Genomic DNA, 139907 nt, shown 5'->3' on the forward strand with positions numbered 1-139907 from the left:
ATGATGATTGCTATGTTTATATGCAGCGAAACCATGAGTGCATAAATGATGAGTTGAGCAAGTAAATAATCCAACAAAAGGACCATAATTGGACAAGGACTGCTAGCAAGCTCTTGATTAATAGAGACTACAATAAACATGAAAGTCTATAAAAAAGAATGGTACCCAGTAATCCACAAAAAAGCTTAACAACATGGACACAATCACACAAAAATGATTGTTTACATCCAGCATTTGACAAAAAAGGAAGACATAAATTACAGGATCAGGATAACCAACAATGTCTAGTAAAGAAAGCAGGACTAGCTGTACCAGTCCACTCGTCCGAGAAGATGAGAACAAGATCCAGCCAAGCATGTAAAAAAAAAACATTGCCACAGCTAATTTAGAGTAGCGAAAAACTGGCCAAGAAGTACAGAACTTTAATGATGTTATGTTTTAACACTAAGGTCACCATTTGCATCTATAAGGTCCATGAGACTTCCCTCTTATTGTAAAGTTTGTAGTACAGAAAATTTTCCATTACATAGATCGAATTTGAAAAAGCAGTGATACTTCTCCCCTTGTTGAGTTAGAAAATAAGAAAAAAAAATACAGGTGGGTGGTAGAAATGAGTGGTTAAGATGGGGAGAGAAAATAAGTTTATGGTGAGATTAAGTGGGACAAAATAGGAAATAGTGCAAATTGAGTGGGACAAACTAAAATGAAAAAGTGTGCTAGTTCATAGGGACGGAGGGAGTATATATTACTATACTAGTAAGCCTTCCAGTCTTGAGATGATACAGTGATCATATGTTATATTATAATTGAAATACATGGATCACCATGCCACCAAGCCAAATGGTCAGAAAGCTGCAAAGGTGGGGTTGGCTTCTGAAACAAAGCCAAGAAAATAATGGATGTGAATTCAAAAAAAACCGCGAATGTACCCAGCTGATGCTACTGCTAACCCATAATAGACTCACTGAGGAGAACAGAAGAAAAGATAAAGAAATGATCCCATTATTCCCATGTGAGAAAAATGACCAAGAAGAAATACAAAAAGAAGCATGAACAAAATTTTACTTGAGATCAAAAGGTGAAAATTGTGCTTAGGAGCCAGAATTGAACGGCATTTCAGTAAAGCTTTGATACAGTCATACAGAGTTGCTTTCATAACAAGGGATCTAATAATTAATTTGACACCTACAATCTGCATAAATGAGCACTTTCTTCAGGGAAGACAATCCTAAGGAGTGATACATAAGTGAGTGTGGCATGCAGACACAAAAATTGCAATCCTCAATGCTAAATAAATCGGAAAATGCAACAAAAGGTAGATGAAAAAACCAATGAAAATCTGGAAGCACAAACCAACACTTACAGAAATAGTGAAAGCGAGTCAATTGAAGGTTGATCAGGGAATATAACAAACCACATGAAGAAGAGTTGAACCAATATGATAGGAAAGACCATAAAAGCAACACAATCATATTACACATAAACATACCTTCAAAGAGGACAAACCAGCAAGAGTTAAAATTTCTAACTCATAACTTCGAATAATGTCTACAACTTCCACATTCCGGCAAAGTGCAAAAGCTGGTCTCCTGAAGAATATATGAGAATTGAGAATGCACTTGTATCAACTACTAGGAGCAAGATAAGAAAAAATGGTGCTTATAGTACAATAACATAAAAGAGAGCACAAGTGAAACCAGTATATCAAGTTAATGAACTTATTGGCATATGCTATATGGACATTTAGACATGTAAAATTAAAATGTATATGCTGACAATTTCAAATGATCTGAAGGTAAAAGAGCAAGCTTTTCTCTTATGAAGTAAAACATTACAAATATAACAAGTCAGAAAGTGGTCTGAAAGTAGAAGACCTAGATGTTGAACTTTTCTCAATATAACGCAATAGAGAAAAGGCAGCATACCACTACTGTATAGCACCACATAATTTATTAAACATTATAATAGAACTTTTCTCAGATGTTGAACTTTTCCACAAAACATAACAAAACAAAAAACAGTGAGAGAAATTTAACAAGCCAAGATCGGATGAAGAAAAAAGTGCCTGGGGTAATTAAAAACTTACATTCCAAAACAATGGAAATAATACAGCATATTAACATGCCAGTTAGTATTTAAAAGAGCAATCACGACTAATGCCATGAAAGGAGTTGTAAGTGTAAACAACTTTTGTTAACACAATTCCATAAACAAACTCAAATCACCTACCTTTCATTCCTTTCTTTTGCAGGCAGTAAAGACTTAAGAGACCTTAGAGATTTTACTGCAGACTCAACTAGCTCCATGTGCTGCTCCACATTTTCATTGGTCCACGACTGCAAGATTAAGTTGCAAACATAGGTCATCATAAAACCAGAACACGAATAGCAACAGAATGACAGTACAGCAGGATAGTAAAAAAAATCTCATCATCAAAGCACATTTTACAGTTAATAAGTGATGCACCAGTTAGGATCATACCAGAAGCCCAGCAGAACATCAAACCATACCTGTACAACAGAAGGATACTCGCTAATGACGATAGATTCTTTCCTTATAGTATCTCTAGGTTGAGGAAGTCTCTGCCACAACTCTTCGGTGACAAATGGCATAAATGGATGTAGTAGTCGAAGCCCACTATCAAGGCATACCCAAAGTGTATCCCGAGCAAAACCTCTTGCAGATGCAAATGACTCATCACTACTGACGAAGTAGGGTTTGATTACCTCTATGAATACATCACAGAGCTGGAATTGCCACCATGAGTACACAGCACTAGCAGCATCAGCAAACTCATAAGCCTCAAGTGAGGAGACAGTTTTGCCAACAGCCTTGTTCAAGACCGAGAGTATCCATTGGCAACTGGTTGGCATGACTTGAGGATTTATAGTGGTTGGAGGAGTGTAAGCATCACCCAATCTGCTCATCGCAAACTTAATAGCGTTCCACAGTTTGTTGCACCATTGCCGGTACCCAACAACCCGTTGAATATCCAAGTTAATTTTATCAGCCTGAAATAGTAAAGTTCAAACACGATAAAAAAAATTAAACCCAATAAAATAATGTGATCTCTCAGATATCAAATGCCAATTTGCATATACCTGAGCAGTATATGAAACAAGAGCAAATCGAAGAGCATCTGCCCCACATTCTGGAATGCCATTAGGGAAATCTCTTCTTTGTATATCTTTAGCTCTGGAAAGCTCACTGGGATCCAAGTTCCCTTCCTCCAGCCTCTTGTGAAGATCTTCGAGTGATATCCCATTTATAACCTCAAGAGGGTCCACAACATTCCCCAATGATTTTGACATTTTACGACCATGTGCATCACGGATCATAGGATGAAGATAGACCTACAAAAGATCAAACCATTATCTCCAAAGAGCTAGAACTATCTAAACTAAATGAATATTAAGGTAATACTGGGTAAATCACTACATTACAAACTCGCTACTTGTCGGTAAAGGATGAAATCTCAGAAAAGGCCTTTTTTCTTTAGAATGTCACAATTCACTTCAAACAAATCCCAAATTTTTCTTAGTATCTTTTTTTACCACCGTGTCCATCACACGAATTTGCTCAATTGCACCCAAAAAACAAGAACTTGGAAGTTCAGTCAGAACTTCAGTCAATTTATACAATCAAAAAAGTATAATAATTCATAGCCCATAGGAACTCTAATCTCTCAGCGGGAATAAAATGACTTTTTTCGTGCACGTCAAAGATACACTTATACAATTGTTAGCTAATAGAATTTACATAAAGCAACAAACGTTGAAATCCTACATCAACATATTAGCAACAATTAGTATAACATTGAAGTCCAATAATCATGACCAGTAAATCAAGCTAACCTTTTTAAAAGGCACGTCACCTCCCAGTTTCATCCCTAGCATCACCATTCGGGCAACCCAGAAAAAAAGAATGTCATGCCCAGTTTCAAGAACTGAAGTTGGATAGAAGTTCTTAAAATCGTCTGTCTCATCTGGCCATCCCAAAACCGACAATGGAAAGAGACCAGAGGAAAACCAGGTATCTAGGACATCAGGATCTTGAGCAATCTTAAACTTCTGCCCAGTAAATCTTCTAGCAGCCTCAGCTTGTGCCTCTTCCTCATTTCGACATACTACCCAATGATCATTATAAGCTCCCAGTTCTTTCAGTTGGTCATTCTCCAAGGTGACATACCAAGCAGGTATACGGTGGCCCCACCATAGCTGCCTTGAGATGCACCAGTCTCGAATATTTTCAAGCCATCTGGAAAATGAAGATTTAAACCCAATCCATCACAAAATATATGAAAAGCCCATAAAGAATAAAAATGATTACAAATACAAAAAAGAAAATAAAAATTGATGATTGTCAGGATTGGGTAGCATCAGCAAAAATAAGAAAAATGATTCATGATGATACGACAATTATATCATCATTATAAATAAGCTTCATATAGACAAGAAAAAATGAGTGACTGAAGCAACCATACATGAATTTTTAGTTCATAAAGAACAATTATGCTGCTTCCTTCTATATCTTGAGAAAAGGATTAGTAAATCACAGGCTACATAAATAATAACTACTTTAATTTTTGGGCATAGACTTCAGCAGAACTTTTGAGAAATACATAGATTAACCGAAGATACTCTTCACCTTTGACTCTAAAGTATATAACAGAACAAATGTGAATTGCCAAGAATCAAGAGAATATTGCTCCAAGGAAAACACAGAAGACCCGTTAGAGTACATGAAGCCTACCTTGCAAGAGCAAACAGTAAGCATCTATGATATAGATACGACAACATCCAAAATTTTGGGAAAATGTAAAATAGGCAAACCTTTTCCAATCAGCTGTATACTCTTTTGGTATAATCTCAATCTTCTTATAGTCATCACTCATAACAGCATCAAGAGCATCCTTGGCCATGGTGCTGCAATTGACATACCATTGAGGCTTTATTAATGGCTCCACAACATCATTAGTTCTTGAACAAACTCCAAGACGCATCTCATTGTCCTTAGCACCTCTATATAATCCCTGGTAACAGAAGATAAAGATATCTCTAAGAAGCAATTTTTGATATATAATATATATATATATATATATATATATATATATATATATATATATAATATATATATATATATATATATATAAAACCTTATTCCCAATATAAGAGACTGATTGCATAAACCAAAGCAAATCAGTTTATGCGATACATACAAACGAATACAGCTTAGGGCAAAAAATGAAGATGTATGTTGATATTTAGAACACAAATAACTCTATACACCGTGGGCGTGGAGACTGCGAAGCAGAGGGCACAGTGTGCTCCTAGAAGAAGACAAGTGGACAGTGGCATAAAATGGTATTACAGCTCACTTTGTTTTACAAAAACAATACTTCGAGATCAAAGTTGCATTCAAAGAAATATCCACACTTTGTGTGGGAGGGGGGATCTAGACAAAGAAATCAGGCATTGTCTTTACATATAATGAATGGACTTGAAGCATGGACACTTCCTATTTGTGTGGGAGAAGGAGCAAGACTAAAAGACTTGGCTACTAAAGGCAACTAGGTTTACGTACATGTATAAATGTCAACTAAGCTATTCAATAAAAAATTTAATTCTTTGATACAAGCACAATGTATCCATTTCCATTTTGGAAATCATGGTTACTAAAATAGTTTGGCAAAGTTAACACTCAATCATTTGAAAAAAATTTTATTACATTGCACATAAATCAAAAGATATGACAATGCTTTTGCAAATCCCAAATTTTATGGTTATTCTTCACTCAAGCAATATATGTCAACTTTGGCATACCCATTCTTCTTCTAAACCTCAAAGTTCAAACCTTCTAATTTTCTAACTTGTGCATTTTTCATTTTTCATTGCAAATAAATCAAAAGGAGAAGAAAAAATGGAATGGCTATTTTCTTTGTTTGTACATATAATTTTTTGTTTCTACTTCTTGATCTATTCCTCGTGTCCTTAAAAAAAGATTTCAGTTCTAACACATGAAAATGAACAACCATAAAATTTGCAACCATTTCTCTCCTTCCATACGTTTTTCTAGGTGATAGTGTCCAAGTCTACAATTTAGGAACAGATTCAGATTTTGCTTTGATATTTATGTTGAACCATGCTAACTCAAATGCATCAAAAGAATTTTGTGTCCGGTTAAGGCTTATAAATATCTTTTCAAATTGAAATAAAAACAAGGGGAAAAATGCCTCATCTTGACAAGAGAAAGAAATCACCAAAAAGTCATGGTTTTAAGCAAGCACCTAATATTTAAGTGGAAAGTATAATGGATTGGGAATATAATATGAGAAAACAGGTTTACCTTGGCTGGACTAGGAAACTGACAATCAACAAAGTAAGTTGGTATTTGTCGCAATGTTTTCCCACAATGGTTTTTTAATTCATGCAGGCAACCCCATAGTGTTGGGACTAAAGCTTTGGCATTTTTGTTGTTAACTTATGTCCGTTTTGGAAGGGTAAATGTCTTTGTGCAGCTTACTCTCATCCCCGACATACATCACCTTCAAAGTGCCTTTCTGTCCCAAAAAAATGTGCTAGAAAAGAAATCATTACTAAGACATTGCTTAAGCCACTACTCAACAGGGTTTCATGATGATATTCCAAGCAGTTCTCACGCAATATACATCATCAAGATGCTTCCTCCGTCTCTTTTTATAGTACCGTAGCCACACATGTTAAGAAGGATGAAGTGTTAATGTGATTTTCAGAATGGATTAAGTGTAAAGAGAAATATATGGATTGGTCGAACAACTAGTGGGAGTTGGAGGGATCAAAAGGTGGAGAAATGGGGTATGATAGAGAAAAAGATATTACCAAATAAAGAAAATTCTAACAGGTACAAACAAAAAGAGACTGATAAAAATGAAAACAGGGACACACAAAGATGGAGGGTGAATCAATGTAACCTCAGAGCAACCAACTCAATTATTATATATGATATTTGGTATACACCAAGCAGACACATTCACCAGACATATGAAATATAGAACTAATCATAAACATGAAAACCTAAGACATCGGCCCAATTCTAAACTAAGCTTCCTGACTAAGATAGGTGAATATAAGTAGGCCACAAGATAAGACATTCCAAGGAGCTACAACAAGCCGGTGAGAGGTTAGGTAACAACACCTTTTCTTCCAAGGCTTTCGTTACTGCTACACGAGCTTTGAATCTCGGCATCCCTGCAAAATCTGGCCCCCCATTGCTGTTTATATTTCCATCATCTGTGAAGATATTGATGAACTCCAGCTTGTGACGCTTTCCAACTTCAAAATCATTGGGATCATGAGCAGGCGTAATCTGCAAGAATATTGAATAATGCATCTCAAATTGAAAGAAAGGGGGGAGAGAAAAGACTGCCGCAGAAAAAAAAACAAAAAAGCAAATGCTTTTTATACCTTGACAGCACCAGTCCCGAAATTTGGATCAACAAGTATTTCATCACAAATAATAGGAATCCTTCTGCCATTAAAAGGATGGATTGCCACTTTACCATGCAATTTCTTGTATCTTGAATCATCTGGGTGTACAGCAATTGCTGTATCACCCAACATTGTTTCCACTCTAGTGGTAGCAACAACAATCTCACCAAGGTTTTCTTCCAATGGATATGCAAATTCTGTCAACACACCAAATTCCACAGGATCTACATATCCAGGAACATTTCTGAATTCCCTTCCTTTCAGATCAACATAATCCACCTACAAAATCCAAATTTCATTCGAGAACTAAAAAAAAGGTAATGTGCAGTGTCAACATCATCATATAAAAGAGACATACCTCGATATCAGATATTGCAGTTCTCAACACACAATCCCAGTTTACCAATCGAAGATCCCTACATGCCAAACACAACAAATAGATAATGTCTTTAAAAAGGGAAATGTGCAAGAAAGACTCCATTTAGTACAAAGTTGAAATGAATATTAATATGAGCTCATAGGCTGGAGCTATGATCAAAGGGTAAAGGTAACAAAATATGAAGACATGCATATACAATTAGACATCAACAGGAGATCAGCAATAGATTTAACGTGTCACTTCAGGCTACAGAATTTCAAAGGTGCACAAGAGGATAGGTAGACAAAGTATGCTATATCACTTGTTAAGAAAGTTAAAGTCTGCAGTCAACTACCATCTCAATAATCAGTTTGCACAATGAATCAGACCTTACAGTAACTGCTATTTAGCGACTCCTAGGGGAATTATGTGGCTAAGTTGTCATATAAATGCAGGTTATAATAGGATTTTTGAGCCATGAGCCATGATCCAGTAACATTAAGAGGAAAAAAGAAACATACTGAATAAGAGAGCAAAAATTGAGCTTCTCTTTTGATAAAATGAATAAAAAACTCTGGGGATATCAAGATACCAAGGGAATTATAAAAAAAAATAAATAAATAAATAAATAAAGTCAATATAAAACAAGAGCAAACCAATAGGAAGAACCCAGAATACTCATTATTTAACCCCCAGACTGGTGTATATATGACATAACAGGGTGTTGTCAAAGAACACAGGCACTTGAAGAGAAGATCAACAGATTATCAGCAATTTAAAATCTTAGATTTAAAATCTCTATTTACATCCGCAAATCAGTAATATTGTGTAGGCAGTTTTTTTTGGCTTGGTTGGGAAATTCAGTTATCATCTTCACTAGATATTTGTTTACCGTAATAATCCCCATGTTTTGACATAATACTCATACCTAACTTTCTTTTAGGGAGCCTAAGTGTTTTTGGTACAATTGTTCTTAAAATGGTTCACTTCTAGGAAATTTCCTAGGGTGAACATGAGTAAGGAAAAAGTGTCGGAGAATTTCGTTACTTAGACTCTTCATTTTACGTAAAGTACTTGTACCGAACAATCGGAAACATACCCTGAGCAACGTAACAAAGCTAATGGAAATAGTTGTTGATCATAGATGCACAAATTATTAACAATCATATTCACTACATCAAGCGTGTTACTACTACGACATTTAGAATATACCTATTCTTTCTTATATCTCCACAAAATATAATTTCACTACATGGGTTCAAAAGATGAAGGTAGTTAAAGTATATTAAGATGGATAAATCGAAAACCCCAAAAGGATAGAATTTGAAGTGAATACTTGATCTCCAACTATAAAACAAAATGATTTGAACGTTCATCCCCCAATGTCTCAAACTAGACAACATAAACCAATAAGCTTGCTCAACTTCAAATATATTACATCTACCACTAAGTTTAAGCCAGCCAGTTCCAATAACTAGTTATCAGTCAAAACAACGAATCAACAAAACAAGATTAATACCTAGCTAATCATCAAGCATACCTATATATAAGGCCCTCATTGTACAACCTTACAAATGCTTCTGTTACTGCCTTCGATCGTTTCTCATCCATCGTAAAACACTGGAGACAGGAGAGAAAGGAGAAAAAGGAAGTTACACAAAACAACAAAAAATAATTCTGCAGTATAATTGGAAAATTAAAAAGTATCCACACCTCTCTCGACCAATCCATGGATGCACCAAGACGACGCTGCTGCTTCAAGATTTTGCCGCCGTACTCATTTTTCCAGTTCCAAACCTTTTGTTACAAAAGATTAGAGGAAATTCAGGTATTAACTTTGACCCATGTTGACAATGGAAATCAACTCAGATAATAAAAAAAAAGAATGTGAACAAATCTCACCTCCGATACAAACCTTTCTCGGCCAAGATCATGCCTGGTTTGTTTTCTTTCACGCATAATTTTTTTCTCCACAACAACCTATCAAAATCAACATATCAGAATAAGCCAAGCATCTTTTAAAATGGGTTAAGCAATAAGAGCAGATTTATGAGCAAGAAAGCTGGGCACTTACCACGAAAACATATCAAAATATACAACAATTGAAATTCCTTTAGTGATGAATAGGATAGCATGTACAAATAGTTAGTGGACATCAAATGATCTCAGTCAAAAGAGAGTTTAGTGATGTAAAAGTGATACGGGAACAAAGGTACAAAACAGCAAGTCTTAAAAAATTCAAGGAAGAAAATCTAGAAGAAAAAAACAACGAAGAACAAAAACACAGAAACTTTATAGCCAGAGAGGAGAAATTATATTTAAAAAATTGACAAGTCAATCAGTCTATGGTCTCTTTCAAAACCAGCCTTTCAATTTGAGGAGTGAAACAAATGTATGTCTCTTAAGTGAAAATAAAAATATCTGACTAGAAAAAAGATACAATTAGAAGTTAAAATGTCTCATAATAATTCAAACAAAAGATAAAATCTCAAGACGTTCTTCAATTCATGGCCGTTATAATTAAACTTTATACTGCAATAATAGATTTCCTTGCTTTTCTTTGTAAACATTTCATGCTGGCCTTGGGCAGCACTTAGTTGGCAGTAGCCAGGAAAAACGGCAGAAACAAAGTAAAACTAAGACATTCTAAAACTAACTAAGAAAAGGAATCAAACAGCAATCATGTATAGGAATAAGCATGTCTTCCCCCTTTCAGAACCTGAGAAACCACGCTCCATAAAAACAACCAATTTTCTCCTTCCTTTTCTACTCATACACCTCGACTTCTCTTTCCACCACTTCACTTCCTAATTTAATATTATTCTTACTTAAATCCTCTATTTAACCTACAACCATTTGTCTTCCCTTTATACTCTCTCCCCTATTACTTCATTCATTTTCGAGACCACAAAAGAAATGAAAACTATGCGCTAATGTTGTCCACATGGCAACTCTTAATAAGATTTGGCTCTTGCGCCAATAATCTAAAAGAGGAAAGAAATAGCTTCAACCCCATAGTTTGAGTCTTTGAGTTTTTGCACCACATCCATGGGTTAGAGGTATAGTAGAGAGAAGAACTTAAAAGCCCTCAAAAAAAGCCATGTTTGTGCTTGTGCTTGTGTATTCTCTCAGTAGGAGAGCTATGTCAGGAAAAATATATCGCACTGCTAGCAGTGAAGGCGACAGCTAGTATCAAGTAATGCTTATCATCAAAGGTATTCTGGTGGCCAACTGGAACCTGTAGAACAGGACAGTCAAAACCAAAATAGAGTAGACAAATCAATCTTTACAAGTTCCTCTCCATTGACACCATGATAAGTAAAACTGCCATCAAATCTTTCGAAACCTTATGAAAAATGTATAACTTGTAAAGCATAACCATATATCTTGCCTCGTGCAATCCCTTATCAAGTGAGCCAAATCGCTGTACAAAATTAATTTTGAAAAATGATAAAGTACGTTTTTAAAAGAAAATAAAAATAAACCCCCTTCTATGTGAGATATCCAGCCAGAAAGACTCTCTAACTGCAACAAAGAGTAACACAATTGCAGCCCAGAAAATAAATTCAAACAAATTTACAACAATTAACAAACTCATCAAGTAAGCACTTCCAGGTACCTTAAAAAGAGATTATCAAACATAAATAAATCTTAAATTTGACCTGTGTTGCTATCCCAGCATGATCCATTCCAGGAACCCACAATGTATTGTATCCAGACATTCTCCGCCAGCGTATGATTGTGTCCTGCATAAAAAGATAACTTACTCAATTATCAAATCAAATAAAATCCAGAGAGTGATGAAAAACAAGCCAAACCTCAATTGCACCAGTAAGAGCATGGCCAATATGAAGCGCTCCAGTGACATTTGGTGGTGGAAGAACCTGCACAGAACAATTTGAGCGATGATTTTCCACAATAAGCTCACCAAAGATTAACAATGGTGAAGAGCCTGCCTAGGATAGAAAATTGAACATAAACACCAACAAAAACCAATGATATCCATGCAATACGGTAAAGGATAACCAGATACAGTAAGCCTACACCAATTTCTGTTATCAGTTTACAAATAATTTATCAGAACTGCAAGTTTCTGGGTTTGCCAGGCCAACGTGATCGAGTCTTCTATATCCATCCAATTTAATGCATAGGGCTAATGGCAGCATAACCTCATAAGATCAACATAGAAAAAGAAAAAAAAACAGATAGCAATTAGACTGTCGAAGACCCCACTTGATGATAAAAAAATGAAATTCACAGCCATTTATTGGGTAGTTAAAAATATAGCGTTTGATGCCACACAATAGCCATTGAATGTACTTTGACCGTCTTCTCCAATAACAAGGGGGTAAATTCATACTCTTTCGCCTTTGGCTTCTCTTTAATGAGAAAAAAGTACCATAAAATGTTCTCTTTCTCTCTCTTCTAGTCTTCTACTCTCTTCTCGCCTTCTACTTATTGAACTACTTGACCATTCTACAGAACGTTACATTAAATGCAATTCAAAGTATAAGCTTGTGTGGCCGAAGGACGGGCAAAGAGGGAGGGGCAGAAGATGGGAATGTGGTTCCTACCGGTAAACTTTTATACACATAATTATTTGATATACAATGTTATATGACTGCTTCACCAGCTTCTAGAAATAAACCTATGAGTTTGAGATGTAGTAATTAGAGCATTATTGCTTTCTTTTTCACCCTTACAACTATGATTTACAAACGCACCCTGATCCATTAAGTAGCATTGGGCTAATAGACGTCTAATATAACTTTCCCTTTAGCTTTAGGAACAAACCTTGATCACATGAGACTCTAGTTATTTGTCATTCCCACTTAATCCTATGGGTCACATCCTGCTGAATATCTCCGATGAAATATGGACACAATGTACTTGAAACATCCTCCTTCATAGATTTCTTTATCTTCTAACTTTGTAGCATCTTTCATTATCTCATTTGTGCTAATGTTACATTTTTTTGTACTCTGTCAATCCGATTTATTTTAAACCCGCACGATTCCAACTCTCGTCTTCGTTTTAATTTAACATTTACCCCTTTCCTGGTCTCATCTATCAAAATGTCGACGGCATACATCATGCACAAAGCACGCCTCTTTGAATCAATGGAGTTATCTCATCTAGGACATAGGGCTAATTGTGATTGAGAAATCCTAACATTTGCCTTCACTTCTCAATACTTATCTTTCACAATATTAAAATAAAAAAGGACAACACTTCACCTTCTACCAAGATCCAACAATTGACTTAATGATTCATTTCAAAGAAATGCTTCTACTAAGTTGGTGTTTGGCACAACAGACAACTCTACTCCAAAATACAAAAACTTTAGTTAGAACCATTTCAGCTTAGACCCAAACGAACAAAAATAAATATTCCACAACAGAATATTTGACATGACTTTTTGGTTTTGAAAAGATTGAGAGAAGTGTAGCATAGCATTCCAAAATGCAATAGCACCATGTCAAACACAAGGGCACTAGTAAAGAGTTCAAATCAGCACTCACAATCACAAAAGGTGGTTTTGAGCTATTAGAGTCTGCCACAAAAAAGCCAGATTTTTCCCACCATGCATACCATCTGTGCCAACAATTCAGCAAAATAGCATTAACGCAAGCAAAACAATTATTTTGCGAAAGCATCAAAAAATTTGTTACTCACGATTTCTCCACTGCAGCAGGAGAATATTGCTTTGCCATTAAAATGGAAAGCTTCTTCTTCTCACCAAGCGATGTCTCTGGATCTAAATAATGCTTTGGATCCTCTTCCTCAGCATCCTTCCTTATGTTCTTCCTTTCTGTCTTCTTAGTGGTACTAGTTGGTTGTGTCTAGCCAAAATTTTATCATGTTATTAAGAGGTAGAAAGATCATTTACCAGAAAAATTCACAGAATTGTATGTAGTCTCTTACGATTCATGTGTAGAAACCTGGCATTCTTCATGAATTGAAGATTAGTACAAGAATACATACCTGAAGTTTGGCAACTTCCGCTTTAAGCGCTGCCTTCTGTTTCTTCAATTCTTTTGCTTTTGCCTGGTCAGCAAAATGTATCAACGTACATCAGTCATATCACGATGAAATATCACAACGAAAAGCTTTTTGAAAAAATCCAAAAAGAGTCGGAGTAAGAGCGATTAGACAAGTAACAGCAGATTTACAAACTCAAATACCCGGAGCACAAAAGGAGACTGAAAGTAAAGTAGTAGAAATACAAAGAAAAGAACACAAATCTTTTTCAAAATGATTTTCACCGGAAGTTTGTGGGAATTTTTTACTGAAATTTTGTGGTTAAAAAACGTGTACTTGTATTTCAAAGATTTAGGTGTCAAATACACTATTTAAAGTGTTTCGTAAAATTTAGTCAAGAACTTAAATGCTAAAACCCTCATTGAGCTTCTTTTTCCTGAATGGGCGGAAATCGATAAGGTTGTAATAGTTAGAAGTCTCAATTCACAAAGTTAAATAATATTGTAGTCTTGTGAACACAGAATCCTTAACAATAAAGCTTGCTATACCCTAATCATATTACATGTACCTGCACTATCACAGCTAAGTTCATAAACACTTGATGTAAATAATTATATGAACAAGTTCGTCTAATCACTTAGTATACTTCTATCATTTACCGGATATGACCAAGTATCATGTACTTGAACTCAGTGCAACAAACCAGCAATATAATGGTATATACAAAAAATCTACTGCATTTGTTCTAAGATTGAATGCAACAATGTGTGCAATTATCATGTGCATCCAATTCAATTTACAATTGAGTTTAAATAGCTTCCTCTAGTGAACTTTTAGTCATCCTACAACTTTCCAAGAAAATACTCTATTCATTTGGTTTCAGTTGCAAGTTGCAAAATTAAAGGTTGGCACAATTTGTATGAAACAATTCTTAAGGAGCTCATGTACTTGGGGGGAGAAGGAGAACACAAAAACATTCTACTACCCAAATGCCACTAAGTGCTTCAGTCTAGGTCAATTTGAGGGTTGGATGCACGCAACCATAACCTTATAATAAAAAGGGTTTGTTTCCATTTTTCAATTGAACCTAACACCCATAAAAAATAATATTTTAACTAATTCAATCATCCCAAAAAATAAGTGTTAGAACTCACAAATATTAAAGAATGAATGGATATATCGAGTCATGAGCTGCATATCATATAGACACAATGAGAACAGACCAAAAATATCAATGCTTCAAACACCATTAGTATGCCATTTTTCTCTTTTCGAGAAATCAAGGTCTTAATAAAATAATCTTTGTATCCAAAGAATTTAAAGCGTCAACCACTAGCTTACTTTCTATCATTTCAATGTGGAATAAAATTAATATATCAAACATAGTTTTTAACTCGAGAAATGCTCCTACACATCTAACTTCAATACACTTAGCACACATAAACAAATAGTGCAAGCCGCAAAGTTCATCTATTAAGCAATCAAAAGGCAATAAAACTTTCAATTGCAGGTAGTGTGAGTGTGAATTAAAATTGTAAATAACAAGAATGACCATATGGAAAAATTGCAAGTACCACCAACCTTTTCTTCCTTTTTTTTCTTCCTTTCAAGATCTTCGGCAGATGTAGGGACCTCAGGATCAACCTGCCAATTACATACAGTGATTAACAATTCAAATCCTCAAATGAAAATTTTGACTTCAAGGTACAAAGAGAGAAAATGAGAGAGAAAAGAGAGAAATCCAATTGATTGTGCTAATGTTTCGTTAACTAAAATTTGAAAGTAAACAGCAAATGAAATTGTTCTGATTGTCCCAAGAGGTTTTGTTTTAATCTAACTCAAAGTATCTTTCACAATCCAGTCCAACTCAGTAGAAAGATTTCAAAAAATTCACACCAAATCTAATGATATAATGCCCACTAAATGCAAAACGTCAAAATGTTGAAGTAAAAAATGTAAAAATAGATTGATACAAGAAAACCATAGTAGTAGAGGAAGACAAAAAGAACAACTTTAGGGAAGTGAAAAGATATGAGGCTCACCATGGTGTAGTATGGACGAAACGTAAAGCAAAATATGCAATTTTACTTTTAACTCTATTTACTGTATCGTTTAATAAAGTTTGCCTCAAACGCTCCCAACTAGACCTGCAAGATGATGAATCGTTAACTATTAGATATTAGTGATTCATCAACGATGGAGCCAAAGATTTATGGATTGCAGTATAATGGTTTACTATAGTATTCACGTAGTCAATCACAAGAAAAGGAGCACTAGGTGTTCATGATGACAAACATAGACTGAAAAAGTTATATTTCAATATGCATAGAATTCTCCCTCTAGTGCTTTGTATATTCCAATGCTCTCTCCCTATGCATAGCATAGATATAACAAACTTATTCTCTTACTGAAGACAAATACTACAAACAGTTCACTAAGCGAGTGTCTTCTACTTGGTGTCAACAGAGGAGGCAGTAATGTAGTGAAAAGGGGCAGGAAAAATTATTAGGCATTCAAACAACATCCTTTTGCTAATACTGATCCACTTCACAAGTCCCCAAAAGTTCGCATGTCCTACGTAAGATCAATCAGTACAATCACAAAAAACTATGAAATCTACTCATAAATCCAAAAATTACCAACAAAATTCACACGTCACCAATAGTCGAAATCTAACATATAATTCAACTAAAAAAACACAATGACACAAATCAAATGTCTAATGTAGGCTCACATTCAGCTCATAACCGATATACTCATACATAAGTAGTTACCTTTAGAAGTAATGACACAATTGCTGAACAAAAATTCACAAATTTTCATCAATCAATTATACCCAATTCACTGTATTCAATCATATTTATCACCAAATAGCAATGGAATATTCAACAATAGATTAACATGTTGGCTATTAGATTTTCATGTCTTTTTAGAGTAGAAATAACTCATAGACTCAAGCAAATAATACTAAACATGAACAGATAAACGCCTAACTACCCACAGTTAGTGCAAGTCGGAAACATATAAAAGTAATAATTGCCCTACTAGAATTTAAACATCATTCTACATACCAAAGAACTGCCAATGATATTCCATGAATAGCATTCCCTTTCCCTCCCAACCCTCGAGCATATGAAGGATAAATTTATACATAAAGCAACATAACTTACAGTTGAAATTGTATAAAAAAATAATTTCAAACAACTTATCAGATTACACTTTTAAAACACATTTTGATCTCTAGCTGCTCCTTCCATCCCTTTCAATATGCTATATTTTTCATTTTCACTACTTTCTTTGATTTTTATTCTTGCATTTATTCACTCTTCTAATAAAAAACCACAACCATCAGTTAAAATATAAATTTGCCGCTGGTTTGTACATGAACTAGAGGGCATACATTAACAAAAATAAAAGAAAAACCCATAAAGTAACCTTCGATAACGAATGAAAAAAAAAAGGTAGATATTGGTCAAAATTGGATTCACTTGAAAGAAAACCCTTACATTAAATCAAAATTTTGATTCATTATTAATAATTTTTGCCCCTTTCAATCGGTCTAATGTCAGCTAAAAAAAAATAGGATAAAATCAAAATGGCACCTCTAAAACGAAAGAGTGATTCGGAATCAGCACGAATGGAGACTGCGAGAATAGGGCGGTGAGCACTGGGCACAGTGGCGGCACAAGATTGATCAATTGTACGAAGAGTGTGTAAAACAACTAAACAAGGAATGAAGCAAACCCTATCAGGGTTTTGGAATTGGGGGAATTTAGATTTTTAAGTGGCTTTTACAATTTGCTGTTTTTAAGTGGATTGAAATAAAATAGTAAAATTTTATTCAACTAAATAAAGAGAAAATTAAATAGCAATTTCCCAATATATGCTAAAAAAATTATGAGAAAACTAAAGCGGTGTAAATAAACTTAAAAAAAGTCAAAATTAAATTGTTAATCATCCACATTTTTTTATAAACATTTAATTTTTCTTTTGCCACTAATTCAAATGGAAACAATATAATTATATTGATTATAAAATTTTACAGCAAAAATTTCAAACTAATAATGATAATGTATAATCATACCGGTGTTTAAAAATTATAATAAATCTATATTTTAATATTAATAATTTCATGCATTGCACGAGTTTATATACTAGTTTTAGTATATTGACGAGTATTAATGAGATGCTACGACATTATTTTTTATAATAGAAAATGTTGCATTTAAATCTAATAGACAAAAAATTGTTGTAGAAATAATTAGATTTTATTGGTTGATAAGAGTAACTTTTGAGCGAATGGGTTTTATCAAATGATACTGTATCAATACATTAATCAGTCCATACAGAGTCTGTGTATGCTCTACGACAAATGAAAGACAATGTATGGAACAATGTATTTTAAATGTGATAGTATAAAAACTACTATTTAATAAAATAATATATCTACTATACAAAAGATATAAATTTTTTTAATTTATGTACATATTTTTATTAAAAAATTAATAAAGAACGACAAAAAAGAAACAATGTCAAATGTAATTAATATTGTGTCTTGTAATAATCAATATATAGTCCTATATTTCTAATGATTTAGAAACTAACAATTTATTTGAAAAAGTATTATTCTCTTACTTTTTATAACTACGCAAAGAAAAAGTTTATAAGGTCGTGGATTGCAAGAGTATTATATTGTATGAAATTATAACACAATTAAATAACATGTTTTTCAAGTAATTTTTTTTCAAATAATATTTTTAATATCTTATCAAAACTAATATAATTTTTTATGTTTAGCTTAAAATTATTTTGAGTTCTTATAATATAATATAACGATTTTGAGTATGAATTCTCGCAATATTTACAATCTTTTGTTTTTTGATTTTTTCTAATAAACAACTAATGGTTAGTAATTAATTTACTAAAATCTTCAAGAATACTATTTTGTACAACCAACTGAACAAATAGGCTATTTAAATTCACCAACATCCAACAACTATTTGCTAAACACTCTTATTTGAGGAAACCTTAAAGGGATTGTTTGGTAAATTGTTTATAGTTTGGCTTATTTGCTGACTTTTTGATTCGTGATTTTCTATTCGCCAAATAATCATAAAAAATACATTTGACTAATGCCTTTCAACCCTACATAAAAGCACTAATATGGCCTATTTGGTGATTAACTTATAGTTTTTAGCTTTAACCGAGTCAATTGAGCTATAACTTGTAGCTTGTGACATTAACTTTAAATATAACTATTTACTATAATTATAAGGGAAAATTGTAAACAAACACCTTTTAAAACCCGGTTTTTGTAAAGAAACACCTTTTAAAATTTTTTTTGCAAATAAACACCTTTTAAGACACTTTTTGTTAAATTAAACACCTTAATTGGAATTTCGGTGGGTTTTGTCCAAATTCCGACGTTGAAAAAGCTATATGAGTTGCATATTGCGCGATTGATTTCAAACGCAGGGTAGAGTTCAATTGTTCGCGAATTTCTTCTCCATCTTCCTCATCTTCCTTTCCTTCCCTCCATATTTCCCTTCAGCATTGTTGATTGTGACCGAAGATTCGTTGCTCTGTTAATTCTTGTCAATTGTTAAAGGTAAAGGTTTTTTCGCAATAAAGTTACTCTCTTTTTGATGTCAATTGCATTGTAAATCGAATTTTTAATACAGTTGTTTAATTGTTACGCATTAGTACATTGTGTTTGTGGAAATCTGAAATTAGGGTTTGTATTTGGTAATTGTGCAAATGAGGACAAAAAACCCTGTATTTAATCCTTCAACTGGTATCAAATGCATTTTCAACCTAAAAATATGGCATGAGGGACGGTTTGTTAATAAGAAGAAAAGGAGGTTGTATGATGAAGGGTGCCTTGATATCAAAGTGGGTTGTTCTGAAATCAATTTTTTTGGTGTTGTACAATTAGTTAGAAAGGTCATTCTGAGGAAAGATGCTGAGTTTACTGTATATTATAGGAGGAAGGGGAGGAGCTTGATGAATGGTTTAACTGAATTTACACCCAACACACCTTTAGTTGATGTATTGGCAACGAAAGATGAGAATGATTTCATTACTGTATTTGTGGAGTATGGTCAGAGTACATTGGATGTGGGTTCTTTGGATGCTGTTGGTGGAGTTGAGGAGGATAATGATAGTTATGGATTTGAGCAGGATAGTGATGATGCTGGAAGTGAGGACATTTGTGAATTTGAAGATGCTGTAAAGAATTTGGACATTGAAGATTGTGGTTGGGCTGGGCCTAAGGTATTAGAAGGTTGCCTAAGTACTTCTGTTGGCCCAGAAGCTGAGTTGGACCACAATGAAATGGTAAATAATAGCCAAAACCCTAAGTGCAAAAGTAGAAAAAATAGCAGCCTTCAGGAGAAAAACAAAGTCTTGTTTTGAACAAGTAACCATTGAAGATGCTGAACCACAGATTGGAACAGAGGATGATGTATTATATGATGGTGCTGCAGATGAAGATATACCAGTAGGTGGTGATTTATTTGCAGAAGGTGTCACCAAGAACTTGGATAGTACGGTTGAGAACGGCCTGCAACAGCACAAGTTCCCTCAACTGACTGTTAGGGATGAAGAGGTTGAAGTGAGAGAAGATGATGATTTGAATGAAGACTCAGAAGAGGAAGGCAGTGGAGCAGAATCAGATGATGATAAGGTAGATGATGGACCAGTATTCAATCCTAAGGTTGACTTTAAAAAAAATGTGGAGTTGAAGAAGGGAATTAGATTTGAAAGTGTGCAGGATGTTAGGAAGGCCATTAGGCACCATGCTATTATGAACAGGTATGATTACTATTTCTTGCATAACAATTCAAGAAGAGTTAGTGTATATTGTAAACATAGATGCAAGTGCCCATTGAAGTACGGTAGGTATATACAATGCATATGTGAGGAGCAGAAGTGTTTGTTTAGAATTCATTGTAGAAAATTAAAATTGGAGGAAACTTGGCAGATTAAAAGCATGACCAGTGAACATAGTTGTGGATTTCACAGTGCAAATTCCAAAGTTACATCTGAATTTTTAGCTGAAAGGTATTTAGACCATTTTAGGGATGACCCCAATCTGAAGCTCAAATACTTCATGAAGTTGATTCTTAGGGACATTGGGGTAAGTGTGAAGTATCATAAAGCCTATTATGCCAAGGTCATTGCTCTTCACATGATTCATGGTAGTGCATTAGAGCAATACCAAAGGGTTTGGGACTATGTTGCTGCAGTTAGGAAGTATGTTGTTGGTTCATCTGCATTTGTTGTTGTCAGTGACATAGAAAGGCCCCCAACAACATTTCAAAGAATGTACATCTGTTTGCAGCCTTGTAAGGAGGGGTTTCTACAAGGTTGTAGGCACGTAATTGGTGTTGATGGTTGCCACCTGAAAGGGCAATGGCCAGGAGTATGTTTGGTAGCTGTTGGTAAAGATGGGAATAATAACTTGTTTCCCATAGCGTGAGCTGTTGCAGAAGTTGAAAATAAAGATAGTTGGACATGGTTTCTTGATCTGTTGACGAAAGATCTTGGTAGTGTTACTGAACACATAACTTGGGTCCATGAAAATGAGCAGCTAACCTTCATGTCTGACAGGCAAAAGGTACAATACCCTGGCTCTTTTATGCTCCATTTCAAGTATTCCATTAAATAATTTAACACATTTTTTGTGAAACAGGGACTACTGGATGCATTATCCAAAGTACTGCCAAATGCAGATATAAGGTATTGTTGCAAACATATATGGGCCAACTTCAAACTCAATTTTGCAGGAACGGCTTTTAAATCTTTGTTTTGGCAAGCAGCAAGGGCAGGGACCAAGGCAATATTATAAACTCTTCTCTTGTTTAAATAAGGCAATTTTAGTGTATTGTTGCTTAAATAATCAATGAACACACTTAAATAATGCAGGACAAATTCAATGAACAAATGCAAGCCATTAAGATGTTGTCTAATGATGCTTTCAAGTATTTAGACAACATCCCTGTTCAAAAGTGGAGTAGGCATGCTTTCAACCCCAAGTCCAAGTCAGCCATGGTGTTGAACAATTGTTGTGAGTCATTTAATTCGGTTTTGAGGGAGTGTAGAAACAAACCTATATTGAGCATGATGGAGTGGATAAGAAGATATGTCATGGCAAGGCTTTCAACAAAAGGGAAGGTTGTAGGAATTATCATGGATCAATCATGCCAACTGCTATGAAGGTGCTCAAAAGTGCCCAAGAAATGTCCAAGAACTGCTTTGAGACAATTTCTGATATTGACTTGTTTGAGGTTGATCATGATGGAGATAGATGGGTGGTTGACTTGAAAAGGCATTCATGTGGTTGTTTCAGGTGGGATTTGACAGGAATTCCTTGCTGTCATGCATTCAAATGCATCATGGCATTCAGGGGCAACCCTGAAATGTATGTGCACAAGGCATACAGTAAGGAGATGTATGCATTAGCCTATGCACCTATTTTCCAACCAATGCCTGGAATGAAGCAATGGGATTCTACAGAGCATCCCAAACCTAACCCTCCTGCTGTGAAAAAGCTCCCTGGCAGACCATCACAAAAAAAAAAGAATCAAAGAGAAGGGTGAGGGGGAAGCTGAACATGAACCTCCAGTACTAAGAAAGAAGAAGCCTAATGCATGCAGTAACTGTGGAGGTCTAGGCCACAATAAAAGCAAATGCAAGAACCCACCTGCACCCCCTAAACCTCCAGCAAAAAGAGGAAGGCCAATGAGTGATGGTGTTCCAAAACAAGCCATAAAGAAGAAAAGGGGTAAAATGAGCCAAAGTCAAGAAGAAATCAACAACAACTCCTCACAACCAGTAGATTCATCTCAAACATCTCACACTTGAATTTAGTACCTCTGAAGTTTGTTTGTTAAACATTATTACTTTTTATTGCTTAGTCAATGACTTTATATGTATTTTCATGTTATGGATGACATTATGCATTATGAGAATTGGTTGAATGCTTAACAAATGGATGATATGCAAGCTGCACAGTATAAAATGGATACAAAAAGAGAAACATCTAACATATTTGATTCAATACTACAAGTTTACATTAACCAAACTAGTTTACATTAACCAAACTAGTTTGATTCAATATTTGATTCAATACAATACTACAAGTTTACATTAACATCTAACATCTAACATATTTGATTCAAACACATAAACGACTGATGAGTTTGGTTGAATACTTCAAAAGTACATATTGAAATTGAGGCAAAAGCATAAACAACCAACAACATAACCAAACTAGTCCATCATCTTAAATACAGTTCCTAAAAATAAAACAACCAAAAGAGCCAAAAATTGACATTTGCTGCAGTTTTTTGCCACCTTCAACCTCCCAACATGCCAACCGTCTGATTTGTCATACACCGACCTACTCAACCCACTCCTCAGCACAATCAATTCATTCATCAATTCCTTCTTCACCTCCACCAACTCATTAATAGTTACCCTTTGCCACTCTACTTGATCCGCATCAATCCACCTGAAGAACGAGCAACCCCTTCTTCCACTTTCAATGTCATATAATTTACAAGCCATGAACCTACGCCCAGGATTCTTGGGGGTCCAGGACCTTATTATCGCAATTCGCAACCCACAGTAGCATCTACAATGTTGTGAGTTTTCAATGGCACGAGAACAACCACTAGAAGAAGACATACTAAATGGAAGATCAAAGCATCAACCTTTGAAAACCCTAGAAATTGAACTTCAAAGCAAAGAGAGAGAAGGAGAAGAATGATTTCAAATGGGATTTTAGGGTGTAAATGGAGTGTTTATGGAAGTTGAAAAGAAAGGAGCGTGTATTATAAGGAAATTGCAAACACGCGCATGTTTTTGGAGGTCAAAACGCAAAGTCAACGTCGGAATTTGGACAAAACCCACCGGAATTCCAATTAAGGTGTTTAATTTAACAAAAAGTGTCTTAAAAGGTGTTTATTTGCAAAAAAAATTTTAAAAGGTGTTTCTTTACAAAAACCGGGTTTTAAAAGGTGTTTGTTTACAATTTTCTCTAATTATAATTTAGCTTGTGACATTAACATTAAAATTAAGTGTTGAAGTATGTATAAGGTTGAAAATTGATGTAATATTTAAATTTTTTTTGGGTAGACATTAACCACATATTTGATATATTAAGCCTTAAAACTCTTTGAAAATTTAGCTATTGTGTAGCATTCTTAAAATAATACAAAAATCTAATATATTAATCAAATAATATTCAAATCATAAGTTAGCCTAACGGTTCACAATTATTCAGCGGCGAATCGTATGACTAGATTACTTACACAACTTTTTAGACAACTAATAGTTACTTACACAACTACCTTACGCCGAACAGACCCTAAATAGTCACTATACGATTTATTCAAATTCCAAACAACCCTTTAAGATTGTGGGTTTGCGAGTCGGAGTAATCAAAGCGCCAATTAGTACTTTTTCAAATAAGATATGAGTTCGATTCTCATGTAATTAGCCTTAGCTCATATTAGCTTCTCCGATCTATAGAGTCTATAGTGTCAAGTGGAGTCAGGAGTGGCCCCAACAAATGTTTATCTGTCGCACCAATCTACAGCCACCGAAGCTCTGGATTCTGAATTGCTTGTAAAAGTGACCATCCACGGCACTTCTAGATAAGAAACTCTTCAACTTGAAACTTCCCACAGTCTCACCTTCCAAAATCATCATCAAAACCACAAATTTCTCTGTAAACAAACACCATAAACAGACCACAACACCTAACCACATTGTTATCCACAAAACATTTCACTGCTGATACTAGGGATTGAACAACAAAAATCCCCCTTTCTCCACATATCTTCAATACCCACTCAAAATTCCACATTTGTGAATTCTTTCTGTGATTTTTGAGAGGATTTTACAAGTGGGTATTGAATCCCCTCTCCGTCCTTCACGAATCTTCAATACTCACTATTCAAAATTCCACATTTATAGCAATTTCCGTGATTTTTGAGAGGATTTTACTAGTGGGTTTTGAATTCCCTCTACCCCCTTCACAAAACTCCAACACCTACAGTTCAAAATCCCAGAATTCAAGGTTTTTTCTGTAATTTTTGAAAGGATTTTACAAGTTTGTATTGAATCCCCTCTTCTTCATTCAAAAATCTTCAATACCCACAGTTTGAAATTCCATATTTTGAGATTTTTGTGTGATTTTTGAGAGGATTTTACAAGTGGGTATTGAAGTTGGATTGAACCCTTCATTCTTCACAAGCCTTCAATACCCACAATTCAAAATTCCAAACATAGAAATTTTGTCTCTGATTTTGGAGAGGATTTTTCAAGTGGGTATTGAAGTTGGATATCTTAAGGCTGCATGGTTAAGCAACTTAGAGGAGAACACTTTGTTTTAGGTTATTTGAAGAAGAAAGAGAGGGGAAAGCTTTTAGTTCAAGGACAACAATGGCTGGTGGCGGAGTTATTGTTGCTCAATTATTGCCATTTTCTTCAACACTTCACCATCAAAATTTCGTCTTTCCTCGAAAATGGAATAGTTCTTCAAATTTACAATCGCTTTATCATACTGGTTTATGCCACCCCCTCTCTTCTCGTCGATGGTTGAATGTTCCCTACCCTCTTTTTACTCGTTCTAGGTAATTTTTATTGTCATTTGTACTTTTTGGTTTTTGTTTTATACTCCTTTTTATTGTTATTACACGTGTCATAGATATTTCATAGTGATTATATTTATGCTCAAGATTGTTTAAATTTGGCGCCTTTCGATACATATTTCATAATTTGATGGAGTTATGGAGGATCGGATGAAGTATTAGTAATTACGTAAGCCATGTTTTATCTTGACTTCAGAAAAATCTTTTTTTTTCTTGGAATGTTGAGAAATTTGAAGTTGAACATTATGTTGTTAAGAACTATGGTAGTGATGCAGTGAATCACGGATGTTTGGCAAATGACTAATAGTGGATTACAGCTAATAGTTGACTGCATAGTTGATTACAGCTAATAGTTGACTACATAGTTGATTACAGTTGCCGATACTGATATTAAATTCGCTGCTATAAGCAACTTGTTCAAAATAACTTTTTATAATAATAAGTTATTTCAACCAGCTAAATAACTTATTATAATAATAAGTTATTTCAACTAGCTAAGTTACCAAATACTAGCATTGACTGGTTTAACCATTCAACCCTCTGTTTATATCAAAATAAGCTAAAGTTGCCCAATAAACTATATTGCCAAACACATGTGACACTTTCTCAAAAGGTTAGTGAATTAAATTGCTATGAATGATTAATGGTTAGTGTAAGTAAAAGATTTTTTTTTTTTTTTTGAAGTATCACTGTCACCATACTAAGTTTATCCATCCCGTTCATAGAAGTTATGTGTTTTTTGAAGTATGCTTTGTGATAGATGCATCCTTTTGCAATTGATATTGGAGAAAATATTTACACATGAAAATGCCTTCTAAAGAAAAAGAAAAGCTCTCTTTTGATAATTGGTGGATAACTTTATAGGGAGTCTTCATATTGTAGCAGTGATAATAAATTAAAGCATCGGAAGAAATGAAGGTTTTTGGTTCCATGTTTTGTTCTCCCCTTATTTTTCTATCATGTTTGAGGATATGTTTGAATGGATACGTAAGTTGGGTGTTTAGATCACTTTTTGTTGGGACAAATCCGTTTGGCTATCTTGGATATGAACTAAGCTGTGCGAAGAGAACAACAAAAAAGTCAAAGCCTTAGGAAGGAGTATATGAAGCTTACTAATGGAGTGTAATCTATGTGAAATTTTACGTGCAAGTATTTTAGGAGTCACAAACATGGAGAAAGATGGTTGAGGCTTCTTGTCAATCTGATTTTTTCTACTCTCTAGAGTAATGGAGAGTGTTTTGCGCATTTCAAAGCTCTTTGATAAGTTACGTTTGTATTGGGACTAGACTAATTCGTTATTGTAATGAAGTAATAAATAAACTAAAGAAAATGAAGATGACAAAGAGTAGTTGTCAGAAATTAGGCGAGCAGTGTACTTGTAAAAGTGATAGGTTGATGGTGATTTGATGAAAAGAGAGGACGAGGGGAGCTATTACCCTTACTTGGGGCCTGGGGGGCAAAAGTTACTCTAGATGCTGTATGCCTGTATGGTCAAGGTAACTATTACCCTGTAACGTGCAAAATGCTTTCCCCATTCGTTTCTTTTCTTTGTACTTTTGCTACAGTAATCTGTTTCTAATGTTGTCGTGTTTTTTTTTTTCACCCTCAGTTTCGTTAGTTAAACTTTATTTCCATACTTAATTATCCCCAAATGCAAGCATGCCTTGAGTAGTGAGAGTTGGAGTGGTTCAATTTTCCACTACTGATTTTACGTGTTTAGATTTTTTCGTAGTTTTGATGAGTGCACTTTATATTCCTTGCCCAACAAAAGAAATTGTAGATTCAAAATACACTCGGTGTCCATCTTCATGCATCCCGTCTTAATTGTAAATGAGAAAATTGCTTTAATGGTGTATTCCTGATGGCAGGATTGATGGTTTTTGTGCAAGCTGTTCAATGATAGATACCGATCTGCATCCCGATAACATTGCTTCTGATGAAGAAGTAGAGGAAGACTTGTCATCTTCTGTTTCAAATAACACTGGTCCAATCATTAATCTCCGAACCGATATTCTGGATGCTGAGTCGTTGAACATTTTGAGTGAAAACACTTATGTAGATACTGTTTTGACTGCATTACCTGTAAGTTTGCTGTAAGGCAATAGTTACGTACTGGATTAGTGTCTTATGCTTTTGTTAGTCGATAAATTGTGAGTTCCTGCTGTCTATTTTTAGGTTTTGTCTGAGGAGCAACAAAATGTCCTTGCTGCTACTCCTGCACATCCTGCTGGCTTGTATGGTAAAGATGTTTTCCTTTCCAAACATCATTTATTCATTGACGGGTTAAGTTCTTTGAATTTTTGCCCCATACAAATGTGTAATTTTGGCATGAAGCCAGGTGGCTTTATAAAAATAACCCTCTTTTAAGTTCTTTACATAGTTTAAAATTGTGGTTTACATGGTAACATGGGCGAGACTGTTGTAGTACCACATTGCCCGTAAACCACAAGATATCACTTGAATCAGCCTAAAGTGCCGTTATTCTTACCTTCTCGATACGATTAATACCATTTCCGTAGATGTGAAAACCGTACTGATGCAATACAATGCGACATTATTGTGAGACCATGGTTTTGGGCTACATCTTAGGATACAAGAGTTTGCATTGACTTTGTTTTTAACAAGGGAGCTGTTTCTTTTTGGCAAATGAATCATTCTAAAATTAGCTCAATGAAGAATGCTAAATTATATACTTTGATATTAAAATTAAAATATTTACTTCTGCATAAGGCTTTCTTGATATTAGTCTTCCGATTTGTTATCAACATCGTCTCCTGAATAAGGAAATAAGTTGGGATTTGGGTGAGAAACTAAAAAAAATGAAAAAGAAGGTCAGGGATTATTTTATGCGACAGTTTTATCATGTAATGCGTTCAGACTGTGCAGTTTGGATATAAGCTATTTGATTCGTGTGATGGTTGCTAATTTCGGTGAATATGCTATTTTCAGCTTTGTACGCCAATTGCTTAGTAGGGAATTTTGTGGAACAACTATGGAATTTCGCTTGGCCTGCTGCTATAGCACTGATCCATCCTAGTCTTCTTCCTGTTGCAGTCATGAGCTTCTTTACTAAGGTGGCTGTGTCCTTCAAACAAAATTTAGCATCTGAATTTTGTAATAAATTTGGTTCTGAGTAGTTTTCATTGTGGACAGCTTGCAGTTATTCTAGGCGGACCATTGGTTGGACAACTCATGGACCATTTTCCCAGAGTACATGCATATAATTGTCTGAGTTCTGTCCAGGTTATTCTCGCGAACAATGAATATGCTGATATTCATCTCGTTCATCTTTCTAAAGATTTACTATTTATTGTAGGTAGCGGCTCAGTTGATATCTGTGACAATGATAATTCATGCACATAAAGTTCGGTCTGCTTCAGTGTCATCTGTTCTACTTTGTCCTTGGTTTGTTATCCTAGTATTAGCAGGTGCAATTGAGCGGCTATGTGGCTTAGCTTTGGGGGTTGCTATGGAACGTGACTGGCTTGTACTGGTAATGCTATTTTACACACTTTCCTGGCTTTTGTTGTTTCTTTCTTCTAGGAATTTGATAATAGTGCAGAAATTTTATCACGTACAGCTAGCTGGAACCAATCGACCTATTGCACTTGCTCAGGCTAATGCTGCTATTAACCGAATTGATCTTTTGTGTGAGGTAACTACTTTTTTCTTTTTATTTAGTTTTGACTATTCATAGTGTTCACTTAATTTATTTTCAAGCACCTGATTGCATAGCTAGCCTGAATTTGTATATGTTTGTGTGCCTGTCCGTCTGCTTACTGCAATGAACCGGATATATGGGGATATAGTTGAATCGCAGAAGAATTTGTTAAGGGATAGGCTGGAAGAACAGGGCAAAAAAGTTAGTTTGAGGAAAAGGAATCTTATTATATTACTATATTAATATACTAATAGGTCCTCCCTGTGAACGGAGTACGGGTATGGATTGCTGGGAGAACAGGGCAAAAAAATTAGTTTGAGGAAAAGGAATCTTATTATATTACTATATTAATATACTAATAGGTCCTTCTGTGAAGGGAGTACGGGTATGGATTGTCCATCATCTTCCATCACCCAGACCCTGCTTCCAAGCGGGACATTGGGTATAATGATGATGAATATACTAATATAAAATAAAACTATATGTAATGACGGAGAGGATATTTCAGTCATTTGTATACGTGCAGATTGCAGGAGCATCATTGTTCGGTATTCTTCTGACTAAATATGACCCTGTGACCTGTTTGAAACTCGCTGCTGGTTTTATGATCTGGGGTTTGCCACTTTCGGTTAGTAATCCTTCCCTCTGCTATCTGCATACTGCTTGGCTGTGAAACCTCATTTTTTGGCTTGTGCTCCCTGTTGGTTTGATCGTGTGTTTCTATTTTAGGTTGCTCTTACTTGGCTAACCAATAGGGTTTCCACTGGTGTTCTTGACCGTGCTAAGTGTCAATCTACCTGTTCTGAAGGCTCTACTCGGTCTGTCAAGCAGGACAATGATAACTTAGGTGAGCCCTCTTTTATCTCTTGGATTAATTTTACTTGTCTTTTTCAGACACCGGATATATTCTCTTAACTTACGTGTTCCTTTTATCTGTGGTTACAGTTAATTCAGGTATTGATGCCATTAAGCATGGGTGGGCCGAGTATCTACAGCAGCCCGTTCTTCCTGCAAGCATAGCTTATGTGTTTCTGTATTTTAACATTGTGCTCACGCCAGGTGGCTTGATGACTGCATTTTTGACACAACGTGGTATGGCTTGGCTCCACAAACGACAACTTTTTCTTTATACAATTCGTATTTAGTGCAAATGTGATGTTACATGATGTACATATTTTGTTTGCATATATGCATCTCTTGTAGAGGTGTTCAACGGGGCGGGTGACCCTACGGATCAATTCACATTTTAACGGGTCATTAACGGGTCTGTGTGTAAAGGGTTGGGCCGGGCCGGGTTGGATAATTATAGGAATTGGTTGTAAAAGATATTTTACCTCTTTTTTTACGTTTTTATTTGATATTATTATTATATACATAGTTGAATTGACCCCACGGGCCATAAAGTATAATAAAAAAAACTATTTCCTTTTAAAAAACGGGTTAAAGTGGGTCGTATTTAAACGGGCTTTGATCTGCCCCGGCCCGTTCAACACCTCTAATCTCCTGCATCAGATTGTGCTTTGCCTCATCAAATGCTCCATATTTTTTGGTTACAACTTTGTAAAATATGTACTTTTGGACTCTGATGCAGGTCTTAATTCGTCCATAATTGGTGCGTTCAGTGGATTGTGTGCTTTTATGGGTGTTGCAGCGACATTTGTATCTGCTGCCCTCATCCGACGTCTTGGAATCTTAAAGGTTGCTGCTGTTAGTAATTTCTGTCTTTTATCTTGCATCATTTAGAGATTTAGTACTCATAAATTATACTGTGCAGGCTGGGGCAGTGGGGTTGATTTTTCAGGCTTCACTTCTTGCGTTAGCTGTTGCTGTTTACTGGAGTGGGTCTCTTTCTCAGCAAACACCCATCTTATTCTTCTTATGCCTGATTGTAAGGATACTTTACAATTCTGATTATGATTTTTTTGTCTTGTCAAATAAAGTGACATGATTGTTAATTACATCAGATTTAATTGCGGTAAACTTTCTGTGTTCGTGGTTTTTTTAAAATGAAAGTCTCATGTAGTTATTGTCAAGGAACCAACCCAATCGAAAGCTTAAACTAATGGTTGAGGCCCATGATATGTTATATACTCTAACACGCCCCCTCACACGAAAGCCCTTTGGGCTAGAATTGTGGATACAACATAGGCCTCCATACCTAGCACTAAATATTCCACTTTGAATGAGGGGCGGTTGAGATTCGAAACCTTAACCTCTTGTCATGCTGGCTTTTGATACCATGTCAAGGAACCAACTCAACCAAAAGTTTAAGCTGATGGTTGAGGATGATATGTTATATACTCTAACAGTTATGAACAAGATGTGAAATTAGAGAAAGGAAATTGTTTTGGTTGGTGTCGGGTTTGTGCCTCGCTCCTCCTACGTCTTTTTCTTTCACATTTGCTTTGTGAATTTAGACAAGGAAATAGTTTTGGTGATTGGTGTCGGGATTGTGCCTTACACCCTCTTCTTATTCTTTGTCCCACAAAATTTGTCACTTATCCTTTAGTTAAAGCTTTTACTAATATTTGGGGCAGTTTTTTGGGGATTGATGAAGTAAAACGTTAGCATTGCGTAGAAAATGAAATATGTTGCAGCTAGTTTAATTCTTCATTTCTCACCGATCTCGAGTTGCGTTTTTACAATGTCTATCGTAACAATTTTCCTGCTATACGCGTGCAGGTATTGTCGAGATTAGGACACATGTCATATGATGTAATCGGCCAACAGATACTTCAAACCGGAATCCCATCATCTAAAGCTAATCTTATTGGGACAACAGAGGTCTCGGTAGCAAGCTTGGCCGAGTTTGTGATGTTGGGCATAGCAATAATCGCAAATGACGTTTCACATTTCGGATACCTAGCTATGCTCTCGCTCCTGTCTGTTGTCGCAGCAGCATATATCTTCTGCCTGTGGTTGATGAATCCTACACAAGAGCAACGGAAGCTTTTCTCTTTTGAACACCAATATTGATGAATCCTACCCATCGATCATCGTTGCCGTAATAAGCGTGATTTTTTTGGTTCCGATTACATGTTTGATTCTTTGGGGACAATTGGTATCCCTGCATCAGCTACTACCCGATTTCGGGCAATTTCTCTTGTACATGTAGGAAGAAGGTGACTAGTTTGATCCTTCAATTCGATTTTGTCATTATTGGAAGGTTATTTACTATCGATTTTGTACAGACTAGAGACATCTTATTAGGCTCGAAACAATGGAGAAAGAAAAAAAGATTTTTTGGGCGAATACATACATTCATTCTATTTTATTTAACAAAACTCGATAATCGAATATAATATTATTGATACGTAAAAAAGTTTAAGGGTATTTTTAATCTGAACTTTTTTCTGGGTATATTGAATGATTATCATCATTAGAAGTGAAAATTAATCCGGTAGAAGATGTAATCTAATTGAATTTAAATTAAATAAGAATATGATTTATCTTTCATATATGGATTATGAATTATATTTGAATCTCATTTAGCTTTTTTATTTCTGCAATCTATCAATCTAACAATAAAAAGATAATAATTAATTGAGTTGAGTTATAAAAAAAATTAAATTAAACTAATTAAATATTTTAATGGATTAATACAAGGAAAAAAGGTGAGAGGTATTATAGAGTGTGTTTTGATTGTTTTAGATAAAAATTTGCCAAATTTAAAGAGCTTTAAGAGATAAAGAATTACCTCTTGATGTATTGTAGTTTGTTTGATGTTACGTCCTTTGAGTTTTGAAGCTCCAATAAGAAAAATTAAAAGAATTTTAGATGGATTAAAGAGTTTAAATGAGTTGAGAGAAATATTCTTCGAGACGACAATCATGAAAAAGAAATGAAAAAAAGAAATACAACAAATAAGGAAGACAACAAATTCTTATTTGAGACTATCTCACTGTGAAACGCGTTCTATATATGGGTTACATAGTCCAATAATACAAAGTGCTACTTTTGTGAAAAATTTAAAAAGAATAAGTAAAATAATATAAAAAAGTCAAAAAATAAGTAACTTTTGAACTTTATTTTCAAAATAAGCATTTTTTGCTCAGTCTAGAGGTTCGACATTATTCGTTGTTAATAACAGCGGACAAAAAGGTTTGGTAAAAAAGTCAAGATCTTTGTTCGTTGTTATTAACAACGAACAAAAACAACTGGTCAAAAATGGTTAAAAATCTTTGAAGATCTTAACTTTTTTTTATACCAAACCTCTTTGTTCGCTGTTATTAACAGCGAAAGTGCCAAACACTTAGACTGGGCAAAAAGTACTTATTTTGAGAATAAAGATCAAAAATTACTTATTTTTTGATTTTTTATATTATTTTACTTATTCTTTTCAAATTTTCACTTTTGTGAGATTTTACTTTTCAGTAAGACGATCTAAATTGCTTAATTTATGTATGAGGCACATCAATATAATATTGAAAGTATATGTGAAAATTTGAAATCATTAAGTCAAAAAATCAAAAATATGAACCAGATAATACCACTTTCATAATTATTCCAAAAGTAAGCGTGAGGTTTGGAGCTGTATACGCAGATCAGTTTCTTTTTTTTTCATTTTCCCCAATTCTCAAAACTCTACTTTCACACTCGACATTCTCTCTCTAAAACCATAGATTCAATCCATCAATTCTTACATGCCTTTTTCAATTTGACACTTCAAAATTAGTCTTGGATACTCTAGCTAGCTCAAAGGTAAACTTGTTTGTGTTTTTTTAATGTATATGTAGTTTTTTAGGGTTATAATCAAATTTGCTTATTTTTTCAAATATAGGTCACTAGTTGTTAAATCAAGACTCTTCTTAATTATCCATAACTATTCAAGGTAATTTTAATTGTTTTTATAGCTTTATGTTGTTTTTTGATGTAATGTTGAATTAGTTGAATTCAATGTTGATATATTATTAGAAATGTTGATGTTGATGTTGATGTTGGTATTAGAAATATTATTTATGAACTTATAAATCGATTTATTATTTGGATTTTATGTGTATTATATATGTATGAACTTAGTTACATTATGGACCTTAATAATTTTTAGACCAAAAAAGATTATAATCAAATGAATATAATGTATTTGTATGGGCATAATATTGATGATGATGTTGATTTTCTTTGTATTAATGTAGTAAATGGTATCATTTCGCGTGACTATAGTTTGTTTTGGTTGTATTCGAGAAAGTAGTGGCACAGTTCATTATGTTGGGGGAAGACGTAAGTTGTTTGCATGCAATTCGAACGTGGATTTGAACCACTTTAAACGTTTTATATGTTCTAAGATTGGATTGAACCCTACTAGAAGTACCGTAAATATAAGCTTTAAATATGACATAAACGGAGAATTGCTTGCCTTTCCTATTGAGGATAATGAGGCAATAGATGCTATGTGGAAGCATTCAAAGTCCACCCAAATTTCCTCTTTGGTGTTATACGTATAAGAAGTATCTTTAGGGAATGTAGTTGCTTCCAATCTTACTCCTATCCCTATTGTAACATCTGCTTTTTAAAAAAAAAATAATAATAATAAATAAATAAAATAGTAATAATAAATCTATAAAAACAAATTTCAGAAATTTTTTTTTTAAAAAAATAAATAACTCCCATTAACAAATAACTTCCCACTTCTCCCTCTAAATCTTATAACTAACCTCATTTACCCACTATAAATTAAACCAATTACCCTTAATTCATTCACATTATTACTCACACTGCCTTTTTCTCCTACAAACTACTTCCTCCATCTTCCAATTGCATAAAATTTAATCAAAAAAAGACAAGATTTTGATATTAAAGATATGAATTTCATTTATTTGTTAGAAATTTCTTTTATTCAAAACCCAAAAAAATTTATGCTATTAATTGAAAAACACCCATCTTTTTATTTGAAAAATGGAAAAAAAAAGTAATTCTGACAGCAAATATATTCTTTTTTTATAATCCTTTTAATATTTAAACTTTGTCATTTTCTTTTAAAACTATTACTACTAATCTTTAAAATTTGTCATTTTAAATAAATTATAAAATATAAATTGAGAGTCTTTTAATGTATTTATTTCGATTGGGTTGATGGGGGTATTAATTTGAGATATATTATTTTATCGTGTAGGCAACGAATTCGTAGACAAAGATTATTAGGAGCGTACGTTTGTCTAGGATCGCGTGATAAGGTAATTCTCAATGTCCATCTAATTAGGACTATCCCTTTAATATTATGTGCTAAGTGATAGTTTGTCTAGGATTGCGTGACAAGGTAATTCTCAATGTCCATATAATTAGGACTATCCCTTTAATATTATGTGCTAAGTGATAATTAATGTGTTTAAATAGAATGCATGATTTTATATAACATTATTTTGTATGATATTATGTTTTATATATTTTCAAATTATATCTACTATTATTTTTGTCAAACTTGAATTAATAATTACTATTTTGATAAAATTTATATTAATAACGAAATTAGATACGGTTTAATTTGAAAGAGAAATATTTATGATATTATTATTTTGATGAAAGTTATATTTTTATTTTAATAATGATTTTAAATGCGATTGAATTTGGGAGAAAAATACTATGATATTAATATTGCAATTGAATATTATTGAGATATATTTATTGGGAAAATTTATAATCATAAATAAAATGCATGTCGAAACTGCTGAGATGGGACCTTGGGATGATGGGAATGAGAGTAATGAGCTCATTGATGATCCTTCTGAGGACGATGTGGATGTCGATGAGGATGCGCTAGCAAATGACATGACCCTAGGCAACATTCCTACAATCATTCCTTCTACATCTTATGCCCTATGTCCACCTTTAGACGAGTATGAGGAGGACAACTCATGGAGGTGATACTGCTCCTCCACCACAACCCCCACCAGAAGCTACGTACGGTTCAAGGTGGAATTTTGCACGCCGGAGGCGCAAGCACACCGGCACCGGTCTCGGATTCTACCGAGATCGGTTAGACCTGCTACGACCCAACCAGGTAAATATTTCAGTACTCATTAACATTAGTACAATTTAATTAACATTTCACTTATATTTTCATAACATGTATTTTAGTTTTTTTGGGACCCCATACCCTGCGGAAGCCTACGCAGCTACGAGCACTCGGGGATTCATTCAGGTGCGTGGAGGGCTTCTGTGCCACTCATATGCTTCGACATTGTCGAAGTACATCTACCAGAATGCGTTCTGCGCCAATATGGGTTTGTACAGAGCATTCCACCGCCTTGTGACACTGAACCCCAGCTGCACTTGATTTCGCGCAAAAATAGGGTACGACAAACTGGATGGACATCAACTGGCGTCATATCGCTCGTTGGGATGGTAGACTGGAGCTGCTGGGACAAGGTGCGTCGATCAATGTTCATGGTGCACCTACTACACCAGACTACATGTCGTGCTTCCTTTCCATCACGAGCCAATGGATGAGACCACGTGGCATCATCGCAGAGCACATTACGCACCTGCTGCGCCTACGATAACCGAAGTTGTAAATCTTCATTTGCATTTAAATGATTAAGTTGCCGATTACATAATATAATGTTACATTAACTAAATATTAATTGCAGGCACAAAGTGCGACATTAGTGATGTGGTACAGCCACGAGGAGCCGGTGAAGGAGATTGCGTATGGCATGCTCGTCGGCACACAGTTCCAGCACTTTATACCGGAAGTCGCTGCAGAGTCCTCACCGACTACTTGCCCATACACACGTCTCATCTCCTGCTTATGACTATCATTTGGAGGAGATGGACCTTTCATACCCCGTTGACGTTGCGGGGACCTCGCAGGCTAGGCCATCACAACCATCACTGTACCAGTCCCCTACACTGCCAAAGCGACACCCGAACACCTCTTACTACCGTAGGAGGCATAGGAGACCAACTCAGTTGGATAGGGTAGATGAGGGTCGTGAGCGTTAACGTTTAACTTTTGTGTATTTAGATCAACTATGTATATATATATATATATATATATATATATATATATATATATATATATATATATATATATATATATATATATATATATATATATATATATATATATATATATATATATACATACATACATACATACATACATACATACATACATATATATATATACATACATACATACATACATACATACACATACATACATACATACATACATACATACATACATACATACATACATATATATATATATATATATATATATATATATATATATATATATATATATATATATATATATGTTTACTTAGTTGTATATTTCAAACAATTGTTTATATTTTGTTGTATATATATATATGTTTATTTACTTTATCATAGCCTTCAAGCTTTCACTTACGAATGATTGGAGTTTTGGCGATAAATCATCCCGCCTGAAACATACATTGACTTGTAATTACTAATTCTAATGTCTCTAATGAAAATACAACAAATAACAACTCAAAAATTAGCCAAAAAAATATGTACATAGCTATTCGCAGTTACTAACTGCGAACGGTTTTAAACCTTAAGTTTAAAATTTTCACGCTTATTTTTTAAATAAGTATGAAAGTTAGATTATTTGGTTCATTTTTTTAATTTTTTGACTTAAACATTTGAAATTTTCAGTATATGTTAAGCCCGGCCCTCGAAATGAAGTCCATTAGAAGTAACTCAAGTACTCAACCCATTTAGCCGAAGAATCTTCTTCTCCCAGTTTCCCAAAACCTTAGCTAACTCTCTTCTACCAGTCACTCTGAGCTCAACATATCTCCAGAAATCAACAATGGCTACCTCATATGTGTCATCTTCAACAAGCCCAGCCCTCAATTCCTCCATTTTTGACCACTATTTTTCTTCTCGCTCTTTCGACTCTACCTTCCTCTCCCTTCCCTTCAAGCCTCTTTCTCCCAGGTACTTTGAATTTACCAATTTCACTTCAATTTTTTTTATCTTGCTTAAATCTCTTATTTGATTCCATTTTTCTAGGATTTTGAAAGCTACTAACACTTCCGGAAAAAATCGCTCAAGTTCGACTGTAAAAGCTTTGTATTCCAATGGATTTGGAACTCCTCGAAGAAATGAACGTTCTGGAATTTGGTCCATCAGGTACGGTTTTATTTTTGATTAAGATTGACTAATTCTTGTTTCTTCTAATTTTAGTTTGAACTGTTCTGATCAATTGTCATTGTAGAGATGATTTGTTGGTTCCTTCATCTCCGTATTTTCCTACTTATGCGCAAGGACAAGGACCACCTCCTATGGTAGCTGAGAGGTTTCAAAGTGTCATTACTCAGTTGTTTCAATATGTAAGGGATTTGTTTTGGCTTGTTTGAGCATTTGATTATAAAATCTATTTAGGTATAAGTATAAAAACTATCTTGTTGTAATGAATTGTGTACATTTGTTCATTTTTAGAGAATTATCCGATGTGGTGGTGCGGTTGATGATGATATGGCTAACATAATTGTTGCTCAACTTCTTTACCTTGATGCTGTTGATCCTACCAAGGTTTGTCTGTTGGTTGTTTATTGATTATTGTCTAGTGATTTTGGAGCTTGCATGAGTCTTTGATAAGCTACTAAATTAATTTTGGTTGATTATATGATTTTTGTAGTAATGGTTTAATACTCAGTTGTTTATTGTGATTTTATCCTTCCTTGAAGGATTTTTACATAAAAATTGAATTAAATTTGAGAGTGATAACAATTATTTTAAGAGTAGTAATGAGCATCTCTTTCGGGATTAAGCACTATATTTGTCTAGGGCATTTCATCTAGAATTGTTTGGTAAATTTAACATTCCAATTCCCCAAGAAATGCAAGCTAGTTGCAATGAGAATTGAGATGTTACATCAACAATCTTCTCAAACTTTGGGTTTGCTTACAATTAATGGTTTCTGTGTACCCTCATTATGTGTAGAAATAAATTTTCATATAAAAGGTGTAATTGAAAATTGAAAACTCGATAAGTTTCTAATGTTTCTACTTTTTCATTAGCTAGTTTTAGGAATACTTCTATAAGATTGCTAGTTCAACAATTTCAGCTAGCACCCACTTCTCAACAAGTTCAACAATAAAGCTCAATTTGTGAAGATGACTTATTGACTTGTAACTTATTCTTGCTGTTTTAAGTGATAACTCTTCTGAACTTTTATCTTGTTGATCACATACATAGTTTGGCAAATTGTTGCTCTCTTGATAGGTGATGCTTTTGATATGATATTTAGATTTGTCCATTCTTGATGGAGAAGATTTGCACTTCCTTCGTCCCTCTCAATTTGCCCCATTTTCTTTTTTAGTCCATCATATAGATTTTGCTTCATTTCTATTCTGGAACATTTACATAACCCCACCAATTTGACACATCTTTACTCTGTATTCTCACTTATTTCTAGATGACGCCACCGCTTTAACCCATCCAACTCAATTTCTTAATCTTCATGCCTTTCCCAAGTGGAAATATGACTTGGACGGAAGAGTACTTATTTGGATTTGGGTTTTATGGCTCATTAAATCATTTGCGCGTTTTATTTATGTGAAGTTGCAAAAGATGTTTGCAATTAAAGGACACCCGTTTTTTATTACTAGGGTGTGGTTGTGTACATATGATCCCTCGAAACTCCGCCTGGCAGGAACCACTTGGCATTGAAGTAATGGGATGTTGTTATGTACTTTGCTTCCCTTTTTGGTTGTGACATGTATCAACTTATGATGTTTATCTCTTGAGTTTTGGTAATCATCTATTTATCTAGTTGTGTTTGATACGTATTTTGTGACATATAGGATATAGTAATGTATGTGAATTCCCCTGGAGGATCAGTTACAGCTGGTAAGTTTTGCTTATTATGTTAAGTTAATTATGCAAAGAAGTGATGTCATTTCTTCCCATCCCTTCTGTAGAAGTTCATTGATCCTAATCATTTTCTTGCTAGGTATGGCAATATTTGACACTATGAGGCACATCCGACCTGATGTCTCCACTGTATGTGTTGGACTTGCAGCAAGGTGACCCCAAACCTTTAGTCATAGTGGCACTTCTGGTTATTTCCCGTGGATTTGTGATTCAATGTCATTATTAATTCTGTTTTTTTTTCAGTCTGGTCCATAATTTGAGAGTTTTCAATTGAGTTTTGAGGAATGGCATGTGGTTCTATGTAGTAATGATTCTTTGCTGATCCAACGTTGCTGGCTTCTCTGTGGTTCTTCTAGATTATAATACTTCTATAAATCTTATATCAGCTTTCTCTTGGTCCAGTTATGGTCTTGTAAACCAGTAGGACAGTGTTGCTTGGTTCATGGGCTGACATTTTTAGCTAGCGAGCACCTGTTACCAGTAATCCCCCTTTGTTTCTCATTTCGGTCAGAGGGGAATTCTTTTTTTCTTGTCGCCTGTCAGCTAACCAAACATCATCTTTTGTTTTTTTTTCTATCGTCCATGCTCTGATCTGCATGCCCCCCTCCTGTTTCCTCTTGATTTCCCTTTGGGACATCCTTCTTACTATGGCCCTTTTTCCATGAAAGCTGGAAATATCGAACGTAAATGATGCCTTTTTTCTACTCCCAAGTGTGTTTATCCTTTGTTGAGGAAGATTTGCATTTTGTAAGTCAAACAAATGCAACTCTAGTGATGTGTTCAGTATGATTAGATTTGATTTCATAGTCTGGTCCAGTAGTGTTTTCTGGTTCCAAAGTAGCTCCTTAACTGAATCCTGGGTTTGGAAGAGCAATTGTTTTCTTTTTTATGTATTCAGCTGTTCTTTGAGACTATCAAAATAAATCTTCGTCATGGTTGATGGTTCTTGGCAGTTCTTAACTGGAGTATTTCCAAATGTATCTATCTAAAATCACACTTTAAGAATGTTTATGCTATCTTCCTTGAATTGTCATTTATCCTTCTCTGACCTGAAATGTCAAAATTTATTTATTGGGGCTGGGAAACTACTACATGATGTTTAGAACTGAGTTAGATTTTGGATCAAAAGTGTGGTGACATTTGAAAAGTCCGGGGAACTACTGCATCTAATTGTTTGTAATGTAGACTATTTTTATAAGATAAGACTGATAAAGGAGATATGTTCAGCTTAAATGGAAAAATCAGTTAAAACATATGCATGTTACCCTTTTAAATGTACTTGTATGTAATCTGAATGATATCAACATTCTTGTGCAGTATGGGGGCGTTTCTTCTAAGTGCCGGCACCAAAGGTAACACTTGCACATGATTGTGATTGAAAAAGTAATTATATAAAAGTTTAATATCTCTATCAATGGCTTAGTATCGCTTTGTTTTTGTGATGCCGTCTTAAAGGAAAACGGTACAGCTTGCCTAATTCAAGAATTATGATCCATCAGCCTCTTGGTGGTGCACAGGGTGGCCAAACTGACATAGACATCCAGGTAGAGCTCTCGGCCTTTCAAGCTGTTGTGTACTCCAAACTTATATACCTCTAGATCATAGATGGCTCTTGTATAATTAAATATCCCACTCCTGAGTTTTCCTGTCGGACATAAATCTTTGTAAAGTGAGGATTTATGAGTAAACTAACATTTTACTGCCTCAATTTATAACAATCTAAGCTATGTTACTGTAACTTTCCTGGCCAGGCAAATGAGATGCTGCACCACAAGGCAAATCTTAACGGGTACCTGGCTTACCACACTGGTCAAAGCTTAGAAAAGATCAACCAGGACACTGATCGTGATTTCTTTATGAGTGCTAAAGAAGCCAAGGAATATGGTCTCATTGATGGTGTCATCATGAACCCTTTGAAAGCACTGCAACCACTTGCTGCTGCGACTGCTGATCAGACATCGTGATAGCTGCAGAGGTTTAGTGTCTTATGCTAGTATAGAAACATACTGCTCCTCAGTGTCAACTATGACTGAAAGCGCACTTTCTTTGCTATTCATAAACTCTAAAGATGTTAGACGATGAGGAAATAGCTGCTAGAAGAATTGTTCTGGTTGGTGGAAAGCAATTCTAATCTTGAGACATCAAAGTATTCATCTATTGTGCACTTATGATGGGAAATCATGATATGAATTGAATGTTATTGTAGTTCGCTCAAATTGTTTGCAAGTGATATGAATTTTTTGAAGTCCTTAGCCCCCTGTACCTCAAATACATTGATCATCCATATTTCATGTGATATACTATGCAATGTTTTTCTTAAATGTTCTAAAGGAACATACAAGGATGAAAAGTAGTAGTTTTTGGTCACTATTAAAAAACACACTTTCGTCAAAAACAAAATGTATAAAAGCACCATTTTTATAACTTCAACAGTTACAATTTGAATGTATAGTTACTATATTATATGATAGAGCATATAGTTTCAACCATCGGTTTAGGTTATTGAGTTATTTTCTCGATATGTTATCAAAAGTCAAAATGACAAGCTGCATATTCAAATCTCATTCACATCTTATATAAAGTAGGGTATATATTGCATCCACACTTTTATTCCAAAAGACTCTTGCTAAGGGGACATGGTAGAGTATATATAGCCTAAAGGGCTCTCAAAGAAGGGGGCGTAATAGAGTATATACTGTTTCTGAAGTCACCACTATTAATTTATATTTTTGGTTGAATTGATTCCTTGAGCATTTAAACTACTACGAAGTATGAAAATGTCTGTAGTGTTTCATTACTTTCTTCTTCCAGCCAATCTTTTCCATTGCATTATCCCTAAAATACCAAATTTGATTGGATTTTTATAAGAATTTGCACCTTGGTGCTCATATGTTCATGGAGAAAAATTGGAAATAAATGAATCAAGGTAAAGAGAAGAGAGAGTTTTTCAATTAAAAGACAAAAGTAAAAACTTAAGAGAGTTAAAGATTTTTTTATAAAAAATATATAAATGTTAGAATGTTCTAAAATAGATGATATTATGACCGATAAAATTTTTAAAAGTCGACTATTTTAGAGTTATTTTTAAAACTAAGTTATCTCACTTATTTAAAAAACATAAATTTAAATTTGAATTAAGGAGTTTGACAAACTTCAAGAAAAAGATAGATCAATAAGGTAAAACCAATAAAAAAAGCTATTCAAAAGAGAATTTTAATTTTAGCTTCAAAGTCATTTATCTAAGACTTTTTAAATTGTGTGATTAACCAACAAGTTAAAAATTAAAAATAATCAACACAAATAATAAAATCCTATAAAAGAAAATTTCAAACACATAATGGATTTAATTTAAATTTGATAAAATTAAAAACCTTTAAATTGTTTTAGTGCAATTAAGTTGATTACTCATTTCTTTGCAACCTTAGCCTTAAGGGCACTACATAAATTCCAAGCGTTGAGCGAGAACCTTCGAATCGAGGCTTCAACCTACAAGGGTTTAAGGAGGGCTTAGTAACCAAACCAATTGTTTTCCTCCATTTTCTTCCAAAAATGTTATCTTCCTTCTCACCATACCATCGTTAACTGCCTTCATCTACATCTATCCTGCAATTCACACAAAAACCCTAGAATTCAATTTCCATTAATTGGAAATTCTCATATTCTCTTCAAATGTTGAAGGTTCTCTCATACTCATCTCGATTCCAGAATGTTCTTTCCTCTTGTTCTCGATCGACCGCCATAACTCGGAATTGCACTGAATCAGCTACACCATTGCTCCGAGTTCTTCACTCAATTCGTGATTCCAATCGCCTTAATCCCAATTTTTATCGTCTTGCTTTCTTCTGCTCCGATTCTTCGTCAGATGATTCAGAATCGGTTAAAGGTGCTGATAAGTCCGCCTCAGGGGAATCCGAAGATACTAAAGCGAAGTCATCGGATGCAATTCTTCCCAGCGTGTTTCGGCCGGAAGATTGTTTCACGGTTCGCCCTCTAATTTGCCTCATTTTCAATTTAGTTTGATGTCAATTGAATTGATTCCAATAGTTACACTATCTCCGCTTATCAGCAGTTGCTACTGTCACTATTCATTGAACAATACTAGTATTTTTTAATATTCTTATCAATGCATATTCTGATACTATAACTTCTAATTATCTACTATTAGATATATTTCGTGTTAAGATATTTTTTTTGAACGAAGATAAGATGCATCTATTAAAAACAAAGTAAGTAGTAAACTTGTGATACAGTTTTGTCATAAGAATATACGCCTAACAAAATGAAATAAAACACAAATCATTAGGGCCTAGGGGATCAGGGGTTGTTGAACTGTTCCTTCAACTTGTGTAGTTAGAACTAATTTAAGGTCTCGTATGTAATTATGTAAGTTACCGTGTATTTTTTTTATAAACTATTCAAGACATCTGTTGTAGGCTATTGTAACACCCCTGAATTTCCAACCCCTTAAACGAAACCAGAATCGTGAAGGAAGGGAGGAAATTCAGGTCTTACATAAAAAGAAAAGGGAAAATACTTAACATAAACGCTAATGATTAATTAAAAGGTGAGTGAGTTGAAATTTCGGCAGCATCTTGATTAAAACTGAAGATGTGTCAAGAATATATATATATATATATATATATATATATATATATATATATATATATATATATATATATATATATATAAATGATTAACATGATTAAACTAATCTAAGGCCTATAACGCCTTTCAAAAAGAATACGTCACGACGGAATGAATCATCGTCGGCTTCACAAATCATCAACTCTAACGAGGATCGTGGTTCCAGTGTTAACGCATCGATCTGACGGATCCTAAAGGAGTATTCTCCCTACTGTACATCCAAAACTACGCAGCGGATCTATGGATCATACGAGGAGTCACATGGCTCCATACAAAAGAAATTTTACAACCCCAAAAGAAAACTTTACAAGTATTATAGAAGCTACAAGCATTTAGACAATTTATACACAATTGTTACGATCGTACTCCGCTCTTTTCCCCAATGCAAAGCAAAAGTAGCTCCTATACCTGTCATGTCAAGCTATGATCCTCCTGTTGCTCAACATAATGACCATAGTCAAATGTGTCATAGTAGGAACATCATAGAGAGTCATGAGCAACAACAACAAACACGTACACGTCAGTAATCAATGAACTTGTAACAATTAGAGTCATGGAACAAAACTATAGACAACAATATAGTATGGCAATAGCCAGTCTACTCATCTATCTAAACACCTCTATTTACTCATACTTTCTCTTTCAAACTATTAATCTCTCAAAATATATTCAAGGGTAGTGAATCCTTTCTCTATTCATGGCATAGTGACACGGCCAAGGGCGTTATCGGCCATCCGGCGCCCATGGCAAAGTATGAGCTCATGCCCCCTCCGGCTGACCCTCTCGGGTCCTACCTTCGGGAAAAACTAACACACTGGGATACTAAACCAGTGAAGAGGCCACCATATTGGGGTTTGCAAGGCCCGCATGGTATCGCCTCGGTCAAGGGGCGGTATCGGCCATCCGGCGCCCAGTGACCCAAGCATGCTCATACCCCCCTTACGGTGGTCCCGTCGAACCTCACCTAGGGGACTATTAAATCAACCGAACATAATCCAGTTGAGTCACGCCAACTAATCATACATCAAGGCTCAATAAGTAGGAATTCACTTCGATACCACACACAACCATGGTGCGTTCTCTATTATATAGAAGTAGGTTCTCGTAGTCTCCTAATGTTTTCATTCTACTTGCCTATTTCACTATTATGACTATATGCTAGCATAGTTTACTTTCTGGCGCTCTATAATTCTAATGCAATGCATATAATCATGAAATATGAATAATACTTTGAAACAATGAATATGATAATCAATTACTGCGTGTACGTACCTGCAAGCGTCACTGCGTGACCACGAGTTACAAAAATCACCCGACTAAGGTTCTACTTTCCTCTTATGAAGTGGGCACCTATATAAGTTATGAGTAGAACTAATAAGTTCCCTTAACTACTTTGCCATACCAAACTAAATACGAAAGTAACCGCTATCACCCATTCAACATGAGTTTTCGATTACTCTAACACGCACACAACTCATTCAATACAAGTCAAAATCATTAACTCAACACAACATAAGTCTTTCCATCTACTAAACCAACAATCAAGTAAGCTTTCACAACAATAAAGTGCATTTTTATGACAATTCCTATAAACCAATGAGGCTCAAAGTATAAGGCCTCGTCACTATGAAATGTCCTAGGCTACTAGCTCTTGTATAACAAGATCAACACTAGCAACTTATGATGATATTGATGTTAGTGATAGCCTCAAGTTGTGATATCGTTTACTACGATGTACAAGATTACTCATGATGACAAGAAGGCATGAAAAGAAGCACTTCCCCAAAAAATTCGAAACAAAAATGGCAACAATGGTTTCTTCCTACTTCAACAATGATAGTATTCAACTTTAATTACCACGACCATACCACAATTGACTAACAATAATACTCAATAACATAACAATATCCACCATCATCTTTATAATACAAGTGACAATTAACACTACTTTTGTGACTAATACTCTCAATTATAACAACTATTATCACCTATTCACAATCAAATCATATATTCAATTCTCATACCAATCTATTCAAGTTTTAAAACATCCCCAAGCACAAAAGTAGTACAATTATTATCACTTCTATTCATACTTTAACTCTAATTCATAGCTATATTCAAATCATCACTTAAAATCTTATCCATCATAAGATTTAATGAAAATAATACAAAGTTCAATACTTTTCATCCATATTTCAAAAACCCAATTCGTAAGTACATTCAAGTCATCAATCAAATTCTTACCCATAACAAGATTCAATGAAAATCATACAAAATTAACACCAAACTCATAAACTTAGTAGAATTCTAATTAGATACTAGGAAAATTACTTAGAGTGAACTTGAGAGGCTTACAATGGGGTAATTAGAAAAGGAGTGAAGACTAGATGGTTGACACCACGCGGCTGGACCGTGGCTGCTGGAGGTGGCAGCCTTCACGGCAGAAGGGGGAGGAGCAGGCTGGCGGCCTAGTTGCTGGCCGCTGCTGTTTGGGGAAGAGAACGCAGCCCTTGCTGCTGCTTGTGAGGGGAAACAAGGCGGCTGCTGCTGCTTGCGAGGAGAAACAAGGGAGGCTGCTGCTGGTTGGGGAAGAGAGGAGGCGCGACTGGTTGGGGAAGAGAGGAAGCAGCGCAGAGGAGAAGGGAGAAGGAAGGAGAAGGAGAGTGACGGCTTGGTCTTGCGAGCGTTTAGGGTTTCATGGGTTTTTATACTGTTTTTATTTTATTTTATTTTATTTATTATTATTAGGCTTATTTTATTTATTTTTATCTCGATTCATTTTCTTACGAGACCCAACTAAGAGACTCACCTTCGTGGGTTCACACATTTTAATAAAATAATCATTTTTATTCGAACCTCTTTACTTGAGAAGTCATAACTATATTTTTAATATATATATATATATATATATATATATATATATATATATATGTGTGTGTTAACATTTAAATCCGTATATGAAAGAAATTTATTAAAACTAATTCAGAAATAATTTAATAAAATTGTAAAATCTTTAAAAGTTGTTAAAATATTAAATAATTTCATTATTAAAATCTCGGGGTGTTACAGCTATACTATGACATCAGATTATATAATCCATTAATTGAAGTACCTTAAATGTTTGATTTTATTGACGCTTATGAAATAAGTTCAAATTTTTTTAATCACTGAAAATGTTTACAATTTGTGATTTCTACACAAACAGGATAAGTTGCTACTTAGTAGGAAAGTTGATTATTGTAAAATAATATTTCCTCCGTCCCTAAGAAATTGCAATAATGTAATTTTACGCTACGATTAAGAAATAGTGGGACCATTTGAATTGTGTAAATGATAATTGATATTAAAAGAGAGTTGAAATGTGTGGATGAGAATAAAAGAAAGTGATAAGAACTTTTCCGTAAAGAAATTGTAGCAAAATAGAAGGGACAGACTAAAAAGGAAAAGGTGTCAATTTCCTAGGAACAAAGGGAGTATAATCTAGAACTCTTGCTGCACAATGATGAGATGAATCTTTCCAATTTATACAGTTACATTTTAATGGCTCCTAAGCAAGATGGAACACATGCTAATGCCTGGTTTTTGGCCCCATGTTCACTTGGGAATTTTGATTATTACTGGTGGTGTGATTTTTTTCGATGCGTTTTATGCTTATAGCTTTAGTTAAAGTTTCAAGTGTTATATTTTGATTTTCCTTGTGCATAGAATCTTGAAATCCTGATGAAGTTCATAATTTTCTTTCTTTCTTTTTTTTTTTTTTTGTGTGTGTGTGTGGATTATTACTAATAAGTTCTAGCTTGAAATGGTGTAATTTTAAGGATTGGAGTTGAACTCATAGTCATAGACAAACTTGAACACATAGAAAAGCTTTAGATGAATGTTTCAAGTTCAACAACAAAAAACGCCTTTCCTTGTTAAGTCAAGTGTATGCTTCTTTAATATTATATTTTGTGCTGTCCGTTCATTGTCTTTTGGATTGTTGTGTCATCTAAATTCATGGATAAATGAGTACAAACTGAAATGAAAACATAGGAAAGATGAATTTTATTGTTATTAGCGTGTGATATCTTTTTTCTCATGTTATTAGATAAAGCAAAAGTTTTATTTGGTTGCAACAGATTACCCTTGGTGATGCAGTGATGGTGACTATTCTTGGAGGTTGTAAACGACCACACAAACTTGCACAATTTATTTTCCAATGCACTTTGTCTTCACTTGTATAGACACAAAAAAAGTTTTAGAAGGTCACCCATCTTAGGACAATACACACATTTAAAGTTCTATGTAAATGAACTTGATTGAAACCCTGTTTCTTTTATTTCATCTCATGTTTCCCTTTATGCATAGCCTTCCTTCATGTCTTTCTTTTCTGTTTGCTCCAACTCTGCTTTTGTGTGCTCATGCTGCTTTTGCTTCGCTTCTACTTTATGCCCGATAAATTGTTTGCTGAACTTTTAGGAGCTGAGTTATTGAATGTCACCATTTATATGTTTATTGTGTTATCCAATGCTTTTTCTTGTTTCCTTAAGTGTTTATCTGTTTTTAGATTTTTATGGGCTGAGTGGCAACTCTTTTTCTGGCAGGTTTTGGCTTTACCACTTCCTCACAGACCATTAATTCCTGGATTCTACATGCCAGTGCATGTAAAGGTATGTAGAGTTTTTTGATTGTGATAACTATCACATTCCTGTTCATGTAGCAGCATAACATTTATTCAAAAATTTTAGATTACAAAATTTGGTGCAATGAGTAGAATTTAAGAGTGTTCTTAGTTTAGGCAGATTGTTTGGAAGTCAAGTTCAGAAGATGATCAATCACTACAACTTGTGAAAATTACGATCATGAGATTGTTGTAATGTGATGAATATTTATTTTATTTCTTACCAGAAAACTTATCTTCTTACCCTTTTTGTTGTATATTCTTGTCGATTCCCCCTTTCTATGAATGGTGAATGCAATGGTTAATGGAATGTGTAATCTTGCTGATTTGAATAGTTTATGTTTGATTGAAACAAATGATGATACAAATCTAATTAGTGGTATGTTTGGCCTATAATTGATATTCTTACAGGATCCCAAACTGCTAGCTGCTTTGGCAGAAAGTCAAAGAAGGCAAGCCCCATATGCTGGTGCCTTCCTTGTCAAAGATGAGCCAGATTCTGAGACAGAGAAGAACATATATGATCTTAAAGGACAAGAACTTCTAAATAGGCTGCATGAAGTTGGGACATTGGCGCAGGTTATTCTTATTGGTTACATATGTTCGTTGCCTACTAACCATATGTTCGTTCTGAACGCGCTATTTTTACTGAATACTGATATAAATATTTTAATTTGTCTCCTTATCCTATAGATTACAAGTATCCAGGGAGAGCAGGTCATTCTTATTGGTCACCGCAGACTTCGAATAACGGAGATGGTAAGCTTGTCTAACTAGGTAGTGTTTTTTCCTGAATTATGCACTGCTTGTTTTCCATGATCTGATTTGAGGATGATATTTGCTTGCGTCTATTAAATTAAGTTGTTTGTAACGTGCCTACTTTTAGTTGTGTGATTTCCCTATTGCTGATTCTAAAGGGGCGACTTTGTGATTTTGTCTTGTTTGTGGCAGGTGAATGAGGATCCTCTTACTGTTAAAGTTGATCATTTGAAGGTAAGACATTCAATGTTTCTTTTTTTGTTTTGCATTTGGTCTTTTATTTATTGACTTCAATTACTTTCTTGCGTTGATATCTGGTTGATTGAGGCAACTCTTCTTGATATAGGATTTGCCATATGACAAAGATGATGATGTCATAAAAGCAACTTCATTTGAGGTCATATCTACTGTAAGGGATGTCTTGCAAAGAAGTTCTCTCTGGAGGGATCATGTTCAAACATATACAAAGGTACTATTAAGCTTCAAACACTATCTTAAATAATTAATATTAGTTGAGTATGCTGGAATACATTTGTCCACCTTAAACCCAATCTAGGAAAGAGCCAATTGATGGATTTGGGGTAATGAAAGGTTATTGTATAGGACTATGGCAAACTTGCATGATCTGGCTTTATTGCAGATTATTTGTTACGGTTGAGCCGCATTGAATTTCCATGTTATATATGAAAGTTGATTGGTAAAATTGATAACATTCTTGCGATGTTTTTCTCCATTTATTTGTACCTTTCCAAATATGCTGAAAATCAATGTGCCGTACAATTGATATTTTGCAGCATATCGGTGATTTCAATTATCCAAGGCTAGCAGATTTTGGAGCAGCTATATCCGGGGCAAACAAGTTGCAATGTCAGCAAGTGCTTGAAGAGCTAGATGTTAGTGGCATAGCTATGACTACCAGATAAATTTATCTGCACCCATGTGCTCCATTTAATTTTGTTTCACTCATGCTAAAAGCTGTTTTTCTGATCTGGTGCTTCAGGTTCTCAAGCGCTTACAACTAACCTTGGAATTAGTGAAGAAAGAAATGGAAATTAGTAAAATTCAGGTAAATTTTCTTGAAGGCTTCTGCTTCTTTGTACTTTTAATTTTCTTTGACTTAATCATCTCATTTTTTTTATTAAGGAAACCATAGCGAAAGCTATTGAAGAGAAAATCAGCGGTGAGCAACGCCGTTATTTGCTAAATGAGCAACTCAAGGCCATAAAGAAGGTTTTGTAACTCTTATATCCTGTCTTAGAATGCAATTTTTTGTTAACTTGATCTATAAGTTGTGGTATTTTACCCCATCCTTTTCATAGCTGACATGGTGGTTGTGGGGTTTGTACATCTGAAGTACTGTTGTATTCTTTTTCTTTATACCTTGGTATTTCATTACTTGGAGCTGTTTAAAGAACTTAAAATATTAAGATTCTTGTGCTCAACCTTTTCCCTGTTCTTTCTCTACAGGAGTTGGGACTTGAAACTGATGACAAGACAGCACTTACTGGTGAGTGTTGTCCATGAGTCGATAATCATAGTATTATATTTCTTTCTCGACTAATTGTAATGCATTGAGTCTAGTATTCTTCTTGATCTATAAGAATTGTGGTTGCATAGTAAATGGAAGAATATTTCTGATCGTTTAAGCTGTTGATATGAGCACAGATTGTTGTCCAGAATTGTCTATATTTGCTTAAGTTTCTGATTGCAGAAAAGTTCATCTTTTCATGCATGATCTTTTGTTGGTTTTATATTTGAAATATAACAATCCTATGGCTTTTTCTCCTCCAGGAAAGTTTAAGGAAAGAATCGAACCAAACAAAGATAAAATCCCACAGCATGTTTTGCAAGTCATAGAAGAAGAACTTACAAAGCTTCAACTGTTGGAGGCCAGCTCTAGTGAATTTAATGTCACCCGCAATTATCTTGATTGGTTGACGGCATTGCCTTGGGGAAATTACAGGTTGGTCCTGATTCCTGAATTACTCTATGTTGAGATTTGAGGCTCCGTGTAATACTCTATTTGAGGATTGTGAGTTGAATATCTAGTTTTATTTTCTCTAGGTTTCAGTTTTTCTTTGTGAAGGCATGGATAATTTAGTTGGGAAATACGCTACTTGTTTTATCTTATGAGTATGAATTAAGAAATAATATTGTAGAGCTATGTTTTTTAGAATTGACTTTGTGCGTAAAAATGATGTACGTGTTGATTTGTTTGGTTATTACCTTGGTCTAGTGTGGGAGTATCTTGACATAGAAATTCATTGGATGTTTTTAATAGTGGGTATACTAATCATTGTGGTGGAATAAACAAGAACATTTTAACTAAGTGACTCTCTCTAGGAGACTTATTCAAGGTCAGATGCATGTAGTCTTACCCTTGTAATAGCTAAGAGACTGATTCCAATTGATCCTTGATTGAAACTTTATCTGCATCTTCACACAAATAAGAATTAGACATGGTTTAATGTGTCTTTCTATTATATTTGTTCATAATCCAAAATCAAAGAACTATTGTCTACATCAGATTTGGATTTTTTTACTCGAGTGATGGAAATGAAAAATTGTGCCAAGTCCATGGATGATTGCTTGATATGTAAGCTTTGAATTGTTTTTGTTATAACCATTGATTAATCATTTTCATTTTGACCTCTTTTTTTGTGAAGTGATTTAGAGGATGTGGTTTTAGGCTTCCATTTGTAATGGTCAACTTTATTGACAATTGTGTACTGGGAACTTTATATACTTTAAATTGACTAGAAGATTTAGTTTATGTTCCTAGAGTTCTAGGGGTTCAACTGTGTAATTTTTCTTTGAATTCTTCTTGTTAGGTGTTAGTGGATTTGCAACTACATATGGGGTGGCTAGATTTGTAGTATATAAAATACTGTACTATTTTTTTTACTTAACAATCAAGGAGGTAAAGATTGTTTATTGGTATGAAAAGGGCATACCTACCTTAGCTAATTGACAGTGGTCATGAGGTGTTATGTGATCCTAGAAGTGGTCCCTCTCCGTTCAACCAAACTTGGCTGTGAACCGGCTCAGTTCTAAGGACCAGACTGGTTTAAACCATTAGCGCTCTATGTAAGAGGCGAAACCTAGAAATAAAATAAGCATTAATAACATTGATTGGCATGTGATTCACAAATTCCTCAATCAATCTTATTTTAAGAATTGTTTTTAATGCACATAAGCAACCCTTATTTGTCCGTCCTCGACATGGTGCAAAATCTCGGATGTTCCAAAACGGAACGGTCAATCTATAACGATTTTGAAGAATACTGCTCCGCTTTCTCGCGAATTGTAACGGTGGATGAAAAAACGGCGCGTCAACGCGCTTAAGGGCCGATTCCACCGCTTCTTACCGGATGGATTGAAGATGACGGGCGAGTTTAATGTTAGAAATGGAGAAGAAGAGCGGAGACATTAGACAAGCCATTTTAGTGAGAGAGAAAGTTGGTTTTAATAACGAGTTTAGAAAAATAAGCCTAGGTATAGGGATAATGATGTTTTTTTCTCTGAAGACTATAGTCTTTATTGAAAGTACACACTAACAGCTGTTCTGATTTGTTTTTTATACTTCTTTTTCTTTATAAAATTCTTTTATTTTTTAATATCTATTCTATATTTTGTGTCCTTTCAAGTTGAGCCCAACAAATTGTACTCTTTTTATTTTTCAATATTTAATGTTTTATTTTAAAATGCAATAAAAAACTTTATTTAATGTTTTTACAACCAATATGTTAAAACTTAATGTACAACAACACTAAAAACCAATTATTCATGAAAAGATACAAACAATTGTTCTATCTTATTATCCCGACCCGTTCTGTGATAACCGTTTTTTTTTCCGATACCGCGACAACGACCGCATTTTTACACCATAGTCCTCGATGGAGCCAAATATTTATAGGTTTTGAGTTTTGGATTTTAATGTACTATAGTAACCGGCTTACTCATTATGTCATTGCATATCTTATTCATTTAAAATTATTGATGATATTTTCTACTAAGGGTCATTGGAAACAACCTCCTTGTTATTAAAGTTTACAAGGGTAAGGTTGTTACTAAGGGTCATTGTAGATGATATTAGATAATAATTAACCTGCTTATACAAAGTGTGCTTGGTTTCAGGTCCTTAAATTTTGAGAGGATGAGACAATGTCACTAGTTTCTTGATGGAGAGAATACATGTTATCTATATATGATAATACTTTCACTTTTTGTCTGGATGCAGTGATGAAAATTTTGATGTTATTCATGCTCAAAAGATACTTGATGAAGACCATTATGGCCTATCCGATGTCAAAGAGAGGATATTGGAATTTATTGCAGTTGGAAAGCTGCGGGGAACATCTCAAGGTTAGAATTTATAGATTTACCAAAGATCTCTTTGTGTTCATGAATGCTTTTATCGCATATTACTCTAGAGTATGGATCATTTTTTAGAAAATAACACCACCTTTGGGTCTTAAAACACCCTTTTGTGCTGAAGTTTTCAAAATGGCCTGTTATTTTCAAAATAGTTTTGACTAATAGTACATACATATGAGCCTTCCCAAAACGCTTTGCTCCCAATACTCGAAAGTCTCACATGTGGAACACAAATTGGGGCAAGCTCAAGGGGGATGGGGGGTGTAGTAGGCCTTTAATTTATTTTAGCGAAATTCCATGGGGTAACCCTAAATTTTGGCTTTTTCAAATGGTAGACAAACCTTTTTTTAATCCACGTGGTGACCTTGATCTTCCAGTTTTTCCATGTGATAGACAAAAGGAAAGTTTTTTTGTTAACTTTACGCTGTTTTTACCCAATGTAATGACACTTTTTTCAAAAAACAAGCGTCGTGATCTAATTGACCACATATTTCGAAATCCAATTGAAATAAATACTTAATTTAACTAGAAACTTAACATTTTTTCTACCACATAGAAACGTTGGAAGTTCAAGGTCAACATTTGTGGAAAACTCAAAAACTCAGGGTCATCATGTGGGATTTCCCTTTATTTTATTTTGTGGTTGGTCATGCTTTCCCATCTGTCTTAATGAGGGATGTATAGCTAGTAATTAACATTGGTTAAAGAATGTTGAGATGTGGGAATGATGTCTTTGTAAAACAAAGTTATTTGTAGGAGATGTTTTTAAAAATCATTCATATTACATTTGTGATACCTTTTATTCAACTTTCTACATGGTGTGTATTCTAATATGGTATTGTCAAGAACTCGTCATCTGAAATTGGCATTTTGAACTGATACGGGTATCTCTTTTTGTTTGTCTTGTTTTCATGTATAACAGTTGTTATGTGATGTAAAAGTATGATCATGAAATCTGCTTAGAGATGTGATGTCTAGTAATTTCGAATACTGGCACTTAATTGTGACTGAAGGAGGTTTTTGCTGTCACTTAATGTTTTTATTTGAAGTTTAAAATATAAAATATAGGTTTTGAATTGCTGGAAATTTGTGTTAGGAAAAATTGTTTGCCTATCTGGTCCACCTGGTGTGGGGAAAACTAGCATTGGTCGCTCCATAGCACGTGCCTTGAATCGCAAGTTCTATCGATTTTCTGTTGGGGGATTGTCTGACGTTGCTGAGATTAAGGTATGCTATCATTGTGCTGTTGAGCATTTTTTTTAAGACTAATTGAAAATGGAACTTACAACTTAAAATTATTAATCATTTGATATATGACTATTGATTTTGGTGATTGTTTGTAGGGTCATCGTCGGACATATATCGGGGCCATGCCTGGAAAGATGGTGCAGTGTTTGAAAAGTGTGGGGACAGCTAATCCGCTTGTTTTAATTGACGAAATTGACAAGGTATATTATTTTGAAATAGTGCCCATACTTTTTGTACTCGAGCACTCCATACATTTTGAGGTTCTAACTTCTATCACAATATATGGTAAACATGTGCATGAAAGACCAAACTAGTTTTCCGTTTAAGTTGCTTTCTTTTGTTCTATTTCCATTATTCACGCTGAAGGATTGATGAATTACTGACGCTTTCCTATTTCATTTATTCTGCTTAAATCAATGCCAATTGTGAATTCATACGTATTTATCTTCAAAAAAGTTCATTGGCACTTGTTTTCCGTTGCAGTTGGGTAAAGGACATGCTGGTGATCCAGCTAGTGCTATGTTGGAGCTTCTTGACCCTGAACAGAATGCAAATTTTCTGGATCACTATCTAGATGTTCCGATTGATCTGTCAAAGGTTAGTCCCTTGGGGTTGTAGCCTTGTATGTCCAAACTTTTAAGTAACACCACATTAATGTATCTAAATGTATTTTCAACACAATCTTGGATAAGTCTTTTCAGAATAACTTGTTGCTTGACAGCTACAAATTTTGTAATTGTCATTACCAAATTATTCGTTGTATTTCCACCCTTCCCCTCCTCAAATACACAATGTTAGAGAATTGGATTTTAACTTTTTGTTGAGTAGGAATGACTTTATTTTCATTTCAGGTGTGACTTTGAAATATTTGGTAAGAGCTATTAGCAACAGTTAATACATTTTTGACAATAAGTTTCTCATTGACATTTGAATTTTTGAGACTTTTTATCAATGATTTTCAAAATTAGAAAGGCCTTTTAAGGTATATGGAGGAGTTAGCAGAGGATTGGGAGTTTGGAACCACATTAGAGGTTTACTTGTCAAATCCTTTATTGAAGCTGTTTACTAAAGAGGGGAGTAGCATGGAGGACGGAACTAAATCCTTTCATTTCAAACACGTTGCAATAGGTGCATTTTGTGAAAGACGAATGTACTTTTTTGGAGTTCAACAAATATTCATGATATCTAATTAATTTATTACGAAAAAATTTAATTGAATTTTAATGTCTTTACATGTGATTTTACTTGTTCAAACAAGTATTAGTTGATTTACCAAACATTATTCTATGAACTATTAGCTGAATTAGTTACATCTCTTTCTTGTGAACTTCTGCAGGTTTTATTTGTCTGCACAGCTAATGTAATCGAAATGATTCCCGGCCCTCTTTTGGATCGAATGGAAGTGATCTCAATTGCAGGCTATATCACTGATGAGAAAATGCACATTGCTCGTGACTATTTGGAGAAAACCACCCGTGAAGCATGTGGTGTCAAGCCTGAGCAGGTAGAGAACTATGAGCATATGACGTTTTTTTTATAGTTCATATTTGGGGTTCTTTTGCATCGGTTTTACATTGTAATGTATGCAAATCAAAAACTACTTTCATCCGGAAATAACTGTCACATATGCTATTGTTGAGATTTGTGAAAAATCTTTTCAATTATTCTGGAGTAGTACTTGTTAATGATTGAAATTCAAAGATTCGGCAATGGCAAAAAGCCAAAAACATGTGTATGATTCGACATTTTAAAGGGTCTTTCAGTGATATTTTTGTCCATGCCGTCTACCCTTGTGAATTATGATCGTGATAAATTGACAACTAAGAGAAAGTACTTTTTTTAATTCTTTCTCATCTGTTGAACTCCAATAATTTGAACCCAGATGTTTGTTGGAAAATAAACCGACACCTTTTTCAGGTTGAGCTTACTGATGGAGCCCTACTTGCTTTGATTGAGAGTTATTGTAGGGAAGCTGGGGTTCGTAACCTTCAAAAACAAATTGAAAAAATTTACCGCAAGGTTAGAAGTTAGTTGAATTCTTTCTTGACCTCGTTTCATATGACAATATGATGATCACATTCTGTACCTGCTGAAAAACGCTTTGAACTCTTTTCAGATTGCTTTAAAACTTGTGAGAATTGGTGCTGAAAATGAGTCGCTGCTGGCTTCTGATGAGTCTAAAGTCGATTGTTTGGTTGATTCAAGTGGAAGCATGAATCTGGATGAAAATCAAACTAAAACTGAAGAAGAGTGTATACAGGAAGAGCAGCCTGATGCGATCAGCTCAAATGATATGGCCGCTGAACATGAGCAACCCAAAAGCTCTAATAATAAACACGGTGGCTCAAAGGTACCATGTAGCCCATGTGCTCTATTTGGTTCTGTTCTAAATTACCGATTTGTGAAACTTCCATACAAGTCTCCTGCCTCGCTATCCCTCGATAAACTACTATGATTCACATTTTATTTTCCGGAATAGACATGAAAAAATCTGTTGCTATACCCCCATTCTTTCCATTCAGACCCTCTTTTTTATATTGGATTGTCTAGTCCAGACAACTTTGAACTCGTTAAAAATTCAAGGGACGTAGTACTTTAAGCAACAAACACTTTTCATTTAATGAACTCATAGTACATCACTACAGCCTTATATATGCAAAGAGAGTATTTGAGGTTGATATACAGACGGACTGATTCTTGCAATCTCTGAACCAGGATCTTTACTTGGATGGACTGATTCTCGCAATCTCTGAACCTTCAACTGATTTTATTTTTCTTATCTTGGTATTTATTAACAATTTAATGCATGCACTCTTGAGCCTCGACCTAGATAAGCTTTTTGGTGCATCTTCTAGCCTTCCTTTACTTTGGTAGAGAAGAACATGTTTAAACAGAAGAAAGTGGGAGACTAGTTACTGGCAGAAAGCAAGAGATATTCTGAGAGTTAGTGTTGCTGACTTGTGTTATTTTTTCTGGTAGGATACTAGTGAAGTTGATAAAGCTGAAGAATCAAAGCTGGTTGAAAAAGTGGTGGTGCACCAATCAAATCTATCTGATTATGTCGGGAAACCTGTTTTTCATGCAGAACGTATCTATGATCAAACCCCCGCTGGAGTGGTTATGGGTCTTGCTTGGACAGCAATGGGAGGGTCAACCCTCTACATAGAGACAACTCAGGTTGAGCAAGGAGAAGGAAAAGCCGCTCTTAATATAACTGGGCAACTCGGAGATGTAATGAAGGAAAGTGCACAAATTGCCCTCACAGTTTCTAGAGCAATACTGCTCGAGAAGGAGCCGGATAACAATTTTTTTGCCAATTCTAAGGTTCATCTTCATGTTCCTGCTGGAGCCACGCCCAAGGATGGGCCCAGTGCTGGGTGCACTATGATTACTTCATTGCTCTCTCTTGCAATGAAGAAACCTGTTAAAAAAGACTTAGCAATGACGGGGGAGGTAACACTAACCGGGAAGATACTTCCAATTGGTGGGGTAAGTAAAAAAAAGTCTGGATCTGTTTCTTTTTGTTGTTGTTTTTTAATGAAAGTTGATTGTTTTCTTCCTGCTGTAGGGCTTTATTGTCTCTATTAACCTTTTTAAGCATGAAAATGCATAAAAGCTGCCACATTTAGCAAGAGCTGCCATTATGGAACACCACACAATGTTATTCACACCAAGAAAATTGGTCTCCATCGGCATTATTATCCCAGTTCTTTTCAGTTTTTACATTGAAAGAAAAGCCCAAGTCTTAACAAGTTCAGCTAAGGTGTAATAAATCCAAATAAAGGTCTAACTTACAACTTAAATTAAAACAAATAAAGTCTGAATTCTCTGATAAGTAAACCTTATTTCTAGTAGGTTGAGATTAGCTCTGTTTGTGAGTTCAAACTTCAAACTTTTTGGGTGAGAAGAACATAGCAGTAAACAAATGTAAGAGGCAAGACTTTCCCTTGTTAAATAGAGGATAAGTGATGAATGTTTGAAAACTATAGAACTAGAAAATTATTATTTCAGGTAAAGATATCGATTAAAGCCTTAATTATACTGAAAAGATGAGGATGAAAGACCTATGGCTTTTGGGATGAATTGTGTAAAATTTGTTTGTAGTTGGTACATACTTCCTCTTTTTACTTGCAACACTTCTAAAAACACACATCTCAATGCACTTATTAAATCACTAATATCTCTAGGTATAAATAAGTAAAAATTATTAAAAATATGGATACGATTCTAACAAAATCCCACATCACTATATTTTTTTTTAAACTGTACTCAATAAACAAGGTCCAAGGATAGTCTGTGCATGGTGTATTAGTCAAACAGTCGCAAGTATTTCTTGCTGTTCGGTTTGGGTCTCCCCTCTCTTGGTTTCCTAAAAAGAAATAGAGGTGTTTGGCAAATAGTCGTTGGTTGTGAGCAGTTAGTTTGTTCGACTAGCTGAAAGTATTGACTTTTTTTTGTTTGCATTTAAGCTAGCTGGTTTAAGGAGATGTTTGGTAAAATTAGGTAGTTGGTTGTTTATTAGATAAAAGTGGACCAACAAGCCAAAAGTCAATGAAAAAAGCCGACCAAGTTAGCCTTTTCATTTTGGCTAATAGGCGAGCTTTTTAGCTAGCTGAAAAGACATTACCAAACACATTTTTTTGTTTTTTGACCAGCCAAAAGCCAACCAAAAAGCTGATCTAAAAGCCATTTACTAGCTCGTAAGGGATGGATCAAATAGACATATTGCCCAATATCCTAAGCTTCCATATTCACATATTGCCATGTACTATTCAACCATGAGTTTAGCATGAAAAATGGGCGAGTCAAAGTTGTAGAGGTTTGGACTCGAAATCAGCTTTTAAGATGGGGTGCTCTGTTTGTTTGCTATTTCCTAAGCTTATTTGTTTTGATTTGCTATTGTGTTTTAATGAATTTTTATCCCATTTTCTCATAAAATTTAGAATATTGATTGTTTGTCCATGGTGCTGAATTAATTCACTCTTTCAAATTAGGTCAAGGAGAAGACGATAGCAGCTAAGAGAAGTGGGGTGAAGACAATAATCTTTCCCGCTGCTAACCGAAGGGACTTTGACGAGCTTTCGTCAAAAGTGAAAGAAGGCCTGGATGTTCACTTTGTAGAGGACTACAGTGAAATTTACAATGTGGCATTTAGTGAGGACTGAGGACTAAAATATTGTTGCAGGAACATTGAAACATTCCTTTTTTTGTGTCATCCCTGGAGTTAAATAATGCGTTTAGAATCAATGGATGAAGTTTCCAAATTCCATGTGCGAGCGAGGAGGAAAGAGTTTTTTTGTGGAAACCGGAAAGGATGACAGAATTTCATTAGAGAATCTCGCGTTGAGATTTTGTTTTCTATCTAATTTAATTCTTCATAACATTGTGATAGTGTAGTCATTCTTTTACGCCAATGTACTATTATTAATTTGTAAGAATATGAATTTTGCTGAAAAAAGTACGAGGAAAGAGTTACAATGAACTGTTTTTTTATACTCTATTTTCTATGTGCCTTAGTGTATGTAATATTGCACAAAGGCTTAAGCAATTTAAATTTACGTCAATTGTTATGAAATGTCAACCTACCTCATTATTGAATTTGATTTTGTACTTCTAGTAAGGTATTAACGATGTTGAGCACCACACACCACACGTAGAGATAGCCATGGGTTTAGTCTAGTATCAATTCTATTAATTTTATTGTATAATAGTATAAGGTAGTTTGATTATAAGCAAGTCATTTGTCTTTATTTTTCATTGGACGCTGTTAATGAAATTTAACTGATTGATATTTATTTTTGTATTTATCATATTTACGAATTTGTATTTTTAGAAAAAATTATACATTAATGGATGTAATAAATTATAATTATTTCAATTACACTATTATATATAAATGTATTGTTTAAAAGATTATAGTACTAGGAAATATATGATGTACTATGTAGAAAATTATATATTTTCTGATAAATTATTGGAATTACACTGTAATATAAGTGATGTACTGTTTAAAAAAGTATATTGCGAAATGTATGATGTACTATGTAGAAAATTATACTGCATAATAAATTAAAGTTATTTAAATTATACTATGATTTAGGAAATACTGGAAATACATAATTGCCTTTTTTTTCCAGCAATTGTTCCTTAAAATTGAAATGACATAAAATTTATTTAATAGATCATTACAATCAATCATTTATATTGTTAGACTACCATAATTTCAATTTTGAATTTTGGGAAAAATGTCAAAAATATTGAATTAAATGTCAATTTGGCAACAAATAAATTAATGCAAAAAAGCAGCCACTTGTAATTAGTCTGTATGCAATCAAACTATCTCACCTACAAAATAGTGCAATAAAAATTAATCAAATAAAAATATTGTCTAATTTTTAGTAATGCAATTATTTCTTTTTAAAAATATGTTAACTCTTTAATGACAGAAATTACAATATAAACAGTCTAAAATTTAATATTTTAATTAGTCTAAAAATTTATTAAAATATTAACATATTTAAAATTCGTGCGGATTTGTATTAGTAAGCAATAATATCAATGACAAACCTAAACTCACGGAAAACTTAGATTTAGAGCCAAACTTGTCAAGTCAAACAAGAAACCAAACCTTATTATATAGTGCATATAGTTTTAAGGTATAAGTAGGTTTAAATATATCACGAATTGAATTTAAGACTAAAATGAGTCATAATATATTTAAAATAGGCTAAATTGAGTCCAGGATAAGTTTTCAATTTTAAGGTATAACTAAACATAAAAAGATCAATAAGTGGAGTTTGAGATTAAAAAGTGTCAAAATAAATCTAAAAGAAGACAAATCGAGTTTAAGTTTAAAACGTATCATCATACAATTAACTAAAAGGATTGAAAAATTCCATGTGGCATTCTTATAAAGATTTGCTACATAAAATAATCAAATTGTTTAATTGCTATATTTTCTAAACTTAATACCATACAATTATCAAAAAGATTTCTCTATAAAGATTTGGATTTACCACATGAAATAATCAAAATGGTTAATTGCTATATTTATTAACTTGATTTTATTACATTAGATGGAATCAATCAAAGGGAAGTTAGTATACTTCTAAGAGAAAGGAGAAAAATATGTCTATATAATATAATTATATTTTAAATAATAATAATAATAATAATGATAATATTAATAATAATTTTATCATTTATATAATTTTAACGTGAAAATTTTAATTGTATAACAATAATACTTTTTAAAAATTATAATATTTCTATATATTAATATTAATAATTCCCATGTATTGCAAGGGATTTTATACTAGTTTAATATAAATTTTGGTCCAAAATAAATCTAAAACATATATTAAATTTATAAAAATGATTTAATTTTTATTGAACATGAAAAATAAAAATGTTTATAATAATATCTTAAATCGAGACTCATACCCTAATTATAAATCAAATTGATTTTGATTAAATGAAGTAACTCTTGGATGTATAGTCGTAAGCCATTAACCCTTAACTCCTAAGTGCTATGAATCAGTTTTGTTTGGTCTAATTACTTCTTCTCATTCCATCTTTGATTATTGTTCATTCACAATGTCATCCATTTCAATCCCTCTGTCAATTCGAGCCATATCTACCAAATTACCCGATTTCAACCTCTTCCCATCTTTTTCTTCTTTGAAACCATTAATTTGTTTATCTTTTTCAAAAATTCTATGTGGCGTTCTTATAAAGATTTGCTATATGAAATAATCAAATTATTTAATTGCTATATTTTTTTAACTTAATACCATAAAAAAAAATTTTATAAAGATTTGAATTTGCCACATAAAATAATCAAAATGGTTAATTGCATAATTTATTAACTATCATATCATCATCACATTATATATCATATCATAAAATACTATTAAAATGTTGAAAAATTCTAAGTGTCATCCTCTAAGTAGGCACAAATGAAAAAAATTAAATGACATATTAATTAATTTTTAGTATTAATATGACTAAAAATGGTAGATTGATAGAATTTAACAAATAATAACAATTAATCTTTTATTATTAGAATGGCAAAAAAAAAAAAGAAATCAAAAGATTATGTAAAAAAATATTTTGACTTATTTCACTCTAACTTTTGAAAGAAATAATAATATAAAGATTATCATAAGTTTATATTATTTGATTATTATAGAAATAGTAAATTAAGTAATTAAAATTACATTCTGAATTTATATAAAAAATCAATCATCAAATCAAAAAATAAAAAAATCAATTAAAAATTAATTAATTCCTGTTAGAATTTATGATGGATTTGATATAATAATTAAGGAAGTTGTGATATGTATTTTACTTTCAAAAGTTAATTAATAATTTAAAATCAAAAATATAAATTACACTTACGATATTGACTAATTTAATATCAATAAGTACATAATTAAAATTATATTTTTAGTATCTAAATTATTAGTCTGCTTTAACAAAACTAACTTATGAGAATGGTACACGTGTACTTAAATAAAAAATAGTGATTGAAAACTAAAGTTTTGTGCATGGATTAGATATATAAAGTTATTATAAAAGCTTTTTAAGATAAGCATTTAAAGAGAAATGATTTAGACATTACTATATTTTTTTTTAAATATGTTCGTATAACCTGTTTGTAAATGACTATGCGATAATTTTTACTTTTTACGTCATATACAATGTGATACATTAAAAATTAGTACAATTTTCAACTTTTGAAATGCATTTATATAAATCAAAAGATTAATATACCTGTACTGTGTACGGGCGCATATACTAATACAAGATAATGTTGATTTTATTACATTACATAAAATAAATCAAAGGGAAGTTAGTATACTTATAAGAGAAAGAAGAAAAAAAAATATGTCTATCATCAAATTATTATAATATAATTTAATTTTAAATAATAATAATGATAATATTAATAATAATTTTATCATTTATAACATCTTTAACGTGAAAATTTTAATTTTATAACAATAATACTTTTTAAAAATTAATATTTTTATCTTAATATTAATAATTCTATATATTGCAGAAAATTTTATACTAGTTTAATATAAATTCGGGTCTAAAATAAGTCTAAAACGTATATTAGGTTTAACAATTATTAAATTTTTATTGAACATGGAAAATGAAAATATTTTCAATAATATCCTAAATCAACACTCATACCCTAATTATAAATCAAATTGATTTTGATTAACTCTAATAAAGTAACTATTCGATATATAGTCGTAAGTCATTAACACTTTATTACCAAGTGCTATGAATCAGTTTCGTTTGGTGTAGTTACTTTTTCTTATTCCCTCTTCGATTCTTGTTCATTCACAATGTCATCCATTTCAATCCCTCTGTCAATCCGAGCCATCTCTACCAAGTTACCCAATTTCAACCTCTTCCCATCTTCTTCTTTGAAACCCTTAATTTGTTCATCTTTTTCCTCCTTCAAATCAATCTCATTCCAACGTATTCCAACAAAACCGCCCCAATCTATCCCTTCCCAATCATCTTCTTCATCTCTTCAATCCATTGAAGAACTTCCCCCGAAACTTCAAGAAATCATTAAACTTTTTCAAGCAGCTCAAGACCCAAAAGCCAAATACCAGCAACTTATGTTTTATGCCAACAAACTCCCTCCTCTTCAAGATCAATACAAAACTAATGACAACAAAGTACAAGGTTGCGTTTCTCAGGTTTGGGTTAGAGCTTTTTTAGATAATCCCCCTAATAATAATAATAATAATGAGAATCAAAATGTTGCTGTTTATTTTGAAGCTGATTCTGATTCAATTATGACAAAGGGTCTTGCTGCTTTACTTGTTTTGGGTCTTTCTGGTTGTTCTATTTCTGAAATTTTAAGGGTTTCTCCTGATTTTATTACCCTTTTAGGTCTTCAACAGAACTTAACTCCTTCCAGGAATAATGGGTTTTTGAATATGTTGAAGATGATTCAGAGAAAGGCTCTTCTTTTGGGCATGGAAGCTGAAAAAAACCAAGAAACTAAGCTATCTGGAATGAGTTCACAAATGGGTACTGATCATTTTGAACCTAAACAGGAACTTAATGACTCTTCTGGGGTTGAAAGTTTGGAGCTTGATACTCCTAATAAGCCGAGTTCGGGGTTGGGGAGTAGAGGGGAGAGAATTAGAGAGAAATTGGAGAAAGAATTGAAGCCTATAGAATTAGAACTTGAGGATATATCTTATCAACATGCTGGGCATGTAGGAGTAAAGGGGAGTGATGGAGAAACACATTTCAATTTGAAGATTGTTTCTAACGAATTTGAGGGCAAGAGTTTGGTTAAGAGGCATAGAATGATATACAGTTTGTTGCAGGATGAATTGGAAGGAGGTTTACATGCTTTGTCTATCATTGCTAAGACACCAGCTGAAGTAGAAGTTGCAAGATGAGATTGTTAGTATGCACTCTCTAGTCTCTTCAATGAGGTCTTAATTCATATGGAAAATATATGATACTTTTTATTTAAGGACATATGAATATATGATTGCTTGAAACCTAAGGTCCTATTGCTACTGATATGTGATGTACTCTTGCTGTTTTTGGGTTCAAGTAAACAGTGCTACTTTTAGATGTTTTTTTACATGTATTAAATTTTCATTCTGATTTTAGTTGTTAGCTATCATTATATTTAGGTAATTAAACTTTGTTTCTCTTAGGTATTTGTAAATGGTGTCATTGGAATAATACACTACCATATAGCTCAATGCAAAAACCTTTATTATGTTAAAGGTTTAGCAAGTGATTATATGCTTTTTGATCACGACATTGGAGGTGTGCTTATGGTTATGCAATGCTTATTTTCTTTGAACTATTGATTAAATTTGTACTGGAGCTCAATATTCTTGCTTTCAAAAAAGTATTTTGGTATATTTTGACCTTAAAATGCTAATGAGTTTAGTAATCCCCAAATTTGCTTCCATTATACATTTTGAGTTTTCTTTAGCATTTGTTCTAGTAGTTGGACTCATCAGCAAAGATTAATGGGTTTTTAAGAGTGGTTTATATAGGATTGGTTTTAGGAGTAATGCCCAGAGTAATCCTATTAAAAATCTTGGAATACGCCCTAGCAATCTTCACCAAGTTTTTATTCTTTGTAATTAAAGAGAGAAGTAGGCAGCTCTGCACGACCTGAACCAAATCGAAGCTTGACCCATTACCGCACAAAAAACGAAGAGGTGGGCCTCATGCGTGCCAAGGACGACATTTGGGGAAGGTGACATGGCCCGACCCATGGCACGGATAAGGCCTGCTGCCTGGCTCGTGGGATGGCCCATTGTAGAACAATCCAAAGCACAAAGTAATACAATTATAAATTTGATGCTCATTAGTTTCTTTTCCTTTTCTTGTATTACCTTTGTTAATTTCTACGTGATATTAGGTTTTGAGAAATCTAAAGCTTTTTCATTCAATTCAAATGGTGGAACGCCTATATTGATGCTTTAGCATTATCAGTGAAAGAAAAGCCGAACAAAATCCTCACCGTCTTGAAAGGTAATGACTAATGACCAGTTTGTTTGTACTAGCCTCCTTAATACATGCTTTCATGTAGCTGGTGGGATTCTTTTGACTTGTTTTAATGGGGAAATTGATAATTATAATTATTTATGCAGTAGCAAATAAGCTTGACTATGATACACAATTTCCTTTCAATAAATTGATTTCTCTTTAACAAGGGGCAGCACACCTACTGAGGTATGACATAATTAGCCCATGTCTTCTCCTCCTTCCCTCTACACCTTCTCTATGTTAGCATATATAATACGCCCCACATGAAATTTTGATGCTACTATAGTTATATATGAGTATAAAGTGTTGTTGAAATTTTGAGTTGATGCAGTGTATTTGATGTACAGTTTACCGCATATTTTCATCTACTTGTATTTTTTCCTGTTTGCTGGAGATGGTTGAGCCTGTGCTGAAGGCGTCTCATTCTTTTTTGTTTTGTTTATGGACTTTGATGCCAATACTTTTTTCCTGTCAGATGACATGTCGTTAACTGCTATTTTGGGGTGATGAATCTATGTCGTCCACACAAAATTATTGTTGACATGATCTTTTCTTGGTTCGAATTCTGTATAATGTGAGTAAAGTCAAAGTAAGTGGTTTACAATGCAATGGAGCATTGAATCTAATTCCTCTGTTCTGATATACTTGCTACTGATATTGACATGTTCAGTGGAGAAATGTCACCATCAGTAACAAGTATAATGGAACAGAGGAAGTACTATTTAGTTGCATGCTAGGCTTTAAATGTGTTTGGATGTGTATAAGCAATCTCTAAAGCTACCTCTCTTTTTTAATAGCTACACTTCTTCTTTTTATGTGAGATTTTTGAGGGAAGTGTAGCTATTAAAAAAATTGGAGGAAACTGTCCAAAACTGAACTCCATTTTGGATCGTTTGCCCCTCAATTTTGTGTTCTAATGTTTTTTCCCGTGAAGTTTGCTTCAACTTTCTTTTTTTATTCCATATCTTCCATTTTATTGCTTATATTTGTTTAATTATTTAGTTTCTCTAATGAAAGGACTTAGGGTTTTTCTTTTTTTTTTTTCTTTTGTCGGTTGCTTGTTCGACATCTAGAACATAATGCATAAACAAGGCCACATCGTGTCATATCTACCGTATCTTAATGGTTTTCAAATTTACTGAACCGGTATTACTCGCATCGTGAAGGTGTAAAAAACCGCATTTTAGGCCGTTCTAAACGATATTTCATGGTTTAGGCCGATATTTGGCGGTATGGAAAATGCATCATCCCCATTGCCGCATCACAGTGTTCGTAACTACGACGACTGTTACCGCATTTTTGCACTATGATCTAGAATCACATTATGTGCTGAGTTTGTTATATAAATCTATGAAGAGTTTGTGTTAACTATCATATTCTTTGAGGACAAGACAATTGGAGAAGCAAAAGAGATGAACATGAGGGTTCTTTCCTTATTATTCTTTCGCCGTGTTAATTTCTTTTGATCTCAACAAAAGATGAATGCTTTGATTAAGTACGACAACCACATCATACCGCTACTGCATTACCTGTGTCCGTTATCACATTTTTGCACTATGATTAGAAGTCATAATTGCTTTATAATCAGCTTGGTGGTTAGTGCATTTCAGTTTTGGGCACATAAGGTTTTCTAGTTATCACATTGTGGATGTGTTAAGTGGTGAAGGGACAATTGAGGTGTTGATATATTATATATATACTTCATCCGTATCAAAATACATCCATATTTTTGACCATTTTTCACAGCTTTGCTAATAGATTTTGACATATATCACATGCTGATATTTGTAATTCAGGTGGTACTTGAAGAGTTCAGAGGAGCTGACTGATCAACCAGATCATACACTTATGAAGGGCCTCCATAACAAGATTTGTCTTTCGGTTAAGAACTAATACAAAAATTATGATCGTAAAGCTCTCACATTATTCATGATATAAATCTAGAGAAGGTCAGTACTTAAACTCTTTCTTTGTCTCGCTTGCTTTCTTTCGATCAATTGTTTGTTGGTCTAGTTTGGCGAAATGCAAAAGGCCAATCTTTAAAGTGATTCAACCTTTCTACAATTATTCATAAGATATGCCTCATAGATTAAGGAGAACTAAGAAAGTTGGTGCAAACTAGAGCGGGCCTGATAAAAGCCTATGACCCGACCCGTTAAAAAGGGTCAAGCCCGTTAAATCTTTAAAAGGGTTGGGTTATTAACGGGTCGACCTTTTTTATTATCAAGTAGTATCAAGTAATGGACAAACCATTTCTTTTATCTTGTCAGCTCCTGCTCTGTCCATCTGGAAGCTTTTATCTTTGCCAGGTGCAAACTTGTGGGTTTTCCCTCTTACATGTGTGCTTCTTTCTCCCCTTCATTATTATTCTGTATAAACCAGTAAAATCACTAAAATTTATCAGTAAAATCAAAGGAAAAATGGCACAAATCTGTGATCAAATTGAAGAAACTATAGAAGAATTGCAAAACTTTTCCTTAACCAAAATAAAAATCATCAAAGTACCTCATTTAAAGGATTACTTACCATCCTCCCAGTTGAAAACAGTTACAAATCCATTAGCAAGAAACCCATTTTATCACCCTCCTCAATCCTTCTACATTTCTCCTTCTTCTGATATCATTCTCAAACATGTTTTGTATGATCTTTCTGTTGCTGATAACCATGGCTTTGCTTTCGCCTACCATCGTTCTGGCCCTCAAAAGCTCGTTTATTTCGATCCCGAAACTGTTAAGGCTGCAATTGTCACCTGTGGGGGCCTTTGCCCCGGCCTCAACACTGTTTTGCGAGAGCTTGTTATCGGCCTTTCCAACCTGTATGGAGTTCGTCAAGTGTTTGGGATCCGTTCGGGTTATAGAGGGTTTTACTCATGTGAACCTGTGTTGCTTAGCCCAAATATGGTACATAATTGGCATAAGCGTGGTGGGACGGTCTTAGAAACTTCTAGAGGCGGGTTTGACCTTAAGAAGATTGTAGATGCGATTCATCTTCATGGGTTTAACCAAGTTTATATCATTGGCGGAGATGGAACCATGCGTGGGGCAGTTGAAATATATGATGAGATTCGCTGTCGAAAACTCAATGTTTCGGTTGTAGGAATACCGAAAACTGTTGATAATGATGTTGGGATCATAGACCAATCGTTCGGGTTCCAAACAGCTGTAGAGATCGCTCAGGAAGCGATCAATGCAGCTCATGTGGAAGCCGAAAGTGCAGTGAACGGAATTGGATTAGTAAAGCTAATGGGACGTAGCACAGGCCACATCGCGCTGCATGCAACCTTAAGCAGTCGTGATGTGGACTGTTGCCTGATCCCGGAAAACGATTTTTACCTTGAAGGAAAAGGGGGGCTATTCGAGTTTTTAGAGCGACGTTTGAGGGAAAACGACCACGCTGTAGTGGTTGTGGCTGAAGGTGCAGGACAAGACTTGATACCGAGAAACGACGAGCAGCAGCAGCACGACGAGTCAGGGAACCCCATGTTCTTAGATGTAGGGTTGTGGTTGAAAACGGAGCTAAATAAATGGTGGAAGAGAGAACACGAAAACGAGTTGTTTTCTGTGAAGTACATCGATCCAACATATATGATACGAGCAGTTCCTGCGAATGCAACTGATAATTTGTACTGCACATTGTTAGCTTATTCCGCGATTCATGGAGTAATGGCCGGTTATACAGGATTTGTTGCAGGGAAAGTGAACGGAAATTATGCGTATATTCCAGTGAAGGACGTGGCTGAGGCTAGGAATGTGGTGGATACTAAGGATCATAAGTGGGCTTGGGTTAGGTCTGTTACTAATCAACCAGATTTTCAAAGGACTACTTCAATGTAGTATATTGGGCAACACTACATTAGCTTTATCTATGTTAGTATGTTACACATTAAAAAAATAATGTTACAAATTTTATGTACATGTTTTTACATCTCAACATGCTTGCCTAAGTCGCTCGTCACGATGAGACTGTCTCTCTGTGAAAGGTTAAATAACCTCACTAATACAATTATTAGCATATAGATTCTTTGTGTTAAAATCGTTTTATCGAGAGACAGTCTCTCACAAGAGTAGTGAGAAGTGCCAATCGTGGGCAAACACCAATCCCAAGCTCAAGGAGTACATAGCAAATTCTCCTCAACATAAAATGCCTCATTATTAAAAAACACATCAAATCATAACAAATGTTTTTTTACTAAAATTACATCATCAACCTACCTTATACATGAAAATCTTAGCCTTTTTATATGCATACTTCAAATATTTTCTAAATCTAATTAAATTCAATCTAACATTTTGCTGCTTCAAATAAACCTTTTTCAAAAATACCCACCCATTTTTTTGAGACATTGGATCATGAAGAATAGGGTCTAGTTTATCATACTTCTCAACCAAACTACTCTCTTCAATGCTAATTTTATACTCCAAATATTGTAAGCCCATTTCCTTGGCGGGTCTTCCATAGCACATCTCTGCAACATCATCAGTTCCAATAGGAACTACTTGTATGAAAATTGATTCGGGTCGAAGAAATAATAAGTGGGTCAATGCTGCCCCATGGATCCCTAACAATACATGAGTCTCCTTCATAAGTCCATAAGCTTCGGACAATGGTGTTTCGGGCTTGGGCTCAAATACGGTTACATTAAAGCCCAAATTCTCTGCCATGATGATGATCTCGATTTGGTTTAACATTACCCGACCCGACCCATTAGCTCGGCTAAGCAAGATCAATTTGGGTTGATCCAAATTATATGGAGGAATAGAGTATTGGGTTTTATTGCAAGTCTTTTTTGAATCGAAGGTCGTTTTAGCTGCAATCTTCTCTGATAAGGGCATAGTTTGACAATTTTGATTGTATCCTTTTCGAACGGGATATATAGGGTATGACGACGATGAGAGTATTGACCATTGGGCTTTATTATAGGCCTTATCTAGGAAAAAGTGAAAATCAATTAGTGTTGTGGGCCTGGGCATTAATTTTGGGTCAATAGTCATGAACCCGTGTGAGACTAGGCCCAAGATAGCCGATTTAAAACAATGATTTATTTTTTGATCATCAAGAATTATAATTGGGTAATTACTAAATGCACCAAGGAGATTTTTATACTTGCTAACCCACCAATCATGTGCTTCTTGAATCACAAGATTAACATCTTGATTAGTCAAAGACATTAATTGGACGGTGATGAAGAGTGCAAGAAAACCTTCGTTAAAATCATGGAAAAAGTTTCCGGTGTACCCTCCCGCACTGAATAAAAGTGCTGAAGTATTGTGTGTAACATCACATAATGGGGCTTTTGGGCCGGATAATATTGTTACCTGGTTTATGTTAGACATTGTGAAATTCTCCCATTTTCTTGGGTAAGGTCTTATTTTCTGCATAAATTGTCTTGGGCTGGTTGGCCCAATAGCATAGAAAGTTGAGGTTTTAGAGTCCAAGACTGTTGGACAGTTGATTGAGCAAAGATCATAATGGTAGTGAGATCTATCACAAGAGATTGTTGATTGAATATGGGGGGTTGATGTTTGCTGAGATAGTTGCTTCTCTTTTTGATAAACTTGATTGTCTGTGCGATAAAAAGTTAAACTAGATTATGATTTATCCACACGATTGACATTAAAATAATAAAAAAAAAATTTTAAAGTTTTACATGCAATCTTGATATATAAAATTCATTGCAAGACTCTTTATGTGGGGCGAATTCATATATATAATACTCCCTCCTATTCAGCTTATGTGTTCCATTTCTTTTCGTAGTCAAGTCATTTTAATTGTCCCATTTCTGTTTTTGGTATGGGTTTTTGACTTTTATGCCCTTAGTAGCTTTATCCTATTTTCAATTATACTCTTCATTACCCATACTAATTTTCCTCCCTTACATTAAAAAACCCATAATACCACTCTCTTTCCTACCCTTATGGTCCCACTTTTGACTCTTCTTAAAATCCGTAAAAAGTCAAATAAGACTTTTAAGGTGAATAGGAGGGAGTTTAAAGCTATGGAAAAGTCATATATAAGTTTGAACAATAAAAAGTAGATAAAATTTATATTAGTTTAATTAAGTAACTACTTTAAGTCCAGTGAATTGTTACCAAAGGGCTTGACCCGAACTTAAGGACCGGTTTAATTGTTGATAGAATAAGACAAAAAATTGAACTGTGTGGATGAAAAAAAAAATAAAAATTGAGGGAGATCATTTTCAAATAAGAAATTGAAGCAAATCAAGTGAAGCAAATAAAAATGGAAAATAACGAGAAAAAGAAGATACCTTGAAATGTTGAAGATGAAGGTGGCATGGAAATGGAAGATGATGATACATTGAAAATTAAAAAGGAGGCAAAGTATACGATGGAAAGAGTGAGAAGCATGACATAGAGAATTGCCATTGCCATTGCAATTGAAAATCTGAACTTTTTTGCACCATTACAAACACCATAAATCATCATTAGTATAATTTGTAGAGGACTTCTAAATATTTTATTGGTTTTTAGAGGATTAGGTGGTATCGTGGTATCTGTAGTTGTAGTTTGCTTTAATTACTATCAAATCTCTCCGGTTAAATGTGTTCAAATCAATTAGATTTGCATTATGTCTTTTGTTTTTAGTTAACAACATTGAAGTTACTTTTGTGAGAGATACCGGTCTTGGATGGGACCGTTTCGTGATGTATGAGATGAATCTATATAATTTGTCTTTTTTTCTAATTAATCATTTTAAGATTGTAAGTGATCAATATAAGGTTATAATTGTGATCACTTTATGACTAAAAAACATATTACTTTTAAAAATATAATCTATTAAATGTACACTGGGTTAGCTTAATAGAAATGTCAGCCCAATAGAGATAGTTTCATTATAAAACCGTTTTACTTATTTGTTACAAAAATAGTACTATGAAAGTCAATATATTTTTTATATCTTGGTATTGGTTTGAAAAGGGAAAAATAGATTTTACTATTCAAGAAGTGATATCCCTTTGGTACTCCTAAGATAATAAAATTATCTTTAACTAGACATCAATTAAAAATGCATAGAAAAATATCTATGTTGGCCTAATTGTTGAGAGATTTTCTTTTCATCCTTAATGACAAGGATTAATATTCTTTTCTAACTTTCCCCTTATATGTACGAAACTATGATGTATGGATATTCCAAATCAATAAAAGAAATGTACAGAATTTTATGTTAGAAAAACAGTGTCAATTCTATGAAATTATCTTTAATGTACGACAAGGATTAATATCCTTTTAACATATTTTCATTTATTTACTCTGAATATATTTTTGGGGTAATAAGACATATTTTTGGGGAATTTTATGTTGTAACTCTGAATTTTTGATTTTTACGTGGTTGAAATTTTTTTTAATACACGTGGTAATCTTGACCTTTCAGTCTTTTCACATGGTAGACAAAGGTGAAATTTTTTTTGTTAATTTTACACTATTTTTTCCCGACGTAATGATATTTTTTTATAAAAAAAAACGGCATAATCAACGTAATTGACTACAAATTTCAAAATTCAATCAATATAAGTATTTTATTTAACCAAAAACTTAATATTTTATCTATCACAAGAAAAAATTAAAAGGTCAAAATTAACATTCCTAATTAGAAAAAACAATTATGAAAAACAAAAAACTCATAATCCCCAAGTGAAATTTTCAAAATAATTTTACAATGCGTGTATCCAACCGATTGGCGATTAGTATATAAAGACCAAAGCGGAATGAAATGCTCAGCATTCAGCGAACAATCTTAGAAGTAATTTCCCCTTAGTTCAAAATTCTCAATCAGTGTAGATTAACTTAAAACAGAAATCAAAAACACAACAATGGTGAAAACAATTCCAGGAAAGAGATTGAATTCAACAAGAAAACGCAAAAGATTTGAAAACATATGTAAATCAGAATCCTTGTACAATTTCTCATTGTCTTCTTCAAAAATCCAGAATCCTGTTTTTCGAAAACTTCAATCAACAGCTGTAAATTTCATTCCAAAAACCCTAGAAAACAATCAATTCCCAGTAACTCCAGCTTCTTTAAAGAAACAAAGATTCATAAGATCACCAAGTTTTTCTTCAACTTATGCTACTTGTTCTTCTCCTTGTCCTGATTCTCCTTCCACTTCCATTTCTTCGCCATCTTTTCTTCCATTTTTTGAAAGTACTCTTTCTGGCCCGATCAAATTCGTCTTGGATTCAACCCCTAAAGAAGAGTACACATATTTTAAGGTATTTTTAGTTCAATTTCTTTCGTTTCTTTGATTTAAATAAATTTTAATTCATGTTTTTTGTTTGATTTTGTAGAGTATGAGGATGATAAAGCAAGAAACAGATTCATCACCCTCTGTAAGTCGAAACTTGATGAATCGATTTCCTCCGCTCCCACCAAAACCATCGCCAAAGCTTCTATTAAGGAGAACTATTTCTGACCCTGTTCCATATTTGTCTGATACTACGGTAATTTAATCACCCTTTTTTCATATACAAATCTCTAAGGTACTTAATCTTCTTGTTTTTTTTTTTTGTCTTCTATTAAAAATTAATCAAATAATCATCAAATCTTGTTGTAATGATATTGGCAGAAAGAGGATGAAAAGGTGAAGATGAAAGAAGAATCAGTGAAAGTAGAAAAGGTTTCTGGGGAATCAATTTTGATAAAATTAAAATGTGGATGTGGTTCTGATTCCCTATTACTCTTCAATTACACTGACAACAAATGCTATAGGCTGATATGAGTTTTCTAGATTAATTCTAAGATTACAATTTTTGTAGATTCAAAAGGGGTAAATCAGCAGATTACGTTCTTGTAATGTTCAATGTTCATGTCATGGTTTAGATTTTAGTCTTTTAGTAAGTAGAGTAATTCTTTTAGGTTGTTGATATTGTGTTGTATAGAGATTATTAGTTTCTTGTGCTTAATTGTGCCCAATTGAAGATATTCTACTTAACTGAATTCTATGTAATGATTAGTTTTTAAAATAGTTTTGGTATGAGAATTTTATAGTGGTCCATTTTTAAAATTAGCTATTTGTTCATTTTACTTTGCATTTTTATTTTAAAAAATATTTTTCTATATTTTTAATTGTTATCTACATATTTTTATTATTTTTTTAATCATATTCATGTAAAGGGTTGCGCATTAGTCGTACGAAAATCGAGTATTTGCCTGTGACTTTAGTGGGACAACACCGGTAGGTGAACCAGAGGTGTCCATTGATAAAGCAGTTGTTAAAAAGTACGATCAAATACAAGTATTTGGGATCGATCATTCAAAGGGATGGGAGATAGACGGAGATGTAAATCATCGTATACAAGCGGGTTGACTCAAGTGGCGAGCAACCACCGCGGTGCTATGTGATAGAAAATTCCCAAGCAAGTTGAAAGGAAAATTCTACCGGGCGTTAATCAGACTTGCTCTGCTATATGGGATAGAATGTTGGCCTGTAATGAAGATTTTCGAACATAAGATGGAAGCTACATAAATGCGTATATTGAAGTGGAAGTGTGGGCACATATTGATATCGAATTAGGAACTAAGAGTTTAGGGAAAATTAGGGGTAGCCCCTATTTCCGGAAAAATGCTCGAAAATAAATTGAAGTGGTTTGAACATGTATAGAGAAAGATTTTCGCCGCCCCTGTGAGGAGGGTAGAAAGCATTATAGTAGAGGGTAAGAGGAGTCGAGGAAGACCTAGGAGAACTTGAGATGAGCAAATAAAAGTTGACTTACATGAGTTAAACCTCTTTGACTAGGGATAGGGGTAGTTGGAGGCGTCATATCCATGTTTTAGAGTACTGATGTCTTCTTAGGTTACCTTTTGGTGTTCTTGCCATCTTATTTCTCTCGTCTCGTTTATTATTAGTTTTGTTTTCTTTCTAGTCTCTTTTAAAGACTTAGGTTCTACTTCTTTATTTTATTTATATGTATTTATTTTATCTTTCTCGTGTAGTTACATTTTCTTATCTTTCTCAAGCCGGGGGACTCCTTTAGTCGCGCTCTCCTTTATGGTTATGAGTTGCCGCCGTCGTTCCCTCCCTAGATCTTATCTATAGTTTTTCTATGAGCGGGATACACTTGAATATGATGATGATGATGATAATGATAATATCTATGCAATTTCAATGTTTCGCTACTTTCTTAATTTTTGATTTGTTGCCTATTGTTTCTTAATTTTTGGGAGAAATATTTGGTAACACAATTTAGAAGTTTTCGACAATTTAAACTTTCTTGTTGTACCTTCAAATTAAAATGTAACTTCTGTAGTTGATTGATTTCCATTAAAGTTAATTATAAAAATACGTGGAATTCTAAACAAAATTGAGCTACCATTGGAAGTTGGATAAATGACGTTTAATTAGTTTATTTAGTTAATTTTGGGCAAGTCACAAAATTGTTTATCAAGTGAGAGTCATAACTAATAACAGAAAAGGTTGGCTTGGGACAATACTTTTAATTAGTCAAAACAATGGATAAATCTAGCCAATAGCCATTTACTAACTACACAGATATAAAATAACTATTAAAAGAACTCTTTACCGGCAATATTTTAATAAAACAGAAATAATGCTTCCTCCATGATTTTTTTATTAACAAAGGCGCCTGACATAATTTACAAAGCATCATAAGAATTTCCGTCAAAGAGCCTTCTTCTTCCATTGTGTGATGAGATGGCATTAAAGAACCCTTCTTTTTCCGGCTAAGTAAGCGCACTCGATCTGGAACCAAAATTAATGAAATATTTGTTACAGTCTGCAACATCAAGCTCGATATCAGCCTTTGACGGTGTAATGAGACAATCCACCAAGTATTACGACAGCGAAAAGGAACTATAATGAAGTAGGAACAAGGGTCTTACTTCAGAGGACCTAAGTCTTTAAACCCGGTATACGTATACACATTTTACAGCAACTTATATAGTCAAATGACTCCTCGCTATCCTGCATTCGAGCATGCACGTTTAGGTATTCATCACAGTCAAATGTAACTAGGCCTAAGAATACACAAGAGGAGATACATATATACCTTCCTACTCGAGAAAGCTCGGGTTCAGATAAAAGCAATTCCTGAACTGGCTTCTGATTTTTATCAAAAATGCCAGCGCTGTAAAATTTAGAAATTAATGTCATTTGAAGATAATTACTGAGCTATCATCTTCAAGATGCAAGATATATTAGGACAAAAAGAAAATATTCCTTCCATCACATAAGGCTTCATAGTTGGGTTTGACACAAACATTATAGGGTTGTTTGGTAGATGGCTCTTGGGTTGACTTTTTTATTAGTTTTTGGCTTTTGAAAGTGTTAGCTCTTTTTCAATGGCTTTTGGCTTTTTGCTCCACTTTTCCTCTAATAAATGGTCAACAGTCAATATTTAATTTTCCCAAATATCTCTTTGCTAATTCAGTAGGTCAAACAAGTCAATTATAAAAGCCAAGAGCCACCAACATCTATTTGCCAAACAACCACTTATAATAATTAGAGCATGTGAATATTGGTAACTGATACAAAGAACAAAAATCATGGAAAAGCATTATGATAGACAAAAAAAATATAATAATAATAATATGATCGAGAGTGAAAAGGAAGACTTTATCCGAAATAGAAATGAGAAAATTGTGGGGAACAATGTAAGGTGAGTATCAGTCAAATTTATCAAGAAAGGAAAGTGTAGCTTATATCAAATCTCAACTTATGGTATTACATCCACTCAATTATCCATCCTTTTTTAAGCTCAACTCATGAAATTACACCCGCAAGCCAAAATCTCGGTTAGGCTCCAAGATCCAACCCCACTAGTGAACTAACCTTTTTAATCAACCACAATCACAGTGATAGCAATTGTAGCACCCTGAGAGCTATGCATTTACATTGCAACATTTAAGTGACATAATATGCAACACAGAAAATCACTCAAGGTATTATTAAGTTACGAAACCACTCAAGATCCAAATAATGCAATAGCAGTTATCATCTATAGAAGAATTTGGGGGCTTATTCCTAAAATGACAATGACAATGAACATACCTGTAGTCCAAAGATAGTTGTCGGTGTCGCAAAGAGAAATCTTTGCAGACATAGGATGCAACTAAACTGCCAGCATCCGGATGAGGCCAGCTTCTAGTAGTTGGAAACCGCAAGATGAACGTTCCAGGTTCTTGAATTCCAAGAGGATTCTGAAGAGCATACTCCACTTCTTCCTTTGTAACAAATCCCTCAATCCACATAGGTGATACAGATGACCACAATGCATTGATCCCGTTTCTTGATATGGTATGTGCTACAGGATATAACCAATGCCACATTTTATCAAAATCATCCTTGACGAGATACTCATGGCCTCCAGAAATTTTCCTCAAAAAGTTAAAGTCCTGTCATTTCAAAGTATTCTAATAATCAGTTCTATTTTATACGAAATAATCAAAATCACAGAAATTAATCAAATGGGGCTTGAAATTTAACCTAATGACTGAAAGCGGAAAGATGGAGAAGGGAACCAAAAATACCATCCAAAATGTTCAACTCGAGAGGAACTTACTAGCATGAAAACAAAAGCTACAATCAACCATAAAGTTGTAGGTCTCATTTGGGATTTGCTTTAAATCTTTTGTAGAAAACATTTCAAAATTACAGCAGATAACATTTTCTAGAGAGATTTCCCTTCTGACTTCTTTTAGTACGTAAGCGATAATTAGGACGAACATGAGGATTTTCGAGTGACAAGGCAGTTCCTGACCATAGGCAAGGTAGGCATTTGCCTAGGGCTCGTAGTTAGAAAATTCCCTAATATGTGAAAATTCTGGTGGATGAAGTAGACATTTAAAATTTGCAGTTTATGATTAGTTCTTTCATCGATTAAGAAGTATTTGACACGTCTACATTTATAATAATAATGATACGGTATAGGATCCGTTTCTGTTATTTTCCAAAACACCTGTTGAAGTTCAAAATCGACCCTCCATAGAGACGGCCCATTTCTTTCAGTTTTCCTAGGGCCATAAAATGCTAGAAACGGCATTGTCGGGTGACAATTGGTTTCTGTGTGTTACATTGTGAGCAACCCATTGAAATGTTGGAGTTACCTGTTGAGTTAAAGATCTAGAACTGCAGCAAGCAATCCTCATGAATTGCTCTTCTATCCCGAAGACAGCATTATCCCACTGAACTCTATTACTATTTTGTGAAATCAAATTCCAAGCTTTTTCTCCTTCCTCAAGCAATTTTTTTGCAATCATAATTTGATACCTAAGAGAAAATCAAATAAATCCTCTTCAGTTCAAGATATCAAGGAAAGAAACCTTTTCTTATTATCAAATGAGTGAAGTAACTGGTACCTATGGTGGGAGCAACCGGAAAAAAATGAAACCTTTTCTGCCATCACTTCCATGTCTTTCTCAGAAGCATACGAACAGATCTCCTTAAGCATGAGTGACCTTTCAGAGAAGCCTCCAAGGCAATATCTAAAGATTGTCAAATCTGAATCAAATTCGGTATTGGAAGAAATGTTCTTCAACTCCAAAGTTCTCACGCCAACACTTTCTGAATCAGATGCGGAGTTATCTAAGCCTCCATAGTTTTCTTGGATACTTTCCAAACTGGTTTTTACTGCATTTTGCGCCTAGTATATGCAATCAAAGAGTAAGATATAGATACAGTAGAAAAAAGGTGCATACTACATTTTAAAAATATAAACTAACATTAAGATACATTATTCCGATAAGTGTTAGATTATAACATTAAGAAAGCAAAAATTTAAGAACCTTAGTAGCAGTAGCAGTAGCAGTAGCAGACACAGCATATGAACTGCATTCTTCATCAGGTGCTTGCTCGGAAGGCTCAACCTTACTGACTGGCAACGGAGTATCTTGTCCTACTTTCTTTCTCTTTAAAGGAGGAGTTGTAATTGCTTCACCTACAGCCTTTTGAATCAGCTCTGGGTGCCCAACACTAAATTGAGGCAAGCTGGATCCATTAACGAGATGAACGCCTGATGGCAATTTTTTCCATGAAATAGTAGATTTCTTGGTATCAGATGTCCTTACAATGCAACGAATTGGTGGAGTATATGCCTCAAGAAAAGGAGAACAGCCCACATTTAGGACATTAAACTTAACACAGAACAGTTTATTGTCACATTCGGATGACAGCTGAAAAGCAGAAAAGTAAACATTATTAACTCCTGGTAACAATTTTAGTGTTGATTGTTACATCCCTTGTAATTAGATACTTTAGAAAATACTCAACATGATTGAAGTGTATAGATGCTCACAGCATATAGAAATGAGGAGAATTCACACCTTTATAAGCATTATAACGTAGCAAAACCCGTTTGATACTTAGTAAGGTATTTCAAAGTAAATTGAAGAGCTTCAAAACTCTGTATGTATCTTTTTGTCAGAGATTAGAAGGAATTGGATACAAAGGCTGAAATATTATCCAGATGTATATACCATATTACAGCTCAGTTAAGTGATTATTCCCTTTAAAGTACTTGTAAAAGAAAAAAAATGGCATTAATTTAGTTCAGAATATCATACCCGAGTTATGCTCAGTTGAAAAGATGCACGCCCTTGTTGTAATTTGTTGGGTTTATAATTAGAAGGAAAATCAATTCCGTTGCAAGTTGTTAAAAGCGGAGCTTCATTGTTGATTGATTTCTCAACAGGGGTGTGATCATCAGCATAGATCAGTGATGCAACAACCTAAAAATCATGTATTAAGTGAATGCCCATGACATACAGCACTTGAGAAAAAAAAAAACACGTAATGTTGCAACAAAATTGGGATGGAGGGAGCACAAAATAAGGACGCGGAAGAAAGGGAAAATGGGAGACAATTTTTTAGTGGGAACACCATATATATTTCATACACATAAAATCAAATAAAATTAAGTATGGCTTCGCACTCAATTGAAGTTGAAAACATTTAAAATAATGGATGCGAGAACAGACCTCCAATTCCTTGTCCACAGGCTCACCAAAGGCATCTAAGAGTAAGGCATCCAACGAAAACATTTTACGGCAAGATTCCTGCCAAATAGTAACACATGGTAGAGAATCAATGATGAGATCATATTTTTTTAAAAAAAATACAAAAGCACAGTAAAACATCAAGACTGAGACGGATTTCTTTGACCACTAAGACAGATTTCTTCGCTTCCCATAAGAAAATTAAAATAAAGGTCAATAAAAGCAAAGAGACTCAAACGATAGCAAATGAACCAAAGTAGGAACCCGAGAAAAATATTAATACCTTGCCGCCAACAATTTTCCAAATTTCACCATCTTCTGGTTGGATATTAGGAGCAGATAAACTATCAATAGACAACCACAAAGGAGGATCCTGCATAATGAAAACGTGATTAATAAGTTTTAGCAAAGTCAGGGATGAAGACATAAATATATATAGTCATAGATCTACACCTTCACGTGGTGCTCCTTGATAGATGATGAAGATGGCAAAACAGCTGCATTGTGGACATAGCCATCAAGGCCCTTAAATCCTTTGGACGTAGCAGATAAAGTAAAGTCAGTTACTTTCACCACTAATAAATCCAGAGGCCTTTCACCCACAACCTTTCCATCAAGATGTATACTTATAATGTCGCTGCACACCTATGATTGAAAACAAAAGGAACAAGAATATTAGCCAGGTATCACATATTATGATGAAGAGCACCATATAGAGTGACAGGAGTTTTACCACTCGGGTGCATTTATTTTCGGAAAAGTTGCAAAATGCAAATAAGTGATATAAGCATCCTACACTAAATTTTTTGAATCTTAGTATTAATACAACTAAACCCACTAAATACATACTAAACCTCTGCTAAAATAGATGTCCATGCCACATTAAAGCACCCATTCATTGCCTTAAGGATTGCTACATAGCAAAGAATTTGGCTCCCAGTATCAAACCATCATCGAAAAAATTTCTTTGATCAACAAACAAATCAGTGGTTAGTAACAAAACCTTTCCACCATTCTTTATATCACAAAGTTCCATGGTCTTGTTCATTTAGCTTTGCATTATAGCAGCTAAACATCATGGACACAGAAACTATACTACATAACACTTCCTCCATTATAACATTAGAACACGTGAGCAAAACAAAGAAATAACTCACACAGAAGAATAGTGCTCTATATGCAAACCAAAAAAGATTGTTGATGTGAACATCTTAGGATAAATTATAGCAAATATTAAAAGTTTGGTAAATCACTTTAACTCGGGTTTAGTCATCAGTCGTAATAGACATACATTCAAGTGCCTCAACCAGGCAATGAAAACTTTCGATGATGGTATGGCAAGGTTCCATATTAGATATTTTCAGGCAAGATGGCAAATCTAAACAATATAAAATGTTGGTATTCTGTGTTGGCCATTACTCCCAAATGAATTCAACTTCCTAAATCATGTGATATGTTCATGAGACATTTCCATTAATAAAAAAGTTAGTACTTGCTTTTGTTTACTTATTAAACATTGAAGCAATGCTATTTACCGCACAACCGATATGAGTCCATCGTCCTAGAGGAAGCTCAACATTCGAAATCGCACACAGACCTTCTGTAGATGAATCAATGCTCCCTGGGCCAGAAGATTTGTTTTGCAAAATAACAGAAGGCGAAAGCATTAACCGTTTATCTCCATTAAGGGAAAGAAGAGGTTTTTCAGAGTCCATCTGCAAGCAATTGTTACTATCTATGTCAGTCCCATACAAGATCATATTGACAAGGGAATCAAAATGAAAAACTTGAGTCCAAGATGTTTCATTACTTTGTAAACATGCATGGAAATCAATTTTCCACTACCCTTCCATTCCAACACCTCCATTTCACCTATCCGCCCGTTTGGTGGTTGTACTAAATGGAGTAAACTTTCATGAAAGGTACCATGTCATTCACATGTGATTGGTTTTGATCAAAAAAAAAATGTTTTTTCAAGATTTTTCACTACCACCTATCCAAATGGTTAGCTATTGAAGTGAATTTTGTAAAAAAAATGAGATGATTGAGGGTGAATAAGCATCACAATAAAACTTTTCCCACAAAATTACACCAACTTCACCCATTAATACCAGGAAAATTTTCAACAAAATCAAACAACCCATGAAAGAGAAAATTAAGAAAAAGATTCCATAATGAAGCAAAGCAGCAAAAACTAGCAAAGATACAATAACGCAAACACATTCATAACCGGAAAGTTTCATAATCTCAATCACAAAACTAACACATTAATATACAACATTATGATTTCGTCTGGAAAACAAACAATCCATTAAACAAAACCCAGAAAATACTTTTTCTTTTCGGGAAGAAGGACAAAACCTGGTGAAGAATTGTTGAAGGAAATACAGTAGAAGTGGGTAAGTAAACCCAGAAACAGAAAATCAAAGAAGTTTGATTTTCGGCTATCTCGAATTGAAGATCTTTCAACAGAGAATAACCCAAATTTTCAATTGATTGATTACCCATTTTAAAAGGAGAAAAATCGATACTTTAATTTGAGGGTTTTAAGAAAGTAGGAAGATGGAACCCTCCTCAGAGTTTTTAAGTCTTCTGCCTTTGCCGATTGTTTGCCAGTCAACTGCTTCACGGCTGATTATAACGGTTGCCGGGTTTTATTTTTCCTTTAAAAATTTTTGTTTTATTTTTTTTATTTTTTTTCATTTGACTAATATGAGTAATTGAGTATCAATCTTGTCTCAGTTACGCGACTATTGTAAGTTTTTGGTTTGATTTTCACATAATTTTTCTATTCTTTTAGTTTACCTTCTAATTTGAAAAATTAAATAAATTATCATAAACTTTTTCACCAATTCTTGTGATAGACAGTTTTTTTTAGATATTATTTTTAATTGAATTAACTCATAAAAAATGTGGAGTAAAAGTAGATATTAAGCATTAATATGTTGGACCTGAGGGATGTCTCTCAGAAAGATAGTCTCTTAGAAGACCGGTTAAAACTTTTATTATAAATTTATAACTCATTTAAATGAGTTATTTTGGTGAAGGAATTTTTTATAAAAATTTTACTTTTTCCAAAAGTTATTAACTAAATTTGTAGAAAATCATTTTAGTAGTTTGATTGACATTAAATTTTTTTCAACTGATACAGGAATTTAGAGTTTATCAACATCTTTTTGGTAGTTGAAAACTAATTTTTGAAAAAGTTTAGAATAGATTTAGTGTACATTAATTTATTGTGTATCAATACTCATTCTACTTATATTACTCTTTAATCTCTGCCCCATATAGCGCATTTGTTACTCTTCACTGTATTTTACTAACATATTAAGGTTGAAGCACACATTATTTTAGTGCGCACAAAGTCCAATCAACTCAAGACATTTTCTTAATTTCCTATTTAGTGTGGAAATTTTCAATTTCTAAATGAATTTTTTTCCTATACTTGTCTTCAAAATTATCAACCTGATAATTATGGGTTAGTCCATTGGTTGAGGGCTATTCCTTTCCCTCTCGTAACAGATATTTGATTCTTACCATCTATATGAAAGATTAACACACTTTCCTCATTGCCCAATAAAAAAAGTGAAATGTCGACCAAAAGAGATATGCTCAAAGATGCCTTTTCATTTTGGCTTTGTTAGATAAAACTTTTTTCGAATGGTTTTGGCTTTTAACTTATTGGTTAATCAACATAATAAAAACCTTGTATGATGAATAATTTTTAGGTTAGCTGAAGTTGTTTAAGTCCACTAAAAAATTGACTTCTAGTTAAATTAAAAGGGTGCTCATAGCTAATAATTCATTGACCTTTAGTTTGGTGGTATATTTTTTTATAAATAGTCAACATTCAGTATCTAATCTGTTTGATGAACCGTCGATTTATATAACTATCTTTAATGTAAATAAAAACATTCAACTCTTTAAACTGGTCAAAGAAGTCATCTCAATCAGTCAATAATCGTTATATATTTGGCAAAATCGTTTTAGGTTAAAAGTCAGATTTTAGTTGGCTCAAAAGTAATTTAGCAAGTAATTTCTTTTGACCTATTTAAAGGACAAATTCAAAAAAACTAATCAACAAACTAACCAAAAAAAATCATTTAACAAACAAAACCTACTCACTGGTCATTTCCTTCAAAAGCATTCTATCAAATTTTGTATGAGATTGTCTCACCATGATACGAGTCCATACAAGCAGCCCATTAGTAAATAAAATATAAAATAAAATAAAATCTGAATTCACACTTAGAAGGATGCAGTTTTTTTAAGGGTTTGGACAAACCCATTTGAGGTCGTCTTACGGTGAAACGGAAACAATAACGAATTAGCTACTCTTGTGAGAGACGACCCCAAAATAAAAAGCCCACATTCTTGTTTTCTCTTTTATTTGTATATTAATTAGGCTATTTAACCCATATATCTAATGCGTCTCTCGGATATATCGTCTCTAATAATAATTTGTGATAAAGAATTAGTGAAAGCATTTAGGAGGTTAAAGTTAAAAAACAATATTTTGGGCCGCGGATTGAAACTGCATGATGGTTCGGGCTGAGTCAATCCATGAAATGTGGGTTGCAACCCAAAACCGTAGTAGTAGTAGTACATTGTTGGGCATGTAGGAATACAATTACAGATGGTCCATAAAGCCTGCGATACTTTAAAAAAAAATAATAAAAAAATAAATAAAAATAAAAAAAACTACTCAAATTTTTGTTTGAGACGGTCTCACTATCTGTGAGATGTGCCTCATATTTGAGTTGAATAGTCCAATTATAGAAACTTTTAGCAAAATGGACAGTTAGTATGAACACGTCTCATGGTGGGATGGTCTCATAGAAGAAGAGTTGAATAAACTAAGCTTGTTGTTTTAAAAAAAAATTCAAAATAAACTTCGAAAAATTTTAATTTTCAAAAAAAGCGTAGTCGTGAATCAGGTATTTGTTCGTTGTTTCTAACAGCAAACAAAGAAGCTGGTAAAAGAAATCAAAACTCTTTATTCGCTTTTACAAACAACAAACAAAAGAAAGTCATGTTATATTGTTTGAAAGGACAAAAAATAATAATAAATTTGTTATTTTGTTGTTATCAACAACGAACCTATAGTGATTTTTTTGTCCTTCGAAACGTTGTGACATAGTCTCTTTTTTGTTTGCTGTTAGTAACAACGAACAAAAAGGTTTGACTTATTTTGATCAACTTTTTTGCTCTCCATTAGTAATGGTGAACAAATAAGTTTTACTAAACATCTCTGTAACAACTAATATTAATAGCTATCTTAAACAACTGACTTTTCAGCTAATACTTACAATAGTCAAATCAAGCAATAATTCTAGCTAACAACTATTTGTCAAACAGGTCCATAACCTAAATGCTATTTAGCTCAAAGTTCATTTCAGAAAGAAAGAATCAAACTTATTACCCAATCCTTAAACTTCGCAGCCTTTTTCATTTTAACGTCACCCCTATTTAAATTAGAGCTGTTCATGGGCGGGCTACCCGCCAAGCCCGGTCCGCCCGGCTCGAAAAACGGGCGGACATGGACAGTGTTTTTTAAAAAAAATTTAAGTTTGGACGGGTAGTACCCGCCCGCCAAGATAAATGGGAGGGTAGAGACGCTAAAAAAATACCCGCGGGTATACCCGCCCGCCCGCTTAGTTTAATATATATTAAATTTTTAATAATCAATTATATTAAGTTACCCAAAAGAAAAAAAAGAAAAAAATAAAAAAGGAAGTAAGGAACCGCCTCTTTTAATGTTTTAAGTTACCCTAAAATTTCAAAACCTGCTTTTCAGTTCTTGCCTTCTTCATTTCTCCCTCACGGGCACAGAGCTTCACAGTTCTTCATTCCTCCCTCACGGCTTCACAGTTCCATTCTACAATCTCCATTTAAGTAAGGAAGATGACGATTGTGTTACCATTGACCAAGTTTTTTGAAACTTTTTATGTATTTTTATATACATGTAATTCGAATATTTTGAGACTTTTTATGTATTTGGAGTATTTTGGACAATGTATTGTATTTTAATAATTATCAAAACCCAACTTTATATTTTGTATTATATTTTTGATATTTATGTAATAAATACCCGCCTACCCGCGGGTCCCGCCCGCTTTAAAAATGAGCGGGTAGCGACAAAAAATTATGCCCTCAAATGCGGGCGTGGTTTTGTATATTTGTGCCTGCGGGTAGATTTTATAACAAATACCCGGTCCGCTACCCGCCCAAGCCCGCCCATGAACAGCTCTAATTTAAATGAATTTACTAAAATACCCCTGGACTTAAAATTTTATAAAACACTTTAATCTCACTCTATAACGTTTTTATCACTCTAAAAATACTCAATCTAAACTTAAAATTTATGGAGCTAAAACTAAAGAAATTCAAAATGCAAACAACAATTCGAGGTAATTTCTAATCTAATCATATTCAAAATTAAAAAAAAAAAAATTGGATCGAGCCCAGTCGCACGCGACCAAGCCACGGATGAGTCGCGTGAAATGAAGGGGCAATCTTGTTTTAGTTTAGAGAGTGTTTTCAGAGAGTTTTTAAAGAGATGTTAGAGTTTCAGAGTTTAAAAATTATACAGAGGTAATCTTATAAATTCATTATATAAGGGTGACTATAAAATAAAAAAGGTATTGAAATTTAGGAATGTCTTAAGTCATGAGCCAAGGGGCCGGGACACATTCCTCAATTATTGTTGGAAGAATGTTTGGTTGGAAGCCTTTGTAGTTTATACTACCAAATTAGTTGATTGATAGCACAGTCTAGAACTGTAGAATTGCCTCAACGCTATTTTTAGCAGCTACATTTAGCCATTAACTTTCAGGATACCTGCCTTAAGTTTTGAGTGCATAATACGTTAAAGAGTATTTCTTGTGAGAGACTGTATTTTGGTGAGACAACTTTAAATAAAGTTGATCATATTGTCATAGTATATATTAGATAGATTAGTTAACTCATGTTCATGTATGATGCAGTCTCTCGGTGAGACAGTCTCATCCAACAATTTGTGTACGTGAAAATGAAAAGAAGTGTTCCTTTATTGGTTCCTTACTTCCTTTGTAACACATTGTTTAGGGTAAATGGTGGGTAAGGTGGGGGCAAATTAGTGCGACCGTGACCAATAATTGGAATTAAATGACCACTACCAACAATAATGTTATGATGCTTATTGCTTGAATTAAAATAAGAAGAGAGAATACCTGCATCCGCCGTCATGTGAGATGTAGCACCGGTATCCATGTAATAGTTTCCATCGGGTTGAGGAAACGAAAGAGCTTGCATAGCAGCCTCGATGTCCGTTGGTGCGTAGCTAGAAGAAGATGGAGCAGAAAAAGGAGCCACTGCATTGTATGCTTGAGGTCTAGGCCCAAGAACTCCAGGCCCAGTAGGTCTTTGGGCCATGTAATTTGGCCTAGGCTGCCAAGAGTAAGCAGGCATAGGACATGGGGGTATTGTCCACCCACCCCACGTAGGATTCCATTGTGGCCACTGTGTTGGGCCTTGCTGACGTGGCTGCTGCGACTGTGGCCCCCCTTGTTGAGGTGGCTGCTGACTGGGGCCAGGCCCACCAGAACTATTTTGTGCCTTTCTCCTTCCATTGTTCTTCTTATAGCCTTTACCCTTGTAGTTGTTGTTTCTTTTGGTGCTTGAAGACGAATTAGCCGCATTCGACGAGTCAGAGGCAAGTAAGGCAGAAGTGCTTGTACGACCCCCAAACCCTCCATTTTCACGAGCATTACGAGCTTTGATAGTACGCTCAGCCATCTTCAACCTCGAACGACAACTTTCAAAGGAAGGTAAAGGTTCTTGATTTTGTATAAAATCAACTGTACCACTATACGCATCCGGTAGGGAACTGGTGAGACGTAGAACTAGACGACCATTAGTCACCGGAGCATCGACATCCGCTAGTTTGTCTGCAATAGATTGAAGATAATTACAGTAATTATCAATCGAGTTATGCTCTTCGAAAAGGGCATTTGTAAAGTCCTCCTCAAGATGGGTAGCCCGAGAGGCTTTGTTGTCCTGAAAAAGGGCTTCAAGACGTTTCCATGCTTTCTCGGCTGTGTCATTACGCTTGAGAATAGCAGGAAGAAGATCTTTGGAGACGGTGCCATAAATTCATTGTAAAACAACGGCATCCAACCGGTTCCAGAAGGCCGGATCATCAGATTTGGCCTTTTCGTAGGCAGCCACAGCCTTCTCCTCCGTGGGTGGAATCAAATGATCATAAAGATCATGCACCCTGGCAAGATTTGTAAATAAAGTAGCCCAAGAATGATACATACTTTGCTCATTGTCTAATGTCACAGGAACAAGAGACTTGATGTTGGTGATGGTGAGAGCGGTATGAAACTTAGACGAATCAGCCATGGAAGAGTGTGAGATGAAAGAAGATCAGGAAAGATGAAAGAAAAGGATCGTTTAAGGCTCTGATACCATGAAGGAAAATGATTACTTGCCTTGTATTGATTAATCAAGGAAATATATATGCAAAATACAAGCTATTGTACAGCTACGAGATTAGCTAAAATAAAGGGATGAGAGTTGACTAACAATACTCTCCAAATATAACAATGTAATTGCTAAAATAAAGGTAACAAGATAATTACAAAAATATATACAGAATAATAGAATATATAGAGAATATATTCTAACAGTATGCAATTGACACATTAGGAGAGTTAAAAGAAATATATGGATAAGATGAAAATAAGAATTATGATTTAAATTAAAAGAAAAAAGTTGTGACCATAACAAAGAATGAAAATGATTTAAAGTTCGAGAGAAAAAACAAAACGAAAGTTTGTTTTTACGAGAATAACAAATTAGACTAATTTGATTGAAAATTTTCAATTTCTTGATTAGGTTAGTTAAATGTTTAACTATAATTCTGTTTGGTTATCGACGCAAATGCTATTAATGGAAATGAGTTTTATGCTATGTTTTGATAGAAAGAAATACAGTAAAATAAAGGGAAAAAAAAAAGAAAGGGGAAATGGATGAAAAGGGAGAAACTAAATTGGCAAATAAAGAACAATACCAGAAGTTAATTGGTAAACTCACTACTAGTCTCGTACTTACCCAAATCATCATCATCATACCCAAATGTTTCTCGCAAAACTAGGTTCACCATCCTAATGTGCATACACGTCCACCTTTAAATTCATATCTATGTTATCAAAGGCTTCATGTAATAAAGAAGACTAATTATCTTCCCATTTTATTACTAACATATCCATGGACAAGTCATAGCTTACGTTTGATAAGCATATACAAAACCTTACCAGTAATCCTCATCAAGAAACTAACGATTGTTAGTAGTTTTTATTTCCATCATTTAATTGAGTTTTTATTTCTACATTTCATATTTTGTTCAATATTGTTTTCTATATTCAATTAGTAGATAGATTTAGTTAATGTATGTGCATGAGTACATTTATCAATAGGAGTATTTGTAAATTACAAGGCTATTTTTGTTTTGTTTTGTTTTTGTTTTTTATTTAAATTTTATTTTTGTTGTTTTTCATTTACTTCAATAACTATTTCTTTTCATCAATAGACTGTAGGAGTACCAAATTTTAGAAAAGATGTTTAATGTACTACGCTAGTTTTATGTTACACACGGCCTTTGCTTGTTTCTCGATTGTGTGATTTGTCCTACCCCGCTTTACAATAGGAGGAAGTTTTGGATTTGTCAATGTATTGCACATGTATCATGTTTGTGGACCCTTATTTTTTTGAATATTTTTTTAAAACCTTTATTATTTATTTTTTAAAATAATGCCAAATAAAAAATATACTATATATGAAAAAAAAATTTTATATAATTTTAAGAAATGAGCTTAAGCAATTCAAATAAAGATGAAAAGATGTAACTCACTTATAAATCACAAAAAGAGATTCACTACTAAAATTAATTGATAGTAGTAAAAGTTACTCATGAAGTTTATAATGTGATACTTTTTTTTCACAGTTCTTTCTTCAATATGAGACAACTCATATATAGATTAAATAATGTGTATTTTGACAATTTAACGTTTTTAACTTTTATCTTTCACAAGAGTAGCCAACGGGGTTTACCCTTGGGTTGCACCCAAGTATGTTGAAAAAACTCTTTTAGTTTGGCAATGTTAGAACTTAGAAGTAGCCAATTAGGAGAAGAATGAGGGTGATATCATAATTAAAGATGGAGTGTCGTTGAGAAAAGGGCGACCAACTTTGTATGTGTAGTGCCAATTGCAATTGGTATCATACATACTCCAAGGCATTTGACTTCCGGCTGTGGTCCTACTGCTTAAATTACTTTAATAAGAACCTCCAAATCTTGAATGTGCCATAAAACCAAACCAAACCAAATCGCTTTATACTCGCTCCTTTTTTTTTCTTTTCTTTAAATTTAAGTCATGCTCTTAATTTAATTATCATATACTCTGTCCGTTATTTACATTTGTCATTCTGGATGTTTTATTTGTTGTTTTCACAAAAAATCTTTCTATTTATATTACAAATTTTGAAAAAAATAATCTCATTCATCCTTACTTTAATATTTTAATAATGCTTTTGATCCTCACATATTTTCCACTAGCTTCATTTTAACATTTTTATATTCCTTTTGGTCCGCACATATTATCCACTAGCTTTATAAAACAGTTTTTTATTAGTTGTGGTCCATGTATTAACTTTCTATTTAATATTTTATAATGTTTATAATTCTCACTTTTCCTCTATCAAATTTATCATTCATTAAAATATACATCTACTATAAAAAATATTCTATTTTTTTCAATTCTATGAATTTTCTTCGTAGGAATATCATTAAAGAACGGAGTATATAATAATTTAAGTTTTGTAGACACCACTAATATCTCTTACTTTCCATAAAATACACTTCTACTCTTTATTACTCCCTCACTTTTTTTTTTCCGTTTACTTTTTGCACAGTTTTCAAAGCAAATTTTAAATCTTAATATCTCTAAATACACATAATAAAAAATTATAAAAAAATACATAATAAAAAGTATATATCAAGACGAATCTAACGAGATCTCACATTGATATATTTTATCTTCAAAATACGTGACAAACATTAATCAAATTTCTCTCTCTTTAAAGTTGAATATTCCAAATGGAAAGAACATTATAGAACAGATGGAGTATACTAACTTCAATTTAACATTTTAAAATTAATTTTTTATTAATTATGGTCCCATATATATTTTGTCATTTTAGTGAAAAACATAGAGTAATTATTAGTATGAATCTCAAAATGAGGACTACAGTTCAAATTTGGTGGTATGCTTTTTTGTTGAAAGAGCATAGAGAAGAGTAAACAACACAGCCCAATTCCAATTCCACTGTCTTGGTAATAACCAGGCACTTCTTTCAAGTCTCAATCTTCAATATCACACAGACACAGTAATCCAAGCACTAAGATTAAGTACTCCTACCACTACCTACTTTTATTTATACCTCTAATCTAAGCCCTATCTTCAACTTTTCTTATTTTTCCAACTCTCACTTTTACTGTTTTATTAGGGATAACATTTCTGGAGAACACTCCATATTTACTGCACATCAGGGGTAAACACGTACACACTTTTAAAATTTAATATTTTTTTTGTTTCACGGTAATCGTTATATTTGATTTTTTACATAATTTAATGTTTATATATTAAATTATACACATTTAAAAAATATAAAGTTAATATTATAAAAGTATGTGATTAGACGATTCAAACTAGATCTCACTTAACTATATTTTTTTTCTTACACATTAACCGCAATATATAAAATAAGCTTAAACGATAAATAGTGTCTAAATCCATTATGTATCGAGTATTTTAAAATGAAGAAAGTAGTAATGTAATAAAGAATAAAAAATGAACTTGATTGAGTTAGTTAGGTGATGACCTTTTGGCTTCTACACAAAATGTCACAAATTAAACCTTGCGATATGCTTTAATTTGGTTATGTAATAATTTCAAAGAGTAATTGTTTTTAACTATAACATTTCCACTAAAACAAATTATAAGCTTAAAATTCAAATAAATATAAATTTCAAACTGATAAGAATAGTACTCAAGAAAGAAAAAATGTCTACGTAAAATTTAAATAAAATGATTGTAAAATTTTTTTTAAAATATAAAAAAGTAACAAAATTGACGAAAATAAAGAGTTACTAATTATGTCTATGTTAGAAAATATTTTTGGAGTATAAACGAAATGAAAAAAAAAATTAATAATGCCGATGAAAAAAGAGAGAAAATTTTCCTTGTAAGTTACTCCTCCTTTATTCTCATTTAGTACCTATTGTTTTTTTGTTAAAAATTAGTAGAAATAAAAATTAAATTGCACAATAGAAAAAAAGCAAATGGATAACGGTTACAATGCAGGAAAGATAATAATTTATAAATGAGATTTAAAAAAGTAAGATTATAGCTAAAAAAGAAAAGAGTGTAAAATTTGTAAAACAAACCATAATAAAAAGTGATACAAATTGAAAAAGACAATAAAAGTAAAATAAGTATTTCTTTCGTTTTGAAATAATTGCTACTGATGGTGACATATTTAGTAGAGAAATGTCACAATCAGTAGCAAGTATAATAAAACGGAGAAATTAAGATATTTAAAAAAAAAAATAAGTAAAATAAGTGTTATGACTTAAGAAGAGAACATTCATTTGGAAAAACAATGAGTAGTGTTGTGAAGAGTGAAGAACAACTTTGATGAAAAGACCACACATGTTGAAAAATTCCATACATTACATTTAACATTTATACACTCACTAAATTCAGTAATCTAATCACTAATCACTATCAGAGAAACAGTAAGGAAAACCAGCAGCATTGTGAAAGATCAAACAAGGGAGCAATGCTTAAATGTGAGCAAAGAAACCTACTTTAAAGGGTTAACACCAACCAATACAAAACTGTACAACCCAGAAATACTTCTATTTTATCTGTCTCCCCTTCCCCAAACAAACTAAAAAACACTGAAAATCAAGTTACTTCCCACTCTCATTGATTGCTTCGAGAGCGATTTAGTCAAGTTCCGTTTAAACGTCACTAAATACTAAGAAGATCTGTTGGTGGTGATTTAGGAGGTGTTCGGTTTTCTTTTGTTGGAGAAACAGTCACATCCGTACTTCCTTGAGAAGATTCCAAGGGTGAGGCTTCCTCTTGCTTGGTAGTGGTTACCGGGTTTGGGATCTCCAAGAGTATTTGAACTACCTCGCGCATAGTAGGTCGTTCTACTGCCTGTTCTTCGACACACAACATTGCAACGTAAAACACATGCATTACTTCATGGAGTGGAAGCGAGGGAAGTCTAGGATCCATGATCTTAAGGACTCCTTCCTTGTTCCCATCCGTCAGTTTTTTCACCCATTGAACGATATCTACCCCATCACCAAATTCTCCTACAGGCTTCCTGCCCGTTATAAGTTCTAACAGAACTACGCCAAAACTGTAAACATCACTTTTCTCATCAACCTTCAATGTGTACGCATATTCTGCATGGATCACCACAACAAAACGCGTTATTTAGCTTCAAGGAATTGCAAAAATTTTAGGGAAGAGTACGAGTCCATCAGACATCACGATCTAGATGATTAAGGATACAATGTAACAAATTCAAGGAGACAGAATAGTACTCTAGTTGATTAAAGATGCTTGATCATCTTTCGATTATAGTGTGTATCCCACTGAAAGTGACAGAATTGATATGAACTAACCATTTGGTAAGGTGGGGAGCACATCATAAATGAATTTCCTTTTGTAAAAATTAAGTCAAAAACAAGCCTATATACAGAACAGCATTGAAGAGGACATTCAAGCAGAACCAATTAACAAATTTACTCCTACAACTACAACAGTCAAATATCAGCAACTTAAATTCATGTACTTTGACTAAATAACATCACTAAAAGTCTAAAAATACCAAGTTGAGCAGGATAATTTGAAACATAATTCAGAACAAGTATTCATACCTGGGGCAATGTAACCATAGGAACCAGCAATGGCAGACATGCACTCAGAAGTGCCTGAATCTTGCAAGAATTTGGCAAGCCCAAAATCAGCAACATGAGCCTCAAAGCTTGAATCCAAAAGAATGTTGTTCGATTTAACATCTCGATGAACGATTAAAGGTGAACAATCATGGTGGAGGTAGCAAAGGCCCTTAGCTGCCTCAACCGCGATTTTATACCGTGTATCCCAATGCAAATGACCGCCTTTCTTACCGTGTAACACTTCCCCTAAGCTTCCATTAGGCATATACTCATACACTAAAAGGTTTGTCTCATGGTTTGAGCAAAACCCTAATAGTCTAACAATGTGTCTATGTCTAATCTTGCCTAAAGTCTGAATTTCAGCATTAAACCCATGATCATGAGATGATCCCCTACTCATTACAGGAAGTCTTTTGACAGCTACTTGATCCCCATTAGGCATAGACCCTTTATAAACGATCCCAGCACCACCTTTCCCAATTATGTTATCTTCCTTCAAGCAATCTAACACATCATCTCCAATGAAGTCTAACCGTTGAAAGGCGGTTAGCTTCCAAGCTCGAGCCTCACTCGCTTTCTTAAGAGAACGAGCTTTGATAATGGCAGCAATGGCAAATATAATAGAACAGAGCAAAAGGCCAATCACTAAGAGTAGCTTCATTGAAGCAGAAAGGCCTTTCTTTTGAGGTGGTTGGGAAGAACCCATAACACCATTTTTACAAGGACCTAAAAAAGGGCCACACAAATCAGGGTTACCCAGAAAAGATGTGTAGTTGAAGTAGCTAAACTGTCCAGTTTCAGGTACTAATCCAGAGAAATTGTTGTATGAAAAATCAACAGATGTTAAACTTTGCATAGTAGAGATTGATTTGGGTATACTACCATTCAAATGATTCCTTGAAATGTTCAAATAGTTCAATATCCTCATACCTGTAATCTCCTTTGGAATCTCACCGGAGAACTGATTTCTGCTAAGATCAACAAATGTAAGAAGCTTACATTGGCTAATCTCACGTGGGATTTCACCAGAAAATTTATTGCTACTAAAATCAATCTTAGAAAGTTGTTGCAACTTCCCAATCTCAGATGGGATAATCCCTGTAAACTTGTTCCCATCAAGCAACAACTTCTGAACTCCAGAAAAACTCCCAATACTAGCAGGTAATTTCCCAGTGAGCTGATTATTGGACAGAGAAATCTGCCCCAAATTAACAGCAACAGAATCATCTGTATCAGGGAAATCCCCAGTCAAAAGATTATTCTGAAGTTCAACTTGAGTAAGTTTTGGAAGCCCAAATAAACCTTTAGGAACAGACCCATTTAAGAAATTCTCCCCCATTCTAATCCTTGTAAGAGATTTACAACTCCCTAAACTCTCAGGAATTGGACCAAGCAAGAAATTCCCCAATGTTATCAATGTTTGTAGCTTTTCTCCTTTACAAAGATCTGGTGGTAAACTACCAGTAAGTTTATTAGAAGAAAGATCTAAAAGCTGCAAATTCCCATTACTCCCCAATTTTTCTGGCACACTCCCAGTAAAGTTATTCTCCCACAACTGAAGAACTTCTAACTCAGGCAAATCCCCAATAAACTCAGGTATACCACCATGTAGCTTGTTTCTGAAAAGATTCAAAAGGGTTAAATTTTTAAGAAGAGAAAAAGAGTCAGGAATCTCACCAGACAACTGATTATTAGACAAGTCCATGGATTTTAAACTATTCAAAGATCCTAACTCAGTTGGGAGTGACCCAGAAAGTGTGTTCACTTGAAGAAACAAAGTGTCAAGTTTCTTAAGATTCCCCAACTCTTTAGGAATTTCCCCAGATAACCCACAATTAGCAGCATCAAAACGCACTAACTCACTCAAATTCCCGAATTCCGGCGGAATCCCACCTGAATAACCATTATAGTATCCAATATAAAGCTCTTTTAACGCACTCAAATTCCCGATCTCTGGAGGAATCTTTCCTACTAGTTCATTACCAGAAACAGCAAGATACTCAAGTTTTTTCCATTTACCATACTCCACCGGAATCTCACCGGCAAAATAGTTCCCACCCAAATGAAGGTGCCGGAGTTCCGGCATATCCACCACACTCAAAGGAAGAATTCCAGTAATATTGTTATTATAAACATCAAGAACATTTAGTTTCTTCAATGAAGAAAGAGAAGAAGGTAAAGTCTCATTGAATATATTATTGGAAATATTCAGGTGGCGCAGTTCAGACAGGATAGAGATTGAAGATGGGATAGGACCAGAAAATGAGTTAGCTGCAACAGAAAGGTTTTGAAGGTTAGTGAGAAACCCAATATCAGGAGAAAGAATCCCGGTGAGATTTAAACCGGAGATATTGAGTGATACAACAGTTTGATGACGAGAAGAAGAAGAAGAAGAACAAGTGACAAATGCCCATGTGCAATGATGGGTTGTTGGCGTCCAGGAAGAAAGAGAAGCTTGTGGGTCGTCAGTAATGGCGGATTTTATACCAAGTAAAGCTTTGTGTTCAGGTAATGTTCTGCCATTGATGAAACGAAGAAGGAGAAAGAGAAGAAGAATAAGAAGGATGCGCATTTTTTGGGTATTTTTGAATGTATTGAAAGATTTAAGAATGGCTGATTCTGAGAGTAGAGAGAGGAAGGAAAAAGAAGATGGGGAGAGTTTTTATTTGAAGAATGGAAGTGTCGTGTGTGAATAATTCTTGTTTTTTCAAACTTTTGAATATAATTCCTTTTTCTATCATAGATACTATATTCTGAAATAATTGCTACATAAGAGTTTTTGACACTGTTTACTATTTGTTCCTGTTTAGTGTTGTATGATAATTAATTAAGAACTTAATCCCCTAATTTATAATTGTGTTTACTATTTGTTCTTGTTTACTAGTGAAAGTCTGTATTTGATAACTTGTCAAGCTATGCAGTAAGATCACCTGAGAAGATGATTGTTCCTCATTTATGTGCCCTATGAAGTGTATATATAGTCCATCGTTTGCATGAAGATGTTACTTCTCTTATTTCATCAATCTCTAAAATTTCCTTGCAGGCCACTATTATTGTCTTTGACGTGTTGAGTTCTCTCTTATTTTGGTGGTTTTTCCTCTAATTCATATGGCGCTTTCTGCTTCATCTATTAACACGTGTCCCACTAGCTTGTAATAATCCTCAATAATGGACAAGTGTCTTCATAATTGCACGTGACCTTCCCATGCACTAACATTCTTAATGCACGTTTTATGCTTTTTCAGTCTTCCCAGATAAATGTTGTCAGATCTTCTTCTAAACTTATTATTTTCTTCCAAATTAACATTAATTTAATCTTCCAAGATAATTTTCTACCAGAATTCCTTATGACTAATATTTTACATATAGACATAATTTATTTAAAATCTAAAATACTTTTATCATTTATTTATCAAATAATTTTTGGTTGATGTTAACATGTTAATAATAAACAGGCTAGAACATTAATTGGGCGGACAATGGAAGGAGTTTTTGATGGATTTATAGATCCTCGATTAGAACGTGAATTTGACTCCGAAGAAATGATGCGTTTGATTGCTTGTGCTGTTGCATCCATTAGACATTCAGCTAAAAGGAGAGCAAAAATGAGCAAGGTAATTATATTTTGTATTATTGATTATAATAATTTTCCGTATACTTTTATAAGAATTTGGTTTTTCTTATAAATAAAATTGGACACGTTGAATTCGTGTCTTAAATACGATTTGTTGTGATTTGGCTTATATAAAAGTGGGTTTATATTTTATTCATAAACACTGTTCAATCTTATATTATATATTGTGGCTAATGTGTAAGAAAAAATATAGTCAAGTAGAATCTTATTTAAATCGTCTAATCGCGTAATTTCATAATATTAATTTTTTTAAAAATTTTTAGATGTGTATAGTTCAATATATAAATAATCAAAATAACACATTGAATTGCATAAAAAGTCAATGTAGCAAATATAGTGAAACAGAGGAAGTATAGCCTTATACTTCCTATTCTGACATATTGTATAGGAAAATGTCATCATCATTAACAAATAAATTATATACTCACAGAGGAAGTATATATAATCAATACCCATTTAACATCTCCAATCAATCAATAGCATAATCTTTAAATATGGATAATTTAATATATAAAAAAAAATAACATATTAAATTGCGTAAAATGTCAAATATTACAAGTATAATGAAAAGGAGGAAATATATCTTATTCATTCTCATTTATATATTTTAATAAGAGAAACAACACTAATGGTTGGACAATTAACAAAATTAGAAGTATAATAGTCTTTCCATCCTACCAAGTGTTTCCCTTTATTATTTGTTAGTTTATTATAAGTGTTATTATTTGTGATTTATATTTATTATGTACAGTTATATAATTTTCTGCTTTTATTTTTAACCATCTAATTATATTTTTAAAAAATTGTGTTCAAAGAAATAAAAAAAATAAGTAATAACTAATAATGTTAAAATATACTCCTATAAAATGCTCTTTCTTCTTTTACTATATTATTATCTCATATGCTTTTTTATAATATTCATCGATTATTCTTAATTTGTATTTTAATTTTAATATATAAATTAAACATAATTAAGTAAGATTTTGTTGGATTCGTTTCAATCAGAATTTTTATTAAAATTAACATTTTATAATTATTTTGAGATATTTAATATTAAATACATGGATTGACAAACATGAAAAAACCAAATTGGATAATAATAGTAAATACTACTTCTATGAGAGAGTAAAACTCATACTTCTTCCATTCCATTATACTTGCTATATTTGACTTTTTACGCAATTTAAACAAAATGTCATTTAACTATATTTTTACTTATACATTAACCGCAATATATAAAATAAATTTAAATAATAAATAATGCTCATAATGAAAATACAACAAGTATTTGAAAACAAACCAAGTATTAATAAAATAAGCGCCAAAACGGTATAAATTATTGGGTGGATGTAGTTTTGGTTGTGTGGAGTGTGGTGTTTGTTTGTCGTTTAGCAAGAATGATGTTGTATTATCTACCCACATGCAGCAACAATAGTTGCTTCTTTAACTACTCCCACTTGGTTTCATTGTTCTAAAAGTTCAGTAAAGACTTGGATTATTATTTATTTTACAACAATCTAACAATAGTTAGTATTTTTAATTATTGTATTTTATTTGTTTTAATTAATTTGCAACATTTGCATGGTAATATTATTTTTCAATTATTTTATTTACGTAACATCTATTTATGCATAAGAAATAATATAGTCATGTGAAATCTTATTTGATTCGTCTTAAAATCTAGTTTTTAAATGTATAAGTTTCATAATTTTTTGTAAAGCTAAGATAAAAATATTTAATATCAAAGTAGGAGTATGTCTTAAATAACGTGTAAAAACTAAAAAATAATATTGCAAGTAAATTGAAATGGAGGAAGTACTTAATTATACTTATGAAATAAAAATACATATTTTTTTGATAACTTTTAAGGTCGATGGAGAGACCAAATTCATACAAAACTTTTCTTCTTTGTTTTTAACCTATTGCTTTTTTCACATATTCTAATACAAATTTAAAAATCAAATTTATTTTTATTATAAAAACTACATAATGTTAATATTTAGAAGATATAAATATTAAAATGCATCCATTAAGATCCTATATAAACATGACTTCATATAAATCAATGGAAATTCATAATCAAAGTTTAATACTTCCTCTTTGAATTTTAATAGTTGTTACGGTTCTTGTAGCAACTACTGTTCATCAACTGATTTTATTCGGCATATTTTTTCTGTGAATAATGTAAAATATAGTTAAGCTGGATCTTGTTTGATTCATCTTTATGTATATTTTCATAATATTAACTTTTTAGAATTTTTTATCATACGAAATTAAAATTATTAAAGATTAAAATTATACATTGAATAACATAAAAACAAAAATATAACAACTATTAAAAATTGGGAGAAATAGTGACATTCAAAATTGTTGAAAAAAACAAAAGAGAATGTAAGGCAATACAAAACTTTTAATGTATTAACTATATACTTTAATTATGAGTGATTTATTATATGGGAAAATTCTAGGAAAGAAGAATATTTTATTTTATATTTTATTTTATTTTGATTTAGTTTCCTTAATTTAATATTCTGTAATATTTTTTATTTCATTATTAGATGATTAAATTATATACAAATAGAGATGTTCTTCTTATTAAATGATTATTCGGTATTCACCAGATTAAACTCGAATCGAATTTCGCACTATAAATTTTGTAAAATTATCACAATTAATTGTAAGTATAATAAAATGGGTAGACTAGATTTTTTTTTTCTTTCTGAAAAGGCAGAAAGTTAACAGAGAGGGGATTATCATTGACATACTAGATTTTTAGCTTTGGTGTTTTGTCCAAATATCCAACGGAGTTGCAATTTTGCCCTTTTTTCCTTCTTTTTATTAAGGTGTCCCCACATCTACCATGGATTAATTTATTAAGGCTCCCTCATTTTATAAATAATATTTATGAGAATTAAGAAAAATAGAATATTTTAAATAGTAATTATATTTTTTTATTAAATAATAAATTTAATAAAAGAAAAATAGAAACGCAAAAACATTTGGATTGACTTGCCACTAATTATAATGATGTCTTAGACAATCGAGAGCTTGCCACTACATAACGTTATGGTCGAAATTGACATGCATGAGATCGAAATGTGAGGAACGTTGGAAGACTACTTAGCCAAACAAAAATGGACAAATTTTTATGTCTTCATACATTGTTTCTTATCTTTAATCACTTCAACTACTTAAGACTCCCTCCCCATTAATTAATTATTACAATAATTAAACAGTTTAATTATGTTACTAATAATAAATACTTTTCCTTAATCCTTTGTATGAGTGCTTCTAAATACTACATTAATAATACATTTTGTATAATTAATTTTCTACATCAAGTAATAGTTTCCTTTTAATTCAACCTCTTTTCAATATTACTCCACATCATACTATTCATAGGTTTTCTTTTATGGATGGAAATATCCACTAAAATTTGAGTTAATTAATAGAATCATAATATGTATCATAATTGAAAACTCTTCAATTGGTGGAAATATCCACTTAAATATAAATTCAAATAATTATTTGTAATTGACATTAGGTTTGAGCTAGTTTGGCTTGAATTAAGAGCAAAAATTCATAAATTATAAATGCTGCACCGGATTGGCACATAGGCCGCCCAAGCACAATACACGTAAAGCACGGCACAATATGAAACAACAAAAAATATTCATGACACATGGCACGCCACAATTTGAAATGACACATGAATGACCCAATATGACATAATTTTTATGGTTGGACTTTATTTTTAGGTGGACAATACAAGCACAACACATGTTGTTAAGTCTTACGGGGCGATTTGATACAAAATAATTTAACACGTGTCACGGCACATAGGGCCCAACATGAAGTGCACGATTTCCATGGTCATGAATAAGAGAATATTGGACATAGAGCGGATGAGGCAAAAGAGAGTAGCCTAGTCCGTTCAGTGGTAATCAGTAATGGAAATGAGTTTCATTCATCACCAACCAAAGCCGTTGTTTTAGCGCTTAAAGTCATGACCTATATTTGCCTATTTGGCAAGCTACTTTAAATTACATGCACCAAAAAAATTAAGGTAATCATCAACAAAACAAAAAAAACAAGAATAAATGCACTAAAAACGCTTGTGACTCAATGGATATAACATTGCATTTGCATGTAACATGTTGAGCAGACATCCTCTGTACTTCCTACTTGAGGAGAACATGTATGGTTTGTCCGCATATTTCAGGAAATAAAAAACTCACCCGGACCCTGCCTTGTGCGGTGTCGGTCCATAACCTCCCCTAAATTATTTAAATTTTCTTTTATGATAATAGTTATAGGAGATTCTAATGTTACTATCAAATTATGTTGAAAAGGATGTCCATACTTGTTCTTGTATGTTTTTTAGGATAATTAATTAAAAATTTAATCTCCTGATTTGTAATTAATTAGAAATTAAGTGCTGGTGGAAGACTATTTTTACTATCTTACTAAGCTATGCAGTAAGATCGTTTGAAAAGATGGTTGTTCCCGTAAAATGCAACAAGGGGTTAGTGGGACCCGGAATGTTTTTCCAGGGACCCATTCCGACACCCAAGTCAGTAACAGTCTGAGACAAATTGCCTAATAGGTCCTTCCAGGAGCGCTGTGGCTACAAGGTGGATTACTACTTAGGACTTATTTTGACGTGAGGTCTTTTATGATTAATATCAGAAAAATGTACTTTTTTGTGAATTATTTATGTCAATAATAATTATCCTCTTAGATTTATGATTGTGCAATTATAGTGCTTCTCTGATAATCAATGTAGGTCCTTGAAAATCAGATGTAATAACTCATTCGCAATAAATTACTTAGAGTTCTTAGTTTCTCTCTTAGTAGTAGTTGTTAGTTAAAAAATAATTACCTCATTTATGAGCTCCTTGATGTGTATTTATAGTCTATATCTGTGCATGTAGAATATTCCTTTGTTATTTCAACAATCTCCAAAATTCTCTTGCATGCCGTTGTAGTTGTCTTAGACGTGTCAAGTTCCTCTTTACTTTGGCGATTTTTCCTTTATTTTTCATAGCGCTCTTTACTTCTCCTATTAACACCTATCCCACTAGCTTATAATGATCGTCTATAATTGACAAGTGTCTTCCAACCGCACGTGACCTTCCCATAGCCTAATATTACTGATATACGTTCAATGCTTCTTCAATCCTTCCAGATGAATGTTGCCAGATTACCCTCTAAACTTACTAATTTCTCCCAAATTACTATTAAATTAATCCTCCCAGATAATTTTCTGTCATAATTGTCTCTGACTAATATTTTACATATACAATACTCCATAATTCATGATTATTATTGATTAAATTTAACAAACATGGCCTTTTCTGAACCATTAATTTCCACTAGATATTAGAGTCGATTAACATTAACACTATCATATCACATGCTAGACCTACAATACACTTTCGCAATTATTTATCCTAAATTGTAGATGGAATTAATTGACACTTAAATATATATCATGAAACTAACATATCCGCTAAACATCTGGGGTTAGGACGTTAGGTGAATCCTAAATGTATCTTAGCAGTGTTTTGGGTCTAAACATTTTCACAAGTACTAGGCTTTTTTAGGAGAAGTATAATATTATATACTCCCTCTTATTCTTTTTGGCACTAATTTTTTTTACCTAAATGCCCTTACTTCACACACTTAATTACGAAAATACCCCCGCTTACACTACTTAACCAACTGATTAACTACATAATCCCTCATTAATACCCTTAATGATTTCCTCCCTTTTAAAATCAATCCCTCCATCCTGAACCCACTAATTGTAACCCTTATTCTCTCTCTTTCATCTTTATCTTCATCTTCATCGTCCTCCTTCATCCCCATTGTTACTAATTATCATCCTTCATTTTCCTTCAACATCTTCCTTCCCCTCTCTCTCTTCTCTCTTTTTTAGAGTTTGATTGAAACGCTAATACGTTTGGGGGTTTTCAGATCTGAGTTTTTTTGTGTATGCTTCTGGGTTTACGAATATGGAGTCACCAAATTCTTTTCTTTCTTGGTTGTTTTTATCCCAAGACAGTGATTTTGTTGGTTCTCCTAATACTTGGTTTGACTTCTACAATCGAGCTTCTCCATCTCCTATAAGCTATGTTGAAATGGATCCTAACTGGGGATGAACTTTAACTTCTGAGGATGAAGAAATTGGGGGTTTATTTGATTTACAACTAAATCTGCAAGATCTTTATATTGAGAACTTGTTCCCTTCCACAGATGAAGAATTACTGGATGATAATGATTTGGTGTCTGATTTTGATGTTGTTGGAGGACCATTCTCTCGGATACATCTTTCCTTTTTGACTTATGATGATTTTATGTATGTGTTTTTTATGGTATGCATGTCTGTTTTGGTGTTCAGATTTTTTGCCCTATGATTTTTTTTAGGGTAAACATTTGATTATAGCTACAAAAATCCTAAATTAACTTATTTTGCCACCAATCTAGGGTTTTCAGTTTATAAGCTACCAAACATCATGTTTAGGAGGCTATGTTCTTACCAGATTCAGGAGGCAATAACTATGGTTTTTGGGGTATCTGTGATTAGAACATTTTGTTCTCTGAGATGAATTTTTCGATTTTGTTTTTTAAGCCATCAATAAACTGTTGAAGCTGTCATTTTCATTTAAATGATTATAGTTAAACAAATTGATGATTTTTTTTTGCTACATCATGTTTACACCTAAACATTTACCTAACATAGTTCTCCCAAAAGTGAGTATAAATATGTAACTCAAAAGTATACTCATATCTGTCATATATACATGCTACTTGTGTTTATGCTACTGTTGCTAGTTCTGTTGTTGTTGTTTCCTCTGTTGTTGGTGTTGTTTCTGTTGGTGCTGTTGTTTTTGTTGGTGTTGGTATTGCTGGTAATTCTGTTGTTACTATTGTTTCTGTTGGTGTTGTTGTTTCTGTTGTTGCTAGTGTTTCTGTTGGTGCTGTTGTTAACTGTTGTTGATGAAAAAATTGTTCATCTTTAATTCCCAAGTAAAATAAGATGACCTCAAATGTACTTTGATCCACCTTTGTGTCCAAAATAATGAAGTGCCTCGTAAATAATTTCTCTTCGTACCCCCAAACAATGTGGAAGTCTCCCTTCCCTTGCAAGCTTTGTTTTGTTCATGTTTGGAAAGTGATAATCTATACCACCTAAGTTCTTACTAACCTCAACTGTACATGCTTGTAAAGTGATCCATACAAACTTCAATGCATTTACTTGTAGGCTCTTAAATGTTGCATTCACTGCCTTAACCAACTGTGCATAATTGTATGCTGATTTCTGATGTTGTAATGCTTGTATTGACCTAAAAAATCCTAAATCTAACACATTCATATCTGGTGAGTTAGGAAATTGTTGCATTAAGTGGAAACTAAATCCATCAAGTGTTGCTGCCTCTCTAAGCACTGTGTCATTATCTAAAATGTGTGGTTTAAATTGTCCAATTGAATGTATATCGTTTTGCTTAAATGTTCTGGTCATTTACTTCTAATTGCTGGTAGTATCTTGTGCATAACCATATCTCTCGTGTGATCTTTAGTGATTGATTGTATGAGTTTGGTCTCTGGCTCTCATCTCTTCCTGTTTTTTGAACTTCTTTGTGCTAGAACTTCTTATGTAAAAGAAAATATGCCTATCTTTCCATCAAAAATCAACTCACCTTCATTAGAAAAGATTGGTCTAGCAACAGCACACATAAACATGATCTTAGGCACATATCATTTTGAAGTGATTTCTCTATGTGGCTATACCTCTTCGGGTGTGAGATAATATGTCTGTTGTGTCCTAGTGAGGTAAAACAACTTTTCATGTATGTGCACTACATTTGAAATGTCATTAAACTTGAAATTGCTTGTGTGCTCATCTAAAATGCAACTTGTAAGCCAAATAATTAACCTGTCGAGTTTTTTTGGCCATTAAGCAATGGTTTGATTGTATTGGTGTGCATTCAAATGTACTTCTTCTTTTTCCATCTCCAAACTGTGCTTTGGCTAACCCCAAGGCCCTTGCAACTGTGGTTTGACTTGTCTTTTTAGCCTTTTCAAGTCTCTTGAACTTTGTGTCATCAAAGGGAATCTCAGTCCTTAACTTCTTCCCTTTCTTCTTACTCTTGACATTTATTGGAAATTGATTATGTTGTTGTTAGTCCTTTATCTGTCCCTATATCCTTCCTGTTATCTTCCTACTCACACCGTACTTCTTTGCCATGTCATTGATGACCCCGTGTACTGGCTTCCCTTTACTGTTGACTGACAATAAAAGTTCATGCATTATTTGCTTCCTACTAAAATTATCTAGCTTTTTTGTTTTTACCATGGTTGTACTTGAATTTTGGTTGGTGGAAATTAATTAGTGATGATCTATTCTTTATTTAATGCTCACCTTATATAGCTGTTGTCTGTGTTGGTGTTCTGATTTGTAATTAATGCCTCTGAATTTTGCTGATTGGTGGTTCTTTTATCTTACTTGGTGTCAATCTGAAATTTTTGGGTTTTTGTTTACTCTTGCTTCCTGTGTGGAATTGGCGCCTCTTTGTCTATGATGTTACTGACTTGTTGTGTTTTTTGTTTCATGGTTGATTCCAATATTTGATGGCTTTGTTTCAAAATCAAAATGTTTATTTTTTTCGTAGCTAATTTAATCAATTTGGAACACTAAATGCATACCGCGTTTGTTTTTTTTTTAAATCTAAAGTCAATGAAAAATTTAATATTCGCATGCGCATGTGGCGGGAGGGTTGTTTGTTTTCGGTTGCCGTTCAGAAAACGTTGAAGAAATCAAGGAAGAAATAAAGACTTAGTTTATTTTTTCAATTTATAATGTGTAATTTAGTTTATGTAATTTTTTGTAATTTAAGTTAAGTACTTTTGTGCTTTGTTAATTAAAAAACCCATAAATGTATTATTGTCAATTAATTTATTGGAAATATGAAACTCAATTTTCCCTCTACAATTCAATTCTATTTACTTTATTTAACAAAAAGGAGTGAATCATTAACAATTAATCCAATCACTTAAAATACCCCAATTACCACCCTTTTTGATAGACCCATCCTACTTTTAATATCCGTGCCCAACCCAAATGTCCCAATTATAAAAAATGCGAAGGAGTATAAAATTTATCAACCCTCACCAGTTTTTTTTCTTTTCTTTTCTTTTTTTTTTAAGTTTACCCCAAACTCAAAAAAAAATAAAAAATAAAATGGGCAACAAATAATTAAATGACATGTCGCGATATAAGTGACAACAACAATAACAGAAAATTAAATAATCAGCAATTACATTATATTCGAATGAGTATAAATAAATTTTTTTAAAAATGAATATGTACATAATAATTAAATTCATTAAAGAATTTCTAGTGTGAACTTATTGCAAACTAACGCCTTTAGCAATTTTGACTATAGACCTCTATTGCTAGTACAGAATTTTTTCACGTAAGTATGACACAAATCTCGTTAAAGATTTTGATGAGAGAATCAATAGTAAATAATAATTTTACATTGAAATGAAAACGCACTACTTTCATCCAAAAAAAAAAAACTTTTGTGAAAAAAACACTCCAAGTTAAAGCATCGGATACTCGATGGAAAGGACTTGGTTTTTATACATTTGAAAAAAATTGTTTATTGAAAAGATGGTTTGAACTTAGGCATCTCGGGTTGGTTTAAAATCGAATATTGTGTTTATTTTGAATTTTACATAATTGAAAAAATATATTTTTGAAGGAGGGTTAAATCGGGCTTGGTAATAAAATTAGATATAAATGAAATTATCGAATCTGTTTTGAATACCCAAATTCTTAATTAATTTATTGTGAAATTGTAAATAATGTCCCTTCATATTTTTAATTCGCTGCATCGTCACTATCCAATTTCACAAAACACCAACAATAATAGGAGTACTTGTTAGTAATTTCTCCGTTCCATAATACTTGCTATTAATAGTGATATTTTCCCACAAATATGTCACACTTAATAGTAAGTATTATAAAAGGGAATAAGTATATGTCATCATGGATAGAATTGTCCTTTTTATTTTTACCATACCATTTTCATTTTTGACTGCTTTTTCAGTCTATCCTCCAATAGGGGATGGGGTGAGGGGTCTTCCGTTCTTCCTATGTTTATCCTCCTACCTCTTTTTATACCACACGAGAATGATGATTTTGAGGTTGGTGGAATGGTGGTGGTAGATCATCTCTCTCTTTTTTTTTTTTTTTTTTTTTTAACTCTTTTAGATGGGTTGTTTGATAATCTAAATAAATATCGGTGATTAATAATATTAACAAATTATTTTTATGTGAAATAATTTGATAGAATAGAGGATTTAGAATTTTAATTTATCTTTTTTTATTTTATTTATTTTATTAATATTTATTTTGTTTTAAGTGGTAATTTATAAATCACGATGGTTAATTAAAAATTTATGCCAAAAATCTAATAAATAATTAATTGATTTAACTATCTAATTTATCATTTAATATGAGGTAAGGGGTCCCTCCTTATGTTATCCACCCTCTTTTTTTACCACGCGAGAAAGATGAATTTAAGGGTTGGCATTGGTAGTAGAGCTTCTCTTTTTCTATCTTTTTTTCTTTACAAAACATATTCTAATGGGTTGCCCAATATTTCAATGAATTGCTTATTTGACCAATTAATTGATTTTATCAACCGAATAGATCAGTTGATTTTAAATCTGTTAATAAATGCAACTTGTTTTAAATTAGTTGACAATAAACTGTTTCAACCAACTAATTTATCAAATATTAGATGGTTTGACCATGTAAGTATCTTTTAGTACCAAAAGCCAAAAATATCCAACAAGTTATTTTGGCAAACGACAGCAATGTCATTTAAATCAAATTCAAATTTAGATTCTAATTAGTTACTAATAATTTTCATAAATTTTTAAGATTATGTTAAATAGAACATTATTTTTACGTGCCTTCACAATATCATAGATGCCTGTATTACATGATATTTGGCTCGCACAGAAAATTGATTTTAGTGATCAGTGTTGTAAAGAGAAAATGAAATATATAAAGCTAATATGTGCGTAACGTTTAAGAAGTTAAAAATTGTAAAAGAGTTAGAATGTAAATATATGCCTACTCGACAATATATTTGAAATGAATCTAAGGACCTCAAATCCATTAAAAAACCCTAAGTATTTTTGTTAAAGTCCACCATGGACCTGCTAAGAGATAATTCATGCAATATTCATTTTAAACGTACTAACTTACACATCAAAAATAGTCTCTTGGATATCTGTTTGAATCAGTTTACGATTATTAGTTTTGTAGTGGTTACGAGGAAAGTGTAAAATCTAACAACCCAAAAAGTAAAAAGGACTATATACTTATTAAGAGTATTTATAGTTGAACAACACAATAAGATACGTTCATACTTACAACCATCATTATTATCATCTTATTCGGTGTATTTCACTCATAGGAAGTATGATTGGGGTCTGAGGAAGGAAAAAGGCGACAACCTGTACCCATAAAGAGGATGCAGTCAAAGAGTCCTTCGATTCGAGAAAAATTGTCGAAAATATCCTTGAGACTAGGGGTTTCTACAAGGAAAAAAACCGAATATAATGATTTGTGGTATGTAGGATAAGGATAGCGAAAGCATTACCTGAATTTCAGCATTTGGGACTGAGGGTGGGGGCCTGGGGGGTATCATCATAATAATAAGTGAAGCCCATGAATTGGGTAATAGGGCAACTCTGAGTGGTTGTTACTTCTATTTTAATGCTGCAAGTGACACTTTTTATATTAATGTATAGAACCTCTGAAATCATATACCCTCTTCTACATATATAGTAGTCTATGCATCATCACATTCACATATGAATGGTCCAAGACTACTATTTAATGCACAATATCCTCTAGATATCTATGTTTCTTAAATTCAACAATATTAATCATGAAAACTCAGAAAAGTTTTAAAAAATTGATTTCAGGGTAAAAAAATTAAAATAAAATTAATTTCAAAATAAAAATAATTTAAGGAGTAGGAGTGATAGAAAAAACATATTACACTGTAAGAGATGAAATTGTTGTTTAATAGAACGTATAATGGTCATCGAAAATGATAATTGATTAAATTAAATAAATAAATAAATTTATTAATTAAGTTAAATATCCCAATATTGCAAAATTGTTATTTTGTGCAAAAGTACTTTTGTGGATCGCGAGATTTCAAGACAAAGTTTCTATTTTGGAAATTGCTTAGGTCGCGGCTCGCAACTTTCGTCCAAGTTTTTGCGAATTTCGTTTTATTCGGTTTTGTTAATTATGCTATAACTACTTACGATTAATATGGTTATTAATGGTGAAATTTAAGCCCAGATGAAAAGAAAATTTAAACCATTAGTTCTAAAACTAAAAACATTAATGAATTGGTCAAAGCATTACATTTTTTTAATTTCATGATAAGGATTATCTCCTATAGATAAGTAAGAAAGGAGGAAAATTTTTCTATAAGTAATAAAAAATAAAAATTAAATTTTTATTACACGAGAGAGGGAAATTTTGATGTATTGGGCAGTATGCACCTACTTTTTTTTTTTATCATAATTCTATCATTTTAATAACTGTGAATTAGTCGGAATGCACCCACTTTTTGGCTTTAATTTTGAAATTTGATTTAAATATGATTTGTAAGAAAATGTGTCATAATATTTTAAATATAATTAAGTTTTGTAATTTTTATATTGCAATACTATCTTCATTTTTGTTACCTATATATTTGACTAATTTTGTATGAATTTCATGGTAAAGCATTAAATTAAAAGATAGAGGAGTATTTTGCTTATGATTTTAACTTTAAAAAGGCAACACCAGAAAATAAATAGGTTTGCTCAATTACGTAAAATGATTAGTTTCTCTTAAAAATTAATGCGCCATTCTCCTTTGATGTTCTTATTTCTTTTATCAAAGTTTTCAAAGTGTGAGTTTGAGACTGAATATCTATAAATGTATTTTATAAGCTATTATAAACAATATAGAATAAATTATTATAAATTATTATGAGACGAGTTTATATAATTAGTCGCTTTTTCTGATTAATTACTTTGAAATTATAAATGATCATTTTAATTGACTAAATATACATAACCACATTGATTAGCCTAATAAAGATAATCTTAACATGAGAACGTCTCATTTAAAAATTTTCATTATAAGTACTTATAGTGGAGTTTGATTCCAAGAATTTAAGATTGTATGACCAAACATCAACCGTTAGATTAAGCGAAGTTATATTTTTTTTATAGACTAATTCGCTACGAATTTAATTATCTTAATATTTTCTTAATAAGAATTGAATTTGTTTCGGTTAGAAAGTAAGTATAATTTTTTAAATATAGTATCGAGTTTAATTTTCATTTAGTCCTTTTTTTCTCTAGCCCTATTATATAATTAAAAAATTCCTTTCTTAAAATATACTTTTTGAGTTTTTCATTTAAAATTGAGAAATGTAAAACTCTATCTTATTCACTTATATTGTCTTATTTATATTTATTTTTTGTTTTCTATCCTATTCAGTATTTTAATTTAATATATGTATAATTATGTATGATTAATTAGTATAACAAAGTTGATATTATTGAATTTATATTGAGACAAAACAAACTCACTTGACTGTTATAACTTATAAATTAAGAAAAGAAAAATACAAATTAAGATGATTAGTACTCTCTCCGTTACAAATGTTCTTCCTATTTACTTTTTGCACAGTTTTCTAAGTAAATTTGAAACCTTAATATCTCTAAATACGCATTATAAAAAATTATAAAAAATATACATTAAGATGAATCTAACAAGATCTCATATGGATTTATTTTATTATCGATATATGTCTTAAAAATCTTAATCAAATTTCTCTCTCCAAAATAGAATATTCTAAACAGGAAAAACATTAGAAAACGGAGGAAGTAAATAATTGCAAAAAAGTAAAGAAAACAAACAAACAATTTTTTTATGAGATCGTCTCATCATGAGATAGGCCTATACAATCAGCGTATTTTATAACTAGTGATCTCTCAGTGGTTAAGGTTGATTATTTTAAGATTGTAAGTGATTAATTTAACACTATAAGTGACCATGTTCAGGTTATAACTGTCAATTTATCACTTTAAGACTAAAAGTAATCATTTTGATGTTGAAAATGTACTTTGAGTTAACCTAATAGAGATCAGCAAGTGTCTTAAGAGACCGTCTCTTTGAGAGACGTATCTCAAGCCTAGCCCATTAAAGATTAGTGCCTATTTATCCTATTTTTAATGCCTACTTACATTATTCTTAATGCTTACTTATCGTATCGTTAATGCCTATTGAAACAGCCTAAACAAACGTAAACAGTATAATAATTCTGTCCACAACACAGCGGAAGACTTATAGTGGTCTGGACTGAATCTGACCTGTGATTCGATGATCACACAACTAATATCAGAGTTATTTAAAACTTTTTACATACATAAGTAAATACTATTTACGAAAGATTATGAAATTAGTACAATTTAATTTATGAATAACTAGTTTGCAAAATGTATTTCCAAAAGAAATCCTCGCCTCGACTGTAACACATAATACATGTAGGCATACTCTCCACTGCAGAGCTAACCTGAAAATGGATCTATCCCTCGTAAGGGATAGACCCAATCAAAGACTGTCAACAATTGAATTGTTGAGTAATCCAACAGACTATTATATTTTATATACAAGTCGTTAACAGACATCTTCAATTAAATTCTTTATTTGGTGAATTGGTAACTCTTTATAAAAGATTAATTTATCAAAACCCAAACTCTTTTAAAAGACTGTTTGGTATCGACATAAATACGACTAAGAACCTTTGGTTCATAGTGAATCGAAATATCGCTATAACTTTACAAGTTAATAGCGAAAATCAAAATGCGGCTATTACTTTACAAGTCAATAGCGAAACAATACGACAAATAAAACATATGATTTCATTTGCGAAACAAACAAACTTTTATATACCAAACGTATTTTTTCAAATCTCATATTAAAACAATAATATAACAACACTTAAAAACGTGGGAATATATGGACCGTCAAGAAGTAGGCTTGATCTAAATCCTGAGAACACGGGTGATCGTTATTATCGAAGCTATGGTTCTTGCAAGAACGAAACAGGATCGGTAGCTCAAGACCGATCCAAATAGCCAGTACCTATTATTAAGCTATAGGATTTTACAATAATCCGGATACAAATATCCGTTGCCAATTCCCAAAAACGTACATTTTTCAATGCCAAATGTTTTATTATAAAACAAAAGAAGAATTCACTTGATTTTCTTTGAAATCAACAATTTTACTTAAAATATAAATCAATTCATTATCAACCATCAACATATAAGAACTTAAGTTACTATCAATGGAGTTTAACTAATTTTACACCAATCGTAAATCTCAATATCCAACTTATATCCTATCCTAATAATATCAACTAATCAAATACCCAATTGATACTTATGTTCTCAAATTGATGTTTGAACCAACACCCATAATAATCAATTAAGGACCATAACTCAACAATACCAATCAATAAAGAAAGAATAATAACCCTAAATTGATCTCAAATGCCCAATAAATAACCTTAAACATTTGATTAAAAGAATACCCAAGTTATTTCATAGCTTCTAATCCCACTTTATAAAACCCGTATTAGTACCATTTCAGGCACCTGTTAGTATTTTGGTCATAACTTTCTCATACAAACTCTTATAGAGACGATTCAAGCGGCTACACGCCCATAACTCAGAGCTCTACAATTCTTATGAAGACATTAAAACCCAAAAACAATCAGAACGACCCCGAAAATGGTAAAACAAAAAGCTTATTGTCGATTTTCATGACAACCTGTTAGTATTTTGGACCTAACTCCCTCATATAAATTCATTTTGGGGCGATTCAAGTGACCACGCGACTGCGACTTGGAGCTCTACAAATCTTATGAAGACACCAGAACTCAAAAACAATCAAAACTGACCCGAAAATGGCCAAAACTGAACGCTTAGTTTTTGAGCAGAAATTTCAAGATCCAAAGTACTAAATTTTATACTAGAAACCAAATAACCCAAATAACCAATACTAATCAACACTAAAACAACCTAATTACTAATTAAATTTATATATTCATCTTAAATTTAAGTTGATACTTAAATTTGAATCAAAGACCCAAATTGAATCCACAAATACTAAACTACTTTAAAACATTCAGTTAATACTTAAATAGAATAATTTGTAGGTTACCTTTGAGCAAGATTAATTCCACACAAAATTTCAAAAAATCAAAACCAAGATCCATTTTAGCTAGTAAGTTCTTCAATGGTTGGATGAACTTCAAACTAGCCTCCACTTAATGCTACTTTAATTAATCATAAAAAGCCTAACATAAAAACAATCAAATATCAATTTAAGGCCCTATTAGCCATGAAATTAATATACAAGTACAAAATCAAGAATACATAAAGAAATCTTACTTCTAACCCAAAAGAGATGGAGATGGTGATAGTACTAGATGTGTTCTCCTTCTACAATAGTACCTAACTCATGGAAGTTTATGAACTTAGGATGAAAAAGTAAATTAAAATTTTTTAGATTGATTTTATGCTTTGGAAGAGGATGGGATTTTTCAGAAATTTACTCTAAGTTGATGATGAAGAAGAAAGGTGAATGGTATTTATAGGCTTGTACATTTTTATAAATAAGGAGTTAGCTTTGATGAATCATAAGTTAGGTGGCAAAATTATGGGTGACTCAACTTCATGCTCATACTCATTAAAGTATGAGGTGGATAATATATCCATATTTTTCGTCGTATAATTTATTTTGTTCCCAAAAATAATAAAACTGACATCTAAAATTCGTAGTAAAATTTTACTTTTAAAATGACAAACTCATTTTACTTATTAAAATAGTAATTTTTAACAAAGACGTTTTTATAACTGTTTCACCTACTTTCAATATCTTAAATGTCTACTTACATTATTCTTAATGCCTACTTACAAAATTTAAAAAATATAATAGGCCAGCCCAAATAGAAATGATCTCTCACCGTCTCTCATAAGAATTTGTGAATTTTTGGAACACGGATACGAGGAAGTGTTTGTTCACAAAACCCAAACACAACCCAGAGTTTGGTATGGGCTGGAAAGTTGTAGAGTTTGTGGTCCAAATATATAATAATGAGCCAATTTTAACCTTCGATATGGACCGTAGTCTGTAGGATACCAAGAGATCAGCCCATTATCTCTTTCCTTTTCTATGTGATGTGAATTGTGAGAGACTTTCTCATAATAATGACATATAATAATTTGTGTTTCTCTGTTTGATATGTTACCCAATTCAAAATTGTTTTGGATTTGTTATGTACTATTAAACCAGTGTAAAATTCTTAATACATGGTATTTTCAATAATGTGACTTTTTTAATATATAAGTTTAGATAATTTAACTTAACTTAGATGACTTTCTTTTTGTATATAGCTTTTTTTTTTGAAAAGACATATGTAGCTTAATATAGTTAGATTTTATTATTATATGTAAAGATAGATTAATAAACAGTAAAAAAAAATATTTAGAATAATTTAATCTTTCATAGATTTTTCCTACAATAATCTTAACTTTTGATTAAACATTAATAATCTCAATTTTAGGATCTCTTAACTAGAAACATTATTTATTTGTTGCCCAAATGCTAACCGATTTTTGCAGGTTAGCTAAAAAAGGGAAAAATAAAATAAAATCAAAATTATTGAAAATTAAAAGTTAAAATCATTAAAATAATTTTACTTGATTTCTCTTTTAAATTTTTTTATTTTACAATTTTCTAATTTAATTTTGTAATCAATTTTTAATTTTTTGGAAAATTTCACATAAGAGCATCGAACTTTTATGAAACACCAGTGATAGCACTTTTGTAAGATTTTTCCACATGGAAGAATCCAGTTTATGCCTACTGCATAGTCTAACTGCCGTAGCATTTTCCGTTAAATTCTTGTTAATTTCTAATTAATTCACCATTTTGACGTTTCTACCCTTATTAAGTGTTGGTCGTTGTCTTTATAATTTGCCCTAAACCATTTTTATGCTCTCAAATGTGTAATTCACCATTTTGATATTTGATTCACCGTTTAATTTTTCAACGCTCTCAAATGTTAAGGAAAATTATAAAGACAAGAACTCAAAATGGTGAATTAAATGGATATTGACAAGAATTTAACAGAAAATGCTATGGTAGTTAGATAGGCATAAACTGAATTTCCCTAATTTAATGGAAAAATCTTACAAAAGTGATACCACTAGTGTTTCATAAAAGTTTGATGCTACCATGTGGAATTTCCCTAATTTTTATTATGCAAAATGACTTGAAGTATAGGTAAGAGGTTACCTTGATGCATTCTTAGCAAACACCCCATATAGTTGAGACTATTCATGATTAATCAAAAGTTGAGATTATTGTAGAGTAATTAGTAAAAAATTGAATTTTTCTGAATAATTTTTTCTAAAAAATTTAAAAAATTTAGAGGATGACACATAATCAACTTACTTCCATTAATGAGACATAAGCAACTAATTTAAATTTCTAGAATTAATGTGATAATAATAATGTCATATGAGAATTTTATAGCTTTTAAATTAATACCTTATTTGTGTTCTTTTTTGCTTGTCCACTTTAAGTTTGTTCACTTTAAGAAAAAGAAATTTAATTAGATTTTTGAAGTAAATGTATTAAAGATAAAATATATTCATGTGAGATCTTGTTAGATTTATCTTAATGTAAATTTTTTTAGTATATAATTTTTATAATTTTTTATAATGCGTACTTACAGATATTAAGTTTTAAAATTTACTAAAAATACGTGCAAAAAGTAAAGTAGATAAGTAAAAAGGAACAAAGAGAATAGTATGAATTCAATTTTACAGCTTTTAATACTTAGTATTAGATAAGTTAATTCTTGATCCTTAAGTAACATAATTTAATTAATGGCTAAATGTTATATATATATATATATATATATATATATATATATATATATATATATATATATATATATATATATATATATATATATATATATATATATATATATAGGCAAAATGTTAAAAACTTACCTAGTATATACCCCATTTTGCAAAAAACTACATTAAATAAAAATGTTTGCAAAAAACTACCTTATATAATACAATTGTTTGCAAAACACTACCTTATAACGGATTGTGGCCTTTGACCGCTATCTTTAACCGTTGACCCGCATGTGAGACGCACGTGATGCATTACTGTATTTAATTTTAATTTTAATTTTTTTTTAATTTTTCTTTTAATTTTTATTATTATTATTATTATTATTATTATTATTATTATTCTTATTATATTTTTTTTTAAATAAAAAATAATAATAATAAAAATTTAAAATAAAATAAAAATAAAAACAAAAGAAAAATAATAATAATAATAATAAAATAAATAAAAAAAAAATTTTAAAAAAAAATTAAAATAAAATTAATTTTTTTTTTTTTTTACTTTTGTTTTTATTAATACTACTCTCTCTTTTTGTTTACCGCTGAGCCCTCAGCCCTCACGTTCAAATATAATAATTGAATAAATTTAGCGAGACAAAAAAATCTCATAGGGATGATTCAGCAGTGCCGTTCTTAATATTGTATGAGTCCTAGGCAAACTGAAAGAAGTGGATTCTCTTTATAGAGGATCGATTCTGAACTTAAACGGGTGTTTGGAAAAATAACAAAGATGGACCCTATATATTATAATTAGCATTAAAAGTGTAGACGTATCATATAATTCTTAAATGATAAAATAATTACTCATAAATTGCAAATTTTTAAGTGGGTATTTCCATTAACTAGCATTTTCTAATTTTAGGGCCCATTCTAACTCTGGGCCCTAGACAAATGTCTACTTTGCCTATAGTCAGAAACAGCCCAGGATGAATAAAGTATAGAACTCCATATACGTACAATACTTAGAATTTTTGGAAGATAAAAAAATAAAGAATCGGAAAATAACACGTAACAATTTCTTATAATTTTACTACATCATACAATTTAATAAAAGAACCAAAAAATAACACATGACGATTTCTTAGAGTTTTGCCACATATAAAAGTACTAATATAATATACTATAATTGATTGTGTGCATGACAATTTATTTTCTTAATTTAATAGAACTATATTGATTGTGTGCATGACAATTTATTTTCATAAATGAATTTAAAGTTAAATTAGGTAAGTATTTAAAATATAATTTTAAATTAATTCTTTTTATACGAATAAGAATCATAAAGAGATTAATTGTTTTATAAAAAATATTTTATACGTAAGTAAGAATCTTAAACAGATGAATTTAAAGCTATAGAAAAATGACAAACATTTGATCTTGACCAATTTCTCTACTATCGAAGCATTTTTGACTAGCATTTAGAGAATATAATATCATATGTTTATGTATGATGATGCTAGAAATAATCATGTATTGCACGAGTTTCTATACTAATAAACTAAAAAATATTAGAAAATGATAAATGAATGGTTATTATTTGGTTTAAAATGAAGCTAAATTATATTAATTTATTACAATAATTCTCTATTTACCTAGCTAGCTTAGAATTTGATATGTTTAATTGAATTAAAAAAGTTATGTACACAATAAATAGCAAAAAAAAGTTAGGTTTTATATTTTTTGGATTAAAATAAAGCTAAATTAGATAAAATATTTATAAAATTTAAATACAACATTTTTATTTACCCAATGTAGAACTCATATATTAGAAAAGTTCTTGATTTAATTAGTTACATGATGTTTTATTACTAGCATCACGTAAATAATTAAAAAAAATACAAATAATTTAGAAAATTTAGAAAACCGTCCAATATCTTGTGTTCAATAAGTTATTCATATTAATGGTTATTTATTTATTTATTTTTACCTAAAATTACTACTATAATTTCTAAATGTTTTTGCATTATATTCACTTGAGGAACTCAATAAATCCTATGTCACTATAAATAACCTATATAGGAGTATTTACTAGAAGTACTTTGATTTCACAATTAATTTTCTTATCCCAAAATATCATAATTAAAACTATCAACCTCATTTAGTAGCTATATACATAAGAATTGTGTTTTAAAAATAACATCTTTATTGGTTATTAATATATAATTACTCTTATTCATAAAATCAAAACAAGATTATGCAGTTACAATCAGCTTATATCCATTATAATAATTAATAAATATGATAATGCGTGTGAATATATATGTGCATCATTATTTAAAAATTATATTTCCAAATTTCTCTATATAAATTAATTCATACAATCGATTCACAAAAGCAAATAAATAAATAAATAAATAAATATTACCAGTTGATGAAAAAGGAAGTAGCGTTTGTAGAAAATGACGATCAAGGCATATTAATCCAAAACTGCAGTATTTTTGCAATTTCTTCGTCTTCAAGTTGAATGGAGTTATAATTAGTAGCTAGCAGTGAGTTGAGTAATGACCATTATCTACTACATATACACAAGTTGTAATTAACATTTAATAAAAATATTAATAGTTTTTTTTTTTGTGTAAAATAATGTCTTTTTAATAATTAATCATTCTGAAAATTTATGATAAATAAATGCATTATGTGAGGTTAATTAATTACCTTGAGCCACATGTATGAAACGCCATTCTCCTTTCTTCGTATTGGAAACTGGCTATACTAGAATTAGTTAGTAGTAATTAGCCCTTCCAAACTCATTTGGCTATTTATAGAATAATTAATAAAAAAAAAGAAGTACTGTTTAGGTGAAACTAGATTATTACATATCTGACAATATCTTTACAAATAAACTAATAAAATAATATTTCAGTAATAAATTATTAATTTATAGAAAATCAATATACAACTTTTATGATTTTTAACAGAGATTTAATGTTAATTATTCATATATAATACTCGAATATTGTTATACGTACTCATTTTTAAGGTGCAAAGAGACATAAAAAGTACATAGAGTTGTTGGGAAACTTCTTAGTTCTTTAAAATCTCAAGTGAGCTCGTAGAATGTACATAAATAAATAAATAAATAAATAAATAAATAAATATATATATATATATATATATATATATATATATATATATATATTCACTTTTTTTCAGCAATAATGTTTCATTTGGAATTTGCGTGCACAAAATTAAGAAAAGGGTTGGAGACTATATAAATATAGTGCTTAAGTAGTATAATTATGTCCCTTTGAATTAGTAGTAAAGAAAAATAACGTGTTTTTATTAAAAAAATGTGAATATTTGGTAATTAATTATGAATAGATAGTATATTGTATAGATGAATTTTAAACTTAAAAGACTAAAGTTAAAAAATATGGATGAGATTAATCCTCTTTTTTAAGGGATTTTTTTAATAAATTGTTGACTTATATTATAAAATTTATGGTAAAACTATTTTTCAATTTTTAATCTGAGTACCCAACCTTTTTTTTTAGAAATTTTATATCATGAACTTGGCTTAAGTATTAGGTTAAGACATGGACTAAAATTTTAAGCAACCAAGACTTTAGGTATACCTAGCTTCCTGCCCTTTATAAATATTTACCAACAAGTTCTATATGAGACAGTTTTACTGTGAGATGAGCCCATACAAATAATTTATTAAAAAAAAACATTAAAAAAAAATATTTAAATTGTAAAAAGCAGTAATTCTTTTTTTAAAAATTTAAATTGACCCATAAAATGATCTCAATAAAAAACTAGTGAACACTTAATTGGAAGTTGTAACAGGTTGAAACTCAATATAACGTACGTACAATTATTTTGCATAATGATGAACGCCCTTGCTTGGATGTCCTCATTATCTCTTACGACTTTTGGCATAATTTTGCCCAACTACAACTATATATTAAGGCGGTTAATTTTAACAGATTTCATAAGAAAAAAAAAAGTAATTAATTTCAACAATACGAATCACAACCATGAACCATGTTTTATTTCCCTCAAAAAATCTTAAATTTCGAAATGAAATATATTCTATAAATGTGCAAATATATTGTTTCAATCAATATTAAGCAAAATATACTTATGATTATGAAATTTATTAAAATATATTACTATTATTAATTTGGTTTATTTATAAGATGATAACAATAACTATTGAAACACTACAATAAAATTAACTTTTCGCGACATAAGATTTAGTGATATTAATAAAAATGTCATCGATTAATATTTTTAGCGTAATAATTAATAGTTTTTATTTTAATTTCCACTATAAAGTGATTTAGTTTCACTTTATTTGGATTTTAGTGACATATGTAATTGTTATTATAGTCTATAGTAGCATTTATGAGAAATATCACTAAATTTTATGTCGCGAAAAATTTTGGTATATTTTTTATTATGCCGCTAAAAGGTCTGATAAATGTCACTAAATCTATTATATATACCATTAGAATTAAATTTAAAGTAGTGACATTTAAATTAAATATCATTAAATATATCTCACTAAAAGTATATTATGTTGTAGTAAAAATTAATATATTTCGCATATTTGCAAGGAAAGTCAAGCTAGTTATATGGATCCCTAAGTTAAGTAAATTTGTGAAAAACCATATATCCGATAATATAATCTCAAAATAAAAAGTTAATATGTTAATAATTTATATTATTAAATTATTTGACACGTATATATAACAGCATGTCATCACATACAAAAGTATGTGAATTTCGAAAAAATTGACATGTTGGACACATCTTCACGTAACACAAGCAATCTGGCTAAATTCATTGTTGTCGAGTAGAAGGATAGATTTTTGTACCTGCCATGTTTTCGGTTAAATATGGGCCATTGGCCCAAAAATAGTATTGTGTCTTGTACTCTTGTCATTGTCTTCCATTTTTCAACCTACTAATCCTTAAATGAAACGGTCTCACGGTGAGATAATTTCTATTGGACCGGCCCAATAAACATTTTTTTTCTTAAAATGATCACTTATAACGTTAAAGTTATCACTTATAATTTTAATATAATTACTTTTTATTGTCTTAGTGATTACTCATAACCTTAAAACGATTACTTATGATCTTAAAATAATCAATTAAAGAAACTATAATATAAACTTGTTTCATGGTAAGATAGTCTTACACAAAACGAGTTGTATTCAACCATATTTATGTTGTTTACTTGTTTTGCACGTAACAATGCAATGGCTCTATTGTACAGTATTGTTTAACTATGTTTTGGACTTCACAAAAAATATTACTAATTATTTGCATGGATTCAGCTAATATATGACACTAAAACATTAAATTTACACATAATTCTTCAATGAAATGGTCTTACTATAAGATGTGTCTCGTACTTAAATTAAATAGTCTAATAAAAACTTTTAACATAATAAGCCTTTTGTATGAACTTGCCTTACGCTGAAACAATATTTCTAAAAATCTTATTTCTAAATCGTCAACTTTAAAAACCCATCTTTCATATACATCATATAAAATTTAATGTTAACATGATTTTATCTTTTAGAATATTTTGTGATTGTAACGGTTATTTTTTTATTTTGACAAATTTTATAGAAAATTTAATTCTACGTTTAGCATGTTGGAAAAGTGGTCGATCCTCAGTGTCGGTTGTTGAATAAAAAATGAAAAGCAAAGACCACTCTTTTGCTTCAGGTGCTCAACAAGCGAAGCAATAGGCCGATAGGCCACCATCATAGGCTGCCTCGCCTCCGTACGAGGTAAGGTAATCATCATTAGTATATCCTCTTTAAAGCTATTATTCCTCACAAGGTTTTAATTTGAGCAAACACAATAAAATTACTACTATCTTATTTTAATCCCATTTGTTCTCGAAAATGTACTCCATGATCCTAAAATATATAAAATTATATATATTTTTTTAGAAAATTCCCAATTGATAAGTATGTTCCAATTACAATCTTTGTACAACCAAGGTGACATATACGTGCGTACAAATGCTTTAATAGAACTGACGTAAATATATATTTAAATCTGATGTTTGTAGCTAGTAACACTTATATTACATTTGGATAAAAAATTTAAAAGGAAAAAGATGAAAAAGGGAGGAAAAAGGAGGGTGAATGATTAAAAAAATGTTTTCTTGTTTGTTTGATAGAGATTAAAAAGGAGAGAAAAAAAAATTTATTTTCAATTTAAATCTTTTCAATTTTAGAGAAATTTGAATCAACAATGTTAAAAAGGCCTATTATTTTTAAATTCATTTATGTTAAATCCTTTCCCTCAAGAGAAATTGTATTCATCCAAATCCCTTTCTTTTTCTTTTTTCAATTACTTTAATTTAAATAAAGTGTTAATTTTAACTTAAATCTGATGTACATTTCCAATTTTTAAATACTCATATCCGATTATGACATGTTATATGAGAAAATGTCATTATCAGAAATAAGTATAATGGAACGGAGATAGTATCAATTTAACATTATGATTAACAATGTTTAATAAACTAATTGTGACCCGTTTCTAAATCGGTCCTAAGTGGACCACAAAACTCTTCGACGGTGATCTAAATCGATGTTGACTTTGATTTGAGGATAAGTGTATAATTAGAAGTATAATCTTAATCAACACAAACATCCCTAACCGCATCTCTTCTCTATACATAAATTGATTTAAGGATAAGTGTATAATTATATGTTCTTTTAATGGTATAAGTGTCAATTTTCTTTCATTAGATTTGTTGTTAGAGAATAAATTATGTTTAATCATTACTCTCTTGCTTTCATAAGTTTGACAAATAATTATATATTATTATTAATAATTTATAGTTAAAGAATAAAAAAAATAGATGAAAGAGATATATGGTTGAAATGAGAAGTGAAAGTTATTTGTGATGAAAATATAAGAGACAATTTGAAACCAATAATAAAAATAATTCATAATTAATCTATAGATCAGCTGTCATCCTCTCTTTTTCTCTCTTCTCCCTCTAAAAAAAACCCTAATCTTTATAGTTGATTTGGGGCTATCATCAATCTTTTGGTTGATGGTAGGCCCCTCATTTCTCTGTTTTAAGTTTTCTGAATATGATTAGAATAAATATTTGTCCTCTCTCTATAGTTTAGTTGTACTACCCATTCATTGGTTTGTAACTACCCATATATTGAGCTTTGATCTCTCTCCTCGTGAGAGTTTGGGCTTATGAATTTTGGTTACTAGTTGATTTGTTGGTAGAGATTAATGCGATAATACAACAAATACCAAAATTGCAATTACCATCAACAACATAAAATTCAATTCTATCTCAATACTACAACAAATCAAAAAACCCCTTCGTAAAAGGCTATATCAAATAACGATGTGGAAAATAATATTCAGAATTGTCAGATTTCATACACAACGATCGTAGTTTTGTTAATTTTGAATTATATTTGGTTAAAATTTTTATGTACTTGCTAATTTTTATCTCTAATGTAGATGTAATAAGACTTTTTAATAATGACATGCATTATTAAAAATAACAATGATTCAAAATCAAAAGGAACAAACTAAAATTAAAAAAGTATGTCTGATGAGATTGGAGAAAGTATATCATAAATCTATCAAGATTTTACACCTAATAATATTTTTAAGCTTTATCATACATATTATAAATTGACGAAGTAAAATGACAAAATATCAGAATCCATACACGGAAGAATTCGATTGATTGTATACTGTCTATATGGAAATAAAAAGTAAATGTCATTAATGGCAATAACCTAAACTAAAATGGAAATTAAAATTAATAACTTTCCATTAACAATTATATATACAACTGTGATCCCTTAAATCATACAATGATTTCTGAAAAAAATACATGGGGACAACCAGCAAATACTTTATATTTTAATTTTATTTCAATTAATTTGTTACAGATTTTAGGGATTTTTGGCTTCATTTTCGACTGGTAGTGTTAAATGGCGACTTGAATTCACCAAATTAATTTTATGCATTAGTGAGTGTTAGTGTCGTTCTGTTCATTTTTGGGCCCTAGAGCAAAATATAAAAATGGCCTCAAAAAACTTAAGGCATAACAACTAATATAATACACTATTTATTTTTTATTGTTAATATTTAAGCTACTTTATATAAAAAGCACTAAGAACTTATATTACTTAGTAAAAAATGTAAGTTATTAAATTTAATTCAAATTAATATCACTTATATACATAAGAATAAGTTTTTTGGGCCCTAGGCGGTAGCCTGCTTTACCCTTGCTAATCGACGGCCCTTGTAAGTGCATAGAGAGGGAATCCCATGAATGGATTAAATGGGTGAAATAAGTATCTAACTTAATGTGTGAGTGATGATGGTGTTTAAGTGTTTGAATTAATTCATGAAGTTATGGAGGAATTAAAGAGTGACTTGAACATAAGAATTATGGCATGATAAATGATAGTTAATAATAAAACTAAAGGGTAAAGATTCTTATATGAGGCATCCAAGTAATGAAGCATTGCCTTGATCGAGCAATGGATTCGATTTTTGACTCTTGATGTTCCTTGAAATTGTTTATTGTGCATAAATCCTTAGCCTTAATTATGTAATACTCATTAATATACAAACCTCTATACATAGAGGTCTCATATGTCATTGTAACACATCCACAAAAATACCCCAAGCCAAAACACATAGCCTATATCTCTTCTCTATTGTAATTCTCCATTTGAGAGTTCTTTGAACTCCTCTGTGATAATATAAGCGGGGTACTACACACCGGAGGACGTAGCTTTATTCCTTTGTGATAGTTAATGAGAGCTCTCATATGAGGGAGTGTGTTAGAGTATATAACATATCTTGGTACTTCTACCATCAACTTAAACTTTTAATTGATTTGGTTCTTTGACAAATGATAACAAAGTGTCTCGGATGCTCTAAAAAGTACAATTACGAAGCTAAATATTAAAAGGAAAAAGTATGCTAATTGTAATTTCCGATTAAGACTCCTAATAATGCATAGGTAAAACGTAATTTATTTATTTGAAAGATCTAAACTTGATAAATATATAATTTATATTTCTATCATTATTTAAAAATTACATTTATTGAATATATATTAATATTAAAATTTTATACATTACACCAATTTCAAAATTAGTGTATTATTTTACTACAAGGTAGATCAGAAATTAAATTATTAAGATAAGGAGTAAGTGATAAGAAATATAATGAGAAGATCTAAACTACATAGTAGGTGAAGATGCAAAAGGAAGTAAATTTGCCCTTGCGTTGCACGGGGCGAACGGATGAGCCACGTGAAGGGATGACAACAAATATACATACTAGTTTTTGTGGAGTGGTCTTTCCCATTATGACATCATTTTCTCTTTTTATTCTACTTTTTTTTTGCATCATCTTATTTAATTAATACACCAATTTACTTGATGAGAAAATCACAAGTACAGGAAAATATCAAATGATGGAACAATATACTATTCGGCTAATGGTTAAGGTGGAACTCTTGTCGATTCGATTAAATATCGCATTTTCAGATTATGTTTTATGTTTGATTTTTACTTAATTCCTTTCTTTTATAGACATAAGATTCTATTGATTTTTTACAGTACAAAGTACCCCAAGAAAAAAAACAGCGAAAATAAAACCTAAAACCGTATGTAGATGAAAGTGATATATATACATACTCCTACTAAAATAAAATCATTTTCTCCCCATTAAAATTTAAAGTATAAGTTAACTTGTATGACAAATACTTGTACTTCTATATCCTTATATGTTCCATATCTATAATGGGTTCCTAATCCAATTTATAGTATAATACTTATAGTGGATTAGTGGTTTAGTATGTATTATGCAATAATTCTTGTCACAGATCGTCTTTCATCAGTGAAAAAAGTATAAAATAAGAAATTTATATACTAAGTATTTGTATTAGTTAGATTATTTAATTAATATATGAGATGTGTATAGCGATGGGACAATACCGTCTCATACGAGAATTTTTAATTAATTAAAAAATCCAAATAGCTAAGAGTTCTTATATGATTTATTACCTTTAGTTGTTCTTTAATTCCTATTTCCATGTATATATCTTAAATTACCTTAACCTCAATCGTATTTGTAACTTAAAAATTTTCACATCCCATTATTCTATTAATTATACTATTATGTATAGTATTAGTCTAGTAGACTAGTAGTAACCTCATAAGTAATATATATATATATATATATATATATATATATATATATATATATGAAGCAAATCGGATAGCATAACAAATCTAGCAAATGGTAAATTTGAATGCGACAATTTTTATTATAAAATGGGTTCACATAATTAGTCAATTTCTTTAATTGATCACTTTATAAAATTAGAAGTGGTAACTTTAAATTAATAAGTGTACATAGATTAACCTGATAGAATTAGATAGTTTCACCATAAAAGTATTTACTATCTCATTTAAGAATTTGCCAAATTTCAATATCATATTATGCTATTTTATAAGTATATGAGAAAATTTTTCTTTCTTGTAACTAGCATAACACGTGATAATTGCAAATTACAATAAAAATAAATCAAAAGATAATTAACAATATATCCAAAATCATATTCCTTAAGAAAAGTGTATAAACACTAATGACATAAACTTATTCTTATATATAGAAATGGAAAGTCCCAAATAGTATTGAGAACTTACAACTTATTTCTACAAAATTATGATGATGTTTGTCAACTATAACTTTTCTACTTTCACAAAATTAATTTTTTTATTCATTTTGAAAATATGATATTAAGTGATGATAAAGATTATAAAGAAATATTTAAGCTAAAGATGATATTTTTATTATCAGGGAAATGATTTAGCGTTTTGACGAATGAATATTGGAAGTAGAACCATATATTGTTTCACATGCACCAACTAATTCAATAATTAAATTTTGTTAACATGTGAATATATGATAAATTACAATTCCTAAGAATTAGATCTTATGCTAAATTTAGAATTATTATGATAAATATTTTCCCAAATTAGTTGTTGAGTTTAATTCTCAAGTTCTCTATTTTTCTTATCCTACTCTATTATCTTGTGTAAAAATCTTTTTTAAGATAAGATATTGAAAAATGAGATAGTCTTATATAGACTTGATTCACACTATTTTTGTATGCACTGTAAATCAATCTAATAAAAAAATTAAAATAATAAATTGCTGAGAAAAGTGGCAATATAACGCACACACTTTCTTCCTTTGTGTTGTTAGATGAACAAAAATAACCAATCCAATCAAACAAACAATAATAATCCCACAATCAAGCACAACAAAGTAAAAATACGGAAAGTCTAGCATACACGATATTTTACAGGGAAACCCGATGCGGGAAAAACCACGGGACCGTAAGTGGTACCAAACTCTACTACTAATCACCAACAAAATTAATGGGTACAACCAAAATCCTCCTTAGACAATACTAAAGGCAATACAAACACCAAACAACCCTAAAACATCAGTCAAAAGTGGTAGAATAACAATTAGGGTAAATTTGGGCAAAATACAAATTACCCACTTATAATGCATAAAACGACAATTCAACTGTTGAATATATAGATTGGGTAGACAGAAACACCGTGTCAAAATTTGACGTAAAACGAAATATGAATGGCCTTTGATGGAATCGACGGAATGTCATGTAAAACCCCTTTGTGCGCTTGCCTCTCAATATTCTTCATGTAATATGCTGCTGCCTTATTTTGGTTTTATAGTTTTCCAACTTTTATTTTTTTATTTTGATTAATATATTAGTCCATAATCTATTAAAGCACAATATTAAATATTAAATGGGCTCTTTCTCCAAGTAGGAGGGAATAACCCAACTAAATATATGTACTTAACAAGTATAATTATTGAAAAATCTAGCTACATTTTCATTATTGACACTGTTCATCATTCAAGTTTATTTTATACATTGCGACTAATGTATAAGAAAAAATATAGTCAAGTGAGATCTTTTTTGAATCGTCTAATCGCATATTTTCATAATATTTATTTTTTTTTGATTTTGAGACATGTATAATTTAATATATAAATAATCAAAATAACACATTAAATTGTATAAAAAGTCAAATATAATAAATACAGTGAAACAAAGAAAGTATTAATTTAGTACATAAGTAGTAAAATAGTAAGTCCATACAAGACAATTTGTCAATTTTACTTGAAAATAAAAGTACAAAAAATCCCAAAAATAAATGACAGTAATTGGTCAAAAATTAACGGCAGTGATTAAACACAATAGCTAGTATATAAGCAAGCATTGCGTATCTTTTATTCGTTCGCAACATTATCAATATCATACAACATTTCTGAGCTTTGAAAGGTATATCAATTATTCATATTGTCTCTGTTCTTATATATGTGTATAATTCTATTTTTTTAATTTAATTTGTTCTTCTTTTTTCTTATTTTCATAGTTAAATATTTTTGATTTTTAGATTCTAGAAGAAACACAAAGAAGACAAGGTTTTGCCATGGATGCACACCCACCAAAACAGGTTATTAATTTTGTTTACGCTATTGATAATCTAACTAGCTTGTACTTTCTCCGTTCTTTCTTATTCAGACTGGTATAAAAAATAATAGAGAAAGTACATCTTATTGGTTTTTTTTAATTGATACTCCATCTGTCTATTTCAATTTCTACTCTTAACACTTTAAAAATTCTTATATATTTTTTAAAAAATTCTTATATATTTAAGTTTTAAGGTGCAAATTTAAAATATAAAAAAAGTAAATTTGAATATTTCATGTCTTTCTGCTGCTGCATGTTTATGTCCTACTATGTGTGATTGTTTTGAAGAATTTCAGTCTGTCTTGTATAATTCTACAAGGATTAAATTTCAAAATTAACCACTATTATAAAGTTAATTTAATAAATTTTATGTATTAAGTTTTAGATTATCCGTAGTTACTAAAAACTATTTATTAGTTTGTGAGAAAATAATTTTTTTTTAAAAGTATTTAAAATTTTTAAATTTTTTTATTTTCATATAATCATTTTTTTATAAAACTAAGAAAAATCTATAATTGTGATTATATACCGAGAAAAATTAATAGTTGAGATCGCTTGATTACAGTGGTTGTGAAAAGATGACAACAATGGCTCTTCCTTGTATTGATGATCAGAAAGCTTATGTATGGTTTACATGATCTTGCTAAATAAGGAAATCACCCTAATTACTTCCAATTGCCTAATTATTGAATATACACCAAAGATTATATTCTAAACAAAGATATTTCCTAAATATATTTTCCCAATTAACTAATATTCCCGTAATACCCCCCCTCAAGTTGGAGCATGAGGATCACGGATGCCCAACTTGGAGAGTAAGTTATCGAACTGCATTTTTCCAAGCGCCTTAGTAAAAATATCAGCTAATTGAGAGGAGGTAGAAACATAAGATGGAGATATTAGACCTTCATTGATTGCATCTCGAACAAAATGACAATCCACTTCTATGTGTTTCGTCCGTTCATGAAAAACTGGGTTCTTTGCAATGTGTAAGGCGGATTGACTATCACAAAACAGTTTAATTGCTTTAGGATGATGCACTCCTAAACTTAACAACAAACCCTTCAACCATTTTAACTCACAAGTGAGGGCAGCCATAGATCGGTATTCGGCCTCAGCCGATGACCTTGAAACGGTATGCTGCTTCTTTGTCTTCCAAGACACAGGAGATTGACCGAGAAACACGAGCCAACCTGTAAGAGAACGTCGAGTAAGTGGGCATGCAGCCCAATCGGAATCACACCATCCTTGGAGAGTCAAGTCACAATCTGCACTCAAAAAAATACCTTGTCCCGGTGTCCCTTTCAAATATCGAACGACCCTCAAGGCCGCCTCCCAATGCTCACTTCTGGGTTCTTGCATGAACTGAGACAAGATGTGAACAAAATATGCCAAATCCGGACGAGAAACAGAGAGATAAATCAATCGACCAACAAGTTTCCGATACGACTCAGGATCATTAAGTAATTCGCCAGTGGCCAATCCAAGCTTGTGATGCTGTTCGATGGGAAAGCCAACTGGCTTAGCGCCTAACATCCCTGTTTTAGAAATAATGTCCAGAGTATATTTTCTTTGACATAAAAACAAACCAGTAGAACTCCGGGCTACCTCGATACCCAGAAAATATTTCAAAGGGCCCAAGTCCTTCATTTTGAAACAATCACTGAGATAGGACTTGAAAGTACATAACGCAGCGGAATCGTTCCCAGAAATAACAAGATCATCAACATATACTAGTACATTAAGTTGTATACCTGTCTTAGTATATGTGAACAAGGAATAATCGGAGTAAGATTGAAGAAAACCATATTCTTTCAAAGCTGTGACTAACTTGGCAAACCAACATCGGGGAGCCTGTTTCAAGCCATACAACGACTTGCGCAATCGGCATACCAATTTGGGATCAGAACTCTCAAATCCGGGAGGCAATTTCATATAGACTTCTTCATCCAGATCACCGTGCAAGAAGGCATTATGGACATCCATTTGGTGAAGTTCCCAGTTCTTAGAGGCGGCAATTGCCAAAAAAGTGCGAACAGTAGTCATTTTGGCGACGGGAGCAAATGTTTCAGTGTAATCAATGCCTGCTTGCTGATGATTCCCAAGAACAACCAACCGGGATTTTAGTCGTTCAACGGCACCATTGGACAAAAACTTTGTCCTGTATACCCACTGACTTTCTTCCTGCATAGATTGTCTCCAACCATCGTATTGCATTGCCTCCTTAAATGACCTCGGATCATTGTGACTAACTATTGCTGCAATAAACTTTCGGTAATTTACAGAAAAATTATCACAATGTATATAATGTGCTAGAGGATACGGAGTACCTGAAGGGTGATCAGAAACGGAAGCCGGGAGAGAAGGACTATTAGTAAGAACAGTGTGGGTAACATAATCACGGAGCTTGACAGATGGATATTTTATACGAAAACCACGACCCATATTTTCTGTGAATTGTGGGGGTTCTTCTGGGCTAGCAGCAGCAGCAGGAAGCTGCTGAGTTGGTGCGGCAGCTATGGTTGGGGGCTGCTGGACAGACGCTGCTGGCGTGGAGTTGCTGCAAGGAACAGTTGCCGTGGGTGAGCAGCTGGGCAGAACCTGCTGCGAGTTGACAGGACGCCTATGATCATGTCGTGTACCCACCCCCCCTTGATCATTACTATGCAACTCATCATCACATTCGTCATCACATAAACCAATGTCCGCAAAATCCTCATGAATGACACCATCAACACTAGACTCAATAGCTACACCATCGTGACTAGCAAACGGAAACACATTTTCAACAAATTTAACATCTTGAGAAATAAGAAATTCCTTCGTATCCAAATCATACAATCTCCACCCTTTTTGTCCGAAAGGATACCCCACAAAAACACACTTCCTACTCTTACTAGCAAACTTGTCACCTTTCGTGTTTTGATTGTGAGCGAAACAAAGGTAACCAAAAGTACGAATAGCTTCAAAGGTAGGTGCTTTATTGAAAAGAATTTCGAACGGTGTTTTGTTTTGAAGAAGAGGTGTGGGTGTACGGTTAATTAAATGTGCCGCACCAAGAATACACTCGCCCCAAAAATAAATTGGCAAGTGGGCTTGAAATCGTAAAGCTCTCGCGACACTCAAAATGTGTTTATGTTTTCTCTCCACCCTCCCGTTTTGTTGTGGTGTACCAACACAAGAGGTTTGAAAAAGAATGCCATTATCACGAAAATAATTGAGCAAGCATTTAAATTCAGTCCCATTATCACTTTGCACAATTTTAAGACATTGGTCAAATTGTCTATCCACCATAGCTACAAAAGACATAAACATCTGAAAAACTTCCTTTTTATCAAGCAATAAATAAATCCATACAGCCCTTGAAAAATCATCCACAATAGTCAAAAAATAACGAGCACCACACGATGACTCATGTCGATAAGGACCCCACAAATCACAATGAACTTTTTCAAAAATTCGAGAACATTTATTATTACTTAAAGAAAACTTGTCTCTATGGTGTTTAGAACGAAAACAAACTTCACAATTTTTATTCAAAGTACTCTTGGATCTACTGACATGTGGGAGAGACTTAACTACTTTCTCAGAAGGATGTCCCATTCTTCTATGCCACAACTCCACATCGGAAGTAGCTTCAACTGCAAACACCATCTCGGGTTTGCTGAAGTAATATAGTCCATCCCGTCTAAGTCCCGTTCCAATCAGAGCCTTCATTTGGTCCTGTATCAAGCACACATCAGAAGTAAATGTGACAATTGAGTGTAAAGCATCATTAAGTTGTGAAACAGAAAGTAAACTGCAGCTTAAGTTAGGAACATATAGGACATGATGTAGAGTGATCGTATCTGACAAAGAAACGGATCCCTCTATAGATGCAATAACAATATCACCATTTGGCAAACCCACAGGACAATGTATATTAGTAATGTCAAACAACCAAGAGTATTCTCCAGTGACATGGTGAGTTGCACCGGTATCAATGATCCAAGAAGTAGTATCAAACTTACCACTTAGGCGATTTTTCGCAATTTTATCATTACCAAAAAGACCCATGATGGCTGTCCACTGTGCTGCCGTGAAGACTTGAGCATTTGAAGAGGGCTGGCCACTGTGCTGTGTCACGAAGGAGGCTGCATCAGACTGCTGCCAGCTGCTGTCTGCCGGATACACGTGACACTGACTGCCGCCAGCTGCTGCATTAGCGCGTGCCATCCCGCGACTTTGATTCAGAGACTTGCTGCCTCGAATCCCCACGGTCCATCCTTCGGGATAACCAACAATTTCAAAGCAGCGAGAACGGTCATGTCCTCGCTTTTTACAATGAGTGCATACCTGTACAGCATAACAGTTTGAAGCCAAATGTCCCGACTTCTTGCAATGAATACACACGGGCTGATCCGATACAGGTTTAGCAGCGCCCCGAGCCCTACCCACTGGTGCACGAACAGCAAATCCCACGGGAGGTAAGGGTTCGTCTTTGGCACGTGCAAAGCCACGTACAAGTTCTTCTTGGGAGACTTGTTGATAGGCTTTATTCAACGATGGCAAAGGATCTTGAGCAAGGATATTTGACCGAATGTGTGCATAATACTCGGAATATAGACCAAGCAAAAATTGTTGCAACATATCATCTTCACGGCGCTTAACATGTTGCTTACCAACATCACAAGTACAATGGCCACATTTACAAAAAATTAAAGGTTGTAATTGTGCAAGTTCATCCCACAAAACTTTCAATTTTCCAAAATAAATTGCGATATACATGGTTTTAGTTTGCTCACATTTATTAATTTGAGATTTCAATTGATGAATCCGAGGTCCATTCACTATACAAAACCGTTCATGTAAATCGTCCCACAAGTGTTTAGCATTATCATAGTTGGAAAGCATAGATTTTACCTCAGGATCGATTGTATTCATGAGCCATGACACGAGCATACAGTGTACCACGACCCAATCCTCCTTTGTTGCGGGTGACACAACATCCGTAATCGTGCCATCAAGAAAACCGAATTTACGCCGAGAACAAAGAGCAACTTTAATGGCATGAGACCATGAATCAAAATTATCAAGTTTAAGTTTAATGGGTGTGATAAAATCCCCCGGCCTGTCATGTGCACCGAGGTAGAAAGGAGTATTAATTTCAATTTTTTGTGATGATGATGGCGCACCATCATAACCGGCCATGGCTTATCGGGAAAAAATGACCCGCTCTTGATACCATGAAAAGATGACAACAATGGCTCTTCCTTGTATTGATGATCAGAAAGCTTATGTATGGTTTACATGATCTTGCTAAATAAGGAAATCACCCTAATTACTTCCAATTGCCTAATTATTGAATATATACCAAAGATTATATTCTAAACAAAGATATTTCCTAAATATATTTTCCCAATTAACTAATATTCCCGTAATAGGTTGTTTTAAAAGCAACCATTATAAAATTACCTTTACAAGCAAGGTAATTATATTCGGGCTTGTCTAGGTTATAGTTCTTGTGATTTCTTAAATTCTATTAACTAAAAATATATACTACAAATTATATGTAGAAGTTGAGTGGATTAACACACAAATGAGTGTTCTACTGATTTTATATTAATATCTTGAATTTGTTATTGCTTACAAGCCCTTCGATCCCTATCGGAAATCTTTTGTTTGAATTATTAGGTTATATTGTTTACTAAATAAATTTTTTTTCCAAAATTTGTCATTGTCAAATCTATGCGTTTTTTAAGCTGGGTGGATCGAGTTTAACAAGTAGTCCGCCCATAAACATATCTATTGATTAGTATAGAGATATCTAGGTAGTTAGTCTACATAATTTTAGCACTTCCAAGGAAATTTCGGAGAAATCTTAGAACTTTGACTTCTTAAATTATTAATTTTCATTTTTGTGCATTCCACATAATTTTTAAAATTTTATGTTATAGATATAATTTCCACTATCTTTAATTTTCATTCACATAATTTAAAATTTTGTATTATTCCCACAACCTATCAACTTCATAATATTTGTATTGATGTCCCTAAATAGCAAATTCAGAAGACATATGAGTAATCATTAACGGTGTGTTTGGATATTTACTTGAGAATAATAGATAGGGAACAAAAGGAAGTTTTAAAGGGGATGGAAGGAAGGTGATGAGGAAAATCGGTAAACTTTCCTTTTAAATTTCTATTTTTGGAAATTTTTTAGGAATTTAACTTTTTTTTAAAAAAAAAAATTAAAAAAATTTCATATTTTTTGAATCTTTTATTTTCTCCGAACTTTTTCATTCAAACTTTACATAACGTTTTTTTAATGCATGATCATCATAGCGTAGAAACAACCATTTTTATTCAATTTGGTATTTTAATTAAATTTTTCGTTGGTATTCATGTAATGGCCATTTTCTTGTTCAATTTGTCATCTAGTACTTGTTGCTTCATCAATAGGAAAGCTCCCACATTCATGACAGACATGACATGGACTTTTTTTAATTGGCAACAAGTAATTAAGGGAAAACTAAGTTACTAATAACTGACTCTTTTAAGATAAACAAGGAGTTTATATGTTAATAGTTATGTTAGTTGGATTATTTAGCCTATATATATATAGAGAGTGTTTCATGTTGAGATAAGGGGAGCGTTTGAAAAGAATAATTTTTGGACAATTTAGTTTATCAATGTACGAATAAATGATTAAGCGGTTAAACTATTTATTGCTAGTATTTAATAAATTAGCTGGTTCAAACAATAAATTGTTATGAATTAGATAATTTATTAGTATTTAATAAATTAGCTGGTTTAAACAATAAATTGTTATGAATTAGATAATTTATTAGTATTTAATAAATTAGCTGGTTTAAACAATAAATTGTTATGAATTAGATAATTTATACCAAGTTTTTCTCATAAATGTGTTTAAAATTAGTTGACCAAAATAAACACTTCAATCAACTATCAATTGTCAGCTATTTATCAAACACCCAAATATTAATTTCAATTGCTGTGCCAATAAACTTAGTTTTTCTTTTAGTTGCTAAATAATTAATTCCTTCCCCATTTTTGGCGGTTATGGATAATTTTATTAATTGTGGGATATAGGAGAGATATCAATTAGTCTTAAATACCACAATTATAATCACGTTATTGGCACTGTTTAGAAATACCTGAGGTCAATAAAGATAAGTTTAAAAAATCAAATTGAATATCTGATATGTGAAAATTGAATTTGATAAAAACAATTAAGAAAATTATTTTATTCATATAAAGATCGAATATTTGAATTCATTTGTACTATACAAATATTTAAAATAATGTTGGATATTATACGATATTTGATTATTTTAAAAATATCAAATACTCTAATCTCAAAATTTTAATTGGTCTGTATTTGATATTAAGATTTTTAAATTAGATATCCAATCCGTATTATAATTTTAAATTGAATATATTAAGATTTGAATTAGATATCATATTGTCTTTTCGGATGATTGGATAGTTTTGCTCACTACATAAATACTTGCAAATACTCCCTTTATTCATCTTAGGTGTCCCATTTACTTTTGGGATATTATTCATCTATCACCCATAAATTGTATTTTATTATTAATCTATAAGTTATAACATAGTCATTTGGATTTTATTTGATTTGTTTTAATGTAAATTTTATTAATATCAACTTTTTAAAATATTTAATTATGCATAATTAAATATTTTAAGGATTAAATAAGTGCATTGGATAGAGTGTATAAAATAAATGGGATACTTAAGATGAATAAGAGGGAGTATTTGTTTTATCACGTAGTCCAATACACTAATTTAATCTTTAATATCTCTAATTACGTATGATAAAAAATTATATAAATTTGATATTTATAATATTTGCAATAAGACAAATCAAATAAGATTTCACTTGACTATATTTTCATTTATAAAGTAAAAATTAATTATAAATTAAAAGTAATTAATAAATAGTATCATATCATATATCCTAATATTCAACTAATATGAGAGGAACGAAGTATTAAAAGCTGAATACACGAAAAAGAGACGTAGGGACTGTACCAATTGTTGGTTAATGTCAGCTCTTTTTGACCCACCAATACTAAATCGGAACCTATGATACGCTTAATTTTCAGCTCATTCGACCTACCAATAAAGATTCGGATTATTAGATAATTCGATTGGGCAGTACATAGCCCTTTTGAAAAATTTGAAAACACTTATGCAAAATTTTAATTTTGCGACTTATTTATAGTAAATATATATATTTTATTAATAAATTTAATATAGTTTCTTTTTAATAACTTTTTAATACGGTATAAAGAGGGGATTATATGCGATCGATCACCTCGCACATTTTTAAAGACCTTTTTGTTGAAATAAAAATACATTATATTTTAAATTATATGTAAAAA

At 32.4% G+C, this 139907-nt stretch overlaps 11 protein-coding genes and 1 long non-coding RNA gene across 17 annotated transcripts in view; 6 read left to right on the forward strand and 6 right to left on the reverse strand.

Annotated features, from left to right (window-relative positions):
* LOC130809144 (valine--tRNA ligase, mitochondrial 1) overlaps positions 1-17635 on the reverse strand; it is a 19056-nt gene extending 1421 nt beyond the window's left edge. The window contains exons 1-20 of the mRNA XM_057674790.1: positions 17409-17635; positions 15849-15953; positions 15388-15450; positions 13810-13872; positions 13501-13667; positions 13347-13419; positions 11643-11708; positions 11487-11570; positions 9727-9804; positions 9538-9621; positions 9365-9444; positions 7825-7882; positions 7443-7745; positions 7174-7344; positions 4833-5032; positions 3855-4257; positions 3102-3353; positions 2511-3011; positions 2230-2336; positions 1490-1589 (exon numbers count right to left, since the gene is read on the reverse strand). Of these exons, the coding sequence (XP_057530773.1) occupies positions 1490-1589; positions 2230-2336; positions 2511-3011; positions 3102-3353; positions 3855-4257; positions 4833-5032; positions 7174-7344; positions 7443-7745; positions 7825-7882; positions 9365-9444; positions 9538-9621; positions 9727-9804; positions 11487-11570; positions 11643-11708; positions 13347-13419; positions 13501-13667; positions 13810-13872; positions 15388-15450; positions 15849-15851 (2856 nt within the window). The 5' untranslated portion in view covers positions 15852-15953; positions 17409-17635. The remainder of the gene's footprint in view (positions 1-1489; positions 1590-2229; positions 2337-2510; positions 3012-3101; positions 3354-3854; positions 4258-4832; positions 5033-7173; positions 7345-7442; positions 7746-7824; positions 7883-9364; positions 9445-9537; positions 9622-9726; positions 9805-11486; positions 11571-11642; positions 11709-13346; positions 13420-13500; positions 13668-13809; positions 13873-15387; positions 15451-15848; positions 15954-17408) is intronic.
* Positions 17636-24326: 6691 nt separating this feature from the next.
* LOC130809145 (solute carrier family 40 member 3, chloroplastic) lies at positions 24327-32411 on the forward strand. The gene is made up of 13 exons (XM_057674791.1): positions 24327-25448; positions 27335-27548; positions 27642-27705; positions 28416-28540; positions 28620-28709; positions 28783-28959; positions 29047-29121; positions 29654-29755; positions 29857-29974; positions 30073-30219; positions 30719-30825; positions 30902-31015; positions 31810-32411. Exons 1-13 carry the CDS (start codon positions 25258-25260, stop codon positions 32101-32103), a joined length of 1818 nt encoding a protein of 605 aa, XP_057530774.1. The 5' UTR covers positions 24327-25257; the 3' UTR covers positions 32104-32411.
* A 5359-nt stretch (positions 32412-37770) lies between these two features.
* LOC130809146 (ATP-dependent Clp protease proteolytic subunit 5, chloroplastic-like) lies at positions 37771-42299 on the forward strand. The gene is made up of 9 exons (XM_057674792.1): positions 37771-38037; positions 38113-38232; positions 38318-38432; positions 38542-38634; positions 39909-39954; positions 40058-40130; positions 41296-41330; positions 41434-41522; positions 41730-42299. Exons 1-9 carry the CDS (start codon positions 37910-37912, stop codon positions 41940-41942), a joined length of 912 nt encoding a protein of 303 aa, XP_057530775.1. The 5' UTR covers positions 37771-37909; the 3' UTR covers positions 41943-42299.
* Positions 42300-43393: 1094 nt separating this feature from the next.
* LOC130809147 (lon protease homolog 1, mitochondrial) lies at positions 43394-61286 on the forward strand. Its single transcript, XM_057674793.1, has 20 exons — positions 43394-43959; positions 49206-49271; positions 49694-49861; positions 49976-50041; positions 50234-50275; positions 50388-50510; positions 50836-50934; positions 51042-51107; positions 51185-51271; positions 51509-51548; positions 51833-52004; positions 54282-54406; positions 55515-55645; positions 55762-55866; positions 56150-56263; positions 57003-57170; positions 57584-57685; positions 57783-58016; positions 58646-59155; positions 60661-61286. Exons 1-20 carry the CDS (start codon positions 43648-43650, stop codon positions 60829-60831), a joined length of 2901 nt encoding a protein of 966 aa, XP_057530776.1. The 5' UTR covers positions 43394-43647; the 3' UTR covers positions 60832-61286.
* Positions 61287-65025: 3739 nt separating this feature from the next.
* On the forward strand, positions 65026-66524 carry LOC130809150 (sufE-like protein 1, chloroplastic/mitochondrial). The gene has a single exon (XM_057674800.1). It carries the CDS (start codon positions 65026-65028, stop codon positions 66103-66105), a length of 1080 nt encoding a protein of 359 aa, XP_057530783.1. The 3' UTR covers positions 66106-66524.
* A 133-nt stretch (positions 66525-66657) lies between these two features.
* Positions 66658-71542, forward strand: LOC130809149 (ATP-dependent 6-phosphofructokinase 2). Of its 3 annotated transcripts, none has more exons than XM_057674798.1 (3): positions 66658-67013; positions 67095-67207; positions 67327-71542. In XM_057674798.1, exon 3 carries the CDS (start codon positions 69463-69465, stop codon positions 71053-71055), a length of 1593 nt encoding a protein of 530 aa, XP_057530781.1. In that variant the 5' UTR covers positions 66658-67013; positions 67095-67207; positions 67327-69462; the 3' UTR covers positions 71056-71542. The 3 variants fall into 3 exon arrangements, with proteins under 3 accessions (XP_057530781.1, XP_057530782.1, XP_057530780.1); XM_057674799.1 differs by having other exon boundaries at positions 69019-71542; XM_057674797.1 differs by having other exon boundaries at positions 66658-67408; positions 69019-71542.
* LOC130808563 (xylan glycosyltransferase MUCI21-like) lies at positions 71425-73665 on the reverse strand. The gene is made up of 2 exons (XM_057674022.1): positions 73488-73665; positions 71425-72785 (listed from the first exon to the last, which is right to left on the reverse strand). The coding sequence occupies exons 1-2, from the start codon at positions 73663-73665 to the stop codon at positions 71425-71427; spliced, it is 1539 nt and encodes a 512-aa protein (XP_057530005.1).
* Positions 73666-74832: 1167 nt separating this feature from the next.
* LOC130809151 (uncharacterized) lies at positions 74833-77182 on the forward strand. The gene is made up of 3 exons (XM_057674801.1): positions 74833-75449; positions 75525-75677; positions 75803-77182. The coding sequence occupies exons 1-3, from the start codon at positions 75051-75053 to the stop codon at positions 75953-75955; spliced, it is 705 nt and encodes a 234-aa protein (XP_057530784.1). The 5' UTR covers positions 74833-75050; the 3' UTR covers positions 75956-77182.
* A 151-nt stretch (positions 77183-77333) lies between these two features.
* LOC130809148 (SH2 domain-containing protein B-like) lies at positions 77334-84893 on the reverse strand. Of its 3 annotated transcripts, none has more exons than XM_057674796.1 (13): positions 83996-84893; positions 83721-83900; positions 82639-82830; positions 82469-82558; positions 82168-82245; positions 81754-81918; positions 80977-81363; positions 80551-80834; positions 80299-80461; positions 79244-79587; positions 78243-78320; positions 78076-78157; positions 77334-77935 (listed from the first exon to the last, which is right to left on the reverse strand). In XM_057674796.1, the coding sequence occupies exons 1-12, from the start codon at positions 84050-84052 to the stop codon at positions 78130-78132; spliced, it is 2046 nt and encodes a 681-aa protein (XP_057530779.1). In that variant the 5' UTR covers positions 84053-84893; the 3' UTR covers positions 77334-77935; positions 78076-78129. The 3 variants fall into 3 exon arrangements, with proteins under 3 accessions (XP_057530779.1, XP_057530778.1, XP_057530777.1); XM_057674795.1 differs by having other exon boundaries at positions 77337-77969; positions 84547-84893; XM_057674794.1 differs by having other exon boundaries at positions 77339-77935; positions 84547-84893.
* Positions 84894-89244: 4351 nt separating this feature from the next.
* Positions 89245-90570, reverse strand: LOC130808564 (uncharacterized). The gene is made up of 2 exons (XM_057674023.1): positions 90486-90570; positions 89245-90296 (listed from the first exon to the last, which is right to left on the reverse strand). Exons 1-2 carry the CDS (start codon positions 90568-90570, stop codon positions 89245-89247), a joined length of 1137 nt encoding a protein of 378 aa, XP_057530006.1.
* A 4457-nt stretch (positions 90571-95027) lies between these two features.
* Positions 95028-98907, reverse strand: LOC130809152 (leucine-rich repeat receptor-like serine/threonine-protein kinase BAM1). The gene is made up of 2 exons (XM_057674802.1): positions 96188-98907; positions 95028-95710 (listed from the first exon to the last, which is right to left on the reverse strand). Exons 1-2 carry the CDS (start codon positions 98778-98780, stop codon positions 95265-95267), a joined length of 3039 nt encoding a protein of 1012 aa, XP_057530785.1. The 5' UTR covers positions 98781-98907; the 3' UTR covers positions 95028-95264.
* Positions 98908-113094: 14187 nt separating this feature from the next.
* LOC130809153 (uncharacterized) lies at positions 113095-116589 on the reverse strand. 2 transcript variants are annotated; one of them, XR_009040776.1, is made up of 3 exons: positions 116403-116589; positions 116173-116308; positions 113095-114529 (listed from the first exon to the last, which is right to left on the reverse strand). It is a non-coding gene; the product is annotated as an uncharacterized LOC130809153 (long non-coding RNA). The 2 variants fall into 2 exon arrangements; XR_009040777.1 differs by having other exon boundaries at positions 113095-114562.
* Between the last annotated feature and the right edge of the window lie 23318 nt (positions 116590-139907).

The sequence above is a fragment of the Amaranthus tricolor genome, chromosome 3 (genome assembly GCF_026212465.1).
Source record: "Amaranthus tricolor cultivar Red isolate AtriRed21 chromosome 3, ASM2621246v1, whole genome shotgun sequence".
NCBI classification, from domain to species: Eukaryota; Viridiplantae; Streptophyta; class Magnoliopsida; order Caryophyllales; family Amaranthaceae; genus Amaranthus; species Amaranthus tricolor.

Bases quoted from the DNA above. Each gene is read 5' to 3' on its own strand.
- LOC130809145 (XM_057674791.1), top strand. From the start codon at position 25,258: ATGGCTGGTGGCGGAGTTATTGTTGCTCAATTATTGCCATTTTCTTCA. The intron at 28,541-28,619 runs GTGGCTGTGTCC...CATTGTGGACAG, and splicing joins TCATGAGCTTCTTTACTAAG to CTTGCAGTTATTCTAGGCGG. The intron at 29,975-30,072 runs GTGAGCCCTCTT...CTGTGGTTACAG, and splicing joins GCAGGACAATGATAACTTAG to TTAATTCAGGTATTGATGCC.
- LOC130809148 (XM_057674795.1), bottom strand. From the start codon at position 84,693: ATGGGTAATCAATCAATTGAAAATTTGGGTTATTCTCTGTTGAAAGAT. The intron at 82,246-82,468 runs GTATTAATATTT...ACTATTTGGCAG, and splicing joins GGAAAATTGTTGGCGGCAAG to GAATCTTGCCGTAAAATGTT. The intron at 78,321-79,243 runs GTATGTTCATTG...TAAATTTTACAG, and splicing joins CAACTATCTTTGGACTACAG to CGCTGGCATTTTTGATAAAA.
- LOC130809152 (XM_057674802.1), bottom strand. From the start codon at position 98,780: ATGCGCATCCTTCTTATTCTTCTTCTCTTTCTCCTTCTTCGTTTCATC. The intron at 95,711-96,187 runs GTATGAATACTT...TGATCCATGCAG, and splicing joins CTATGGTTACATTGCCCCAG to AATATGCGTACACATTGAAG.
- LOC130809150 (XM_057674800.1), top strand. From the start codon at position 65,026: ATGTCATCCATTTCAATCCCTCTGTCAATCCGAGCCATCTCTACCAAG.
- LOC130809149 (XM_057674797.1), top strand. From the start codon at position 69,463: ATGGACAAACCATTTCTTTTATCTTGTCAGCTCCTGCTCTGTCCATCT.
- LOC130808563 (XM_057674022.1), bottom strand. From the start codon at position 73,665: ATGATGATTTATGGTGTTTGTAATGGTGCAAAAAAGTTCAGATTTTCA. The intron at 72,786-73,487 runs GTATCTTCTTTT...TTTATCGCACAG, and splicing joins TTCATCTTCAACATTTCAAG to ACAATCAAGTTTATCAAAAA.
- LOC130808564 (XM_057674023.1), bottom strand. From the start codon at position 90,570: ATGGCTGATTCGTCTAAGTTTCATACCGCTCTCACCATCACCAACATC. The intron at 90,297-90,485 runs GTATGTATCATT...CCGTCTCCAAAG, and splicing joins GACATTAGACAATGAGCAAA to ATCTTCTTCCTGCTATTCTC.
- LOC130809147 (XM_057674793.1), top strand. From the start codon at position 43,648: ATGTTGAAGGTTCTCTCATACTCATCTCGATTCCAGAATGTTCTTTCC. The intron at 50,042-50,233 runs GTAAGCTTGTCT...TGTTTGTGGCAG, and splicing joins GACTTCGAATAACGGAGATG to GTGAATGAGGATCCTCTTAC. The intron at 57,686-57,782 runs GTTAGAAGTTAG...AACTCTTTTCAG, and splicing joins TTGAAAAAATTTACCGCAAG to ATTGCTTTAAAACTTGTGAG.
- LOC130809146 (XM_057674792.1), top strand. From the start codon at position 37,910: ATGGCTACCTCATATGTGTCATCTTCAACAAGCCCAGCCCTCAATTCC. The intron at 38,233-38,317 runs GTACGGTTTTAT...TTGTCATTGTAG, and splicing joins TCTGGAATTTGGTCCATCAG to AGATGATTTGTTGGTTCCTT. The intron at 41,523-41,729 runs GTAGAGCTCTCG...TTTCCTGGCCAG, and splicing joins AAACTGACATAGACATCCAG to GCAAATGAGATGCTGCACCA.
- LOC130809151 (XM_057674801.1), top strand. From the start codon at position 75,051: ATGGTGAAAACAATTCCAGGAAAGAGATTGAATTCAACAAGAAAACGC. The intron at 75,450-75,524 runs GTATTTTTAGTT...TTGATTTTGTAG, and splicing joins AAGAGTACACATATTTTAAG to AGTATGAGGATGATAAAGCA. The intron at 75,678-75,802 runs GTAATTTAATCA...TGATATTGGCAG, and splicing joins CATATTTGTCTGATACTACG to AAAGAGGATGAAAAGGTGAA.